The sequence below is a fragment of the Rattus norvegicus genome, chromosome 2, assembly GCF_021556685.1.
Source record: "Rattus norvegicus strain SHRSP/BbbUtx chromosome 2, alternate assembly SHRSP_T2T, whole genome shotgun sequence".
NCBI classification, from domain to species: domain Eukaryota; kingdom Metazoa; phylum Chordata; class Mammalia; order Rodentia; family Muridae; genus Rattus; species Rattus norvegicus.
In genome coordinates this window covers 192,216,602-192,360,780 of record NC_141535.1, presented here as the reverse complement: position 1 = coordinate 192,360,780, position 144,179 = coordinate 192,216,602, and the positions used below count along the sequence as shown (strand labels likewise).

The following is a 144,179-nucleotide window of genomic DNA, read 5'->3' as shown; positions in this document are numbered from 1 at the left end:
AGACCCCAAAAGTACAACAATGTCAAGCAACCAGAGCTTCCAGGGACTAAGCCACTACCTAAAGACTATACATGGACTGACCCTGGACTCTGTCCCCATAGGTAGCAATGAATATCCTAGTAAGAGCACCAGTGGAAGGGGAAGCCCTGGGTCCTGCTAAGACTGAACCCCCAGTGAACTAGACTATGCGGGGAGGGTGGCAATGGGGGGAGGTTTGGGAGGGGAACACCCATAAGGAAGGGGAAGGGGGAGGGTGATGTTTGTCTGGAAACCGGGAAAGGGAATAACACTTGAAATGTATATAAGAAATACTCAAGTTAATAAAAAAAAAAAACTGAAAAAAAAAAACTCAGGGGACAACAAATGTTGGCGAGGATGTGGAGAAAGAGGAACACTCCTCCATTGTTGGTGGAATTGCAGACTGATAAAACCATTCTGGAAATCAGTCTGGAGGTTCCTCAGAAAATTGGACATTGAACTACCTGAGGATCCAGCTATACCTCTCTTGGGCATATACCCACAAGGTGCCCCAACATTTAAAAAAGACAGGTGCTCCACTATGTTCATAGCAGCCTTATTTATAATAGCCAGAAACTGGAAAGAACCCAGATGCCCTTCAACAGAGGAATGGATACAGAAAATGTGGTACATCTACACAATGGAATATTACTCAGCTATCAAAAACAATGCCTTTATGAAATTCATAGGCAAATGGTTGGAACTGGAAAATATCATCCTGAGTGAGGTAACCCAATCACAGAAAAACACACATGGTATGCACTCATTGATAAGTGGCTATTAGCCCAAATGCTTGAATTACCCTAGATGCATAGAACACATGAAACTCAAGACGGATGATCAAAATGTGAATGCTTCACTCCTTCTTTAAAAGGGGGAACAAGAATATCCTTGGCAGGGAATAGAGAAGCAAAGATTAAAACAGAGACAGAAGGAACACCCATTCAGAGCCTGTCCCATATGTGGCCCATACATATACAGCCACCCAATTAGACAAGATGGATGAAGCAAAGAAGTGCAGGCAGACAGGAGCCGGATGTAGATCTCTCCTGAGAGACACAGCCAGAATACAGCAAATACAGAGGCGAATGCCAGCAGCAAACCACTGAATTGAGAATAGCACCCCCCTTGAAGGAATCAGAGAAAGAACTGGAAGAGCTTGAAGGGGCTCGTGACCCCTTATGAACAACAATGCCAAGCAACTAGAGCTCCCAGGGACTAAGCCACTACCTAAAGAGTATACATGGACTGACCCTGGACTCTAACCTCATAGGTAGCAATGAATATCCTAGTAAGATCACCAGTGGAAGGGGAAGCCCTTGGTCCTGCTAAGACTGAACCCCCAGTGAACGTGATTGTTGGGGGGAGGGCGGCAATGGGGGGAGGGTGGGGAGGGGAACATCCATAAAGAAGGGGAGGGGGAGGGATTAGGGGGATGTTTGCCCAGAAACCGGGAAAGGGAAAAATATTCGAAATGTAAATAAGAAATACTCAATTTAATTAAAAAAAAATAAAAAAGAGTCTTCTGTTGAGAAGTCTCTGTTTAGTTCTGGACTCCATTTTTAATTGGGTCATTGGGTTGTTGGTGTCTAACTTCTTGAGTTCTTTGTAGTCTGTCAGATGTAGGGTTGGTGAAGAGTTACAATCTGTGGGATGCTGATTTGTTCTATTGACAGTGTTCTTTGCCTTACAAAAGCTTTACAGTTTTATGAGGTCCCATTTATCAATTGTTGATCTTAGAGCCTGATCCGTTGTTGTTCTGTTCAGGAACTTGTCTCCTGTACCAATGCCTTCAAGGGTATTTCTCATGAATACTCTTTCTATAAGATTTAGTGTATCTGGTTTTATGTTGAGGTCCTTGATACACTTGGACTTTAGTTTTGTCCAGGGTGATAAGTGTGGATCTGTTTTACCTCTTCTACATATAGACATCCAGTTAGTTCTTCACCATTTGTTGAAGATGGTTTAATTTTTCCATGGTTTGGTTTTGGCTTCTTTAGAAAAAAAAATCAAGTGTCCATGGGTGTTTGGGTTTATTTCTGGGTCTTTGATTTGATTCCATTGATTATTTTCTGTTTCTTTTAAAACTATATTTATTTATTTTATTTATATGAGTACACTGTTGCTCTCTTCAGACACACCAGAAGAGGGCATCAGATCCCATTACAGATGGTTGTAAGCTACCATGTGGTTGCTGGGAATTGAACTCAGGGCCTCTGGAAGAGCAGTTAGTGCCCTTAACTGCTGAGCCATTTCTCCCAGCCCCAATGTTATGTTTCTGTACAAATACGATGCAGTTTTTTTTATTGGATATTTATTTATTTATTTACATTTCAAATGTTATTCCCTTTCCCGGTTTCCTGTCCATAAGCCCTCTATCCTTTCCCCCTCCCCTTCTTCTATAAGGATGCTCTCCTCCCCATTCATCCCTCTTCCCACCTCCTGACATTCCCTTACACTGGGGGGGGGGCCTCCAACCTTGGCAGGACCAAGGGCTTCTCCTTCCTTTGGTGCCCAACAAGGCCATCCTCTGCTACATATGCAGCTAGACCCATACCATGCAATTTTTATCACTATTGCTCTGTAGAACAGCTTGAGGTCGGGGGTGTTGATTCCTCTAGGAATTCTTTTATTCAGGATTGTTTTGGTTATCCTAGTTTTTTCTATATGAAATTGATAATTGTTCTTTCAAGGTCTATAAAAATTGTTTTGGAATTTTGATGAGGATTATATTGAATCTGTAGATTGCTTTTGGTAAGATGGCCATTTTCACAATGTTAATCCTATCCACGAGCATGGGAGATCTTTTCATCTTCTGATGCATTCTTCAATTTCTTTCTTCAGGGACTTGAAGTTCTTGTTACACCAAGATATTTTATATCATTTGTGGCTATTATAAAGGGTGTTATTTCCCTAATTTCTTTCTCTGCCCATTTATCATTTGTATAAAGGAGGGCTACTGATGTCTTTGAGATAGATTGTATGTAGTCTCTTTGATGAAGGTGTTTATCAGTGATAGGAGTTCTCTGGTAGATTTTTTTGGGGTTGCTTATGTATTCTATATCATCCACAAATAGTGATATCTTAACTTCTTCCTTTCCAATTTGAATCCCCTTGATATTTTTTAGTTTTCTTATTGCTCTGACTAGAATTTCAACTATATTGATTAGATAGGGAGAGAGTGGGCAGCCTTGTCTTGTCACTGATTTTAGTGAGATTGGTTCAAGTTTCTCTCTATTTAGTTTGATGTTGGCTATGGCTTGCTGTATATTGGTTTATGTTTATGTATGTACCCTATATTCCTGATTTCTCTAATACCTTTAACATGACTTGTTCAACACTTATTTAAATAATCTCGATTTTTTCAGTTTGTTTATATGGTGGATTATGTTGATGGATTTTCATATATTGAACCATCCCTACATCCCTGGGATGAATATTTGATCTTGATGGATTATGTCTTTGATGTGTTTCTGGATTCAGTTTGTGGGTATTTTATTGAGTATTTTTGCATCAATGTTTGTAAGATAAATCCATCTGAGCTTCTCTTTCTTTGTTGAGTATTTGTATGGCTTAACTATCAAGGTGACTGTGGTCTCATAGAATGTGTTGGCACTGTCCTTCTGTTTCTATTTTGTGGAATAGTTTGAGGAGTATTGGAATTAGCTCTTTGAGAGTCTGGTAGAATTTTGCAATAAAACCATATGGCCCTGAGCTTTTTCTACTTTGGCTACTTTTATTACTGCTTGTATTTCTTTAGGGGTTATGGGCCTATATCAATAGTTTACCTGATTTTGATTTAACTTTGGTAAGTGGTATCTGTCTAGAAAATCACCCATTTCATTAAGATTTTTCAACTTTGTTGAGTACAAGTTTTTGAAGTAATACCTAGTGATTCTTTGAATTTCCTCAGTGTCATTTGTTAGGTCTCCCATTTCATTATTGATTTTGTTTATTTGGATACTGTCTCTCTGTCTATTGGTTAGTTTGGCTAAGGGTTTGTCTTTCTTGTTGATTTTCTCCAAGAATCAGCTCTTGGTTTCATTGATTCTTTGCATTATTTTCTATGTTTCTAACTGATTGATTACAACCCTGATTTGGATTATTTTCTGCCTTCTACTCCTCTTTGGTGTGCTTTCATCATTTTCCCCCTAGGGTATACTTTTAAATGGTTATATGAGAATTTTCTAATTTCTTTATGGAGGCACTTAGTGCTATGAGCTTTCCTCTTAGCACCTCTTTCATTGTGTCCCATAAGTAAGTTGTGCCTTTCATTTTCATTGAATTCTAGAAAGTTTTTAATTTCTTTATTTGTTCCCTGACCCAGAGATCATTTAGAAGAGTTGTTAAATTTCCATGAGTATGCATGTTTTCATGTTTCTGTTGTTGTTGAAGTCCAGCTTTAATCCATGGTGGTCTAATAAGATACAAGGCATTATTTCAATTTTCTATTATCTGTTGATAATACTATATGGTGAATTTTGGAGAAGGATCCATGAGATGCTGAGAAAAAGGTATATTCCTTTGTGTTTGGGTGAAACATTCTGTAGATGTTTGTTAGGTACATTTGTTTCTTTCCTTTTTTTAAATTAAGTATATTTCTTTATTTACATTTCAAATGTTATTCCCTTTCCCAGTTTACTGTCCCTCTCCCTCCCCCATACGGATGTTACCCCCATCCACCCACTTACCGCCCCTCCTCCGATATTCCCCCCCACTGGGACTCCAACCTTGGCTGGACCAAGGACTTCCCCTTCTACTGGTGCCCAAACAAGGCTATTCTCTGCTACATACACAGTTGGAGCCCTGGGCCAGTCCATATATAATCTTTGGGTAGTGGTTTAGTCCCTGGAAGCTCTGGTTGGTTGGCATTGTTGCTCTTATGGGGTTGCAAGCTCCTTTAACTCTTTCAATCCCTCCTCTAATTCCCCCAAAGGGGGTCTGTTCTCAGCTCAGGGGTTTGCTGCTAACATTGACCTCTGTATTTGACATGCTCTGGATGTGTCTCTCAAGAGAGCTCTATATCCGGTCCCTTTCAGTATGCACTTTTTAGCTTCATCAATCTTATCTAGTTGTGGTGGCTGTATATATATTGGGCCACATGTGGGGCAGGTTCTGAATGTCTGCTCCTTCAGTCTCCACTCTAAACTGTGCCTCCATATCACCTCCTATGGACATTTTTGTTCCCCCTTTTAAGAAGGGGTGGGAGCATCTGCATTTTGGTTTTCATTCTTGTTGAGCTTCATGTGGTCTGTGGATTGCATCTTGGGTAATTCGAACTTTTTGGCTAATATCCACTTATCAGTGAATTCATACTAAGTGTATTTTTCTGTGATTGGGTTACCTCACTCAGGATGATATTTTCCAGTTCATTCTATTTGCCTGTGAATTCCATGAAGTCATTGTTTTTGATAGGTGAGTAGTACTCCATTGTATAGATGTACCACATTTTTTAAAAATCCATTCCTCTGTTGAAGGGCATCTGGGTTCTTTCCAGCTTCTGGCTATTATAAATAAGGCTACTATGAACATAGTGGAGCATGTGTCCCTGTTATATGTTGGGGCATCTTTTGGTTATATGCCCAGGAGAGATATAACTAGGTCCTCAGGTAGTGGAATGTCCAATTTTCTGAGGAACCTCCAGACTGATTTCCAGAATGGTTGTACCAGTCTGCAATCCCACCAACAATGGAGGAGTGTTCCTCTTTCTCCACATCCTCGCCAGCATCTGCTGTCACCTGAGTTTTTCATCTTAGCCATCCTGACTGGTGAGAGGTGAAATCTCAGGGTTGTTTTGATTTGCATTTCCCTGATGACTAAGGATGTTGAACATTTCTTTAGATGTTTCTTAGCCATTCATTATTCCTCAGCTGAAAATGTTTTGTTTAGCTCTGTACCCCATATTTTATTAGGGTTATTTGGCTCTATGGAGTCTAACTTCTTGAGTTCTTTGTATATTTTAGATATTAGTCTTCTATCAGATGTAGGACTGGTAAAGATCTTTTCTCAATCCGTTGGTTTCCTTTTTGTCCTAATGACAGTGTCCTTTGCCTTACAGAAGCTTTGTAGTTTTATGAGGTCCCATTTGTTGATTCTTGATCTTAGAGCATAAGCCATTGGTGTTTTGTTCAGGAAATTTTTTCCAGTGCCCATGTGTTCCAGATGCTTCTCTAGTTCTTCTTCTATTAGTTTGAGTGTATCTGGTTTGATGTGGAGGTCCTTGATCCACTTGGACTTAAGCTTTGTACATGGTGATAAGAATGGATCAATTTGCATTCTTCTACATGCTGACCTCCAGTTGAACCAGCACCATTTGTTGAAAATGCTATCTTTCTTCCATTGGATGGTTTTGACTCTTTTGTCACAAAGATCAAGTGACCATAGGTGTATGGGTTCATTTCTGAGTCTTCAATTCTGTTCCACTGATTTATCTGTCTGTCTCTGTACCAATACCATACAGTTTTTATCACTATTGCTCGGCAATACTGCTCGAGGTCAGGGATGGTGATTCCCTCAGAAATTCTTTTATTGTTGAGTATACTTTTTGCTATTCTGGGATTTTTGTTATTCCAAGTGAATTTGCAAATTGCTCTTTCTATCTCTGTAAAGAATTGAGTAGGAATTTTGATGGGGATTGCATTGAATCTGTATATTGGTTTTGGCAAAATGACCATTATTACTATATTAATCCTGCCAATTCATGAGCATGGGAGATCTTTCCATCTTCTGAGATCTTCTTTAATTTCTTTCTCCAGAGACTTGAAGTTCTTGTCATACAGATTTTCCACTTGCTTAGTGAAACTCACACCAATATATTTTATATTGTTTGGGACTATTGTGTAGGATGTCATTTCACTAATTTCTTTCTCAATCTGTTTATCCTTTGAGTAGAGAAAAGCTACTGATTTGTTTGAGTTAATTTTATACCCTGACACTTTCCTGAAGTTGTTTATCAGGTTAAGTAGTTCTCTGGTGGAACTTTTGGGGTCACTTATGTATACTATCATATCACCTGCAAATAGTGATATTTTGACTTCTTACTTTCCAATCTGTGTCCCTTTGACCTCCTTTTGTTCTCTGATTTCTCTGTCTAGGACTTCGAGTACTATATTGAATAAGTAGGGAGGAGTGGGCAGCCTTGTCTAGTCTCTGATTTTAGTGGGATTGCTTCAAGTTTCGCTGTATATTGCTTTTACTATGTTTAGATATGGGTCTTGAATTCCTGCTCTTTCCAGGATTTTTATCATGAAGAGGTGTTGAATTTTGTCAAATGCTTTTTCAACATCTAATGAAATGATCATGTGGTTCTTATCTTTGAGTTTGTTTATATAGTGGTTTACATTGATGGATTTCCATATATTAAACCATCCCTGCATCCCTGGGATGAAGCCTTACTTGGTCATGATGGATGATCACTTTGATGTGCTCTTGGATTCGGTTTGCAAGAATTTTATTGAGTATTTTTGTGTCAATATTCATAAGGGAAATTGGTCTGAAGTTCTCTTTCTTTGTTGGGTCTTGGTGTGGTTTAGGTATAAGAGTGGCTTCATAGAAGGAATTAGGTAGCATTCCATCTGTTTCTATTTTGTGGAATAGTTTGGACAGTATTGGTATGAGGTCTTCTATGAAGGCTATGAAGGTCTGACAGAATTCTGCACTAAACCCATCTGGTCCTGGGCTCTTTTTGGTTGGGAGACTTTTAACAACTGCTTCTATTTCTTTAGGAGTTATGGGGTTGTTTAGATGGCTTATTTGTTTCTGATTTAACTTTGGTACCTGATCTCTGTCTTGAAAATGGTCCATTTCCTCCAGATTTTCCAGTTTTGTTGACTATAGGATTTTGTAGTAGGATCTGATGATTTTTTAAATTTCTTCAAATTCTGCTGTTATGTTTCCCTTTTCATTTCTGATTTTGTTAATTAGAATGTACTCTTTGTGACCTCTGTTTAACCTGGCTAAGGTTTTATCTATCTTATTGATTTTTTCAAAGAACTAGCTCCTGATTTTGTTGATTCTTTGTATAGTCCTTTTTGTTTCTACTTGGTTGATTTCAGCCCTGAGTTTGATTATTTCCTGCCTTCTACCCCTCTTGAGTGTATTTGCTTCTTTTTGTTCTAGAGGTTTTAGGTGTGCTGTCAAGCTCTGATATATGCTCTCTCCTGTTTCTTTTTGCAGGCACTCAGAGCTATGAGTTTTCCTCTTAGTACCACTTTCATTGTTTCTCATATGTTTGGGTATGTTCTATCTTCATTTTCATTAATTTCTAAGAAGTCTTTAATTTCTTTTTTATTTCTTCCTTGACCAAGTTATCCTTGAGTAGTGTTGTTCAACTTCCATGTATATGTGGGCTTTCTGTTGTTATTATTGTTATTGAAGACTTAGTACATGATGATCTGATAGAATGCATGGGATTATTTCTATCTTCCTGTGTCTGTTGAGGCCTGTTTTGTGACCAATTATAGGGTCAATTTTGGAGAAGGTACCATGAGCTGTTGAGAAGAAGGTATATCCTTTTGTTTTAGGATGGAATGAATGTTCTATAAATATCTGTTAAATCCATTTGGTTCATAACTTCTGTTAGTTTCTTTCTTTCTTTTTTTTATTAACTTGAGTATTTCTTATATACATTTCAAGTGTTATTCCCTTTCCCGGTATCCGGGCAAACATCCCCCTCCCCCCTCCCCTTCCTTATGGGTGTTCCCCTCCCAACCCTCCCCCCATTGCCGCCCTCCCCCCACCAGTCTAGTTCACTGGGGGTTCAGTCTTAGCAGGACCCAGGGCTTCCCCTTCCACTGGTGCTCTTACTAGGATATGCATTGCTACCTATGAGGTCAGAGTCCAGGGTCAGTCCATGTATAGTCTTTGGGTAGGGGCTTAGTCCCTGGAAGCTCTGGTTGCTTGGCATTGTTGTACATATGGAGTCTCGAGCACCTTCAAGCTCTTCCAGTTCTTTCTCTGATTCCTTCAACGGGGGTCCTATTCTCAGTTCAGTGGTTTGCTGCTGGCATTCGCCTCTGTATTTGCTGTATTCTGGCTGTGTCTCTCAGGAGCGATCTACATCCGGCTCCTGTCGGTCTGCACTTCTTTGCTTCATCCATCTTGTCTAATTGGATGGCTGTATATGCATGGGCCACATGTGGGGCAGACTCTGAATGGGTGTTCCTTCAGTCTCTGTTTTAATCCTTGCCTCTCTCTTCCCTGCCAAGGGTATTCTTGTTCCCCTTTTAAAGAAGGAGTGAACCATTCACATTTTGATCATCTGTCTTGAGTTTCATTTGTTCTAGGCATTTAGGGTAATTCAAGCATTTGGGCTAATAGCCACTTATCAGTGAGTGCATACCATGTATGTCTTTCTGTGTTTGGGTTAGCTCACTCAGGATGATATTTTCCAGTTCCAGCCATTTGCCTACGAATTTCATAAAGTCGTTGTTTTTGATAGCTGAGTAATATTCCATTGTGTAGATGTACCACATTTTCTGTATCCATTCCTCTGTTGAAGGGCATCTGGGTTCTTTCCAGCTTCTGGCTATTATAAATAAGGCTGCAATGAACATAGTGGAGCACGTGTCTTTTTTATATGTTGGGGCGTCTTTTGGGTATATGCCCAAGAGAGGTAGAGCTGGATCCTCAGGCAGTTCAATGTCCAATTTTCTGAGGATCCTCCAGACAGATTTCCAGAATGGTTGTACCAGTTTGCAATCCCACCAACAATGGAGGAGTGTTCCTCTTTCTCCACATCCTCGCCAGCATCTGTTGTCCCCTGAGTTTTTGATCTTAGCCATTCTCACTGGTGTGAGGTGAAATCTCAGGGTTGTTTTGATTTGCATTTCCCTTATGACTAAAGATGTTGAACATTTCTTTAGGTGTTTCTCCGCCATTCGGCATTGCTCAGCTGTGAATTCTTTGTTTAGCTCTGAGCCCCATTTTTTAATAGGGTTATTTGTTTCCCTGTGGTCTAACTTCTTGAGTTCTTTGTATATTTTGGATATAAGGCCTCTATCTGTTGTAGGATTGGTAAAGATCTTTCCCCAATCTGTTGGTTGCCGTTTTGTCCTAACCACAGTGTCCTTTGCCTTACAGAAGCTTTGCAGTTTTATGAGATCCCATTTGTCAATTCTTGATCTTAGAGTGTAAGCCATTGGTGTTTTGTTCAGGAAATTTTTTCCAGTGCCCATGTGTTCCAGATGCTTCCCTAGTTTTTCTTCTATTAGTTTGAGTGTGTCTGGTTTGATGTGGAGGTCCTTGATCCACTTGGACTTAAGCTTTGTACAGGGCGATAAGCATGGATCGATCTGCATTCTTCTACATGTTGCCCTCCAGTTGAACCAGCACCATTTGCTGAAAATGCTATCTTTTTTCCATTGGATGGTTTTGGCTCCTTTGTCAAAAATCAAGTGACCATAGGTGTGTGGGTTCATTTCTGGGTCTTCAATTCTATTCCATTGGTCTATCTGTCTGTCTCTGTACCAATACCATGCAGTTTTTATCACTATTGCTCTGTAATACTGCTTGAGTTCAGGGATAGTGATTCCCCCTGAAGTCCTTTTATTGTTGAGGATAGTTTTAGCTATCCTGGGTTTTTTGTTATTCCAGATGAATTTGCAAATTGTTCTGTCTAACTCTTTGAAGAATTGGATTGGTATTTTGATGGGGATTGCATTGAATCTGTAGATTGCTTTTGGTAAAATGGCCATTTTTACTATATTAATCCTGCCAATCCATGAGCATGGGAGATCTTTCCATCTTCTGAGGTCTTCTTCAATTTCCTTCTTCAGTGTCTTGAAGTTCTTATTGTACAGATCTTTTACTTGCTTTGTTAAAGTCACTCCGAGGTACTTTATATTATTTGGGTCTATTATGAAGGGTGTCGTTTCCCTAATTTCTTTCTCGGCTTGTTTCTCTTTTGTATAGAGGAAGGCAACTGATTTATTTGAGTTAATTTTATACCCAGCCACTTTGCTGAAGTTGTTTATCAGCTTTAGTAGTTCTCTGGTGGAACTTTTGGGATCACTTAAATATACTATCATATCATCTGCAAATAGTGATATTTTGACTTCTTCTTTTCCGATCTGTATCCCCTTGACATCCTTTTGTTGTCTGATTGCTCTGGCTAGAACTTCAAGAACTATATTGAATAAGTAGGGAGAGAGTGGGCAGCCTTGTCTAGTCCCTGATTTTATTGGGATTGCTTCAAGTTTCTCTCCATTTAGTTTAATGTTAGCAACTGGTTTGCTGTATATGGCTTTTACCATGTTCAGGTATGGGCCTTGAATTCCTATTCTTTCCAGGACTTTTATCATGAAGGGGTGTTGAATTTTGTCAAATGCTTTCTCAGCATCTAATGAAATGATCATGTGGTTCTGTTCTTTCAGTTTGTTTATATAATGGATCACGTTGATGGTTTTCCGTATATTAAACCATCCCTGCATGCCTGGGATGAAGCCTACTTGATCATGGTGGATGATTGTTTTGATGTGCTCTTGGATTCGGTTTGCCAGAATTTTGTTGAGTATTTTTGCGTCGATATTCATAAGGGAAATTGGTCTGAAGTTCTCTTTCTTTGTTGTGTCTTTGTGTGGTTTAGGTATAAGAGTAATTGTGGCTTTGTAGAAGGTATTCGGTAGTGATCCATCTGTTTCAATTTTGTGGAATAGTTTGGATAATATTGGTATGAGGTCTTCTATGAAGGTTTGATAGAATTCTGCACTAAACCCGTCTGGACCTGGGCTCTTTTTGGTTGGGAGACCTTTAATGACTGCTTCTATTTCCTTAGGAGTTATGGGGTTGTTTAACTGGTTTATCTGTTCCTGATTTAACTTCGGTACCTGGTATCTGTCTAGGAAATTGTCCATTTCCTGAAGATTTTCAAGTTTTGTTGAATATAGGTTTTTGTAGTAAGATCTGATGATTTTTTGAATTTCCTCTGAATCTGTTGTTATGTCTCCCTTTTCATTTCTGATTTTGTTAATTTGGACGCACTCTCTGTGTCCTCTCGTTAGTCTGGCTAAGGGTTTATCTATCTTGTTGATTTTCTCAAAGAACCAACTTTTGGTTCTGTTGCTTCTTTCTATGGTCCTTTTTGTTTCTACTTGGTTGATTCAGCTCTGAGTTTGATTATTTCCTGCCTTCTACTCCTCCTGGGTGTATTTGCTTCTTTTTGTTCTAGATCTTTTAGGTGTGCTGTCAAGCTGCTGACATATGCTCTTTCCTGTTTCTTTCTGCAGGCACTCAGCGCTATGAGTTTTCCTCTTAGCACAGCTTTCATTGTGTCCCATAAGTTTGGGTATGTTGTACCTTCATTTTCATTAAATTCTAAAAAGTTTTTAATTTCTTTCTTTATTTCTTCCTTGACCAGGTTATCATTGAGTAGAGCATTGTTCAATTTCCAAGTATATGTGGACATTCTTCCTTGATTGTTATTGAAGACCAGTTTTAGGCCGTGGTGGTCCGATAGCACCCATGGGATTATTTCTATCTTTCTGTACCTGTTGAGGCCCGTTTTTTGACCAATTATATGGTCAATTTTGGAGAAAGTACCATGAGGAGCTGAGAAGAAGGTATATCCTTTTGCTTTAGGATAGAATGTTCTATAAATATCCGTTAGGTCCATTTGGCTCATGACTTCTCTTAGTCTGTCTACATCTCTGTTTAATTTCTGTTTCCATGATCTGTCCATTGATGAGAGTGGGGTGTTGAAATCTCCCAGTATTATTGTGTGAGGTGCAATGTGTGTTTTGAGCTTTTGTAAGGTTTCTTTTACGTACGTAGGTGCCCTTGTATTTGGGGCATAGATATTTAGGATTGAGAGTTCATCTTGGTGGATTTTTCCTTTGATGAATATGTAGTGTCCTTCCTTATCTTTTTTGATGACTTTTAGTTGAAAATTGATTTTATTTGATATTAGAATGGCTACTCCAGCTTGCTTCTTCAGACCATTTGCTTGGAAAATTGTTTTCCAGCCTTTCACTCTGAGGTAGTGTCTGTCTTTTGTCTCTGAGGTGTGTTTCCTGTAGGCAGCAGAATGCAGGGTCCTCGTTGCGTATCCAGTTTGTTAATCTATTTCTTTTTATTGGGGAGTTGAGGCCATTGATGTTGAGAGATATTAAGGAATAGTGGTTATTGCTTCCCGTTATATTCATATTTGGATGTGAGGTTATGTTTGTGTGCTTTCATTCTCTTTGTTTTGTTGCCAAGACGATTAGTTTCTTGCTTCTTCTAGGGTATAGCTTGCCTCCTTATGTTGGGCTTTACCCTTTATTATCCTTTGTAGTGCTGGATTTGTAGAAAGATATTGTGTAAATTTGGTTTTGTCATGGAATATCTTGGTTTCTCCATCTATGTTAATTGAGAGTTTTGCAGGATACAGTAACCTGGGCTGGCATTTGTGTTCTCTTAGGGTCTGTATGACATCAGTCCAGGATCTTCTGGCCTTCATAGTTTCTGGCGAGAAGTCTGGTGTGATTCTGATAGGTCTGCCTTTATATGTTACTTGACCTTTTCCCTTACTGCTTTTAATATTCTTTCTTTATTTTGTGCATTTGGTGTTTTGACTATTATGTGACGGGAGGTGTTTCTTTTCTGGTCCAATCTATTTGGAGTTCTGTAGGCATCTTGTATGCCTATGGGTATCTCTTTTTTTAGGTTAGGGAAGTTTTCTTCTATGATTTTGTTGAAGATATTTACTGGTCCTTTGAGGTGGGAGTCTTCACTCTCTTCTATACCTATTATCCTTAGGTTTGATCTTCTCATTGAGTCCTGGATTTCCTGTATGTTTTGGACCAGTAGCTTTTTCCGCTTTCCATTATCTTTGACAGTTGAGTCAATGATTTCTATGGAATCTTCTGCTCCTGAAATTCTCTCTTCCATCTCTTGAATTCTGGCGTCACAAATGTGGGCAGAGTGTGGTCTCTTCTGGCTTCCCAGGTGTGTCTGCCCCTCTGAAGGTTTAGCTCTCCCTCCCACGGGATTTGGGTGCAGAGAACTGTTGACCGTTTCCCTTCAAGTCCAGGCAGTGAATGGACTGCGGCTGAACATTTCTTTAAGTGCGTCTCAGCCATTTGAGATTCTTCAGTTGAGAATTCTTTACCTCTATAGCTGTACTGGCTGATTTTTTTGTCAACTTGACATAAGCTAAAGTTATTACAGAGAAAGGTGCCTCAGTTGAGGAAATGCCTCCATGAGACCAAACTTCTGTTCTTGGTGATCATCCTATGATTCTGGCATCTCAAATATACTGGAGTCTTTTGCTGCAATGAGGCTTCTCCAATAGCCTCTCATAGGCTCTCTTCATTGTGCTAAGCCTCAAATCCTTTATATGACCCCTTCAGTCCTTGGCTGTCAACTACAACTGAGGCTGCACCTTCACTAATGGCCTTCCATGGCCTCTCACAGTGCCCAGCCCCAGCTATTCTTCATGACCCCTCCATACCTTCAAAACCAGCACCACCTAGATGACTCTTACACATTACCAAGTACAGCTACAGCATGGGGTACAACTTGGCTATCTCTGGAACATAACTTCTTTGTGCTCTCAGAAAACACTTCCCAGAAGATATCACCTCATTGATGATATATCTTCTTAATCACCACTAATTTCTTAGCTCCAGCTAGTCAGCATCAGTTGTCCCAGTAGTCCCTTCTATTTTTCACTCTCAAGTCAGAGTCACATGGCCAAAGGTGCCATGTTCTGCTGCTTTCTGGGACTGGAATATGGTCCCCTTATTCTATTACCAGCTTTGTGTTTTCTGACTCCCGCTCTGCCTAAGCTTGGCTTTCCTGGAACTTGCTCTGTAGATTGACCTGGAACTCAGAGAGCTGAATGCCTGTCTTCTAAACAATGGGATTAAAAGTGTGGTCCACCAAACCTGGATTTAAGTTCCCCTTCACTTAGAGAATGCTCTGTCTCAGGCTGGCCTTGAACTCAGAAATCCACTTGGCTTTATCTCTTTGGATTAAAGGTAAGTACCACCTTGCATGGATCTAAATTTAGCTGGGTATGATCTTGCCCCAAGTCCCACTCCCTTAATCTGCTATCTCCTAGAACTCAGGATTCAGCTCCATTTCACTTCTTGGTGTCCCTTTAATACTTGAACTATATATTTTGTATTTTTCCTTTCTCAACTCGCTCCTTTTAATTAAAATGCTCTTCATAAGAGTGAACTTTAGTAACCACAAATAGAATTAAACCAGGCTGTTTTGAGAATTCCTTAGTCAATGCAATTTATCTGACTCTCTTCACCTTATCCTCAGGCAGACTCTTCAGACAAGGGCAAAAAGCAGCCATGTTCTTCACGAAAATACTACAAGAACAGTCGCTAGGCCACATACTGAAGATCTTCTTCACTGAAATCTCTTGGGCCAGGTCTGGACAATTCAAATCACTCTCAGTAACAAAGTCTTCCCTATCCCTACTAGGGTAGCCCATTAAGCCCCAATTAAAGCATTCCACTGCTTTCCAAATCCAAAGTCCCAAAATCCACATTCTTCCAAACAAAAGCATGGGCAGGCCTATCACAGCCGTACCCCAATCCTTGGTACTAATTTCTGTCATAGGGTTTAACTGCTGTGAACAGACACCATGACCAAGGACAACATTTAATTGAGGCTGGCTTACAGGTTCAGAGGTTCAGTCCATCATCATCAAGGTGAGAGCAGGGCAACATCCAGGTAGGCATGGTGCAGGCAGAGCTGAGAAGAGAACTCCACAGCTTCATCTGACGTCCAGGCAGCTGGTGTGAGGGTCTTAAGCCCACACCCACAGTAACATACCCACTCCAACAAAGCCACACCTACTCCAACAGGGCTATACCTTCTAATAGTGCCATTCCCTGAGCTGAGCATATACAAACATCACAGATGGTTAACTGAGATGCCTATTTAGCATATCAAATATCCCACCAGCTGCTGCCAGGTTCTCCCTGAGACCCTACTCCCTACCCTAAATTCTAGCCCAGGAGCTGGGCTTCCCTTCCCTATATAATCCAGGCATTTTGTCTACTTGGACCTTTCCCCTTCTTGTCTCCCTTTTTACTCTCCTGGCTCTCCTCTACCTTACCACCTTTCCTCGTATGGCTGGGATCAGGGTCATGTTCATGGATCTCTGGCTTTGCTCTCCTTTTTTTTTTTTTTTTTCCTACAGAATAACTCATCTGGAGATTTCATCATACCTAGAAGCAGCCATGTCCTTTTTTATTCATTTTTCTCACTTCATTCAGATGTGACACAGAGGAGAGGGACATACATAAGTGCAGGAATAATTCAGGCAAAAAAAAGTGAGATGGATATGTGGGAATTTTGGTTAATGGTATACTAAAAAAGGGAGGCAAAAAATATACCAAGAGATCATAAACCAGGTCTTCTTCTGGGTTTCTGGACACTGTAAAAGTAGTGGGGTGGGTATCATAAAAGAGAATGGAAGAAAAAAGACAAAAATGGGGGGGGGGGCAGAGAGAAACAGAGACAGAGACAGAAACAGCAAACAGTAAAAGGTGTGGACAGTAGGGGGCAGTGTTGGCCTGCTACAGAGTCCTTCTGAATGAACTAGTAGACATGAAATAGCTGTGGGGAGGGAAGAGTTGGCTGGACATACAAGATAATAAAAGATAGCTGCAACAGAAAAGAAGGGCTAAGTGGAAATGTAAGAAAATGAAATAATTTAAATTTGGTTATTTAGCTTTGAAATTTTTATAAGAACTATAATATTAATGACTTTTAGAAGTTAAGAGCATATTAAAGATTATTTTAGGAAAGAGCTTCTATTTTTGGCTTGTTGGAAACTCCTTTTGTCTTGAGCTACTATTAAAGGATTGATTTCATTTCATTAGAGTTTAGGATGAATAGGCTTAGTGAATACCTGTTCTACGTCTCTCTTGGGCACCGAGATTCTTGCGTGACTTCATACTCTGATCTATGCTCTGCTTTTACAAGGCAGGTAGAAAAGTGATTCTGTTATGAAGGGATACATTTAATTTAGGAGACCACTAGAAAATCCAAGTACTTTGTAAAGGAAATATATTAGCCTTTAATGGAACTAAATAGGATACTAATATTGAATCCTGATAGGATTTTGGTGGCAGTATCTGAGTTTTCCCTTGTTGAATTATTGAATCCCATAGTAGCCTTATATTTACAAGAGCCTCTGGTTTTGTCATAAAATTATACTATATTTATTGTGGGTGTGGTGTGGTGTGTGTGTGTGTGTGTGTGTGTGTGTGTGTGTGTGTGTGCCACTGCACATGCATGAAAGCTGATTTTCCTTCCATTTGGGACAAAATAGTTTGTCAGGTTTGATGGTGTCTTAGGGTTTCTATTCCTACACAAACATCATGACCAAGAAGCAAGTTAGGGAGGAAAGGGTTTATTCAGCTTACACTTCCACATTGCTGTTCATTGGAGGTCAGGACGGGAACTCAAGCAGGTCAGGAAGCAGGAGGTGATGCAGAGGCCATGGAGGGATGTTACTTACTGGCTTGCTTCCCCTGGCTTGCTCAGCTGCTCTCTTATAGACCCCAAGACTACCAGCCCAGGGATGGTACCACCCACAATGGGCTGGATCCTCCCCACCTCACTTGATCACTAATTGAGAAAATGCTTTACAGCTGAGTCTCATGAAGGCATTTCCACAATTGAGGCTTCTTTTTCTGTGATAACTCCAGCTTGTGACAATTTGACACACAAAACTAGCCAATACATAGGGCAAATGCCTTTCCTTGCTGAGCCGTCTTGCTGGCCTAGAATTTATTGAGTTTTAGATTATTGATTTTAGTGATTTTTATATTAGCTTTGAAACAAAAATGGGTATCTTTTTTTCCTCACAGACTAACTTTTTTTTTTAGCAACTCACCTCATTTGAACATTTATTTGTAAACAACAACAGCAAAAAAAAAATCACAGGACGAATTATTTAAAGTAAAACAGCAGTAGTCGCACATAAACACATAAACATGAAATTTCAGACGTTAGGAATTTGTTAACCGAGAGCAAACTTCTACAGCAGGCAGTATTCTACAACAATTCTTCATACAGAACTCTGATACAGATGCATGGTCACAGGGGAAAGTTATGAAATGGCAGACTAACTTTTATTTATTTATTTTTTCCATCTTTATTAACTTGAGTATTTCTTATTTACATTTCGATTGTAATTTCCTTTCCCAGTTTCCTGGCCAACATCCTCCTAACCCCCCCCTCCCCTTCTTTATGGGTGTTCCCCTCCCCATCCTCCCCCCATTACCGCCCTATCCCCAACAACCTTGTTCACTGGGGGTTCAGTCTTAGCAGGACCAAAGGCTTCCCCTTCCACTGGTGCTCTTACTAGGCTATTCATTGCTACCTATGAGGTTAGAGTCCAGGGTCAGTCCATGTATAGTCTTTAGGTAGTGGCTTAGTCCCTGGAAGCTCTGGTTGGTTGGCATTGTTGTTCATATGGGGTCTCGAGCCCCTTCAAGCTCTTCCAGTCCTTTCTCTGATTGCTTCAACGGGGGTCCTATTCTCAGTTCAGTGGTTTGCTGCTGGCATTCGCCTCTGTATTTGCTGTATTCTGGCTATGTCTCTCAGGAGAGATCTACATCCAGTTCCTGTCGGCCTGCACTTCTTTGTTTCATCTATCTTATCTAGTTTGGTGGCTGTATATGTATGGGCCACATGTGGGGCAGGCTCTGAATGGGTGTTCCTTCAGTTTCTGCTCTGAACTTTGCCTCCCTATTCCCTCCCAAGAGTATTCTTGTTCCCCTTTTAAAGAAGGAGTGAAGCATTCGCACGCAAATGGGTATCTTAATATTGCCTGTATGTCACAAACTTCAGGAGAGTAACAGACTCAAAAAAAAAAAAAAAAAAGGACTTCCTGGGGGTAAGAATATGAGGAGAATGCAAGGTTTGATTTTTTTTCCCCCTTATACTGGGGATTATGGTGGTTTGAATGAGAAATATCTCCTATGTAGGTTACCTTGGGTTTGATATATTATCACATTAATAGAAAAGTAACTAATACAGGAACAGAACTTCAAACTTGCTAATCAGACAGGCTACCACTGAGTTACATCTCCAGCCTGAAAAAAACAAACAAATTGGATTTGATGTACTTCTGGCCATGCATGATGTTAGAAGCCTCATAGCTATCCAGGTGGCAATGTTAGACAAATACAGCTTGAATACTCCAAAAGGGTCAGTATTTAGTAATTACTGGCATAAAAGTGCCATTTAAAGTCTTGGACTAGGGCTTGCAAGATGGCTCAGAGGTTAGCAGTGTCTGATGTTCTTCCAGAAGACCCCAGTATTGTTCCTGACATCAACACCAGGAGGCTTACAACTACCTGTAACTCTAGTTTGAAGGGCTTTGCTATCTTTTTTTTTTCTTTATTAACTTGAGTATTTCTTATTTACATTTCGATTTTAATTCCCTTTCCCGGTTTCCAGGCCAACATCCCCCTAACCCCTCCTTCCCTTCTTTATGGGTGTTCCCCTCCCCATCCTCCCCCCATTACCGCCCTCCCCCCAACAACCTCGTTCACTGGGGGTTCAGTCTTAGCAGGACCAAAGGCTTCCCCTTCCACTGGTGCTCTTACTAGGATATTCATTGCTACCTATGAGGTTAGAGTCCAGGGTCAGTCCATGTATAGTCTTTGGGTAGTGGCTTAGTCCCTGGAAGCTCTGGTTGTTGGCATTGTTGTTCATATGGGGTCTCGAGCCCCTTCAAGCTCTTCCAGTTCTTTCTCTGATTCCTTCAACGGGGGTCCTATTCTCAGTTCAGTGGTTTGCTGCTGGCATTCACCTATGTATTTGCTGTATTCTGACTATATCTCTCAGGAGAGATCTACATCCGGTTCCTGTTGGCCTGCACTTCTTTGCTTCATCCATCTTGTCTAATTGGATGGCTGTATATGTATGGGCCACATGTGGGGCAGGCTCCGAAAGGGTGTTCCTTCTGCCTCTGTTTTAATCTTTGCCTCCCTATTCCCTGCCAAGGGTATTCTTGTTCCCCTTTTAAAGAAGGAGTGAAGCATTCATATTTTGATCATCCTTCTTGAGTTTCATGTGTTCTGTGCATCTAGGACAATTCAAGCATTTGGGCTAATATCCACTTATCAATGAGTGCATACCATGTGTGTTTTTCTGTGATTGGGTTACCTCACTCAGGATGATATTTTTCCAGTTCCATCCATTTGCCTATGAATTTCATAAAGTCATTGTTTTTGATAGCTGAGTAATATTCCATTGTGTAGATGTACCACATTTTCTGTATCCATTCCTCTGTTGAAGGGCGTCTGGGGGGTTGGGGATTTAGCTCAGTGGTAGAGCGCTTGCCTAGGAAGTGCAAGGCCCTGGGTTCGGTCCCCAGCTCCGATAAAAAGAACCAAGAAAAAAAAAAAAAAAGAAGGGCGTCTGGGTTCTTTCCAGCTTCTGGCTATTATAAATAAGGCTGCTATGAACATAGTGGAGCATGTGTCTTTGTTATATGTTGGGGCATCTTTTGGGTATATGCCCAAGAGAGGTATAGCTGGATCCTCAGGTAGTTCAATGTCCAATTTTCTGAGGAACCTCCAGACTGACTTCCAGAATGGTTGTACCAGTCTGCAATCCCACCAACAATGGAGGAGTGTTCCTCTTTCTCCACATCCTCGCCAGCATTTGCTGTCACCTGAGTTTTTGATCTTAGCCATTCTCACTGGTGTGAGGTGAAATCTCAGGGTTGTTTTGATTTGCATTTCCCTTATGACTAAAGGTGTTGAACATTTCTTTAGGTGTTTCTCAGCCATTCGGCATTCCTCAGGTGTGAATTCTTTGTTTAGCTCTGAACCCCATTTTTTAATAGGGTTATTTGCCTCCCTGCAGTCTAACTTCTTGAGTTCTTTGTATATTTTGGATATAAACCCTCTATCAGTTATAGGATTTGTAAGATCTTTATCCCTGAACTCAAGCAGTATTACAGAGCAATAGTGATAAAAACTGCATGGTATCAGTACAGAGACAGACAGATAGACCAATGGAATAGAATTGAAGACCCAGAAATGAACCCACACACCTATGGTCACTTGATTTTTGACAAAGGAGCCAAAACCATCCAATGGAAAAAAGATAGCATTTTCAGCAAATGGTGCTGGTTCAACTGGAGGTCAACATGTAGAAGAATGCAGATCGATCCATGCTTATCACCCTGTACAAAGCTTAAGTCCAAGTGGATCAAGGACCTCCACATCAAACCAGACACACTCAAACTAATAGAAGAAAAAGTGGGGAAGCATCCCAAACACATGGGCACTGGAGAAAATTTCCTGAACAAAATACCAATGGCTTATGCTCTAAGATCAAGAATTGACAAATGGATCTCATAAAACTGCAAAGCTTCTGTAAGGCAAAGGACACTGTGGTTATTACAAAACGGCAACCAACAGATTGGGAAAAGATCTTTACCAATCCTCCAACAAATAGAGGGCTTTGCTATCTTTTCAGGTTCGTGAAAGCTCTTGTATCTATGACAAACGACACATTTGTGTGCTCGTGTTAACACATGGCCGTGTGTGCACGCGTGCGCGCGTGCACGCACACACACACACACACACACACACACACACACACACACACGAAGGGGGGCGCAGACACAGAGACACAGAGACAGAGAAAAAAATAGAGAATAAAGCAAAAATCCTAAAAATCAAGTCTTGGACTGGAAGTACACTTTTTAGATAATATGTAATTATAGAATAGAAAGGATTTAATGCAGGAGCTTGAAGCAAGAATATATGAAAAAGGGGTTGGGGATTTAGCTCAGTGGTAGAGTGCTTGCCTAGCAAGAGCAAGGCCCTGGGTTCGGTCCCCAGCTCCGAAAAAAAGAAAAAAGAAGAAAAAAAAAGAATATATGAAAAAAGGGGGGGTTGCCTAAGAAAGAGAGGCTAGTAGAGAAGGGGAAGCCTAAGGAGAATAAGACATTTTGCAGACCTAGGAACAAAGTGATTTAAGAAGGGAGTATTCATGCTTATCAAACCCTACTGAGAGGCCATACCTAAAGGCAGAAAGAAGTCATTGGATTGGGAATTGTTGGAAATAATATAGTCTCTAATCTCAAGGACATAGTCAAGTAGAAATATTTTATGTAAAAATAAACAGATCTCTTATAATTAGGTAATTTGACAGTAGCCATGTCTACAGGCTACAGAAGGGTAGATGATAATTTTACATAATTTATTCAGGTCATTTAGGACATTGACTTTTGGGCATAAATAGGAAGACTAGAGTTGAACAAGACCAAGAAAGCAAATATATAAGAAATAGCAATATAAAAAAATAGAATGAGATGAAGAATAAATAATTAGGAAAACAATCTACATTTATTTATGTAGGACCATATCAACTGTTGTACTGCAGTTTGGGTTCAAAAAATAGAATAGTGTTTAAGCAAGTAAAACAGACCTTATTGTTTAAGATACCATCTTTTGAAATTTTTGAAGATTATGAAGTATATGGACTTTTAATCCTGACCCATCTTTGCAGCTGAGTACAAAACTTGTTTTAGGAAGATCACTAAGAATAGTAGGCAGGAAAAGGCTATTGTAGTCATTAAAATGGTTCAATAAAAGTTGACAACATTTTAGATTGTTTTGGATTAGGCCTAATACCTGTCCTGTGACAAATACCCACAGCTTCATCACTCTGGCTGGTGATAAGTGTCCTCTACTGCATATAAATGGAATTCAATGGTGCTGAAAGGCAAATTGTGTTGGTTGGTACAAAGGTTAGAGATATATTATTCATAATTCGGGCAACCTGAATTCAAACTATAGTACTACATTAAGAACATCAGTGACAGATTAACTGTGGATTACAAACAGAAAATGACAAAAAAGAAAGGTAGGCTTAATAGCACTTCAGTTATGAAATCAGAGGCCTTGGAGCCTCCCCTTGAGATGAATCCCAAGTTGGGCTGGTCATTGGACTCTTTCCTTCAGTTTCTTCACTATTTTTGGCCCTGCAGTTCTTTTAGACAGTAACAATTCTGGGTCAGAATTTTTTCTGTGGGATGGCAACCCCATCCTTCCCCTTGATGCCTGTCTTTCTATTGGAGGTGAACTCTCTAAGTTCTCTCTCTCTCTACTGTAGGGCATTTCATCTAAGGACCCTTTGAGTCCTGAGACTCTCTCACCTCCCTGGTCTCTGGTACTTTCTAGAGGCTCCACGCCACCTCCCATACCCGAGGTTGCACATTTCCATTCATTCTGCTGTCCCTCAGGACTTCCCTCCTGTATCCTCCTGCCCCCAATACCTGATCATCTTCCCCTCTTCCTTTCCCTCTCCCACCAAGGACCCTCCCTCCCTCCCCCTCCTCTGATTGCTTTTTTTCTCCCTCTCAAGTGGAATTGAAGTATCCTCACTTGGGCTCTTAGGCTTGTTAACCTTGAGTTCTGTAGATTGTATCCTAGATACTCTATATTTTTTTTGGCTAATATCCACTTATTAATAAGTACATACCATGCATACCCTTTTGGGTTGAGTTACGTCACTCAGGATGATATTTTCTAGTTCCATTCATTTTCCTGCAAAACTCATGATGTCCTCGTTCTTTTTTTTTTAAGATTTATTCATTTATTATATATAAGTACACTGTAGCTGTCTTCAGATACACCAGAAGAGGGCATCGGATCTCATTACAAATGGTTGTGCCACCATGTGGTTGCGGGGAATTGAACTCAGGACCTCTGGAAGAGCAGTCGGGTGCTCTTAACCACTGAGCCATCTCTCCAGCCCAATGTCCTCATTCTTAATAGCTGAATAGTATTCCATAGTGTAAATAAATCACATTTTCTGTATCCATTCTTCTTTGGGGGACATCTGGATTCTTTCCAGCTTCTGGCTATTACAGATAAGGCCAATATGAACACAGTGGAGCACGTGTCCTTGTTACATGTTGGAGCATCTTTTGGGTATATAACCAGGAGTAAATGATATAGCTGGGTTCTCAGATAGAACCATTTTCAATTTTCTGAGGAAATGTTAGATTGATTTCTAGAGTGGTTGTACCAGCTTGCAATCCCACTAGAAATGGAGGAGTATTCCTCTTCCTCCACATCCTTGCCAGCATCTGGTATCACCTGAGTTTTTGATCTTAGCCATTCTGGTGTGATGGAATCTCAGGGTCATTTTGATTTGCATTTCCCTGATGATTAAGGACTTTGAACATTTCTTTAAGTGCTTCTTGGCCATTCAAGTTTCCTCTGTTGTGAATTCTCTGTTAAGCTCTATAGCCCCATCCCCCCCCCTTTTTTTGGTGGTTAGCTTCTTGAGTTCTTTATGTAATTTTTTGATATTAGCCCTTTATCAGATGTGGTGTTAGTGAAGAATTTTTTCCCAATCTGTAGGTTGCTGGTTTGTCCTATTGACTGTCCTTTGCCTTACAGAAGCTTTACAGTTTCATGAAGTCTCATTTATCAATTCTTGATCTTAGAGCCTGAGCCACTGGAGTTCTGTTTAGGAAATCCCCTCCCTCTGTCCTGTACCAATGAGTTCGAGACTCTCTTCTATTAGATTCAGTGTATCTGGCTCTATGTTGAGGTTCTTGATCCACTTGGACTTCAGTTTTGTGCAAGGTGACAAATATGGATCTATTTTTATTTTTCTATATACAGACTGACAGTTAGACCAGAACTATTTATTGAAGATGCTGTCTTTTTTTCCCATTGTATAGTTTTGGCTTCTTGGTCAAAGATCAAGTGTCCATAAGTGTGTGAGTTTATTTCTGGGTCAGTTCTATTTCCTTGATCGCGCTGTTTGTCTCTGTACCAATATCATACAGTTTTTATCACTATTGCTCTGTAGTACAGCTTGAGATCAGGGATAGTGATTCACCTAGACGTTCTTTTTATTGTTGAGAATGGTTTTTGCTATCCTGGGTTTTTTGTTTTTCCATATGAAATTGAGAATTGTTCTTTCCAAGTCTTTGAAGAATTGTGTCAGGATTTTGGTGGGGATTGCATTGAATCTGTAAGTTGCCTTTGGTAGGATGGCCATTCTTACTATGCTAATCCTACCGATCATGAGCATGGGAGGTCTCTCCATCTGAGGTCTTCTTTCACTTCTTTCTTGAAGTTTCTGTCACACAGATCTTTCACTTGCTTGGTCAGAGTCACACCGAGGTATTTTATATTATTTGTGAATATCGTGAAAGGAGTTGTTTCCCTAATTTCTTTCTCAGCCCATTTATCATTTTTATAAAGGAAGGCTACTGATTTGTTTGAGTTTATTTTCTATCCAGCCACTTTGCTGAAGTTGTTTATCAGCTTTAGTAGTTCTCTGGTAGAATGTTTGGGGTCACTTATGTATACTGTCATATCATCTGCAGACAGTGATGCCTTTACTTCTTCTTTACTACTTGGTATCCCCTTGATTTTCTTTGTTGTCTTATTGTTCGATAAAGGGAGAATAGACAGCCTTTTCTTGTCTCTGATTTTAGTGGGATTGTTTCAAGTATCTCTCCATTTAATTTGATGTTGGCTGTTGGTTTGCTGTATGTTGCTTTTATTATGTTTTGGTATGTGCCTTGAATTCCTGATCTCTCAAATATTTTTTAACATGAATGGGTATTGTATTTTGTCAAAGGCCTTTTCAGCATCTACTGAGATGATCATGTGATTTTTTCCTTTGAGTTTGTTTATATAGTGGATTAAATCGATGCATTTCCATATTTTGAACCATCCCTGCATCCTGACTTTCTCTCTCCCTCCAACTTTTCCTGGATTTCCTCTGTGGTGATTTGAATGAGAAGTGTCCTCACAGGCTTGTGTATTTGAACACTTGATCTCTAGTTAGTGGCCTTGTTTGGGAAGGTTATGGAACCTTTAGGAGGTGAAGCCTTACTAGAAGTATGTCACTGGGGGAGTGCTTTCAGGTTAGATGGTCTGGGCTTCCTGTTTTCAGTCTTTGCTTCCTGTGTGTGGATCCCATCTGCCCAGCCAGCTTGTGCTCCTCCCACCATTCCTCTGCTTAGCCAGATTCTGCTCCTCCCACCTTTCCTTCCTTGTCTGTTACCATGCTTTTCTTCCATGACAGACTTCATCCCTTAGGAACCAGAAGGCAAAACATATCCTTTTTCCTCAAAGTTGATTTTTGTCAGGTTATTCTGCTATAGCAGCAGAAAAGTAACAACTATTCTCCCTCTGTCTTCCAACTTCATGACTTCTTTTTCTTTTTAAATAATACACTAAGTTCAATTAATGCTGCCCATATATGAAGAGGTGTGGGACTATCCTCTGATAGCATGGCTCAGAGATCACATCTCTAAAGAAAACCAGTCTTCCCTTTATTGGCAGCTATCAGATATCAAAAACTACTCAACTAGGGTAGGCTTTCATATGCCTGTCCCCTCCATGAATGTTGACTGACTTGATCTTGTACAGGTCTTGTGCAGACAATCACAGGTGCTGTGATTTCATGCTTGGTGGTCCTGTCATGTCCTGAAGACAGTTTTCTTCAGTCTTCCCTGACAGTCTAACTCCCCCTCCCATAATCCATAATGTTACCTGAGCCCTGGGGGTGTAATACAGGTATACCAGAGCTCTGTAGACAATTTTTCTTTACACTTTGACCACTTGTGAGTGGTTCTCTGTATTAGCCATTGTCCATTGGACCAAGAACCAATAACCATAATTAATACCCATGTGCATCACCCAGGTTCTTGAAAGCAAAGTAACTTGGAGAATGAAATTCCTATAGATGAACACATGAAGGGTAAAATCAAGCGACTCTGACCATAGTAGATCTTCACAATGTAATTCATCATAATAAGCAAATATGCAGAAAAAACAAGGTCAAACTAATCTTAAGAATTTAGAAGCATTCCTTAGCTCAAAATTTAGTGTTTTAGTCATGACAGGACCATTACACTCATTCACATATAATTAGAAGGTCTTGGAGCACTGCCTACTAATATTAACTCCAGTGATGGAATCCACTCTTTATATATATAATTTTACATGTAAACTGTGTTACTTTTGGATAGTACTTTATTTTTCTTACTAATATTTTTTAATTTTGTGTGCATAAATGTGTATATGTTTGGACACATGTGTAATGGCACATATGTGATGTCATAGAACAACTTGCAGGAATTCTATTGTTCACCATGTAGAATTGTTAAGCTTGGTGGCAGGCATTTTTATAGGCTAAGCCATATCACTGGCTCCTATAAAAGATAATTTAAAGTTTTTGTCTGTCACTTCTTGCCACCAAGTGAAACCTTTAGTGTCAGGAATAGGTTATATATAGTTCAGTCACTGGCCAAGGGGGACTATAGAAAACCCCAATATCACAGGCTATTGTCAAGGCTTATTGGCTGCTCTCCACACACTGACAGTAATAAGGCCCTATTGCTGAAGGCAACAAGTACATATCTTATTGAACATGAAGAAATTGAGATGTGTCTAATGAGAGCCTGCACCTAATGTTCATCATACTAGAAAGCATTCTGCATGTTACCAGAGGAGAAAAGTAACCACTAACCCAGCTACAAACCCTGTGATCTACAATGGTGACTTACATACATGATGTGCTGGTGCAACTGAGGCACAAATGTTGTGGAAGAAACCAAGCACTCTGATTTCAGGCTCACTCCACAAGATGGAACTCATGCCTGACTTGGATGGCCATGAACCTGAGGCTACATAGGTCATGGGCCTAGGGGAAAAACAAAAACTATTGGTCTGCTGAAGAAGCATAGCAACAAAATGACCCCTAATGACATTCTGCTATACCCATAGACTGGCACCTCACTCTGCCACCAGAGCAGCCTCCTCTCTCAGTACATGGGAAGACACACATAACTGGACAATGTGCAGAGGCAGAGATTTCCGGGCACTCGGTCCAGTGGTTGTCTTCATCATACGTCTCCCTGACCATCTCAGGCAGCTATGTGGAAGAGGAGGCAGAAAGAGTGCAAGGGCCAGAGGGGATGGATGACAATGAGGAAACTGTCTTCCAGACACAAGAGTCCTGATGCACACATGAACTCACAGAATGTGGCAGCATGCACAGGGTCTGCTCAGGATTAAGTCAGACACGGTTCTTGTGCTGAGAGTGGGAACTGGACACAAGCTCCTATCCCTAATCAAGAAGCCATCTGCAAGTGACACTCTCTAACAAGGAAAAAACCCTTAGCACCATGCCCAGTCATAGACGCCAACACAAACGAACTCAGTGATATTCTCATAGACCTTCTGTCTTATACTGCCTTGTCTAGGCGTTTTTGTCTTTTACATGTATATCATAATGATGTATGTGTATAATATGGTTTCTGAGTTTGTGTTTTATGTTTTTGTATGAGAGGGAGTATATTGTATAAGTGTGTTTATGGTTTTCTTTTTTCTTTTTTGCCTGTTTTCTAGAGAAAAAAAGGATGTGGAGTTGGGTAGGTGGGAAGGGAGTGGGGAGGATCTGGGAGGAGTTGGGGGAAAGGAAAAAACCAAAAAAAGAAAACATTTTTGTCTCTGTACTGTACTATTTCTGTGTCTGTTTCTAAATATTGATTTTATATGTCATATATTTCTATTGTTTGCATGTGTAGTAATTTTTGTTTGTGGCAGATACTTTAGATTTTACATTTTAATGTATTCAAATTTGCACATTAGATTTGTTGCTTTTCTTGCAGGATGCAGGAGTTGGTTCTTGCACATGTTTATATCACTCCTGGGTAACTTAATTTTTGGAAAGTTGCTTAATTTTTTTTTGTCCAGAGCAGTCTAAACTATGGCTGTTATTACTCTGTCGTGAAAATTCTAGTTACTTAACTTCTTTTCTTCTCACCTCAACAAGGCCGTCCATCTTTGTTTAGTTTCTACTCTCTGTGCTGTGGCCTAGAAACTGCCTTTAGGCAGCAAAGGAGGGAAAACACCACGCCTAAGTTATGTTTCATTTTCTTTTTATCAGCCTTGTGTCTGTTGTCCAGTGTCTGTGAGCTGTTGGTTCAAATACTTTCTTTTCTAATTCTATGAAGTAGGAAGGCAATTCTGGATTTTAATATGTTATGGATGGAAAGAAAAAGATATGTGGGGCTTTGGGGAAAGTTGAACAGTGCAGGTAGTAAACAATAAGAAAAATTGTTAATGGGCTAGGCTCTGAGATGCCTCTTGGGCAAAGCAGGGGAAGTCTTTTGTGATTTTGGTTTCATCAAGGAATAGTTTCCACTGAATATGTTTGGGCCTTCTTTTACTTTACATGTTGGGAAGCTCACTAAACCTAATTGATTTGAGGCAAGAACAGCTGGCTTTGTTTTGTTCTGCCTTTTTCTAGAAGCAAGTCCAGAAGGTAATATACTGACCCAAGAACGAGAGGCATACAACTCAGCTGAGGGATTTGGTAAGCACAATATATTTGAGGTTTCTGTTCAATATCTAGTTAGCGATGTCTTGATATAGGCAGTTTTATATATGGGTTTGGAGCTCAAACATGTAGAGAGGATATCTATATTATCTATGTGAGGATAGTGGGTATTAGTCAGGGTTCTCTAAGTAACAGAATTTATGGAATATCTCTCTATATTAAGGGAAATCATTGGAATGATTTATAGCCTGAAATCCAACTCATCCAATAATAGGCAGCTGTAAATGAGAAGTCTAAGACTCCAGTAGTTGCTAATACAATGAGACTAGGTGTTTCAGCTGGTCTTCTGTATAAGATGGGATCATGAAGAAGTGGCTCCAACAGATGTGCTGGCAAGCAAGTGCAAGCAGGTGGAGAAGGAAGCCTTCCTTTTTCCATTGTCCTTATGTAGGCCTCCAGCAGAAGGTGTAGTCCAGGTTAAAGGTGTGTACTACCACTCCTGGATCTAAGCTGTTCGTTACTTAGAGCTTGCTCTGTCCCAGGCTGGCCTTGAACTCAGAGAATTGCTTATGTCTGACTCGGTCTAAACTTTTCATAGCCACTATACCTCAAGATCCAGATCAAAAGCATATGTCTTCCAGCCTCAAGATCTGGATCACAGGTGTGGCCACCATTTCTGGCCTATAGGTCATTCCAGATATAGTCAAGTTACTTTTCTAATCATTGTAACAAAAGCAACTTGAGGAAGGAAATGTTTATTTTGGCCCACAATTTGAGGTAATATCCACCATGGTGGAGAAGGCATGATGGAGGACATGAGACAGCATGAAGCAAGAGAGAAATGAATGCTGGTGCTCAGCTCACTTTCTCTTTTTATTCAGTTTGGAACCCCAGCCAATGAGTTGGTGCCACCCAAATTTAAAATAAGTCTTCACACCTCAGTGAACTCAACCCAGAAATTTCCTCACAGGTGTGCTCCGAGTTTGTTTTTCCCCTAGGAAAGTTTAGATCCCACCAGGCTGACCATCAACATGAACCAGCACAGTGCGTCTGGTGGATGGCTACTAAGAATGAACTGTTTGAGGGCAGCTTCTGCCATGATGTGGGACTTACTAAACAAATGAGTAAATGGATTCCTGAACATCGACCATCCTCACTTAAAGATAATTTTAAACACGTGGACAAATTCACACATATATAGTGAGGAAAGTTGATTGTATTATGAGTTGATTATTACTTGATAACACTGATTACAAAATATCCTAGCTGAATCTTTTAGTGATTTTTGAAAAATAACAGTACTGTTAATGTCTTTTAAAAGTAAAGGTTTGCTAAGGGGTTGGGGATTTAGCTCAGCGGTAGAGCACTTGCCTAGCAAGCGCAAGGCCCTAGGTTCAATCCCCAGCTCCGGAAAAAAAAGAAAAGAAAAAAAAAAACAAAAAAAAAGTAAAGGTTTGCAGAACCAAGATAAGAAAAAGTTAATTCTTTTAATAAGATCAGTAGCATATTGCTGGTTTGCTGCTGAGAAGTTACACCTGTTATTATGAGTACAATTAATTCTACTCATATTATTCATCCAGAGAACTATCTAATTACGAAGAGGTTACATAAAGTAATATAAGTAGCAATGCAAAATGTTATACTGAGGAACAGAGGAACTGGTGTGATACACAGGAAATACTGATGCTGATCTGACTTTATAACACTATGAATTGTATTACAGGAGATGCTAGCAATTCTTATTAACATTTATATATGACCTTAATTTTTTTAAAAATGTTTTTTAATAGACTTTAGAGAGCTTGTATAAATTCATATAAATTTGGAGTATTAGGGGCTTTCATCTGTTACCAAAAGAGAGAAGCAAATTGACTTGTTCCATATTTAAATCAAATTTGTCATACACTTAGGAGCTTTAGAGGATAAAACGATCAATCACATTAGAGCCAGCTCTACCTGAGTTGTATGCATTGGTTGTGGAGCAAACATCACAAGAAGTTAGGTAAACAAACGGCTTTGTTTTAAATGGCAGGTCATTTTAATGTGGCTCTCACAGGTAACTACTGATTTGAAAGAAAATCTGCTGCCCCCAAATTAGAATCTTATGGAAAGAGAGAATATTAGAAACTAGAAAAGCACCTGCCCTCCAAGGAGGGGAGGATGTTAACAAATCTGTTTCATAGTATAATGAGACTCCCTTTTTGAGCTTCTTAGGATGGGTGAATAGGTTTTGGTTTTTTTTTTTTTTCTTTTCCTTGAAAATGAAAATGAATTAAACTTTTAATGTAATATAGCAGATGTCGAAAGCTTGTTTTTAAGCTTGGCTTTGCCTTCAGCTTCACTGGAACATCCGAGTGTTTAGTAGTTTTGGAATGCCTTTAAGTATGTTCTTTAGTGTTTCCATTTGCTTATACAACCAACAAGTACCTATTTTGAATACATTTGAACTTTTACTGGTTTGAATTCTGAGAATACAATGGTGGGTGAATGAGACAGAGCCCTTTGCCTTAAAGGCGCTTACAACCAATTTTGCAGGTGAAGAAAAAAGAATACACATTAGTAACTAGTAACCAAATTACTATCAGGAATGACATATGCGATGAAGTGAGGGGATAAAAATGACAGAAAATGTGCCTGGTTAGATGTGATGGCTAGGGAAAACTTTTATCAGGCTGAGATGACAAAGAGGAAGCCATTTTAAAATCTGATGAAAGGGTTCTTTGTAAGAAACAGGCAGGAGGCTGAAAGCCCTGATGCAAGAAGAAGTTTGGAATGCTCAGTGGAATATGGTGTCAACCAGGGTGTTCAGGTGAATGCTGGGGGAACAGAGGAGTAAGTAGGTCATGTGCACTACTGGACTTTAGGGCAGCTTTGTTGGGTATTATTGAACAGTAAACTTCCTGTATTGGTTTCCTCTCTCCTGCTTCTGGCTGTCTTTAAGAGTAGAAAGTCTACTTTGATTTTCATGGTATTCTCCCATTCATGTTGGTGTGTAACTTTCTCCCAAGCATATCAATAGGGGCCTGTTCTATTCCAATATGACTGAAATCAGATATACTAGAATTTAGAATTTCATAGAAGAACTGTGGAGTTATGCAATACAAAACTGCATATATTTAAAGCGCACAGCTCAATGAGATGAATATATGCTGTGAGTCATCTTAAATCAAGAACATGTTTATCTTTCCAATGGCCCTCTTTCCCTTAGCCACCTTTCTCCAACCTTAGGCAATCATTAATTTTCTTCCTGCTTTATTTATTATTATTAGAATCAGATTGCATGTACTTGTCTTTTGGATCTGGTTTTTCTTACATATAAAAACTATTTTAAAAATGCATTGTTGTGCCAATGGTTTATTCCCATTTATTGTTGACAGCCATTCTGTTATATTTGCTATGACTTGTCACTGTGGACCACTATTGGGTTGTTTCTAATTTTAGTTCATTACAAACAAAGGCTCTGTGAATGTTGGCATACAAGTCTATGTGTGCAAACACATGGTTATGTTTCCTTTGAATAAATGCTTAGTAGTGGAATGGTTGAGGTATTTTGTATGTGTATATGTGCTATCATGTTAAATATGATGCAAGAATAACAAAGGAAGAAGCCTGGGAAATGAGAAGATACAAAAGAATCAACTACTGTTCAGTGTAAATGAAAAGAAGAAAGAAATTTGAGAAGATTTTTATAGAAATAAAATAACAAGAGATTAGAAAAAGTGGGAAAAAACAAGAAGTGAATCCTGATTGTGAGAAAGTTCAAATGAAAATTAGATGAACTTAGAAATGGGAATAAAATAACATTTCTTTAAACAGCAACAACAATAACAAATGCTACTAATAATATAGTAGTGGGGAGAAAGGGGTTGTGAGGTTCAAATTGAACCTCTATTGGGACCTCCTGAAATGAAACTCACAGAGGCGGTGATCGATACAAAAGCAAGAGGAGTTTAATCATTCGTACATGTTGAGGTCATCTCACTTCAAGGGAGAGACAACCCAAGCAGATTTTAACAGAGGATTATATTCCTTGCAAACAATTGGGGCAGAATTCAAACAATTGGGGTAGAGTTTGCACAGTGTTTAACCAGGCAGGGTACTATGTGCATTTGGTGGAGCAAAACAACTTTCAAATCGACTCAGTGTACCATTCAGGACTTTTCCAAGGGGGGTGGGTTGGGAGTCAGGTAGCTCTGTGTGACAGTTTGGCTTGCAGCTGTTCCAGGAACTAAACTGGCTTTTTTTTCTTCCTGGAAGGGAGGGGCCCTTGTGCTCAGAGGTTTGTGGTGGGAATCTTCCCACTGGGCCCAAGTTGGACCCAACTCTGGCTCTTTCAGAGTCAAACACAGAAGGCTCCTATGAAAGAGAGAAATAAAAGGAAAAGAATGAAGATTATCTGATAATAATAATAAATAAATAAAATTAGACAAATGTAAGAGAAATAAAATGTAATAATGTATAGTTGGAAGGAAGCACAGTGTATGTGTGTGTGTGTGTGTGTGTGTGTGTGTGTGTGTGTGTGTGTGTGTGTATGGGAGGTGAGAAACCTAAAAAATAAAGGGCTGAGGCAGCTTCTTTCTGGATTTTCACAAATTGTAGACTGCTGGTTATGTGCATGGAAACAGGGAGGGTGAGCAGACTGTAGATGGTTGTCTTTGCTGTTGCTTATCCTGATATTGAGCCTGTTAGACAAGTGTCCATATCTACCGGAGCTGTCTCATTTTAGTAGCTGCTCTTTTTTGCCTACAAGGGGCCTCTGCTGGTCATACTTAGTTTTGCAGTCTGAGGGTTAGGCAGGTTCCCTCCCACTCCCTGAAACTCCACAGATATACCCCCTGACTGGTTACTGTCCTTGAGGAAGAGGAGTTAGCTTCCAATTGTGAGAAAGTGAGGAACAGTCAGAGCACTGAGATCCATACAAGGGGAGGACTTGCCTTTACATTTTCAAACTCTTTAGGTATCAGTCACTCTGCTAGAGAGATGTTATAGAGGATATGAACCAAAGCACTGGAGCTTCAGCTCTGGAACTCCATAGTAGTGGGTAATGGGTAGATGAGATGAGGTATGAGAGCCGTGGCCTTGTCCTAGAGGCAGTACTAGGACCACCTGGCCCTTTGGAGGAGTCTTTTGCTTTCCTGAATAGTCAAATTGTCTTTCAAAGGTGTTTGAATAATAGTGCAAATATCTTACTTATACTTACAAGCCCTTCCCAGAGCTTTTCAGTCCTCAGTGTGGATCTTGATTTACAATCTGGTATAATTCCCTTCTGTACAGGTCCACTATGATAAATTCTTTCAGATTTTGCATAACTGTATCCCTTACATGTCATCCTTTCTCTTCAACTTTGAAGGATGATTTTCAATGACTGAAGAATTTTTGAGGACTTTAATTTCTTATAGAATTTAATTTAATTTCTTAGAATCATGACATTTTTTCTGAATTCATCAAATCTTAGTTATCTTTTCAAATTGTTTTCATTTAGTCTCATTCAGCATTGCTTATATTAAATATCTTCAGCTTTATTAATCTTTTCCTTTATAGTATCTAATTGTTACATATAATTGTCTGTTACAGCATATTTTTATGAGAAAATTGTTGCCTTCATATTTAAAAGTTAAGTTTTGTCTTTTATGCCTCTACTTAATCTTTCCTCTAATTTCTTGAGTTTATGGAAATTGGTTATAAAGTAATGCCTAGCTCATTATTGTTATATTAATTCTTTTCTGTATGCTAGTTCTAGCTCTAGCTCAGTTCCAATTAGTCATTTCCTCTTTGTCATGAACTGTACTTTTTTGCTTCTTTGCATTCCTAGAGTTTATCTTTTTAAATTGATGCCACATGTTATGGCTTACTCCTTGTTGGGCACATTCTCCATGAAATATGAGATTGAATTGTGGCAGGCAGTTGAGGATGCCGTGCCTCACCCTGGGTGTGCTGGACGGTTCTCTTTTGTCCTCTCAGGATCTGCCATACCAAATTTCAGCTAGTTTTCATCTGAGCACAAAACGATCCTCTGCACTCTGCAGAGGATCGCTTTGTGGATCTCTGTTCTTCCCAGAGTCTTCTGTGTGAGCACATGGTGCACTGGGTCCCATGGACTCCCAAGCTTCCCATGTCAATTAGAAGTACTTTACTCTTGCCTTTACTGTCTTTCCCTCTACCATGATCAAGACACCATCTTCACGGAGTAAAATTTACATCTTTTGTTTCCCTTCTCTTTGGCATCAGTCTGTAATTTTTTCCCCTAATGCCCAGTGTGTGTGGAATGGTGATTTCACATATTTTGTCCTACTTTGCAGTTATTTTAGGTGGGAAAACAAATGTGTCAGAACTGCAAGTTCAATACATATGGGTTCACTCATGCATTCACTGTGTGTATGCCCATGTGTGTTCCTCTCTCTCTCTCTCTCTCTCTCTCTCTCTCTCTCGCTACTTATTTACCTACTATGGGTAGCTGTGCATATAAATATACTGGAAACTAAGTTTCTGAATTAATGTTTTATGTAACAGAGGTACAAGTCCCATAAGAAACGCCTAATACTTCTTTTGTTAACATACTTTTGTATTAGTAAATTGCCTGGAATCATTCAAGCAAGATTTTTGACACCTGACTTCTACTTTTCCTACTTTCATAGTTATATTCCTCCATAGTAATTTGTATTTCTTCTTTTTTTAATTTTTGAGATTATAATTATAACATTTCTCCTGTCCGTTTCCTCCCTCCAAACATTCCCATGTCCCTCTCCCTGTTCTTCAAATTTATGGCCTCTCTCTCTCTCTCTCTCTCTCTCTCTCTCTCTCTCACTCTCTCTCTCATTGTTACTACATGCATATATGTATATACATATATATTCCTAAATATAACCTGTTCAGTCTGTATAATGTTCCTTATATGTTTAGGGCTGACTGGTTGACACTGAACAACTAATTGGTGTGCTTTCCTCTGGGGAGGAATGCCTCATGTGCCTACAGTTCTCTGTGTGGGGTTGAGGTGTTGTACACTCTCCCTCATCCACCTCATCATCCTCATCCTTGTGTCCTTGCTTAGCTCACCTTTGAGCAGTTGTGTGGCTGAGACTATGGCTATAGCTTCTGATGTTACCCAGAAACAGGGTCTCGAGGCCAACGGGCCTATCTTCTGGTTCCTACCATCTTTCTGCCCTCTTTTCCTCAATGCTGTCTGAGCCTTAGGTTAAGAGAGTGTTTTGTAGATGTGTTTATTTGGACTGGGCTCCACAATTCTGCCTTTTGGTTGCTTGTGGTTTTCTGTTGTGGCTCCCATCTGTGGCAAAGAGAAGTCTCCTTGTTGAGGGTCAGAGACTGCTTATCTTTGCGTATTTGTATAAGGACAGATGCTTACACTGTTGTTAGGGCGTATGCTGCTTTAGTAACTTAACGGTTATAGATTCTTCTCCAGTAACAATGAATTTACTAGCATTGAGTAGTTAGATTTCTAGTACAAAGCAAGCCATAGAGTTTAATATGAAGTAGCTTGTATTTTTAAGACATACAGTCCCTGGACTAGATATTCTTGTTTTATAGCTGTTAAACTATATATTATTTGTGAATACCTCCAGAGGGAGTCCCTACTTAATGGACTGCAACCAAGTTTAGTATGCACACTAGCTGAAAACCCATCTTAGTACACTTGTGGCAAATAGATGTCTTAGTCACCATAGCAGTTCGACCTCATCAATCACGAGCAGCCAACTGATCAGAACATATTCATGTAAGCCATACTCTGGACAGCACCCAGTCAGACTGTCTGTGCCTCACTCTGCTCTCTGTCCACAGATGCTCTGGCCTGTGGTGCTGCGGAGCTCTCCGTAGCTTTATTTTCACAGGGCCATCTGATTTGTGGATCTTTCTTTGTTCAGTTGAACTTCATTAAATGTTTTTATGCCAGAAATCATATTTTGTCTCTAATTTACATTAATAATAAAGGTTAAAGGAAGTGAAGACAAATGAGATTTTCAATAACCCCTAAGAATAGCTAGGATTTTACTCAACATCTACCATATGCGAGGGGTTCTATGAATCTAATTCTCTTAAAACTCCTAATCATTGGAAAAGCCTTGACTAATCAGAGAAGGCTTTGCATAGGTGGTGTTTTCTAAGATAAGCCATGGAAGATGGCAGGGCTGGGGCATAGGATGAAGCCCTGGGCAGGTGTTCCAATAGAGGGAGCAGAATATTCCCAAACGGAAAAGAAACAAATGTGACTAACTAGAATCTCAGCGCAGCTTGTCTAAAACCACAGGGAACACAGAAAATGTGTGACTTGGAGATCTAGGGAGGAGTGGGGGGTTAAGTAGGATAAGACCAGAGGGCCAGAATGCACCATGAGGACTTTAAAAGTGATACCAACTCTGACGGTGTTTTTCTGAGGGCAATTTAGAAGTGCAAGTTTTGGGCATGTTATAGTGTGGTAAACATGGGTTAAATGAGTAAAACTAAGACGTAGGTATAAAGATTAGGAAAAAGTGTAGATTAGTTCCAAATATTGAGGAATTGTCTTCCCCAGTCATTTACACATTTAATGAATATATTGGCTGAATATTTATCAAATGTTTTTGCGTTATCATCAATTAACATTTCTTATGGAGTGCTTGCTGCACACCAGGTACCTTAGATAAACAGTGATCTTAGTTTTTCATTGAGACAGGACCATACTATGTAGCCCATTCTGGCCTCGAACTCTCCATTCCTCTGCTTCCTGAGTTCTAGGAACAGGAACGCACACCAGCATGCCTTTTGATAGGCGAGGGAACTAAAATAAGCAGAACTCATGAGTGCTGGCGACATTACTAGTGAAGGGCCAAGACAGAATTTGATCTCAGGTCAGTTTGGCATCCTGCCAGATTTAGCCACGCTACTCAGAGAAACATTTCACACTAAGTTACGTTAACACTAAAATTCAAGGAAGAAAAACAATAACAATATAACAATTTTGAACTAAAATGTTTTTATTATCGTACATGGTTCAGTTGGCCTAGATTTCCAGATAAGTTTCCTTCGCTTTATAGATGAATAATTATGTGTATGTATCTCTATATGAACAGGCAGAGTCTGAAACCCTCAAGCCCCATATAAATTTGCCTTCTAAGGACTTTTCCCACTGCTTCTGTGGTCTATCCTTCGTAAATATGAGAAGATATTAATGCCTGTTATTAACATTAACATTTAAAGGATATATTTCAAATAGGAGAGAGGAAGATGCATGCTATAATAATGTCAGGGTTTCCAGGGAGAGGATCTAGTGAACCTGTTTGTCTAAACACGTTTTATTTGGGGTTCAGTATGAATTTTCAATAGATGCTTTTCAGATAAGAAAGCAGCAATTCGAATGCAATTATATAAACAAGAAGATCAGAGGGGAATTATCCCGAAGGGTATAAAATGAACAGAGTCTGGGTCATCACAGCATTAACTCGCCAGTGCAAAGTAAGGTAGGTCTCTACCCGGAGCAGGACCTGTAAAATGAAGTGCCTTTGCGATCATTTCATTGTATTTTAACAGCTGTAGCATTAAGATTGCAAATGCTGAGACAGTGTTTTCTTTGATGAGTTCTAAAGTTTGTAATTATTGCTCCAAATCCTGCAGTAGTGGGCAGAGAAGAGTGAGCCGGGAATGGGTGGCTGAGGCGAGAGTCCATTGACTTAAAGAATGGAAGCAGCCTTTCCATCTCCTGATGAAGGGTGAACAGCTGCATGACTCTCCTACCTACATTCCAACTTCAATGTTTTATCACCTGAATACCCTGTGTACTTAATCCTTGCGATTACTAATGGCCATCTTTGAGGAAAGTACATTTTAGGGGAGTTTTAGAGTAAATTAAGTTTTGAGTATGTATAGGGTATAGCATTTTAAGTACCTTCACGGACAGTCCATGTTGCAAGATATTAGTTATTTAATAGTGAAACTCTCAATACATATAACTCAGTAATATAATACACTTTTTCTTTTTAGAAAATATTCTGCTTTAGTGAAGTGCTGGGGTTGTTTAGAGGTGGAGAAAATGATTCTTTTCGTTGTTCAGTAAATAATTATGGTAGAAAAAAGAGGTAATAAACATTAGCAGAGCAGAGAGAAATGTGTTTAATAATGAAAATAGTAAGAACTGAAAGAAAATATGGAGAAAGGGTCAAAGGAAAGAACACAGGAAAAATGTGGAATAAAAGGATCATATTAACACTGGTTTATGTATTACTATAGAGCTAAGGAAATCTTATGGAGGATTCACAGGAATTATTTTATTTTATTTTAGAATTTTAGGAAACAGTATACATAAATTGAAGACCCAAAGATACTGAACTGCTCAACGGGATAAATCAGAGTGAAATCTGAGAGCAGAGTCGTGTTCTTAGGCCGGGGTCTGATGGTAATTGAGCACAGCTTATTCGCTCTGTGAAGACTTTCTTGATGATCTTTTGATGTTACACTTTCCTTTTATAGATAAGGAAATTGAGGGGTAGGAAGGTTATGTGGGCAAAGTCCTATTATTTATAATGAAGTAAAAGAGAAGGGAGCATTCATACTCTGCATCATCACAGTGTCCTAATACTGTGACCAGTGATCCAGTCGGTTTTCATTGCTTTGCTTTTGTTAGCTTAAGCTTCTATAATTATAAAAGGGACTCTTTAAACAGTGTCACTCTTGTTTAGGGTATCAATGGGGGGAAACCATAAAATAATTTTTATCTTAAAAATTTTAAAGGAGATTTTTATTATTTTAAAAATAGATGTGTGCACGTGTGCTGTGTCTGCGGGTGCCTGTGTAGACCAGAGGCATCTACCCCCAGGAGCTGGAGACAGGGATGGGGAGCTGTCTGATGTGGGTGTCTGTAAGAGCAGCTTTTGCTCTTAGCCCCTGAGGCACTCTTGCAGCCCAGCCATAGGAGGTTTCAGAGAGTCAGTGCGTCCATCTGTTTTATCCTGCAAGTGGGTAAATAAGATTACATGCTTTTACCTGGTTTCTACAGCCCGTGGGAAAATTCTGTTCCTTACATTCTGGTCCAATATTCTGATTATAGGCTACAACGTGTGCTCTTCCACATAGAATTGTGAATCTAGAAGTTGTTTTCTGTGGTAAAACCCACTGGAGAACTGTGAACTGTGAAGACGATAGGGGAGTATGAACAGCAAGGGCTGGCGTTCTCTTGCATTTACCTGGTTGCTATTTTTAAGATTCTTTGGAGAATCCTCTGGATTTGCATCACTGAAATAACAACCAACTGAATGCTATAGAGGGAGCTTGTATTTTATGAAACACTTGGCAAAAATCAGATTCCCTGACAAAGGAATTCCTGTGATTTCAGCAGGGAAAGTGTGTCCTAATTGTTGAGCTGAATATGGGGCATGGTATGTGTGAGTCTCGGCTCCAGCCCACCGGAGTGCATAAACCAACATAACCAGGAATTCGTGGTTTTCCTTCTTAATGCAAATATTTAAAAAATACTGAAAGGGATGCCTAGGTATATAATGTTTACAGAGTTTACAACCAAATACGTTTTCCTAAACGGTTACTTCACTTCTTTGTCTACAATGTAGCAAATGCAAGGAAATCTTTTTAACTGGGGGGATGTTAGAGTCCTAACTTGGACTTTCACAGAACTTAGAACAACCTGCATTTTTACATTTGTGCTCATACTTGGTTCCTCCTGAATTGTAAGGACTACATTAATACAACTCTCAGTGCTTACTCCAGAGGCTCAGTACATATGTGTTCATCCAATTTCAGAAATTCTGTGCTAGGAATAGGAGATTGGTTGAAATGGCTATAGAAGTAGACATTTAGAATTCATCCCTAGTAACTTATATAAATAATTTTTGTTTAATATATTTATTGGAAACAAAGTTCTAGTTACCTGAGACTAACTTACTTACAAGGCTTCAGTAAGTAGAAATTTTAAAGCACACAGCTTAAAAGTGCTGACGACATAACCCACAGGTTTGAGAGAACCTTGATACTTCTTTGATAATTGAATAAAATGTTTAGTGAATTTTTTTCCATTTATTTTGGGATGTGCTGGGGGAGCACTGCGGAGTGCATAGAGAGGTCAGAGGACAACTTCCAGGAAGGAGTATGTTCTCCCCATCCATCACGTGTGTTCCGGGAATTGAACTCATGTTATCAGATTAGAGATGCAAGTGCTTTTACTTCCGAGCCTTCTTGCCGGCCAGTGAATAGTGATAATTTAATAGAATAAACAAACAACCATGTGCTTATAGATAACAATATTGCCTCAGTGTTGGCACTACATATATATTTATATAAGTTTATATATTTACTGGCAATGATAGTTGAGAAGAAAAAAAGATCCAAACATAACTAGCTAGTGGTACAAATATTAGTAAAGGGGAATCAAAAGTCTTTAATCTTAGAGGTGATCAACTTACATCTAAAAGTCTGAAATTTGATTACCCCCTATCAGTAGCAGAACCAAAATAAGTACAAGTCACAACATTCTCCAGATTGTTACAATTGCTCAACTGCTACCAAGTAGCTTCTGCATCAGCCAGGCTCTCCACACCGCCCAGCTGCATGTTCTGCTCGGTGGCCCCTCTGCTGCATCCCATCCAGCCACTGCTAACGAATCTGGACAACCCAGGATGGCCGCTTTCTTGGCTGAATTACTCTGAAGGTGCCACACTAATTTTTTCCAGCTCTCCATATGTTTTAAAATAATGAATGCCATACAACTTCTGTATAAAATGATCTTTTATTTCAACTTGAAAATTTTCAACTCTATTAGAATACCCTAACGATTCAGAAGAGACTGTCTAACTGGTGTTAACACCAGTCATGATTTCAGCTTAATATTCAGGGCCTTCTTCAGTTTCCTTGACTAGCAACAGGTAGAATTATAGGGAAGATTACATACACTGGGTGGTACTAAAGTTTGCTTGTGATTTTTCTTGGCTTCTTTCCATCTTTAATTATATGAACCTAAGCTACTGAACCAAAATTTTTAGGAACTTTTATTTCTGGGAAAGTCCTTTCTAAAGAATATTTATTAATTTACTTCTTACAAAGACAGGAATTTTATTACAGCTTCGTTGAATGAATTATTTTACACCTAGTTAACAGAAAGCTGTCAATTTTCTTAGTGATGTTGCAGACTCACATGTTGCTTTCCAGGGGAGCCCAATGGCACGTGTAGGCAGCAGACTTCTAAAATGTGAGCTTCTGTACTATGGATATACATGGTCATAGCTGCATCTGACTGTGTGTGAGAAGGTTTGAGAGGACTGAATATGCAGGGCCCAGGATAGGTAACCATTCAGTATATCTTATCTGTTCTGGGGTTTATATACCCATAAGCTTTCCACAGGCACGCCTCTGAATGTGGAAAGGACACTTATGAGCTCTGTGGTCTTTCCCTCTGATTTAGCATGAATGCTGTCGTTCTCTTTTCCGTGCTTTTCGCTCTTGCTTGTGGGCAAGTGTCATCGTTTTGTATTCCCACTGAGTATATGATGTACGTGGACAGGAGAGAGTGTGCCTACTGCCTGACCATCAACACCACCATCTGCGCTGGGTATTGTATGACACGGGTATGTTGGTCACTGCGTTTCTTTTAGCTGTAAATTGTACAGGTCTAAAGTTGTCTGTTAATATTTTAGAAAGGAAGTGGGATAAATCATAGTCTCCTCTTTGGGAAGCCAAGCACACTGCTTTCAGAATTATAATTATGTGATTCTACACAGAAAAAGTACAGATACATTGTAACAGTTTACCCTAAAGTGTTTGTTCTGCTCAATGGTAGATGAGAAGAAAGTGTCCTTTTTTGTCTCTGAGGGGTTAAGTGTAGATGTGTGGGTAACAGAGCTCAGGAGTCCTTTAAGATCATCAGGAAACAAAGGGATATTAGTCATTCTATTACACTAAGTTGCATGCAGTTTATCATGTTAAGATCTCTTTTCTTCCACAGGATATCAATGGCAAACTGTTTCTTCCCAAGTACGCACTCTCTCAGGATGTCTGTACATACAGAGACTTCACCTACAGAACGGTGGAAATACCGGGATGCCCACACCATGTTGCTCCTTATTTCTCCTACCCCGTTGCCCTGAGCTGCAAGTGTGGAAAGTGTAACACTGACTACAGCGACTGTACACACGAGGCTGTCAAAACCAACTACTGCACCAAGCCACAGACATTCTATCTGGGGGGATTTTCTGGTTAACTGTAATGGCAATGCAATCTGGTTAAATGTGTTTACCTGGAATAGAACTAATAAAATATCATTGATATGTCTTGCCTGCCATTTGATCCATAGGCACATCCACAAGGCATTAGAGAGCTTACACAACTTTAGAAGCAGAGGCGTTATGGAAGCTGTGTTGGTTTCCATGCAGAGTAGAGCAGAGCAGAGGTGAAAAGGAAAGCAGAAATGTGAGCTGCTTCAAGCGGGCCCCAGGAGATTTCCTTACTGACAACAGGGGGTCTATCTTGACCTAGAAAGCAAATGTGAGAATCCTGCAGAGTTCCAGGGAGAAAGAGACTGCCATCAGAAGGTGGAGGAACACACAGCACCAGGGGCCTGGAAACATTGTCCCTTTAAAGGCATCAGCACTGGAGACAGGGACATATGAAATCTGGCACAGAAAGCATTATCCTCATCACTCAAGCGCTCTGCATAAAATGCCACCAAAACTCAGACAAGAGCCTGGGCACCATTCTCTTTAATTTAATTACTGTGGTGGGCCAACTGACTGGTGAAAGGTATACCCCAGAAGGTCAGCGTATAAAGCCTACAAAAGAGGCCACGATCATCTTACATGTGGAAGCCTAAATCCTTCATAGTCCCTCAAGTAATAAGAGATACTTTCCAGCATTTAGGCTGAAAGCAACTTGTGCTTTTGGGCTTTGGGTATCATGAAACACTAGTACAATCACCACAGGTCTAGGGGCAGGAGAGAGGGCTAAGAGATTCAATGGAGTGGATTGCGGTGTTTTAACCTTTGCCCCAATGCAGAGTGAGACATTGCTTTAGGCGAATAGGCTTAGTTGAGGGTTATTTTCTTTCCCATCCTTACATGCTCCTTCTCAAGAGTTGAACTTTAAGTGGTGTTCTGAGGACTCAACCTTTAGAAGACCATCTTTTATTTGGCCATTAATTGTCACCCTGAAGTTGACAACTACTTGTAGGGCTTAGAGTGGCTGTGCTGCCCAGACATTGGTTAAGCTTAGCTAGACATCTTGCGAGTACCTGCATGCTGACAGAGCCACAGGGGAGGTGGTGTGGTGCAGGTAGAGTAGTACCAAACCCACCAAGCTGTGCATTTCCACGCAAGAGTCAGGAATCTACCTACTCTTACCTTACTACCTAAAGTTGACCCTTGCATGACCAATCACTAAACCTTAAAACAAGACTCAGGGTTCTCATGCCAGCCAATAGTAAGCACACAATTATTTAAGATTGTTTATCAAATATAGGTCTTTGACAGATGTGTAAAATTTGTAAAGTTCAAACCTAGCTGGCATTACCCTCAGATGATTCTCAAGCATGCTGAAAGTGATTTTCGTCAAAAGATGTGGACTCTAGAGTGATGAAACTCACGGACATCCCGGCTTTGGCAGATTTTATTCTATTCTTTTAAATTACTTTAATAAATTTCCTGAATCTTCAGGGATGGGGCCAGCTCAGAACATGGTATAGCCAGCCTGCACTGTCAGCAGCACAAGAGCCGAGAGTGGCTGCATGAGAGAACTCACTGAAGGAAGTCTGTCTGGGAGACGCACATGTGAAAGTGGGATGGTCCCAAACACAAACAGGCTGGAGCTCGGAGGCTGAGGTGCTCAACGACTCACCTTAACTGGGTCCATGGGCTTGGTGATACGGGAGCTCTGTTTTGAGGGACATTGGTGTCCTTTTGGTTTAACACGAGGAGGATGGATAGGCAGGCTCCAAAGTACGAGGATGAAGACTCATTGCTTGCCATGTGGGAGAGCGGTAAGCACTGGACATCATCAGGTGTCATCATTAAATCCCCTGTAAAGTTTAAAGGAATCAGATCTCACCAGAGGAAGTTTGAAACTCAGTACTCCAAGAGAAAAAACCTTCCTCACTTGCCTGACATATAAAGAGCCCTTCATAACTCAAGGATTTAGGTCACAGCTGCCCCAGTCTTTAACGGTCAAGTTCCTTGAGAATAAGTGAACGTACCAGATGTATCACAGGTTAACAGCATAGCATGGTACTTCCTGGTAATAATAGGAAATTCTAATAATAGAAAGTCTTTTTTATATAATAAAAGTGTCTTTAAAATGTAAGGGTAGTGTGTCTGAGCCAAACACAAAAATTGAGGTAACTTCCTCTCTAGCCTATTTTCTCAATGCTGTTTCTTTCTTGTCTGTAGTAGTTAATTTCTCCTTTTCTGTCTTTTAAGACAATCTGGTGTCAGTTTCCTTGGCTCTCCTTTATTCACTGTCATGACTACTTACTAAACATGTCTTTCCTTCTGTAGCTGTACGCCGATTCTCTCCTGGTCTCAGTGCTCACTGCAAGTGGTCTGAGTGGGGCTGATGGAGATGGGTGTGGTATTCAGGTCATGAGCTGGCCATACAGTGGACTACATTCCCTCCCAGTAGGAGTCATTCCCAGACCTTGGTTTCACCTATAGAAAAAGGATTGCTTGGCTTTGAGGTTAATAGAATGGGAGCCTGAAGCTGCTGGTGGCCATCTTTGGCATCTCTTAGAAGCAGTGTGAGACAAAAAAGCCAGGCCAGAGGGGACTGAGAAGCCCACGGCAGAGAAACAGGCCTCCTGATTACACTTGAGTTTAATCTGGAGCCAATAGCACCCTTAAAGAAGCCATATTGTCCTCTTTAGACACTTGGAAAGCTTTGGCTGGCACAGTGGCTTTAGTTGGTCCCAATACTGTCCCTCAGGTGGGCATCTTTTCTTGCTGTTTCTCATGGCTTTTTTTTTTCCTCCTCTTCTTTGATCTTTCTTGGTGGGAAGCATCCGTGATCTCCCTCACACATCTCGAGTTTCTGTTTTAAAGTCCACCATAGTAGCCGCAAACCTTTTTACTTCCCACTCTCCTCTTAGTCAACTACAACTTGGGGTAACAGTGCCTAGCTAGTGATCCAATACTCAGGCAACTCTTGTCTTGACCTCTGTGCTTCCAAAGGGTTATATAGAGCCACACCATTTATAATTAGCCATGATGAGGATGAGACCGACTTTTTCTCATTTTTCTTTGAGACGAAGTTTCAGTCTAGGCTGGCCTTGACCTTATTGTGTTGCCCAGCTGGCTTCAAGCTTGTGGTCCTCTTGTCTTGGTCTCCCAAGTGCTGAGATCACAGGTATGCACCATGATGCCTAACCCATATCCTAAAAAATGAATTTTCTTTTGAATCTTCTTTCTCAAAGATGACTTAAAATCTATGACATAGTCATTAATTAGTAATAGTAATGTGGGTTTGGACTGGTTTTGGGGGTAAATTAAAGCTGCTATAGGTATAAAGATTCTAAACTTTGAAGAAAAGACTCAATCTCTAGAAACTTTATGTGTCTGTCCTGTTGGTCCTTTGGACACTGCTAAGTAAAAAACTTGAGTATGTATTAATTGGTCCTTGGATGTCCAAAGGATGTATCCATTTCAGTTATCTGAAGCTGGCTTCCCCCTTAAGGAAACTGTAGCTTCCCCTTTCTGTCTAATTAGAGGTGAGATACCAGTTGTCAGCTACTGAAAGAACACAGGCATCTCAGAGAGAGTTTGCAAGTGTGAGGTTAAGAAATATGTGGGCAATTAAATAACTCTTATGGGATTCTAACTTACAAGCATAGAGATCTCTAAGTTTTAAAAAGTTTAGATTTGTTTATTTTATGTGAATAACTGTTTTGCCTTTGTAGATGTATGTGTATATGCCTGGTATCCACAGGTCAGGCATGGGATCCCCTGGTTGTGAGGGTTGCGATCTACTACGTAGGTACTGGAGATCAAACCTGGGACCTCTATAGGAGCAACGAGTGCGCTAATTTCTTAAACTTAATGTTCTCATGAAGACTTTAAAAAAAATAAAGATTTATCCTCACCCCCACCGTGTGTGTGTGTGTGTGTGTGTGTGTGTGTGTGTGTGTGTGTGCCCCATGCTGTATTTGTGGAGGTCAGAGGACAACGTGTGGAGTCTATTCTCTCTTTCTACTGCATGGGATCTAGGGTTGAACTCGGGTCATTAGGCTTGCTAACAAGTGCCTTTATCTATGGAGTCACCAGCCCCGTATTTTCTCTTGAATGACCTGCTGGCAGCTCCACTCACACTGTTACCATCTGCTTCTCCTCCTGTGCATCTCTCTTCTGGCCACCAAGTCAGAAGCCTGTGTGTTAGCCCAGGTTCCCCTCTCATGCCTCATTTCCCATCTCTGTGATCACATTGTGTTAGGATGTGTGTCTATGGAATCCGTTGATTGATCTTTGCCATCTAATCTCATTCTTTATCATAGTTATCTTTAAAAGTCGTAATACTTGAACGTCTAGTTTGTTAAAAGCTTTATTTAATAACTCACTGCTTAAATTTTTTTTATTTCTTTAGGACAAAAATAAGATTTGTTTAAAAGAAGATTCCTGATTACCAGGGCTCTTCTTAATTTTGTTTGGGACAGCCCCTCCTAAAATGTTTTCATGCACTATTTCAGAAACTTCTTGTGTTTTCCTTAGGAAACAAAACCACACTTTTTCTTTTTTCTACCTTGGCCAGCATGTAAGAATTTTCCAGGATTCAGGTCAAAATAGCTAACATCAAGGAAGTCTCTCTCCTGACCACTCTTTCCAAGTTTGAGTGGGCCCACTCTTGGTTAATGATTATCATAGTGCTCACAGAAAGACAGGCCTGCTTTTCCAAACTCTGCTTGTTGGGTCAATATTATCCTAAGGGATCAAGTCAGTAAGACAGTAGCCTCAAACAGTCACAAAACAAAACAAACAAAAAGCCCATCTCTTGTGTAGGATGCATATTATGAAGAGCAGGCACAGAGAAAATATACTGATGCCATTTGTAAGAACTATATAGCTTTTGAATAAAACAGAATTGGGGAATGTAGTGAAGGTTATTAATGAGCTCAACAAATGTTTCTATAACTAACATAGTTCTTGTGGAACTATGTTCATTTTTGCATGATTTTTAGAAAATTATTTACCACAGAGACCTCTTTTTCAGGGTATCAACATAATTGTACCAGCTAAATTCAGTAGTTCTTGTAAGTCTTTGTAAATTAGTTATTGACTTATTTAATAATTAACATGCAATTTAAATTTTTTTAATTTTTTTTTTGCTGTTTAATAGAAGTAAAAGAAATCATAAAATAGACAGGAAACACACCACAAACACAAAGAATGTTTCTGTTAACAACACTTTGGGAACCACAGGATGTATTACTTGTATTCGCCATGTTTCTCTGTTTCCCCAGGGGCAGCATCTGGACTGTGAATCCCTTAGTTGTTATAAGAACACCAAACAATAATGTTTTGTATTGTTGTAGTATTTTCACTTTTAAAAGACATCTATATACAAAATACCTTTTATAGTAAAAAAAATGGAGGATGTTTAAAAAAAATAGAAAATCTCAAGTCTTAAAATACACACAAAAACCAAATTGACTCACGTGAGCTTAAGCTGGCTCTACCTTCGAGAGACATAAATTGCTCTTTCCTGGGTATGGGAAACAGGCTTGGTGTTCAAGAGCATGTCAATGGGGCCTTGAAAGCTGGGCTGTGGCTGGCCTCTGGGCCATAGAAACCACCTTTACCAATGACAAGAGAGCAAATATTTGGTAAACTTATTTCAGAAGGGAGAACACGCTATCCTCTTTGCTGATTACGAGATTATTATCATCTCTCTGGGCCTCATCCTCACCCAGCTACATCGATTAGATTCCTCAGAGGGAAAGGAGGGCTGTCTGTACAGGAGGGCCACATTGGACCCAGGATCACCTCCACAGGCCAAGCCACAGATAACCAAGTTTTCTTGGAGGAAGGAGGAACAACTTGGGTGAACTAGTGTGAGCTGAAGTACAACTATATGTAATTAGAACCCTAGGGGTGTTGCTTTTGAACCCGCTGTAAGTAACAGCATGGAAGGGTTACCAGTCTGCTTTTTCTATATTGTTTGGGTGAACTGGTAGGTAACACATTGAATAAGTCACATGAATGTGTTAAGAAGATACAGTAAGATTTTAAGATAACTCAAACAGTGTAAGTACATAGAAAATTTAATTTAAAATAACTTAAAATGTTTGGGTCTGATCTCAAATTAGTTCAGGTAAACAGAAATAACTGTAAATTTACATACATGTACATGTGTATGTATACAAACATTTATCTCCATAGTTTCCACCAGGCACACATGTATTAAGTTACATATGTATATATCCTTAAGAGATACGTATTTAAGGTATGTATAGGTTCAGGACAGAGGGGTTATATATCTCTACAGATATAGCTTTATCCATTCACATAAAGATATATATCCATCTTCACTCAGAGATGGAATTCTCTATTTTTACCCAGTACATTCTTTGGAAAGCTTAACCCTCAGAGAGGTACACTAATCACACAGGATACGGATTTCTAGACTTATTCCTCTGCATTAAAAAATTATTCTTCTGTCTATAGTTACTGTGGTTTTCTTTAAACTCACTCACTCACTGAGGAACGAAACTTACTTCTGAGGAACGGGAAATAACTCTGAGCTGGAGAACCTGAGTACACTCTGGAGCCTGTCCTCTGTCTTCAGGAAGACAGATAGACTAAAGCTAAAAGAAGGACTGATCGCTCTTTGTCTGCCTGAAAAGCTGGCCTTTGTCAGCCACTGGGGTACAAACATCAAGAAGTGATGTTTTTTAAATACTCTTTTGCATCTGTAGGTAAAGTAGTCATACAGTTACACTTTTAACTCCCTCAGTTTTTCTCCAAAGCTAGGAGCAGTAGCAAGCATATCTGAAAAGAGAGAGGTGGCACTCTGTGGGCAAGACATCCCAGCAGTTGTGTGTCCTCAGCAAAACACTTGTAAAAGTTTCCTGAAACATGGTACTTTGTTCTAGCACACATCAAAGTCTTATGTTCTTAGCGGGCACAGAAGCTTCCCTGATGGTTTCCAGAATCCCTCACACCTTCATTTTTTTGTGTGGTCAAATACAATCTTAAGAATTCACAATTTATATCCTTTAACAAGTTGTTCTGTTCTAAAAAATGTGCCAATTTAGACCCCGCTGTGGGTTTCCCCACTTAAAATCAATCACTCAGGTATCCACAGAGCCTGAGCATTTATTCCCACAGGGATTTGCTAAGAAAGAATATATTTGTGCTGCAGCTGTATGCATGAAACATTTTGGATTCATTAACTTGCCTTTGCTGCGTGTATATATATTGAAGAAGGTGTTTATCTTGGTTTAGTCAGGGTACTCATAACATACATCTGAGTTACAGGGGGTCTACTTATTTTAAAGAATAAAACTGTATTCTTAATCTATGAAGAATTCTCTGCACTGATAAATAAGAAAAATGGAAAACAATGAGGAAAGTATGTAAACTCAAGCTACGAGGTATTCCAGAGGCACAGTGCCAGCGAGGTCCCCCACTGTCACACTGCACAGTTCTTGCTTTCCTCTGTCACCACATCTGGAGAAGCACTGAGTATGAGGGAAAGCCCTTGTGGAAAGGTGAGGCTTCCAGCAGTTCAAAGCAGAGTCAGGAGAGAAGAGGGCTAAAGCAACATTTACATGCCACTGGATAACAGCATTTCCCCCTTAAAAGTTGTTATTTTTAGTCCTAAAAGCACTCGCTTTTATGGGGCACATGCTTGTCTATGTGACTTCTCTTTCCAGAGAGAGGTTTTCTGTTTTTAAATGCTAAGAAAGCATGACTTTTTCAAATTATATTTTTCCATGCTATATTTACTTTTACAGATGTGTTTAGTTCTAAAACTGTGGTTTACTGTATTCTGGGGAGAATTTTTTTTTTAAAGAAACCTTTACATTCAACTCAGACACAGTCAATCTATGGCCCTTCAATTCTTATATCTTATTGCTTCCATTAACTAGAAATCCTGCATTCTCTTTATGTATCTCATTTTCATGGCTAAAATCTGAGAAATGGACCCATTATTACATTTCCTGAATAGCCAAGTTTTAAATATCTCTCATTGCTTTTTTCTGGCAATTAAATAGGTTATTCTTGCATACAAGAACTAGGGTTTCCCAGGAAACAGCTATCAGTATGTGCAATGCATATCCAGAAACACAGAGACATTCACTCCAGGAGCAAATCAGTAATGAATCAAACATACATACATGTGCAAATATACAGTTGACAGAAAATTATTTTAGCTTCTAATATCCTGAATATTAAAAATGAGCCACGAGCTCTTGTGATAATTAGCACGAACACTCTAGATTGCAATTTTCATGAAGTATCTTCAAATCACATCGCGTGAGTTCCGTATTGCACAGCAGAGCACCATGCTGAATATCATGCCAAAGATCTGCAACAGAAAGAACCTCATTAGCAGCTTTCACATGTGGATCTGATCAAAGGTCAGCAAACGGTGGCACTGAAGCTCAAGTTACTGACCAACAACACTGGCTGTAAATGACATTTTCATATGTTTCTCAAGAAGGACAATTAAGCAAGAGGTCTGTGTCCGCCCTGCCGAGTTCTACGTTATCCGTCTTTTTTTTTTTAAATTTAGAGAATACTTTATTAGTTTTTGTAATCAAACCCACGTAGATAAGACCTTACATATTTAATACAGTGTGTTACCCCTGTACAAATGGAAAACACTTAAGTTCAACGTTTCTAGACCAATATGGCTGTTAATTTCTGTACAGTGCCAACTCAACACAGTAAACGGGGATACTTTTTTCCAAAGTTGACAGCACAGCTAAAGTTTCAAAAAATTCAAATTATATATCTGATATATATATTTATATTTATATAAAAAGACCAATAATAGCAGTGTGTTATGCATCAACAGCAGCAACAGCTTTTCCAGGTTCTGCAGTCATCTGAACAAAACTGTAGAGACATCCAGCACACTCCATTAAAAAAAAAAAAAGTAAAAAAACAAAACCCGAGAAAACAGCACAGTTCTGTTACTCTTGTGGTACCTGGCACCATTTTTTTTTAAATTAGCTTCTCAATCATCATCTGGAAAGAAAACATTCTGAGCAACATCATTAAAAACAGCTCTGATAAAGCACGGTCACTACTACGTATCATAAAGCAGGTACAAGCTATTTTACATCCACAGAGGTATGATACAGTACTGTCCTACATCTATAATACTAGAGGATACAATTTAAAAGGCATTATTTGAGACTTGATTCTACTTTTCCAGCAGAGGGCCCAAAGGATGGTGTGACACAGCTTTGTTTTTTTGTTTTTTTGTTTTTTTGTTTTTTTTTTTTTTGTTTTTGTTTTTTGTTTTTTTTTGCTTCATCCATCTTGTCTAATTGGGTGGCTGTATATGTATGGGCCACATGTGGGGCAGGCTCTGAATGGGTGTTCCTTCAGTCTCTGTTTTAATCTTTGCCTCTCCCTTCCCTGCCAAGGGTATTCTTTTTCCTCATTTAAAGAAGGAGTGAAGCATTCATATTTTGATCATCCGTCTTGAGTTTCGTTTGTTCTAGGGATCTAGGGTAATTCAAGCATTTGGGCTAATAGCCACTTATCAATGAGTGCATACCATGTATGTCTTTCTGTGATTGGGTTAGCTCACTCAGGATGATATTTTCCAGTTCCAACCATTTGCCTACGAATTTCATAAACTCGTTGTTTTTGATAGCTGAGTAATATTCCATTGTGTAGATGTACCACATTTTCTGTATCCATTCCTCTGTTGAAGGGCATCTGGGTTCTTTCCATTTTCTGGCTATTATAAATAAGGCTGCGATGAACATAGTGGAGCACGTGTCTCTTTTATATGTTGAGGCATCTTTTGGGTATATGCCCAAGAGAGGTATAGCTGGATCCTCAGGCAGTTCAATGTCCAATTTTCTGAGGAACCTCCAGACTGATTTCCAGAATGGTTTTACCAGTCTGCAATCCCACCAACAATGGAGGAGTGTTCCTCTTTCTCCACATCCTCGCCAGCATCTGCTGTGACACAGCTTTGTAAAGAAACATACTCTAGACAGGATTTCCTTTCACTAATGGCACAGTTCTAAGGATTCATTCTCTCCATGAATGTCAGCTAAAACCGTTATTAAAAAAATGAAATATCCCTAGAACAAAACTGTATAACCACCGGATTCACATGAAGATGACCTAGTGGAGACAAGCTGGACCTCACCTTACCAACAAGCTATCAAATCTGTTATGTTTAAACAGTGAGACCTCCAAGGAAGGAGATGCCAAGTAGTGCTTCAAAGCTTCGGACCACAATCAAACACAGCATCCTTTTCAACAGAAGCAGAAGCTCATCTGAATATGCTCAAGGATGCTGACATCAACATTTAATCATCTCCTCACTCATCCAGGAAGAAGGGGAGATCAGTTACTACTGTACTTTATTGTGTTCAACCAAATCACCATGTTACAAAAATAGCAAGCTGCCATAATAAAAAATAAGGCTCCTCTATCCAGCACCAGATAGCATCATTTTACTTTCAAGCCTAGAAATTGCACACTTGTATATAAACCAACCGAAGATGAGGATTGAGAGTTCATCTTGGTGGATTTTTCCTTTGATGAATATGAAGTGTCCTTCCTTATCTTTTTTGATGACTTTTAATTGAAAATTGATTTTATTTGATATTAGAATGGCTACTCCAGCTTGCTTCTTCTGACCATTTGCTTGGAAAGTTGTTTTCCAGCCTTTCACTCTGAGGTAGTGTCTGTCTTTGTCTCTGAGGTGTGTTTCCTGTAGGCAGCAGAATGCAGGGTCCTCATTGCGTATCCAGTTTGTTAATCTATGTCTTTTTATTGGGGAGTTGAGGCCATTGATGTTGAGAGATATTAAGGAATAGTGATTATTGCTTCCTGTTATATTCATATTTGGATGTGAGGTTATGTTTGTGTGCTTTTCTTCTCTTTGTTTTGTTGCCAAGATGATTAGTTTCTTGCTTCTTCTAGGGTATAGCTTGCCTCCTTATGTTGGGCTTTACCCTTTATTATCCTTTGTAGGGCTGGATTTGTAGAAAGATATTGTGTAAATTTGGTTTTGTCATGGAATATCTTGGTTTCTCCATCTATGATAATTGAGAGTTTTGCAGGATACAGTAACCTGGGCTGGCATTTGTGTTCTCTTAGGGTCTGTATGACATCTGTCCAGGATCTTTTGGCCTTCATAGTTTCTGGCGAAAAGTCTGGTGTGATTCTGATAGGTCTGCCTTTATATGTTACTTGACCTTTTTCCCTTACTGCTTTTAATATTCTTTCTTTATTTTGTGTGTTTGGTGTTTTGACAATTATGTGACGGGAGGTGTTTCTTTTCTGGTCCAATCTATTTGGAGTTCTGTAGGCTTCTTGTATGCCTATGGGTATCTCTTTTTTTAGGTTAGGGAAGTTTTCTTCTATGATTTTGTTGAAGATATTTACTGGTCCTTTGAGCTGGGAGTCTTCACTCTCTTCTATACCTATTATCCTTAGGTTTGATCTTCTCATTGAGTCCTGGATTTCCTGTATGTTTTGGACCAGTAGCTTTTTCTGCCTTACATTATCTTTGACAGTTGAGTCAATGATTTCTATGGAATCTTCTGCTCCCGAGATCCTCTCTTCCATCTCTTGTATTCTGTTGGTGAAGCTTGTATCTACAGCTCCTTGTCTTTTCTTCTGATTTTCTATGTCCAGGGTTGTTTCCATGTGTTCTTTCTTGATTGCTTCTATTTCCATTTTTAATTCCTTCAACTGTTTGATTGTGTTTTCCTGGAATTCTTTCAGGGATTTTTGCGATTCCTCTCTGTAGGCTTCTACTTGTTCTCTAAGGGAGTTCTTTATGTCTTTCTTGAAGTCCTCCAGCATCATGATCAAATATGATTTTGAAACTAGATCTTGCTTTTCTGGTGTGTTTGGATATTCCGTGTTTGTTTTGGTGGGAGAATTGGGCTCCGATGATGCCATGTAGTCTTGGTTTCTGTTGCTTGGGTTCCTGCGCTTGCCTCTCGCCATCAGATTATCTCTAGTGTTACTTTGTTCTGCTATTTCTGACCGTGGCTAGACTGTCCTATAAGCCTGTGTGTCAGGAGTGCTGTAGACCTGTTTTCCTGTTTTCTTTCAGCCAGTTATGGGGACAGAGTGTTCTGCTTTCCGGCGTGTAGTTTTTCCTCTCTACAGGTCTTCAGCTGTTCCTGTGGGCCTGTGTCTTGAGTTCACCAGGCAAGTTTCCTGCAGGGGAAAAGTTGGTCCCACCTGTGGTTCCAAGGCTCAAGTTTGCTCGTGGGGTACTGCCTAAGTCCTCTCCGCTGTGGCAGCAACCGGGAAGATCTGCGCTGCTCTTTCCGGGAGCCTCCGTGCACCAGGGTTCCAGATGGCGTTTGGTGTTTTCCTCTGGCGTCTGGACGTGCACAGAGTGCAGCCTCCTCTGGTCTCCCAGGCGTGTCTGCCTCTCTGAAGGTTCAGCTCTCCCTCCCACGGGATTTGGGTGCAGAGAACTGTTTATCCGGTCTGTTTCCTTCAGGTTCCGGCGGTGTCTCAGGCGCAGGGGTCCTGCCGCTCCTGGGCCCTCCCCTACGGGAACCCAGAGGCCTTACACAGCTGCCTCTTGGGCCAGGGACGTGGGCAGGGGTGGGCAGTGTTGGTGGTCTCCTCCGCTCTGCAGCCTCAGGAGTGCCCACCTGATCAGGTGGTGAGGTCTCTCTCCCACGGGGTTTGGGAGCAGAGAGCTGCTGCGGGCCGGGATCCGCGGGTGTACGTTATCCGTCTTAACAGACACATCTGTTGTAAGACAGGGCTCGTTTCTGGCTTATGGTTCTTACAGTTATGAAAGACTGATGCATTTCTGGTTTTTGAATTTTATATTTAAGATGAATCTCAGATCTATTTTACTCATTCAGGAAATACGTTCTTAATCTCTTAGGTAAAAGTGCTTATGGTCTAAGTGTCAGAAAAGCACTACAGTGGTGGAACCCTGTCAAACAGCTTCTCGTCACTCCTGGTCCATTTCTACACAAATGATACGTGGCTGCTTAACTCAATAGATCCACCAAAATATAAACGGAAGCAACTGAGCTATAATATTGCTGACTTCTTCTGTCTCTCAGACAGTTCTCTGAGATGCTGGATACTTGGATGGAACCACTGTGCCGGTGGTTTGAAGAGAATACCAAAAGGCCCTTTAGGTATTCCCAGTTACCTCCACACGTCCACAGTCAGAGTAATCCTGTCTGTGAGGACCTCAATAATGAATGGTAATGTTCGCTTTGAGAATTTGGCGCCATGCCTCTGGATCTCTCCTCAATCCCATCCTAAGACAGACCAGGAGCTGAGGATGTTTAATGCATCAAGGCAGGAGGGCAGAGGCAGACGGAGGATGGAGGACGGAAGTAAGGACTCAGCCAGCAAGGATTTCAGGTCTGCAGTCACTGAACCCAGTAGCAGTGTATGGCAGGGAGACACCTAATGAGCTACAAGCTTAAATTTCCCCCTACTCATACTGGGTATAGTTTGAGGGGTTCATTCTGAGAGACTCCTTCCCACTCAGCTTGCTGTGGTCACAAGTCAGGGCTGACTGCTTCTATGCTATGCAATTGTTAGTACAGTCTACTTGATGCGTCCATTTTGTGTAATGTTTTCAAATTGCCTATGCTCACTAGTTTTATGTTAACTTGATACAAGCTAGAGTTATCAATCGGGGAAGGAACCTCAATTGAGAAAATGGCCCTGTAAGATATGGTTGTAGGTCATTTTCTTAATGAGTAGTTGATAGAAGATGGCCCAGACTATGGGGGTATTGCTATCCCTGAGGTCTATAAGAAAGCAGGCTGAGCAAGCCACAATAAACCAGCCAGTAAGCAGCACCCCTCCATGGCCTCTACATCAGCTCCAGGCTCCAGGTTCCTACCCTGTTTGAGTTCTTATCCTGACTTCCTTCAGTGATGAACTGGAAGTGTAAGACAAATAAACCCTCTCCTTTCCAAGTAGCTTTGGCCCTGTCGCTTTGTCACAGCAATAGTAACTCTAAGATGCTGCTTCAGGACCATCACTGGGGAGCCCCGAGAATGTGGGGAGGGTCTGTGAGATATCTCTGGATTTGGAGGGCCACCAAATAGTATTTCTAGCTACTGCCATACCCAGTGTTCTGGATACAGAGAATGGGAAAATGCTTGGGTATTCCCTAAGAACTACCAATTCATGGATTTCTTCAACATCCTTGTAGGCCTGCCTTTGGGTAGACCAGGAGATAATCTACACATAGACTAGTAAGTAAATTCTATCTTACCATGAGCTACCACCCTTCCTCATCCATTCTGCACCACAGGTCCTCCAGAAACACAGATCCACAGGTGCCTGTGGTACCTGAATAGGTTTGGCCCTCGTAGACTCGTGTGTTGGAATGCTTGGCCCACAGGGAGTGGTACTATTAGGAGATGTGGCCTTGTTGGAGGACATGCATCACTATGTAGGCCGGTTTTGAGGTCTCAAATATGCTCAAGCTACACCACACATGGTACCCAGTCTCCTGCTGTCTGCAGATCAAGATGTAGACTCCTCGTCTCCAGCGCCATGTCGGCCTGCTTACTGCTGTGCTTCCCACAATGATGACAATGGACTAAGCCTCTGAACTGCAAGCCACCCCAATTAATTGTTGTCCTTTATAAGAATTACTATGGTCATGGTGCCTCTTCACAGCAACAGAACCCTAAGGAACCCAGTGCCTGATGTGCAGCCTCTCAGAAGAGCACACAAAACCTTCAGTTGTGAGGATGACCCTCCTTGCCACTCTCATCCAACCTGTCTAGGGCTACTAATTCTTATATACAGTTTTTTTTCCAAAAATAAAAACAAAACAAGGTGTTATGCAGCTAGCCCAGGCATGTCTCAAACTCACTATGTGCGGAGAAGACCACACACTTGTGATCCTTTTCCCACTGCCTCCTAAGTGGCTGGACCACAAGTGTGTGCAGCACTGGGGATCGAACCAAGGGCTTCGTAAGTCCCAGGGAAGCACTCTGACAACAGAGCTTCATCCCCGACCTCTCTTCCACACTCATTTTGGTAACAATAGGTTATCGGCAGTATTCCATTTGACCTTCATAATAATCTTTTAAGGCTGGTCTGTTTAAAATTTATATTCTACGAAGCTTAGAGAAATTAAGAAACCCTCCTTCAATCCCAGGGCTTAAGAGAAAGTAAAGAAAGCAGGAGGTGAATCCAGTTTGTGATGCTTGCCTTACGCTTCCTGTCAGCGCCTAGACGAAGAGACCTGCTCGCATGTTACTGCGACCTGAGATCACTTACCAAGGTTAGGGCGGCAGGCTTAAATGGGAGGTTATTGCAATGACAAAGTCAAGGTCATGACTGAGTGGATGCTGGAATCTGTGAATATTTTACACAGTTACTACCGATGTATATAATTAACTTTGCTCTTTGGAGATGTACTGCGGACAAAAGTCTTTACCCATTATGAGAACTGCCATTTAAGATACTGTCATCTCCAATTTGAAGAGAAATACTATGTAAGGGTTTAATGCTTCTTAGAAGGTAAAAAAGATTACATTCTAGAACTTTCTTACCGTGAGACCCGCAATCCCAATACCAACAATTCCAATGAGCTGGAGCTTAACACTGATTATGGTTTCAATTTTGTCGATGCAATTCTGTTTTGAAAAAAAAAAGTCATCAGTGAAAACTGATTGTGCGACTCATCCTGTGGCCCAGTGGATCCCTTGGCTATCTGGGTCTGTACATTAATCCCTGTGGGCTTCTGCTCATATGCAAACCATCCCTCGAGGGTGACATCAACCTGACAACTGTAGAGCAGAAACATAGTGTTGGGCAAATGTAATTCTCTCCTTTTGGGTAAGCTTTTCTATTCAGGCCAAAGGTCTGCTTCAGAGCTCTGAAATATGGTGCTGCAAAGCTGCCTCTCCACCCACCCCCTTGCATTCCAAAACTTAAGCCTCTCCTTACTTTCAGCAAAGAAAGATACGATATTCTCTAAATTATAACCTCCTCTTTGTCATTTACAATTTAAAAGAAAGTTTATACACTTGATGTATTTGACTATGCAAGGTATGTGTAACTTATTAAGAGACTAAAAAAATCTGCATGGAGACAAATTAAGTTATGGAAAGCCAATCCTTAGGAAAGCCAGATCTTGGGAGTCAGAAGTGCATTCTCTCCAGTGTCAGCTGGGCTATGGGTTCCAACCTTTGACCCCTAGGAGATCTGTAAAGCACGGGTTGGAAGAACATTTATGGATGGGGGTGGGGGTAAACTGGGCAGGGGGCAGAGGGGACCATCTGTAACCATTACTAGTTTCTCAGTGCCAAACACTTCTGCTTGGTGACTTCCGACACAGAGGTCTACTCTCAGCCCAGGTACATCCTCAGGGCACATAGATCTTTAGCATCCTCTGATATCCACACATGTTAGGAAATGGTAACCACTCATGTCTCCTCTTTATTTAGTGATTCTGCAGACCTCGTTTCAGCCTCTGGAGCACATTGGTGGGTGTGGAGCAGTAAGATTGCTTCCTCTGCTCTGGGGAAGCCTGGTGGTGAGGACGCAGACCCCCAGTGCATTCTGGTGAATGCCTGGAGCACGCTGGAGACAGCAGCTTCTGGCCAAAGAAAGCCACCGTCCATCTGCAGCCTTCCAGCCTGTCTCTCCTCACTGGACTGGGACTCTATGCCAGGCTCCGCCTAAGGCAGTGAGTGTGAAAAGGTGCAAGGATCCCTTTCCAGCTTCTCTTCCTTTCCTCAGAGCCAAAGCAGCAAGCGTCCTTCTCTGTGTTAGCTCCTTCTCTGGCTCTGGGTCTCACTCTCTCAGGAAGTCTGCCAGCCACACTCTTCCCTTCCTGCACTCAGGCTCTTTATCTCCATTGACGTTTCCAAGTGACACCAGGCTCAGTGTTTCCAACCTAAAGCAGGCACAGCAGCCTGTCTCCATTGCTGCCCTGCCCCCAGTTCTGCCAACAGCCTCTTTCCACTCACAGAGCGCTTCTTTTGTGAAAAACAAATTACAAAACATGTCCTGGCTTTCCTTATTCACAAGGGAGTACAGAGTCACTGAGATTTGGAAAATAGACATTAATAACATGAAAATAAGGAACATCTGTCCTCTGCTAAGATCATAACGAATACTGTTGATGGGTCTTGTGCATACAGAGACCCACACACTCACATTTATATTGATCTATGTGCTCTTATGCGTAACAGAAGGCACTAAAATGTCTTCTTACATTAAATATTTTTGAAAATGTGATTTCCTAGTAGCCAGAAGACGTATCCTATGAAAGGATCATAATTTAAATGACATCCTACTATTGTATGTTAAGAAATCAGTATTTGGTTATTAATGCATATATCTTGTAATAAATACCACTGCATAAACATTTCTATCTGCATTTCCCCCCATATTTTTCGTGTGTGTGTGTGTGTGTGTGTGTGTGTGTGTGTGTGTGTGTGTGCCACAGGAGCTGTCAATCTTATCTTTTGACACTGCTTCTCTCATGGAACTTGGGGTTCACCAATTAGGATAGGTTGACCAGCGAGCCCCAGTGGTCATTTGCCTCTGCCTTCCCAGCACTGGAGTTACAGGCAGTTTCCATCACACCCAGATTTCTATGTGGTACCAAGGATTAAACCCAGCTCCTCATGCTTGTGTGGTAAACAGTTTACCACCAGCTCCTGCACGTGTTAAAAAATCCCTTTCTTTAGAATAAATCCTGAGAAATGGAGTTTCTAATGAAAGAGCCTGAGCTCATTTTAGACACTGTACTAATAATCTCTAGGACCATTGTACCAATTTTAATAAAATATCCATTTCACATCATTCTCACCCATATTGTGTTATTAGTAAGAGGCCAATCTCACATGTTAAACAATGGGGTCTTGTCATTTAAAGCTGCTATTAATTTAAGATTGCTTCTGATGGCCCATGCTTTTTTGTGTTTAATAGTCATCTGCATATCATCTTTTGTGAACTCATTTCTCTTGTACTTGGCTGACACTCCATAATTACAGCTCAGGGTGGAAGATGCAGTCGGGTTGTCATCTGCACCACACTCAGTCTTTACCCGGTCCCCCTTTGGCTGGTGTCCCCTCCATGCCTTCCCTGGGCTCTCGGAGCCCCACAAAACTGTGTCCATCCCCCACTGCGCACTGCGTCAAAGCCAGTGTTTCTATCTCCTACTAGACAGTAGGTTCCTTGTTGGGAGGGACCTTGTTGCATTCGTTTTTTGTATCCACAGTGCCTGACAGGCAGAGTCAGTAAACACTGAGCCAGTCTCCTGCAGCACCACCCTCCTGTCTGACTCCTCCTCCTAGTGTCCCTATTTGGCCGCTCCCTCTTTTGCCCAGTCTTAGATGGTGTTGTTTCTTAGAATTTTATTCACATTTCCCTTTTCTTCATGAGTCAAATCCAAATCTACAACTCTACGATTTCGTAAGTCATCGATACTCTTAACGTCTCTCTTAAGCCGCACACCAGTTTTCCAAACCACAATGTTAAAAACACTGAATTAGGAGCTAGAGAAAGGCCCACGGTTAAGAGTAGGAGACCCGAGTCTGGTTCTCAGTACCCTTGTCAGGTGGAGCACAGAGCACAGCTGCCTGTGGTTCCAGTTCCAGGGGAACGTGATTTCTCTGGCTTCCTTGGGTAACTACATCCATATCTACATCTTCCTTCCCCATATATGCATAATTAAAATAGATTTTTTAAAACACTTTAAAAGCCCATGCATAGTTCTTTTCTCTATAATTGGTCATCTCTCCTCCAGTCACTAATTCAGTGAACGACAGTGTCTTCTGTACAGGTGGATAAGCCAGAACCCAGTGGTGGCTTCTCATTGCCTCTGATATCCATGTGGTCATCATGTGAGCACGCTGCCTTCTCCTCTCTGTTCTGTCCAGCTTTCTCAGCTAACCTCACTTGGGTGGCAAGGAGCAGCGAAGTCTTTTCAAAGGGGTCACCTCAACCTCAGGGTATTCAGCGTCTGTCAACCTTCTCATCACCACCACAGCAAACTCGATGAGACAGAAATCCAATCCCTTCCATGGTGCCCTAAGCTAACAGCACAAAAGGCCAGACTTTGGTTTCACGGAAGTATCTAAGGCCCTTAGCTATACCTCAGCATGGAAGAGGACTTTTTCAAGGCAAACGCCATTCTGCTTCTCAGTCTGCAGAGAGTGATGGCTTCCTCAAACTTTCAGGTGAAAGTCCAGCCTGCCTCTCCCAGAAATGTTAGTTGTCAATGGCCCCTGTTCTCCTGCAGCATGACCCTCTCCCAGCTGCCCTCTTGGCTTCCCCTTGCCAAGACTCATGTCCTTCCACACAAAGCTTTCCTAATTCTGCTGTGTCTCTGTGTTTCCCTGGACAGACTTTTGCATATCGCTACAGCCTTGGGCTAACCTATGAAGTCCCTGAGGGAAGGGCGTCTTGTCTCTTTCACTGATAGAACACCTGACAGAGTTAAATTTATCAGCGCTGTGACTGTCCCAGAAAGATGGGGGCATCACAGAACTGTTGTCCTGATGAACCAGGTGAATATACCTTAAGCACATGGCATAGTCACTGATGAGCAAGCCTCCCACCATTGCCAGAGCATGAGGAACCTGACTCAGAGTTGTCTATGTCATAGGGCATGAGTCAGGCTCAGGTCTGCTGGGAGGCAGTGTCCTAGAATCCTGGGAAAGAAGGCCCAAGTCTCCCTGCCTCTGACACCAAAACCTCCTTATAGTAGGGGGCTGCTGAAGAGACCCTGGAACACCCAGCTTACCTTGTGGCCTGGAAGCTCCTTTGGACACGTGGGCTGGACTTGTTCAGAGCTTTCTTTTCCACAGCACTGAAACTAGAGAGCAAGAAGAGGCTTTAGGACACAGGAGGCAGGAGTGCTGGCCCCAGGGCTCTGTGTCATTGCCAGCTGGCAGTGCCAAGGCCACAAAGCACCTCTGAGGCCCAAATTGCTATTTCTGGAGACCGAAGGAAGAACTGGAAGATTGTGCTAGCAACCCAGAAACACGATTTCTCCAAAGCTGCAAACGTTTTATCATATGAAGTGACTTGAGGCAGGGTAGGGCAAAGAGCTAACTGATGGTGTCCTCCATAAAGAGCTGGGAGGCAGAGGCAGAAGCAGGACCTTAGATGCTAGCTCCATTAGACCTCAAGTCCCAAAACCTGCTGAGGAGCAAAAGCTTTATGAGTTTGGAATGGGCTCATTAGTCAGGGACTATCTGAGGAGAGGAGAGGGAGCCATTGGGAAGCCCAAGGCCTGAAGAACAGGCATGACTGCTGGCTGGCAAATAGGCACCCTGCCTCAGGGCTGGCTGCTGAAGACAAAGGGACTGTACTGTTGGACATCTCTGGGGAACCTTCTAAGGCACTCTTGTCATATAGAGCCAGGTACCTGGGAACACGTGGCCCAGAAGTCCATAGTTACTTCTCCAAAATGCAGTGCTTAAGGAAACAGAATAACCTTGGTGTGGCTCATTTCCTCTACAAGCCTCTCTTGACTCTATGTAGCTCTAAGCACAACACTCTAGCACATTCCCATGGAATATTCTAAAAGAGAATATAGTTGTTTCCAAATGATACTCACTTTATAGATGAGGAGTGAGCTGAAAGATATCAGAGACGTCTGACTCACTCACCACCATCACAAAGCTGCTAAGAGACATGCTGGACTGAGGGTTCCTGGCTTCAAGATCACTGTGGTGGTTTGAATATGCTTAGCCCAGTGAGTGACACTATTATGAGGTATGGCCTTGTTGGAGGAAATGTGTCACTGTGGGGGTGGGCTTTGAGACCCTGCTCCTGTCTGCCTGGAAGTCAGTCTTCTGTTTGCCTTCGGAACAAGAGGTAGAACTCACAGCTCCTTCAGCACCATGCCTGCCTGGATGCTGCATGCCTCCTGCCATGATGATAATGGACTGAACCTCAGAATCTGTAAGCCAGCCCCAATTAAATGTTGTTCCTTATAAGAGTTGACTTGGTCATGGTGTCTGTTCACAGCAATGGAACCCTAACTGAGACAGTCCCCATGCTTTGCTTCCGTCACACCACAATGTCACACATTTGGGTGGCTTTCTCAGTGTCTTGCTCATACTTGTTGGTCTCTTTTGGGCACATGCCCCGATTTCTTGTGAATCTGTGGTAGGTCTCTTTCTGGTCAAAGTTCTACACAAAGCACAAACTATGGCTCTTATCAGAGTTAAGATAAAAGGCAGCTGCTCCCATTTATTTTATTCATGTTTATTTTTAATTTAGGTGACTAGAGAGCCTGGCTCGTGCATGGCTAGTAGGAGATGTGATGTGAAAGAAGAAGTTACTCACTGCTGAGTGGAAGGTAATGAGAGTTCCATTTCCCCTTCCCCTGTCCCTAACGTAATCGCTGTAGGCCTCCTCATACATGCTCTGTACGTGTCGTATAGCCTGAAAACATACAAGGTCATCGTGAATGGGGAGTTGCAGACATTTTTGTTTTACCAAGAAAACCCCCTCTTCTGTGTCCTTTGGCGACACTGATTTGCTGCACACTCCTCTGTGTTTTAAGAGACTTCTGAACATACAGAGCAAAGCAGATTCTAGAGGTCCTGAGATGCTTTTGAAAAAGGAAGGATAAACTGACCAAGAATGTTTTATTACATTAGAGCCACCTCTTGGTGTGGGGATTTGTAAACCTGACAGGCTTCACTGTCAACTAGGCCCATGTAGGAGATCCTGGTAAGCCACTTGAGGTGGACTCTATGACCGCAGGGTTTCCTGCCAACCCACAGGCAGGTGTCCACTGTCAAGATGTTCTGCGTTCAGATATCACACAGCTTAGTGGGCGCTTTCTCTAGTGCCAAGACATATGACCCCTAAATCCATGGGCTTGAGCTCTATGTGGAGCTAGTCTGAGTCTTGTAACCTCTGGTACAGGGGCTGTGTAAAGAATGTTCCACAGGGTGCAGTCACTCATCTTTCATGTTTATCAGTTTTACACCTCAGCTCGTACACCCAGTATGGACAGCACACAAGTTCACTGGAAATACAGCACTCTTAAGACTGCCCTCCCAGGTCTTCTTATCCTTCTAAAAGCCCACGTGCCCTGTGAGCTCTCCTCATGACCTCTTCTGGGCACTGAGTATTGCGACTTGCATGCAGCAGGCCAGGATTTGGCTTTTCATAACAGGGCAGGCCCTGTTTAGGCCAAGGATGAGAAGGTGTGTTCTTTCTTCCTCTTCCTTGCCCCACTCTTTTGTCTGTAACCTAATGTCTGCCTCATTTTTAATTAGGAGCACTCTTAAACCAGAAATCATAAACAAGCAAACAAGCAAACAAAGACCAGTTTATGTGTGAACTAGAAACCATATATTACTACTCATACACACGATGAGCTCTGGACACTGCTAGCTTCAAGGTTCTACTTACACAATTTGGGGAACTATTTTGTTTCTTAATAACAACTGCCTTAACAGCCGCAAAACTTCCAGGTTTTACTTACTACATCCTTGCCTATAAATGCAAACACTCCAGTGGTTACTTCAGCAGCGAATATCACCAGCAGACAGGTAAAAAACTGTAGAGAGAAAATACTAACATCATTAACTTAATACCTTTTCAATTTATTTAGCCTGGTTGCATTCTCAGTTCTGTGATAAAACAAACTCAGCTCTGGGATACACAAAACAGCCTTTCAGTGTTATTTAGAGAAAGTGAGAATGTCTGGGAGAAGAGACACACATTTCACACAGCCATAGATGAGAAGCATCAGGTAGGCACACAAAACCCAAAGACTGATGGGGATGGGAAATGAGGGGTGTTAGAACACCCTGCTTCAGTCTCCCCATGAGAACTGCTACTGGTAAGGCCTTGGATAAGGCTATGCATTTGCTAACAGTCAAGCCTTTTTCCTCTTTGTCTCCTTGATGCAACTGCCCAGCACTTTGGTGGGGTTTGTCTGCTCCTTCACTGAACAATTGTTTATTGAGCATGTGTCCTGTGCCAGGCTCTGTCCTTTGTGCTACTTACACAGTGGTAGACAAGGTCCTGACCTCTGCAAAACCATAAAGCTTATATTGGGCAAAGGGGATTCAAATAAAGGAATATTAGATAGTCACATAGAGACCCTATCATAGCACAGTTCTGGCAGCAGCATACTCAGTCAATACTTGACCACATAAGTTCTACAGAGAGGAAATATGGTTGCCAACGAGGTTTGGGCATGGGGAAGAGTGAGATGTGAGTATTGTGATCTGGAAGGTTTCTCTGAAGAGAGGTAGAGAAGAGTAGAAGTGTGTGTGTGTGTGTGTGTGTGTGTACATGTGTATGAGTGTGTGTTTGTGTGTGTGCAAGTGTGTGTTTATGAGTGTGTGTTTGTGTGTGTATGAGTGTGTATATGAGTGTGTGTTTGCATGTGTGTGTATGAGTGTATGAGAGTGTGTATGAATTTATGTTTGTGTGTGTGTATGAGTATGTGAGTGTGTATGAGTGTGTGTTTGTGTATGTGCAAGTGTGTGTTTATGAGTGTGTGTTTGTGTGTGAGTATGTATGAGTGTGTATATGAGTGTGTGAGTGTGTATGAGTGTGTATATGAGTGTGTGAGTGTGTATGAGTGTGTATTTGTGTGTGTAAGTGTGTGTAAGTGTGTGTATGAGTGTGTGTGAGTGTGTATATGAATGTGTGTTTGTATGTGTATGAGTGCATGTGAGTGTGTGTGTCCTTATGGATACATGTTCTGCCAGGTCTTAGGTTTGCTAACCAAACTCACCTCTGTGATAAACAAAACAGCTTTTCAGCTTTATTTATAGAAAGAAAGCCTGGGAGAGGAAACACATCAGGTAGGCACACAAAACCCAAAGACTAATGGGGATGGGAATGAGGGGCGTCAGAACACCCTGCTCCAGGCTCTCTGTGAGATGTCCAAAGCTATCTCTCTGATGCTCCTCATCCCCTTGAGGGTTTGGTTCAGAACATCGGCTGGGTAGCAGGTAACAGAGGATGCTTTTGTTGTGTTTTCAAACAGAAACTGGGGATTAAAGTAAGACACCAGAGGGATGTTTGCTAAGTTATTGATCTTAACCAGAAATGCTTTCCTTGCAGATAACAATTCTTTCCTGGCTGTGAGGATCTTCAAGATGCCTCATCCACAGTGAAGTATCATTTCTTAAGAAACAATCAATTCTGATGCCCTCTTCCCCACACGCCTTTCCTCTGATGACCTCATTGTTTTCACATTTTCCATATGAGGCAGGAACAGTATTATTCCCATGCAGGAGATGGAGGAAACAGACATCAGAGAGGATCCAGTGCCAAGACTTTATGTCCTAGAGAAGCTAGCATTTCAAACCAGGTTTCCTGACTCCTCCCAGAGAAGTCTGCCAATCCACCCCATGCCCACCCCATAAACCCCACTTACAGATCCGAGCACACACTGTGACTCACGCATGGCTCCACAGCACCCAAAGAAACCCACAGCCATCATTAGGGCTCCAGCTCCAACCAGCACATACAGCCCTGTGGATCAAAAGCCGGGGAGGCCATTTAGAATCTGACCAAAGACAGGCCAACCAAGCCCAGTGCAGGAGACAAGAGCCCTGTCCCACACCAGCAGTACTCTGGCTTTCGTCTCTGTAGAACATTCTGCTGCCCCTGTACTGGTGGTGCTTATTGTCTATACTCCATACATACTGGCTCACTCAGCAAAGTAATCCTATCTACTACCATAACAGGCGACATACCTGGAGACTGAACCTGAAGGAAGCCAGGCAACCTGTCTGAGAACACCCAGTCAGCAAGGGGAAGAGGCTGCCTCTACTGCTGCTCAGAGCTGTTGCAGTGAATAGCCACCACATGCCTCCTGAGGTCCAAACGCTTCACCCTGGACTGCGTACCTTTGTGGAGAGGAAGCACTACAACCCCCATAAGGCCAATGATACTGTGTCCGGGGTAGTCAGAAGCTGGCCTCACAGTTGGGATGTAACTCCAAGCCTTTCCTTGAGCCCCAGAATCCCTTGTCCTCTGAACTTAGTGGCTGTCTCCACCACTGAAGGACTTGAAGCCAAGGGTGTGGGAAGCAAGAGTAGCTGCTGGGTAATGGGAGGGGAGGGGACAGAGCTGGGATGTGGCTAAGGACAGAGCTTAGGACCTGCTATCATCAGTTTTGTGTGAATTTTTTTTCTTTCCAGGACAGTGCCACAGATATTGAACACACAGGAGGGCGTGTTACAAAACAAAAACCAAAATAAACCACTCATGAGGGTAAACAGTAAGGTAATAGACACTCACAACATTATTAGCAGCACCATGTTTGAAAGAAGAGTTAATGATCCTTCTGAGAATGTTACTACAATTGTTGTGTGTGACGGGCTGTTCTTGGCAGGCCCCGTTGCAGTCCCCTAGTGCAGGTTTACTGGAGCAGCTCTCATGATGGTTGTGAAGTACTGAGCTGCACCATTACCTTTTTTCTTAGACAGAGGAACAAAACCACCCCAAGGTCACAAGTTGCCACTCCCCAAGAGGCCATCTGGCCTCCCAAGCAACAGCAAAAGTCTTACTTCAGTTGGTTGGAGATTTCCACCTCATAGAAAACAAGGACTGCAATGTGCTGGTTCTGGGAGACTTGGGCCTGGCCCTCCTGATTTCCTTCTCCTATCCTGAGGTAAGGAATAGCACAATGCTAGGGCCGGGCCTCGTGCTTGACTCATGGAGTAAAGTCTCTGTCTTTTCCTTTTGCATTTTAGTCAGATGAGTCACTTAGAAACCATTTTTATTCGCCCGGAAGTGGTGGTGGGGAGCTTGGGCCCCACCCCTGTGGGGAACCCCTGACTCTGGCATTCAGGCACTTCCTGGGGGTTCCTCTGGGTTGCTCACAACTGGTTTGTGGGCAGGCCTATCTGTTAACAGACCTAGATGGGGCTGCAAGCTAGTGACACTGCTTCCTGTACCATCCAGCCCAGCCCAGATCAAAAGGTCCTCAGGGTACCTGTTGGTTCCTAAGTGGGGAACGGTTGGCTGTGCAGTCTGGAGGGAGCTCACGCTCCCTCTGCTTTAGCTCTATCAATCCCTCTGGATCCCCTTTCACTAAGAGGATCATTCCATGGGGAATGGATGTGGCTACAAGAGAACTGGTATCATTTAAAAACAACAGTATTGGCTCCATCGCCTGAACACTTTTCAAAGCTCTTTCCTTTCTATCGTCTCTTTGTTCCTCAAAGCAGCTTGGTTGGGTAGAGAGGACATCCCTATGATTTCCCAAGAGGTCAGAGGCAAGAGTCCTGATTCTCATCCTGCACTCCTTACTGAGATAGTTGACTAAGGGGCAGTGGTGGTGATGGCAGCAGCCAGCAGCAACAACATCCTATCAGCACTTTTCCATAATGCCTCAAGGGAGAGCCATCTTAATGTACTGACTTCTTGCTTACAATGTCATTGCTTCCTGTCCCTACTACTACAACTGCTGTTTGATCCAGTGTGAAGATAGAGTTGGGGTCACAGTCTATGGTCCAGCTCCCTAAATCCTCCTCTATTGTACACTACAGTCCAGGCAGCTGGGGACCGTGCTCTGTTCTAGTGTGAATTGGACCTCTGTAGTTCCCACAGTTTTCTGAAGATTTCAGGTCTACAAATCTTGTCTTAGCCCTCCTTACAAGTGCACAAGTGAGAACCTTCAGTCAGTATATATTTCTCCAGTGCTCAGTGAAATAAGTTCAAAGTCCTGGACTGACTGCCTCATCCCTCCAAGCGTCTGTGCTTAGACACATATTCTGAGATCCCAATGCAATGAAGAACATGTATCAGGCTGTGCTCTCAATGTCAGCCAGGTGGGATGTGCCCTCATATCTGGAGGATGTCTGAGATAGGAAAGCGATGTCATGAAAAGGCAGCTTGCCAGTGTACAGGGGCTGGAGAACTTAGATGAGAGGTCCTCCGCAGTGGGTACAGTTCACTAGGTCTCTCTGGCAATAACCAGGACATGTACTCACTCGAACAGCATGCAGCACCCCAGTATGGACAAAAATGCCTAAGCGTCTCAGCAGCTTCTGCTCCATAGCAAGCCTCTGTGTGAAAGGAGGCAACTGCCCTCCTGGTTGGAAATGAGACTCTCTTTGGGGCTGGAGAGAAACACAGGAGTTTCCTGCAACTCGTTCCTTGGGCCTGCCAAACCTGGCTGTAAGAGTCTACGTGATGTAAGCCCTAAGGCTTCCTAGGATACCTTCTTTAAAGTTTGGTTTTAAAAAGAGCTGCTGGTGGATCAGTTAGCTTATAACTACATTTTAATTCCAAAATGGCTTCCATAGAGTCCTCTCTTCCTAAGAGCACACAAGACAAACATGTGACCTACTTAATAAATCTCTTGTGTTTTCTAAGCCCCTATTTTTCTTGATTTGATAAAGGAAAGCCCTTTGAAATTGCATTTTATCATTAATGGCTGGGCTTTGTGATGCCAGCGAGATACCAGCAGCAGCTTTCCCAGGGACGCCGACTTCCCTGTCGACTCCATTTTTCCTCCTCAGAGTTCAGACCATTCTAGAGGCATTGTTTCAGTTAACAAAGGACCAAGAGGGCCTGGCCTGTTTAAGGCCCATCGGCACAAACACATCTAGAAATCCTCGCTGGGAGTAGGTACATTGGCAAGCTCACCACCATCAATGATCTTGGCAGCAGATGGTCTTATGCAACCTGCTAATGATTGGTTTTTCATCTAATTTTGTTTTGTGTGTGTCTCTGCAGAAGTTTTCCTTCCAGTTTCCCTTAAAAGCATATAATTGCAGCTATCACTCACTCAGTAGCCATGGGGTTTAGTCCCAGGAGTCCACACACCAACCAGTGGATGCATGAGCCACTCACGAAATGACATCATATTTACACATAATTCACTCGCATGTCTCTGCATCCTCTAAATCACCTCCAGGTCACTTATCATATCTGGCACAACACATGTTCTAGAGGTTTATTATTTAGGGACTAATGGCACGTAAAGGTCTGTACATGTTCAGAAGAGATGCATTTAATAAAAAGATCTTTGATCTGCGGTTGCTTGAACCAATTTTACGTTTTGGCTGTATCTATGTATGTAGAGGCATATACATGCATTTGAGCTCATGGGATAGGGTTAGACGCTTTCTAAATAACAGCTGCAGCAGCTACCAGATAGTGGTTGGCATTCTAGGTGCTCCATGTGCCTCACTCTACATCATTGGTGCCACTTCCTGGGGCCTCAGCCCTCTCCAGGGATACCTGTATCCTGCACTTGACACATGTCAAGAACCACTGCTGAGAAGGCCCATGTGATGCTGGTCTAAGCCCACCCCAACTGTTCCTCTGTCGTGCTGTCTTCCCTCATCAGATGGCTTTTCCTCAGCATCCCCTCAGTCCACCAGTAGTGAGAGTTAGTTATTTGTTTGTAACTCACCAGTAGCTGAGCTGGCCCTGCACTGACACAAATTCCCAGTCCACAGCTAAAGAATCAGAGATGTGGTAAACAAAAGCTGCAAAGCTATAACAGGTAAACTGGAACCTAGCCAAATTGTGAACCCCAAATTCCCATGCTACATTCTCAGTAGAGACTCAGAACCATGAATTTCTTAGCTAGAAATCTGCCTATATAAATAGTTCCTGAGAGTTCTAAAATTACTGCTTCCTGGGTGTTTCCTCCAAAAGAACAGGCTAGGCCCCAGAACTCTGGACTGCTGAGACTGGATATGGGTAAGCTCTCTCCTTCAGAGTTGTGATCTGCAATTCCGGCATAATTATCTATTCTGATTCTTGTAGAACGGCTTTGGAGAAACTGTCCAGACATAGTTGTCTCTGTTATCCATGGTGTCAGGTATGAAGTTAAAAAAAATATTACCAGAGTGAGTCAGAATGTTTATAAAGGCAAGCCAGCCTCTGAATGTTTAGCAACGGAACACTTTCCTTCCACACAACCTCCAGCCACAATCAAAGTCAGGCTCCAGGGCTCTGAATTCAACAGGGAAAAACAGATGTAGCCAGGCTGTGACTCTGAGGAGCCAAGTGGCTCCTGTTTGTGTGGGCACCCCCAGTGGAGAAACCTGCTCACATCCTCAACTCACAGACATGAGCTCATGTGCTCCAGCTTACTGAGGCAGAGAAGACCACTCCCCACTCTATGATCCTGGAAGACCCCGAGGCAGCCACCCTTCCAAAACACAGGGAGGGGCCAGTACAGGAAATCGGATTGGCAGGTTGTTGGAATTAGGAAGAAGCAGGGGCTTTTTCCAAGAGTTCCCTAAAAGAAACTGGAACGGAGAAGGTGTAGGAAACCCCAAGTAACCCAAGTCCTCTCGCTGCCAGCTCCACTCTTGCCAGCCTCTTCCTTCCTCACCTAGGCAACCAAGGACACAGAGACCCTGGGTCAGCCACTAGGCCTTGGCCTTGGCCCAGAGGGACACCAAGTGGAGGCAGCAGGCAGCAGCCTGTCTGGCTACCTCCCTCCATGTCCTCATTTCCCCCTGCAATTGTGTCTCCCTGCTTTGGCTAATGCCTACCACTCTGTCTGCCTTGGACATTGGGCACAGAGCATTAAAACAAAGAGAAACTCTATTATTAATGGAGGGAAAACCAGGATCCTAGAAGAGAGAGCTAGAAGGGAGAGCATCCTTACAAACATGGGGCAGTCCCACAAAGCCTGCCTGCTACCTACCCAGAGCTATGCAATGTGTCTTTCAGGAGGTTTCCTCACTCTAAGCTGAGCAGCTCCCCTTCTCTTCTTCCCTTCCCTGTGATCTTCCTCAATTCCCAAGAAGCTGGGGATACAGGAAGGCACCATTGCGCCTGGCTGTAGCTTTGTGTTCAAGAATCACTTGAACATGCTAAGCCTGTTTAGGACAGTCTTGAACAATAGGGCAATGGGTACGGGCCGATGACTCTGAAACATATTCTAGAGAAAAATACACAGAACATTTAGGCTTGGTGTCCCTCACCTGAGATCTTAATACTTTAGAAGTGGAGGCAGGAGGACCGGGGGTTCAATGATGTCTTCAGTTATTAAGTTCCACTCCAGCCTGGTCTGCACGGGACTCTGCCTCCAAAAGCCCCAAAGCAAAATCAACAAGCATCATCTCCCTCTCCAGGTCAGATCAGTGAGCAAAGGTGCCTCCCACCCAGCAGGAGGAGGGTGGTCCTATGGGGGAGAGAGACAAGGGATCCAGGCTCCCTCTGGGTTGCCTCCAGTTTGAGGTGTAAGTTTCACAGGTACACTTTTGGATTCAACCTAAAAATATCTTGTGATCTCGTAACTCAAAAATGTTGAACCAACGTAGGCAGGCAAAAGTGTTCTGTTGGCATTTAACTACTGCGACAAAAATCAGGGCCGAGTGTTTACCAATCCCAGAGTTTCCTGTGGAGAGCAGGGTGAGCTGCTCTGCTCAAACATTCTTGATTTGCTCTCTAAGCTAAGCCAAGTTGGGTAGACATGATCTGAGACACAGGTTCCTTTTCATGTCATGCTTATGTGACATGAATGTCAGGAATCTTTCTACGGTGACAAACCATAGAAACCCACTCCAGTGGATTTAAATATAATGGAAATTTAGTGAGCCACATAACTGAAAGTCTAGGCTAGCACTCATTGCAGGGACTCCAATGACGCCATCAGAATCGAGCCCACGGCCATCTTGACTTATCTTTCTGTCTCCTCTCTGCTACAATTAAATGACAGCCAGAGGCTGTAGGCTTCTTTTTTTTTCTCTTTTTTTAAAAGATTTATTTATTTATTATATATGTATACACTGTAGCTGTCTTCAGACACACCAGAAGAGGACATTAGATCCCATTACAGATTGGTGTGAGCCACCATGTGGTTGCTGGGATTTGAACTCAGGACCTCTGGAAGAGCAGTCAGTGCTCTTAACCGCTGGGACATCTCTCCAGCCCGGCTGTAGGCTTCTAACTCCAGTAAAACATGCTTCTTTCGTTTCTACAGACCTCCTACTGCTTCCAGCCTAACGCTAGTGCCAGGCACCAAACTGCTTGTGTAGCCAGCTGCTTGTGGGCCTAAACCCTTAAGCTGAGCAGACTGAGAACGGACGAGTTACCTAGCAGAGCAAAAGCAGTAAAACAGTTCACAAGCAGAGCCTGAATCCTTCTCAGTGCTGTGGGCATGAGGGTGGGTGTTCCCATCTTGTTTCCTCAGCCATATCTCCCCTTGCTGTTAGTGATTCTGGTCAACAGGCAAGAGGAGACTTCTGGAAGAGGACGGGTAAAGTGGAACTTCCTTTTTCTCCTTTGGATTATACCGATGACACAGAGCTAGAAGCACCATAGGAGGGCAGAGCAGGACTAAAATTCTGGGGGACCACAGCCCCCGAGGAGAACCCCAGCTTTATCTGTGTGTCACCCCAGTTCTTGGCAGACGATGTGGCTGCTTACCCTCTGCCTGCTCCCCTTCTCCAGGGACAGGTCTCTCCTGTCCCCACAATGGGATCCTTCCTTCTTTCAGCAGTCTCTACTAACCGAAGTTTTGAGAGTAACACCCCAAAACTTTGAAGTATCTTTTCATTCTGAGTTGTTTCCACATTAAAACACCAGATCACAAAGTAAAATACTGACTCACTGGGGCCCCCTGAATGCACTGGTAAACCACTCTAGAGAGGAGGGTGTTTCCTACCTCTTTAAGCTGAATTTAGTTACATTTCCATGACACTTCTGTAAGTAAACAGATCAGTTTTCCTGGGGCCTTCTATCCTGGAGAGAGGAGGAAGGGGCCACAGAGGTACATCCCCCAGAAGCTGAAGTGCATAGGTCCAGAGACTCCAACAATGGCTCTTGCCTCTCCCCTCAGACCCAACCTTTAGGGAAACTGAAGTCACTCACCCACATAGAAATACTCTGGGGACTTCTCCTCTGATGATAAATCCTTTATGGTACCTCCAAATCGAAACCATAGTCCAAATGCAATAACGGCCGATCCGGCTAGCTGGAAGAGAAACAGCAGAGTTGACTGTGGAGGGGAGTGTGTACACAGGCTGGATAGCAGGCCACAGGCACGGGACGCCCAGGCTTGGGGGGGTCGTCCCCTATAGAGACTATATTGCCTACTTCATATCTTGCCAGGAAAGAAACCAGGCTTAGAGGTAAAAGCATGGGCTTGGTGCCCCTCAGGGGCCCTAATGTGACTGATCAGCTCTGAGCTGTCCTGAGTCCAGTCACAGGGTTTGCTGTGCATTGGGCCTTCCTGTGGTTATTTGGTGCCCATGGAATGAAACTCTCTCGTTCCCTCTCCCTCTTCTTCCTCCCCCACCCCTGTGTGTGTGTGTGTGTGTATGTCTATGTATGTCTCTGTGTGTGTCTGTGTGTGTATGTCTATGTGTCTGTGTGTGTGTATGTGTGTATGTCTGTGTGTATGTATGTGTGTATATGTGTGTGCCTGTGTGTGTATGTGTGTCTGTGTGTGTATGTCTGTGTGTGTGTGTGTATGTCTGTGTATGTATGTGTGTGTGTCTGTATGTGTCTGTGTGTGTGTATGTCTCTGTGTGTGTATGTGTGTATATGTATATGTGTGTGTGTATGTGTGTGTGTGTGTGTGTGTGTGAAACCACTGTTCTAACCTTCTCCCTGTCAGGCATCTGCCCCTTTCATTATTGTGTCTTGCTGGGTGTACTTGGGTATACTGGACTTCCTCACCAACATCTGGGTGAGTGGCCACTGTCTCAGGGGGGAAGTCACCAAGAGCAAGATGAACTCTAAGACCTGGGGGAAGCCATCTTCTAAATTAGAAAAACAAACAAACCCACACCAGCCTTGGGCCCACCTACACTTGCTGATGCAATTTCCAATTATGCATTTATCTGCATGCAAATGTCTATGATGCAATCCCAAGTCTGTTCACTGACCCCATGACCCCCTCTTGATTCCTATGTAGTGACCGATACCCTGCCCCTGCCTAGGGTTTTTTTTTTTTTTTCTATTTTGAGTTTCCATGGAAAATCTGAAAACTGTATGCTATGTGGCTCGTGGAGAGGCTGAGTAGCTGGCGCAGGCAGTGGCTGGGCAGGCTGGCTGCTGGAAGAGTCATCACTGGGCTTCCTGAGGCTGAAGGCTGTTACAGGCTCTATGTCTTAGCTGACAACTCTATATGTCAGTCCCAGGGCTGTCCCAACCACAGGCCCTCAGGCTCCAGCTAAGGTGCTCTCCCTACAAACACCACTTGGATATTGCTGTATCAATCAATTAACACTTATTTACAGGGTACCTTGTGAGTGCAAAGCACTATGGGAAAATCAGCAGAGATGTACAAATCATATCCTGCCTTTGCCAGCTCTTCTGGTTACTGTTGGGCAGCCTTTCACCGGACAGTGAGGATCGACTGCCATCTGTAAAGGGGAGAGCACCCACAGATGCTGGCAGCAGACCAGAGGTGTAAGAAGGGAAAACCCAGTCAGGTTAGGCTAGAGGCCTTTCAGGCAGGCTCCTTCTCTCTGATGGGGCAGCCTGCAAGAGACTGGAGCTGCCCTTGGGAGGTTACCTGGCTGTATATATGAGAGAGGACTTTCCGCCTCTTCATTCTGTTTCCCAGGGCCAATTCCCTGCGTGGCTGGTTTCTTCAGAACTATGCAGGCCTGCCTTTGGTGAGGGGGAGTAGGTGGCTGAGTTCTACCAGCTGGCTACTCCCAAGGAGAGTAACTAAGGGTTTCCAGCCCTCAGAGAGGACACTAATTGGATAATTCATGGGGCAGCTGAAAAAAACCAGCTCAGCTGTCTTTTGAAAGACTTTTTACATTTTTTAAAAGTGCAGGCTGGCATGGAAACATGAGATGAAATCATGCTATGGCCTAATAGTGTTTATCTTTGAAGGGTGGAATTACAGGTGACGTTTTCCTTCCATCTTCTAAGGTCTCTACATTAATTATGCATTAGCTTTGGAGAAAGCATTGCATACCGGTCTTTATGTCCAATATGGGAAAATGGAGGGTCTTCCTGTTCTGTGCTTAAGTCAGGAAGGAGCCAGCTTTGGGGCTCTGGCTGCTATGCACAGAGAGGAGTACTGTCTTTGGTCAAACCTGTCCCTAGAAATGCCTGGGGCTGCCTGGGTGGAGTCTGCCCAGTGAACCTCACAGGCTTTCCTACTTTGCCGTCTCTCTGGTGCCTTAATGGAAAGGCAGTTTCCAAACACAGAGCAAAATCTATTGACAGAGGCCCTGGGCCTAAACCAGCAGCCACCACACAGAGTATGGAGAGGCTGACTGGTCTCAGGGACAACCCTACCACGAGATCACATTTTTGGAATCTCTGAACACAAACTCTAATTTATTGCTGTCTGGATCATCCTCCCAGACAGAATCCATCCGTCCAATTCTGGCACAGATGTGTTTGAGGCATAATGGAAAATGAAAAGAGAGGTTGCAATTTAGAGCCACTGGGCAATGGGGAAAAAATCCACCCTTGCTCATCCAATCCCCCAACCCCAAACCACATAGACACGGCTTTCCTCTCTCGGTCAAGGAAACTATGGCTTAGTGGAGTGTCATCATGGAGTGGCAGGGAATCCTCCCAGAATGCTGTGGGCTGTTAGGGATGTGTGGGTGAGGAGTGTTCCAGGGCCAGAACAGTCTCTGCTTTGGAAGGAGGCGCAGCAGCCACTGTGTAGCTCTTCGGTCCTTCTGCATGCTCTAGACCTGTCAGGTCAGGAGATGCTACTTTTGCTGCACTTGGGTCGGTGAACCATACACTGGAAACTTTTTCACGGGGGGGCAAGAGAAATCACGCTATCCCCTAGTCACACTAGCCAAGGAAGCAAGTCTACTTGTTACTGTGGGCATTCCCTACAGCAGAGGATGCTCTGACCCAGCACTCAAGGCAAACTTTCAGGCCTCCTTAGTCAAAAGCTTTAACGTCCCCTGCAATGCTTTTAATTTTGGCCCATTCTGCTTTTAATATCGACATTCTGTACTGATACTCAGGGAAAGCTGAAGCAAGCAAGAAATGGGCAAGTGCTCCTTCTCCATTCTCTTCTTGCCCCCAGTTTTACCTCCCTTCACTTCTTTTCTTCTTCCATGCATATTTGGTAATAGTCAACCATGGTCCAACCCAGGCCAGGCCCTGTGCTCCACGTTGGAGACGTGTAGGACATCCACATAAAGCGAGCCGTGCAATAAGATGTAGGCTGTGTGCGGAGGGGGAGGAGTGCACATTATCAAGGGAGGGCACAGGGCACCGGCAGGTGGCAGTCATCCTCGTTCTGATAAACGCCTTGAAGAACGAGTCATATTTCACAGAGCAGCAAAGAATTAGTGGGATGAGGAAACCTGAGGCAGAAGGAACTGCACAGGGGAAAGAGCCATTTCTACCCTCCATCCACGCTATGCTGACAAAGAGGCCAGCACTGGGGAATACATTGTGTCATCATCACAGGAGTGTGGGGGCAGCCATGGCTCATGGTTTCTGCTTAGCCTACATCGTCCTGGGAGGAGAGATAGGAACTCAGCTCTCCTGACTGAGTGAGCAGGAGCCTGAATGTGCTTGGCTGCCAAACACAGTGAGCAGCCCCAGAGAAATGCTCAGGAGAGCCACAGAGAGGACGCCAAGGGACGGCAAAGACTCGAGGGCCAGTGAGAATCGCTATAGTCAGAGAACACTGCTGAGGGCTGCTCTGCTTCTAGGGTAGACATTACTTCCAGCATCCCTAGGAGAATTGGAGAAAAAACACCACTGCTCTTGCAGAAATGGACTTTTCTTCTTATATTCATTCGTCCATTTTGTATGGAAGGGGGACCATGCATGTGCCACAGCACGTATGTAGACGTCAAAGGACGATGTGTGGGAGTCCGTAGTCTCCTGCCACCATGTGGGTCCTGGGGATTGAACTCAGATCATGAGACTTGGTTGCAAACACCCTCACCTGCTGCAGCACCTCACTGGCCCTGGAACGGACTTCTCATACAATGGGGTGAGCTCCATGGTAACGACTAAGAGCAAGTTAATTAAAAATACTAAAAACAACCAGGGCAGTGGTGGTGTACACCTTCAATGTCAGCACACGTGAGACAGAGGCAGGGGGACCTTTGTGAGGCAGAGGCCAGCCTGGTCTATAGAATGAGTCCTGGACCAGCCAGAGCTGCATAGCAAGACTCTGTCTTAAATAGGAACAAGAAAATCAAAAGGAAGGAAGGAAATGCTATAAAATAGGGTAGGTTTGGGGAACACAGGTGAACCAACAGCATAAAATAAAAGGGGGAAGGTGACTAGAACACCTCAAGGACCAGATGGGGCCCCAGAAGCCATCACCGAACAGGACAATCACAGACATTCTCTGTGGGCAAGTTATTCCAACAGCTACCAATGAGCTAGAGAGTTTGCCGGACACAGAACACTGTCCCGGTGTCTTTAGAGAAGAAGTTTATGGTCTCAATCCCAGGGGCAAAAAGGATGGAAGACAGATTCAAAGTCTTTTGAAGCAAAAAAGATGGACAGAAAGTTCCTATCAGTAGCATCTCTCTGTAGAACACAAGCCCTTCAAAACAGCTCATGCAGGTCAATTGTATTTTACAGGTTCAATTGTTCTCTCTCTCTCTCTCTCTCTCTCTCTCTCTCTCTCTCTCTCTCTCTTGTTCTGAATTGCAAACAAGGAAGGTTCATCCAGCTGCCACAGTATTGAGATCAGAATACAAATACTACTCCCTATGTGGGTTTCCCAGCATGCACAGCCTTCCCCTCCTGACACAGCCACCTGCATGACAAGGAGCATATGCATGCTGCTACTCAGCTCTCTGCTGAAGAGACCCAGTAGAGAGGATCCTTTCAGGCCCCAAAGCATCCCCAGCAGGAGTTATAGCCAAGCATGAGTGTTTACACCCAGGTGGGAGACAACGGAAGGGGCCTCAATGCCTGAGTCAGGCTCCCTGTCTTCTCTCATGTGGTGACATCTGTTTTTGCTGTTTCGTGAGCCAGAATGTTCTTCTGCACTGCCCACAGAAGGCTGACTCCCCCTTCCTCTCAGGTCACTTCCTTGGGGAAGCCTGTCCTGGCCTAGATATGCGTGTTGTGTCGTTTCATAGCTCACATAACTATTGCTATTTAAATGTTTCTGGGATTGAAAGGCCCGAGATCTGTGAGAGCTCTCAGTTGTTGGCTGCTAAGTGTTTCCTCTCTGCCTTGTAGGACCGGCTGAGGTGGGGCAGGGGAGCAGAGGCGCCAGTCATTCAGTTGTGAAATGAACTGTTTTCTCCTTAAACCCACATTCAGAAAGCTCCCCTCAGCATGATGGTTCTTGAAGCTAGGACCTTGCTAGGTATGTGTGTGCTGGTAATCAGTGCTAGAAAACTATGCTGGAGGTGCTCGGCTTCCCCACAGGAAAAGAAGACACACATCTGCACTGGCTGCCAGGTTCCCTTAGCTTCAGGGCTGTGTGCTGGAACCACTCACGCTCACAAAAAGTAAAGCTGCATGCACGGCCTCCTAGGCAAGGCTTGCACACTCCATATGGCTACCACAACACACAGACATGCTGCCCCTCAAGGAAAGACGAACAAAACCAGCCCTATGTTCTTGCTTCACCATAGCAAAAGCTGTGCACACAAACCCGGCTCATCGCTCTTCTCCATTTTGGGATGAAGCCACATAAAGTTGAAAATGAGGCTTCTATTCTAGAGTCTCCATTAACTGCTTTCAAGCTAATACTTGCTCATGGTGGCAACGCATGCCCCGGATGGAGTCATAATGAGCACTCGTGATTCCTGATCCGATTGAAGCCCCATTATGCCTCAGCTTTGCGGCAGGCAGATGTCACAAGCTCATTTGCTTTGGAAGATGACACTAATTTGTTCAAAGTGGAAAACCGGCTCCCAAGACTTTCATCGAGTTATACAGCGAAAGCAAGGCCAGGATTCAGACAGTACTTTATCAAGAGCAAGGATTATTATTCTTTAACCAGAAAAAACCTACAAGGGCTGAATAGCATCTGACATTCACATCAAATGGCCTCACAGGAACCTGGTTGCTCTGTCCTTGACATCGGGACCAGGTATAGACTAGGAAGAAGAACTGCTGTGACAACAGATGCTGACCAGGTTGTTTGGAAGTGGCTGATAGCTTCTGTGTCTCCAGTGTGATTTGCCCTCTATTCCTTCATAAAGGCAAGCTTGTGCTTCCTTCAGGTAAGAGCATGTTTTCTATCTATCTATCTATCTATCTATCTATCTATCTATCTATCTATCTATCTATCAATCATCCATCTGTCTGTCCATCTGCCCATCTATTCATCCATTCATCCATCTATTCATTCAATTATTTGGTGTGCTTGAGTGTATGTATGGGCGCATATGTGGACTGCATATGTAGGGGAGAATTGGCCCTCATCTCCCCCATGTGGATGGAGCTCAGGGTATTAGGCTTAGTAGCAAGCCTCTTTACCCACTAAGCCATCCTGTGAGCATGCTTCATGGTGACTCAGTGTTTATTCTCTGTGTTGCAATTCAAACTTTGATAGGATCAAAAGTGGTTTGTTCTCTAGAAAGAACACTTGACTGCGTTTGTGATAAACACGCCCTTTTCTGTTTGTTGAAATTGTTATGACGTGAACTTGAGTGGGCCAGCTGACTTTGTTGAGAAGTGGATCACAAGTGGTGTGGGGAACCTGGGGAAAGAAGCTGGGTGGGAGCGAGGGCACTGAGGACCTATTACTATCTGTGGACACTGCAGGGGTGTGTGTTTATCCAGTGCATGGACACAATGCCTTCTGGTTGACAGTTGGGGAAAGAGGAGATTAGGGAGGAGCAAAAATTTGGAGGAAGAAGATGGTCTCCTACATTTCCCTATCCAGCAAAACAAAGACCCAGGCCACTGACACTGATCTTAGCAACCATGGTGACTGATGTCAGATCTTGACTATACTGAGCTTTACAGAAGCTGAGGGTAGACACTAAATGATATTAACTGATACTTGTGTGTTCGTATAGCATTCAAAGAGGCTGAGAGGATGACTTTGGAAAAAAATAAGTAGGATTCCTTTTTTTTAAAGATCTATGTTCCTATTTTTTCTGTTACTATCTTTAGCTGTGTGTTTGTTTGTCTATGTGTACACTTGAGCACAGGCTAAAGTATGCATATGGGCTCTTGTCCACTTGAGTGCAGATGCCCGCAGAGGCCAGAAGAGAGTGTCAGACTGGAGTTCCAAGCAGTAGAACCTTTACCAATGTGAACACTGGGAACCAGGGGCCGTCTGCAAGAGCAGCACTAACTGCTGAGCCATCCCTCCAGTTCCAATGACCAGGACTCTTAAATAGCGACTGGTATTAGTGCGCTTTAGCCAGGTTCCCATGGTTATGGTGAGAAACGGTAGCAGAAAGTAAATGCTGTGAGTAGAATTTGTACTGGGACAAGCAGAAACACATTGTTGCGAGAAAGTTCCCTTGGATGAACTACAGTAGACACCACAAGACCTAGGTTGTCATTCTCTAGACATTTTCTTACACCTGCTTTGAGGTCACCAAGGCGCTGTGCCAGTCCCTGCCAGGATGAAGGATACATCATGCAGTTTTCTACACAACCTTCCCCAACTCTTGCCCCACAACTTAGGGCTATAACCTCCTGTTCAATACCAGGTACACTTGCTTGAGTGTGAAATACATGTGCGTGTGTACACACACACACACACACACACACACACACACACATGCTGTCTTTCCATTCACTTTTCCTATAAAGAGCAGACCTCGGTACACTTTAGGAACACTTGCTTTTCTAGAAATGTTCTCTTTTGAGTGTTCAGTCCAAATAATGAAGCCAATAGACAGGATGGCGGACACGCCCACCTACACACATACAGAAGAGATGGAGACAGGGCGTCTAGGTAGGTGGGTGTAGTCAGACTCTGTCCAGAACCTGGACAAGACACTAAATTTCTCTACCCCTCGGCTTACCTGTCTACAGGGGTAGGGAAGGAAAGTGCCTTCTGAGAGAGCAAGCTGGCTCGGCTATGTGCTTAGAGCTGGGAGTGCTTGCCCACTGGCCTTTCTATGTTGGTGGATGCACTGTTCCACTCGAACTGAAAGCATGATCTTCAGGAAACCTCCCCCTCCAGGCCGATGCATTAGCTGTCTGCCTCTGCCTTCTATACTTTTCATATCCTGCTTTTTCTGACAGTTGGACCTCCCCTCAGCTTTTAAAATAATACCAGAAAACTGGTGCCCTTTACAGAGGCAACGACTCCATTTCTTTAATTTAGTTTATTTAAGACCTAGTAAGAGAAAAGATGAAAATGTAGTTTTGAGACAAAGAATAATTAGACTGGAGTTGTCTAATAGAATTTTCTTCAATACATAGATACAACTAAACATACACACATATGCACACAGACACAGACACACACAAACACACACAAACACACACACAGAGAGAGGGGGGGGAGAGAGAGAGAGAGAGAGAGAGAGAGAGAGAGAGAGAGAGAGAGAGAGAGAGAGATTTCTCAGCGTTATAAACATTTGCCGTCTGTGCTGTCCTGTATTGTAGACACTTGGTACCAGTAGTTACTGAGTCCTTGGAATGCGGTAGATGGCACTGAGGGCAAGAATGTTACATTTCATTTTAAGACTAAACAGCCCCATGTGTTCAGTAGCATGGCCACCATATTGGATGAGCAGGTGCAGAAGTCACTTCCAGGCTCATCCTAGCTCCCTGTCAGTCTGGGGACTCAGAAAGGCTGAGGACAAAGATGTGGGAGCCCTAGCTGGAGACCCAGCTCCGCTGCCTGGAGCGGAGGCCTGGGCAAGTCTCTGTGTCTCTCTTCCCTCTGGTGCTTCACAGGGCGTGACGAGGACTGAAGGGGCTAACACAAGGCTGTGTTCACAAGAGCAGTACCTCTGGGCTTACACTTAGGCAGGGCTATTATCCTTTAAGCCCCTGATCCTGAAATTAATTTTTAAAATGGTTTCTTGAAAAAAAACCCCTCACCTCTCCATGTATCTTTTCTCAATTTCCTTCTTACTTTACCTGCCTTTAGGGGATCAGTCGGGATCCTTACCCTTCTCCTGTTTCAGCCACCGGTTGGGGTGTTTTAGGTACCTCTTTGTCCCAGCATTTCTAAAATGTTTCAAAACTGAACCCGACACTGGCTACAATCTAATCATAGACAATGCATTTTCCAAGCCAGCAGAAGTCTGGTTTGGTTTTGTTTAGATAGGGTCTTACTTACTTACTTACTTACTTACAAGAACTAGGTAATCCTTCTGCCTCAGCCTTCTGCACGCTAGGATATAGGTGGGAGCCACCATCCCTGACTCTAGTGGTTTTTCATTTCATTTTGTGTGTGCGTGAATGTGTGTGTGCCTGGTGCCTATACATGCACAGGCCAAAGGATTACAGAGGTGTGCTATTATTTCTTATTCCTCTGAGGCAAGGCCTCTCATTGGACAGCAGCTAGCAAGCCCCAGTGATCTTCCTGTCTTACCCCCACACAGTGATGGGTGACAGGAGCATGTTCAGCTTTTTACACTGGCTCTGGGGACTGGAGCTTGGGTCCTCCTGCAGCAACCACACTGACCCACTGAGCCATCTCCCAGTCCTCTGATATATTTCCGTATACATCGTATTCCACATCCCAATACATCGATAATGTGAAAAGGTGGGAAATGAGAAAACCTTGGGCATCCTAGCGACTGTGCCTTTCAAATTCCATGCTTGTAAAATTGGGGCTAATTAAAGTATCGTGACAATTAAAACTATAAAGACTGTGAAGAGAGGGGTCACTAATAATTCATTATCAGATGAGATCTTGCATGTGGAAGCATTTCGTAGCCCAAAACTTCATAAGCATGTTAATTTGCATTGTTGATTTTTCTTTTAATGAAAGCTGAGGATGGTGAGACAGGCAGACCAACGTCCTCCTGTTCATCTGTGAAGTATGCTCCGGCCTGCCGGACATTCACACTTTCCACCTTCCTCCATCTTTTAGACCCCTCACACAGTTTGCTTCAATCAGGGCAGGGCCATTTGCTTTAAGAAGGAGAACAAGCCTGTTGTGAAGGTCCTGTCAATGTTAGGACTGGAGGATAGAGGTTACCCAGAGATACTCCAGATGGGCGAGCTAGAGTAACACTGTGAGATGTACCTTGTGAGGGTGATTCTGGGACTACCAAGGATTAGTGTCGAAGAACCCTTAAGACAATAATGGTAATGTGGTATCTGGAAAAGCCTCCAGACAAGTCCTGAAGAAGAGCTACCCTGCCATCCAGAAACAAGGGCCCTTGAGCTCTTGAGACTGCATCTCAAACAAGCATCCTCAAAGTGTCTTTAGAGCACCAGTGCCAGTCTCTCCAGGGGGCTTGTTATAGGTGCAGACCTACTAAGTCTGACTATATAATGGAATAGGTTCTCATGTATTAACACTCATATCATACTAGGAGAGGCCTGGACCACCAAAGCCTGTACTAGCTCCTTCCCCTGGCCTCTATCTGGTAGCACAGAAGCACGGCAGGCACCTAGCAGTTCTCCACAGGAACTTTTAACTAGAATCCTGTTGAGTCTTTCACATGCCAGGGGATCAGAGAGAGGATGCTGGGTCATAACAGTCCTAGCGTTCAAGGGGCAAAGACCAGAGAAGGGATGAGCTATTAGCAAAGACAACATGGCGGCCAGGTAAAGGGTTTTAATCTTTCAATCACGGTTTAGGATGTCAGGCTATAGCAAGCATCTAGCACTTGTTTGCTGAGTGAATGGATCATAGAGGGAAGACTCCATGCCTTTCAGAAGCCGTAAAACTCCAGTAAAGTAGACTGGTTGGATGTAGGGCACGTGTGTGCTCCCTCTTACCTTAAGGAACTTCCTGAGTTATCGGTCCTGTCTTCCCACCTGCGCCTCTATTGTTTGAATCCCACCATCACTAACTGAACTTAGGTTACTAAGCATGTGTCTCATGCATGCTGGATTCTTACTGCACATGCATTAACATTTTTATCTACATAAAGATCACAAAAGTGACTTGCATACAACTTTACTATGCTCCTTTTACAAACAAGAAAATGGAGGCTCAAAGAGATCAAACAGCTGAACCCAGTTCCCAGGGCAGCGAGACCTAGAGAGCTAGGAATAAACTCCAGCAGGCTGGTACCACACTCCACCGTTCATGCTTTAGTTCTCTGGGTTTGAATGGCCGTAGCGCATACACGTGCCTAAGGTCTACCGTGGCACTAGGACCACAGCTCTGGCCATGCTGTGCCCTCTGCTCCCCCATCATCTCTAGGTCCCTCTGGTGCATGCTAGGAGAGGCTGGCCAATGTGTCCGTCTTCTCACTTTAGTAGAAATCAGCAGTGCAGGCTATGAATGGACAGCAGGCTGTCCTAGAGACTCCAGAGGCTCTTTCTCCACCTCCTGCACCATCCTTTCTAACACGTGGCTGCTCTCTAGTTGCTGTCTGAGATGTGTGGGACAGAGCAGGAACCGTAAGCTTTGAGTCAAACAGCATTCATGCCTAAGCCAAAGAGACAAGGCTTTTCCGAAGCACCTCGGAGGCATCACCAAGTGAGAATCTGAAGTTACATCACTCATGGTGAGCAGAAAGGACAGCACCTTCCCACATGCCATATATGGCATGTAACTTTCAACCAGGAACAGCCTTGCTTCCTGTTGGAGGCAACCCTGAGCAGCCCAGAGCAGCACAATGATAGGAAAAAGCTGAGCAGACAACAATAAACCAAGGAATAAACAGTGCCTGGGCTTTTCTTCCAACCAACATATGTGGCCGGGTGGGTTGTAGTGTTTTGTTTGTATTGCTATGCAACAGAGGGGAAGGAAAAACAGGTGATTTCAACACAGTCAGGACTATACTGAGGAGTGTTGTGATCGTAGATCCTAAAGTCAGACCTGGCAGACGCAGGGCAGACACCCCCATGAATACAGTAAGGTTGAAGACTGGGCTTTACTTTGGTTTTAAAGCACTCATAACTCAATGTGAGTCCAGCTGGGCTTCTGTGCCAGTTCTGAGAGATCTGATTGAAGGTTCAGAAAACCAGAGGCACAGCGGAGGGGACTGGCAAGCAGCTGCCAGGAGAAGGTTCCAAATCTCCCTCGCAGACCACAAAACACACTCTACAGCCTCCGTGACTGTCTTCTGGCCAACTTCTGGCAGGACAGGAAGGACTGTCATGGGTGTAGGGGGGTGGGGATCCTGGACCTCAAAAGGGAAGACATCTATAGGTGCTCAAGGATAGTTGCACAGCTGAAGGTCACCTTCCAAGGAACACTCCCCAGTCAGAAACAAAACAAAACAAAACCCATTAGAAGCCAAGGCAGAACTTCTGTGGAACTGGATTCTATATGAATAACTATCTCATGCAATTCCCCAAGCTGCTGGCTCTCTGTTTCAGTTCGTCCCTTCACTTTATCAGGAAAGCTGAGTGTACCTGCTGCTCACCCATGGCCTACCTTCTCTCAGGGAGCCACTGGGTCCTCTTAGCTCTCTCCTGGACTCAGTCTATGAGAGTAAAGTTCAACATCTCAACAATGAACAGGTTCAGCTATGCCAGCTCTCCTGATAAAGTTGACAGTTGACGTCTTAAAGTCAGGACAGCTGTTCACATCCAGGTGTCTAACCTGAGAATTCATTAATTCACATAATAAAGAGTTACTCAGCACCTCCTGTGCTGGATACCATTCTAGGTGCTAGGGAAATGGCTGTGAAAACAACAGAAAAAAATTCCTGCTCTCAGGGAGTAGGCAATTTTAGTGTGTGGGGGGAAACAGCCAAGTATGAGTTAAGAGGCTAATGGACAGCTGTCCACCAAAGAAGTCACATGCAAACCCACTTAGATACACAGATACTGTTTGCCAACAGTAAGGATACCAGGAGAAAGACAGTTATTAGTTAGTGAATGCTTCCTGTGCGCTAGGCAGTTAATAACAAAAATAACAAGTAACTTCGAGCCCCTACTATGTAGGACTGGCTTGGGTTACTCCACACATTTCTTTCAAATCCTCAGCACAACTCTGACCCTCCAATTGTACAGATAGGAAGCTAATCCCAGGGTATAACTAGCTGGCAATGGCACACCTCCTCGTCCAAGCACAATGCTTTAGATCTCTGCACTGAGGCCTCAAGGTTTTGCCACTCAGACGGCTCACAATCCTTTGCTCTGCTCCTTATCTGGTGGCTTCCCTTTGCCCATCCTCCCAGGTTGTTTAGGCTCCTTACTGGTACTGGGATTGCTTCTCTGAACTCTATATTTAGGTCTCATATAGAAAAAGCCATTTCCAATCTCAGTGACAGGCACTCAGACGTCACTGGAGTGCTACTTCCTCCCTGTGCTTAGGACCCGGGTGTGAAACTTATCACTTGGTCACCCTGCCTCACTTTGTTCTTGTTGTTTAGTATGGGCTGTTCTCTTAGACGCAGGAGCAGCTTTGGGAACATCTATCTAGTAGTTGTTTAATAGTAGTTCTGAAACATGCCTGTGGATGTTAAGTTACCTGGATGCTGTTGACCCAGAAGCCACATTCTAGGGACAGCTGGGTAACTGAACCTCCCACAGGATGAAGATGGATGAGGTAGCATTTGAGTTCTGTCTCTGCCACTCAGAGCTGTGGGACCCACTGCAAGGGTCTGATGAGTCTGTGGAAGCTGGCACAAAATGTGCGCTAAACCCAGCCCGAGAGACCTCCCTCTGTGACTCACACAAAAGTTTGATGTTGTAAGCAGTGAGAGTGATGGGTGCTACTGCAGCATCACACCCATCACTAACAGCCTTTGAAACTAAGCCAGACTTCTAAAAACAATACAGCACAAGGGCACTCAGAAAGACGGTCTTCTTGGACTGCCATGGATACAAATGCCAAGTTGTACAGAGCCTGTGTGTATTTTTAAAATACAGGGATGTCCCCAGGTACCTCCTCCAAACTGTCCACTGCCGACCATTGCTGGTCATGGCCACGTGGTCTCTGAATTGCTTAGAGTTGCTGGAGTTACGAAGGCTTCAGAGTTGGTAGTCACAAGTGGAACCCATCGTTCAATAATTTATTACTTATTGTCCATACAACCTCCTCAGAGCAGATGGGACAACATCTCTGCCAGCCCAGTAGTTTCAAAGCATCCCAAAGCATCTCTGCTCCCGCTCTCACCCACTTCCCCTGAAGCAAGATTCGTGTCTTCCCTCAGGGTCTGAGCAGCTACACTGGTTGGCATTCTCTTACTGGAAGGCCAATAGGGACTGTGCAGAATGAACCTCTGACAGTTCCCAGGGCTTGGGAGAGAGTATTCCAGAGATGTTCCACCCCTAACTATGCCCTACTAACACAGGAGACGGGCTTGTCTCTATGCATCTCTACCCGGGGAATGCTGCCAGGTCTACGCCACCCTGCAAAGTTGAATGAGATCATTTCAGGAGTACTGATTGTCCGCAGGGACCCTGGGGGATGTTGCTGCCATTCCAAACCCTCTCCATTTTTCAACCCATCATAAAATAGCACCCACCACTGCCCACACAGCAGTACCCTCCCCTAATGACCAAGAAAAGGACGATCCTCCCCCACTCCTTCAATTTTCTCTACTGTCCATTATTTTCGCAACAAATCACTAGAGCCAGGCGGCGTGTCCGCACACTCTTGGGATGAGGCGCCACCCCAGGCAGCCCCACGATAGGGATTTCCCTCCTAGCACCTTGGCTCGGCCGCCTCCGGGCTCCCCAGAGAAAGCAGTGGGAGAAGTGGGTGTGTGTGTACAGCAGGATGCAGGGAGCACGGGCCGCCAGGCCCCCAGCCCTCAGGATGTGGGAGCCGGCTAGGTTCCTGCACCTGGCGCCACCCGCCAGGCGATGCCGCCGAAGATGATGGCTCCTTTCAGGAGGAGCATCGCACCGTATCTCCTCACCACCTCTGGTAGCTCAAGCTTCTCTGTGTCCTCTCCACCTCCATCTGTCCCCTCCCTCTTTGTCTCCTTAGCGCCTCTGAACATCCAGCCCTCTTCCACGGCCCAACTCTATTGCGGTCACCTCCCCGGGGACCCTGGCCCCCTAACCAGCCCGCCGGTTCGGGTCTCACCCAGAACAGCAGGTTGAAGCCGAGCAGCAAATACTTGATGCACCGCAGGCCCCCGCGAAAACGCCCCATGCTGCGACCCCGGCGGCGGGCTCCGGATTCCCCAGGCCCGCGCCGAGCCCGGGAAGCGGCGGGCGCCGGCGGGAGGGGCGGGGCGGGTTGAGAGGGGCGTGACCTGTAGGCGTGGTCTGCGGGCGGGATCTGGACGCGAGCAGCCAGCTAGCTGTGGCTGGGGCTCCCTGGGGTGGAAATCCCGGTCCCACGCACCCGCTCCGACCCTTGGAGGTAGCACCGCCTTCGTCCACGCCGGTGGGCTTGGGCTCCTGTAGCTATCCAAGCATTTGTGCTCCCACCCGAGACGCGGGGTCCATTTAATCAGTGTTGGGTGCCCACACTCCCTTGAGGCCCTCGATGATGGTTGAAGTTATCCTGGGTGTCTATGGAAACCTAGGAAGGTGACTTCAGATAGTAGAGATAAGTAGGACCGGTGAAGCCGGTAGAGACTCGGTGGTGAGGCGCCAGGCAGAGGGTCCAGGGCTGCAGTTAAGCAGAGTCCTGCAAGCGCCCAGGCCGCTGGCGGGCGGAGGCCGCTGCTGGGGACCCTCCCTCCTGCCGTTGCGTTCCTAGAGGATTGTTACCTTAATAGGCAAGAACTGGGAGTAGGCGCGCCAGGCGGTGGCCCTGAGCCCTGACACCGCTTCCCATCCTGCCCAGTCCAGCCCACCAGGTCAGGGAAAGGGAGTCAAATCTCTCACTCATATCCTGCTAGATTTGACAAACTGGGGGCCTTGAAAGAAGTCCAAATTCTCAGGAACTAGACTATGTAGATCGGGGAAAGGGGGCAAGTTCTGTTTTGTTTTGTTTTTATTAAGCTAGGCGATTGGTGAAGAGTCGGGCACCCACTTCAGTTGACTAAGTGTCTACAATATGTAGTGTCAGACGGCACGGGGGAGAAAGGAAAGTGTAAAATCAGGGAGCTTGTGCATTAATTTAGCAACACTCTAAGTGCCAATTATAGGCCAGGCATAGTAGCAAGCCCTAGGCACAGCGAGAACGAGGCTAGCTATCACATTTTTACTGGAGGGCACAGATCCCTAAGGAAATATTGGGTTGAGGTGAGCTGGGTGTTCTAGGTGCTGGGCAGGAGCCTGGCCTCTGCCTTGACTAAGGAAGGCTTTTCAAGAAGAGTGGACCTCATCCTGGTTTGTACCATAGGTGCCAGTAGAGAGAGCAGGGGGTTGGTGAGGGGGTCAGGGGAGGAAGGTGAAGGGAGAGGAGAGGAGGTGCAGCATAGCCTGGGAGTAGGAGTCAGGGAGATGGCCAAGGCAAGGGGAGTCAGGGGCATCAGAACAAATCTCAGAGGGCAGGTACCTGACTAATGTGCCACACTACCCCACTATCCTGGGGCCTCTTTTTCCCATCTCAGTATGGCGATTGTAGTACCTGCTTCAAAATAGTCATGGAGATTAAGGAGTTAATATATGTAAAGCGACCAGGTCAGTGAGGGACATGAAGCATGATATAAAAGGTGGCATTATCAACCACCATTCATTCAATATTTACCATGTTACCATCAGGCATCTCTCTGTCTTTGAAAAGCTAGTGAATTTTACTTATGAAAATGAGAAGGAAAATGAAAGTGCTGCTTCTGGTAGTAGCAGTGAGGTGAGACAAAGAGGGAAGTCATTAGGTATGCAGAGGCGAAGCCCTGGTTTCAGTTACACTTGCTGCTCTCCATCACCTCTGTTTTGCTTTGAAAGAGGAACTAAATGAGTGGTCTCTACTATCCAGCAGGCTTTAGTAAATCAACTGAGGGAACAGTGATATTATACTGTTGTGTTATATTGTTGAATTTTATGTCTGTAATATTTACAGATTATATATTCCGTAGTCTCTGGGAACAGAACTTCTATTATGATATATCATAAATCCATTGTTCTTCCACCCTGTAAACCTTATGCATTTACTAGAAATGTTTCATTGCATGCCTAATGTGACACTTTTAGATCTGCAGTACATACTCAACCCATATCTTAGTAACTTTTTCTGTTTCTGTGATAAATTAGCAGAGGAGGAACCAGCTTACGGTACAAGTATACAGCCCATCACCTCAGCAGGAACTTGAGGCAAGCTGGCCACACTGTATTCACTGCCAAGAACCAGAGAGCTATGAATGCTTGGGTTCAGAGCAGGATCTCACCCTAGGGAATGTGCCACCCACAGTGGGCAGGTCTCACCCCAATTAACCTAACCAAGTTACTCCCTCACTTGCATGACTAGAGCCTTGTCTCCCAGTTGATTCTAGATCTCATCAAAGTTTTGATTGAAATTAATCATAAAAGCTCCTCTTCACAAAGTTAGATCTTAGGCTGCTTAGTGGGACTAGCTTAAGATAAGGGTGAGTCACTACTTCCCACCTTAAGGCAATCCTTTCCTGACAGCATTTTCAACATATGGTGCTGGTTCAACTGGAGGTCAGCATGTAGAAGAATGCAGATCGATCCATGCTTATCACCCTGTTCAAAGCTTAAGTCCAAGTGGATCAAGGACCTCCACATCAAACCAGATACACTCAAACTAATAGAAGAAAAAGTGGGCAAGAGTCTTGAACACATGGGCTCTCGGGAAAATTTCCTGAACAAAACACCAATGGCTTATGCTCTAAGATCAAGAATCAACAAATGGGACCTCATAAAACTACAAAGCTTCTGTAAGGCAAAGGACACTGTCATTAGGACAAAAAGGCAACCAACAGATTGGGAAAAGATCTTTCCAATCCTGCATCTGATATAGGGCTAATATCCAATATATACAAAGAACTCAAGAAGTTAGACTCCAGAGAGCCAAATAACCCTATTAAATATGGGGTACAGAGCTAAATAAAACATTCTCAGCTGAGGAATATCAAATGGCTGAGAAGCACCTAAAGAAATGTTCAACATCCTTAGTCATCAGGGAAATGCAAATCAAAACAACCCTGAGATTCCACTTCATACCAGTCAGAAAAGATAAGATAAAAAAAAATCAGGCAACAGCAGATGCTGGCGAGGATGTGGAGAAAGAGGAACACTCCTCCATTGTTGGTGGGATTGCAAACTGGTACAACCATTCTGGAAATCAGTCTGGAGGTTCCTCAGAAAATTGGACATTGAACTATCTGACAACCCAGCTATACCACTCCTGGGCATATACCCAAAAGATGTTCCAACATATAAAAAAGACACGTGCTCCACTATGTTCATAGCAGCCTTATTTATAATAGCCAGAGCTGGAAAGAACCCAGATGCCCTTCAACAGAGGAATGGATTCAGAAAATGCGGTACATCTACACAATGGAATACTACTCAGCTATCAAAAACAATGACTTTATGAAATTCATAGGCAAATGGATTGAATTAGAAAATATCATCCTGAATGAGGTGAATCACAGAAAAACACACATGAGTATGCACTCACTGATAAGTGAATATTAGCCCAAAAGCTTGAATTACCCAAGATGCAATCCACAGACCACATGAAGCTCAAGAAGAAGGATGACCAAAAATGCAGATGCTTCCACTCCTTCTTAAAGGGGGAACAAAAATATTCACAGGAGGGGATATGAAGGGAAAGTTTAGAGCAGAGACTGAAGGAATGGCCATTCATAGCCTGCCCCACATGTGGCCTATATATAAACAGCCACCAAAACTAGATAAGATGGATGAAACTAAGCAGTGCATGCTGACAGGAACTGGATATAGATCTCCCCTGAGAGACACCACCAGAGCGTTTCAAATACAGAGGCAAACCACTGAACTGAGAACAGGACCCCCATTGGAGGAATTAGAGAAAGGACTGAAAGAGCTGAAGGGGCTTGCAGCCCCATATGAACAACAATGCCAACCAACCAGAGCTTCCAGGGACTAAACCACTACCACAGACTATACATGGAATGACCCATGGCTCCAAATGCATATGTAGCAGAGGATGGCCTTGTTGGGCACCAGTGGAAGGGGAAGCCCTTGGTCCTGCCAAGGTTGGACCCCTAGTGCAGGGGAATGTCGGGAGGGAAGTGATAAAGGGGGTGGAATGGGAGGCACCCTTATGGGGGAGAGGGAGTGTATGGGGGCCTATGACAGAAAACTGGGAAAGGGCATAACATTTGATGTGTAAATAAAGAAATATATGCAATAAAAAAGAACCTATAAAAAGGAAGAAAGAAAGAAAGCTTTAGAAAGAGAGAAAGAAAGGAAGAAAGAAAGAAAAGGCAATCCTTTCCCCCTTGTAGTTCAGAAAACAAAAGACAGGTGTTGAAGCTAGTGGGAGGGAGTGGTAGCTCCTGGAAATCCTGGTCTCTCGTCTCACTGTTGTTGGATCTTTTACTTGAGTTGTATCCTTGTTGACACCAGCCTGGGGACAGACCCAACACTGGGGACAACAAGCAGAATGTTGAAAAGCTCTATAGACTATAGATGGCATTACTACAATTCCAAAACCACGTTTGACTAGTTTTTAGACAACTCCTTCTCTGTCCCTCTGTCCATCTGTCTGTCTGTGTGTGTGTGCGTGCATGTGTGCATGTGTGTGTGTGTGTGTGTTTGTGCACGCGTGCGCATGCACAGGTTGCCTCAGAGGCTGGAGAGACTGTCAGATCCCTGAAAGCTGGAGTTATAGATGGTTGGAAGTCATCTGACATGACAGTAGGAACAGAGTCCACGTCCAGTGGAAGTGCAGGAAGCACTCTAAACCACTAGCCACTTCTCCAGTTATACTTTAGCTTTTAATATATGTGTGTATCATGTGTCATTGTAGCCTAGAGCATCCTAGCTAATGACACATTTTAAGATCTATTATTATATTCAAGTGAAGGATACATTAAATGTCACAACCAAGACATTAGCCTTTAAACTAATTGCCAGTGCTATTATGCTATAATGCTATGTGTGCAAAAATGATTATGGAAAATATTTCCTCTAGCCAATCCCCTGCAACATTTTATTATGAGTATTTTCAGACATACAACAAAGTCGAAATATCAGGCAGCAAATGCCATATTATCATCACGTAGATTCCCCAGTAAACATCCCGTTTTCCATACTTATCCGTACTTCTTACTTAGCTGTCTGATTGCTTTTCTTGTTGTTGTTTTTTCAAGACAGGGTTTCTCCGTGTAGCCCTGGCTGCCTAGTAACTCACTCTGTAGACCAGGCTGGCCTTGAACTCACAGAGATCTGCCTGCCTTTGCCTCCTGAGTGCTGGGGTTGAAGGTGTGTGCTGCTACTATGTGGTTAGCTGTCCTGCTTGTAAACCCCTTATTCATTTTGCATTACAAGTGCTTCACTCTCATCTCTGTAGCATAGGAGACATTAAAGTTCAAATGTTTGCTTATGGTTTTTTTTATTCCCTGTTAAAATAAATCCCCCAAAATGTGTAAATTTTAGGTCTGCCATTTGATAGCGTTTGGGAAATAGCCAACCCTGTTGAGGTAAGAAGTGTCATCACAGGCACAGAAGGGAGTTCCTGTACTTGGTTGTAGGTAGTGTGGCGCCACACCAGAAGGCAGTCTTGCTCTCACATAATTGCTACTGTACGCCATTTATTGATATTGATAATTGATATTGCACAGCATAATTGCTATTGTATGGCATTTATCCTCACACATTCAAATGGATATGTAAAGTTATTTCTTGTAAGTTTGGGTATTTTTTTTAACAGATGTCATTTTTGGTGTGTCTCAAATATTAAATGTCTTAAAGAGAATTGTTACAATGCTCACTTTAATACCTGCAGTAGAAACGGCTTGCCAGTGTGACCCGCCACCCACTGTCGTCTTTTTGAAAGCACATGACAAAGCTCTTCTCGAACAGGTGGGATTGTATAGCTTTCCTTTCCTTCTTAAACACATATTTTCAGGTAAATCTAAAAGAAAGCGTTTTTATGCTTCAAAGATTTTTTTCTCTCGACTTTCTTTTTACACTTGTCTGGACAAAAATGACAACATAGTGGTCAGAATGAATTACTTCTTCCTCTTGAGATCTGTAAGACTCAGAGTGTTAATTAGCTTCTTAGGGACTGAGATATCCTCAAAATTATTTTTAGAGCACCATTGACTAAAATAGCAAATAGTTTTAAATGAAAGATCACTAAACATCAAGATAAGATGCTACTGACAGTTTCTTTTGACACAAGTTTATTTTTGTTGATTTAATAGCAGGGTTCAACATGGCGTCTTCACACATTTTGTGTTGATATAATTTGTTCTTACTCTTTCCCTCCTCCGTTGTCCTATCTCTGCCCCTCCCCCTTCCAAATGGCTTCCTTTCTTTTTCCTTTAAGTCTTACTCTCTGCTTTCTTATTAATATATTGCATCACCTACTTCTCATGTCCCCTACATTCTTTGTTCTCCTCTTATGAGCCCTTTGCTAGTTTGATGACTTACATTCACATATGAATACACACACACACACACACACACACACACACACACACGTATGCACTTATATATGCGTACATTTACTCTTAAATCTAGGCTCTACATATGAGGGAAAACATGGCATTTATCTTTTTGAATCTGGCTTATTTCGTTTAGCACAATGTTTTCCAGATACATCTACTTTTCTGCAAATGTCATGATTTCATCTTTTTCCTATGGCTGCAAAATTTCATATGATTTATGTGCACATGAAGCCAATTTTTTTATACATTCATATGTTGGTAGACATCTGGGCTGCTCCCATTTCTTGGCTGTTGGAAATAGTGCAGCATTAAACATGAACATGCGAGTATCTCTGTAGTAGGTTGATCTAACTGATTCATAAGAGCGGTGCAAAAACGCTCCCTTCCCCCACATCCTCACCAGCATTTGTTGTCATGTGTTTCCTTGGTGATAGCCACTCTGATTAGGGTTGAGATGGAATCTTAAAGACGCTTTAATTTCTATTTCCCTGTTGGCTAAGGATGTTAAACACTTTTTCCATTATTTATTGTAGTATTCTAAGTGTTTATCAGCCATTTCTAGTTCTTGCTTTTTAAACAGTCTAATCAGTTCATTGGCTCACTCACTAATGAAATCATTTAGGGTTTCTTTTGTTTAATTTTTTGAGTTCTTTTGAGTATTCTAGCTATAAGCCTTCTGGTGTACAGAGATAAATATTTTTCCTACTCTAAAGGCTCCTTGTTCATTCTGGTGACCACTTTCTTTGCCGTGCAGAATCTTTTTAGTTGTGTTTAATCCCATTTGTCAAATAGAATTATGAAAATTCTTCCTTTGATGGGAATGGTAGGGTTAGTGTTTCTTTTATTAGTTTATGCATTTGTGAATATAAGCTATATATTGCTAGTCACACAACACGGAGTTTAGCATAAATCCTCTTAATATTTTGGTAATGTTTTTGTTTGTTTGTTTGTTTGTTTGCTGGACAAGGTCTTATTACATGACCCAGGTTGGTCATGAACTTGTGATCTTCTGCATCACTCTGGGCTTCTTTAAACTCCTGAATTAAATGCCTCACTTACAGATTTATCTATTTTTTAAAAACATTTATTCTTATATTGTTTATATATTATTATATTTTGTTCCTCCTCCTCCTCCTCCTCCTCCTCCTCCTCCTCCTCCTCCTCCTCCTCCTCCTCCTCCTCCTCCTCCTCCTCCTCTTCTTCTTCTTCTTCTTCTTCTTCTTCTTCTTCTTCTTCTTCTTCTTCTTCTTCTTCTTCTTCTTCTTCTTCTTCTTCTTCTAACAAAGTCTCCCTCTGTGGCCCTGACTGACAAGGTGGAACTTGCTCTGTAGGTCAAGCTGGTCTTAAACTCACAGGTGCCTGCTTCTCTCTCCTAAGTGTTAGGATAAAAGGTGTATGCCACCTTGATCAACAGAAGGTATTTTTAATGATTAATCCATTTGGCCGTCTTTCTTCAATCTCATTGAAAGCATCGGGTTATCACCCTTTTAAATGTACAGGAATGTTTATTATTAACATTGCAGTTATTTTTCTCTCAACATCTACAGTGCTTTGCAAGTTGGTGGTCTAGAGACTTTTACTTCCATGGGAAACATACCACAATCAGGTTCAGGAGGGGCAAGTGATAAATCCTTGAAGCAGACAGGTCTTCAGAGGCACGGTGTCAATTGTGTAGGAAGAAATACAGCTGGAAATGGAGTTTAGAACAGTATCCTGAGTGGGTGGAAGAGACACTTCTAGTAAGATTTACCACTATACCAGGTGCCTGAGGTAAGCTACTAGTAGAATGGTCTGTTTTGTCTAACAGTGTTGATGCTTTCTTGACCAATGGGTCCCATTGCTTTGGACCAGTGGTAAAGCACATCTTAGTGAAAGCCTGTGATGGAGCAAGATTATCCACTTCACTCAAGGAGAAAATGGGAAGGGAAGAGGTAAGGGTCTCATTATCCCTTTCCAGGAAGATCTGAAGACCCCTCAGTAAGTTCCACCTCCCAGTAGGACTGAGCATGAGAAAAAGTTTTTCCGAGTGAATCTTGAGGGAGGGGATGAGGTGGTCACTGTTACTTGTCAACTTGATAGGACCTGGATTCACCTAAGAGGCAACTGCTGCGAGGGCTTATCTAGGCTCTGCACATGTCTTTGTGGGATTGTCTTGACTAGGTAATTGATGGAGGAAGACCCATCTTAACCTTGGCCAGGAACATTCCCTGTGCAGGGAGGGTCCTGGAATGTACACGTTGAAGACAGTGAACTGCGGAGTGACAGTCATCACTCTTGGCTTTCTGATTGTGGATGTGACCTGAGCTACCTCAGGCTCATTCGTTCGGAGTCATGCTGAACTGCACTCCTGAATTGTGAGTCAAAACCAACCCCTTCTCCTTTCAGCCGTGTTCCTCATGTGTTGTAGTTGGATGAAGGAAAAGAAACCAAGACAGGAAGCATCCATACAAGCCACAGCAAACACTTAAAGAAGCATGGGGAGAGATGACAAAAGGTCAGAGGAGACTCAGAAGAAAGCTGGAGGAATAATGATTTTGTCCACTGTGTAAATTTTACCCTTGTTATTCGATGCTGATTTCTCCACCCTCAGATTTTATTTCAATTCAGACTTGGCTTTGTAATCCTTATACCGAGAATCTCCTGTCTCAAGTTCGTGTGAACAGTTCTTACTATTTATTCTCTACCTTGTCAATAAATGCTGACCACCCAATGGCTGGGAAGAATAGAGACTAGGGTGGGATGTCCACCAACCAGAAGAAGGAGAGAGGAAGAGAGGGAGATTCAAATCACCAAGGAAGATGGAGGATTTGGAGCCATAAGGAAGGAGTCTGATGAGAGATCATGGAAACACACCCGAAGCCCAAAGAGCCAGATCAATAATAATAATATGCAAGTGTCATGGGATGGGGCTGAGAGGTAGCCAGATTAGCATAGGAGGCTGAGGTCGATCATTTAACTGCTCAGCTATTGAGGTACAGTTTTTAAATAAAGATTGATTTATCTGTATAATTATTGGGGACTAACACAAGGTAAAGATATACAGCTATCGATTAATTTAATGTTACATATATATTAAGGATAATTTATTTACAGAAAGCCATGCCCCAGAGGCAGAGGCAGGAGAATTTCTGGAAGGAGGGAGCTTACAGTGCATAATGGCTCAGCAACAGCCAGTAAGTAGCAGTTCAAGTGACCTGGTTCCTCAGGCACTACTGCCTGGCTTAGGGCCTTTTTAGAAGGGTTGGTGAAGGCCCAGCAGATGGCAGGAAGTCACAGTGATTACACGGTCAAGAAGGTTAGCTGGGAGAGTGGTGGGGGGAGAGAGAGAGCCTACTTAGCTCCTTCTTCATGAGTAAGGTAAAGATGTACCTCCAGTCCCCGGGAAAAAGAAGAAAATGTCTTGGAGTACAAGACAGGAGTTGAGACAAGACTCTGCTAGCTCATCAGAAGCTGAAGGAAACAGGCACAAGTGGACGGTGGGGTTTCCTATCTGTAACCCCTGAACCCTGGTCATCTGCTTTTGTCACTTGTCGAGTTTTCTGTCTGTAGTTTTGGTGCCTTGTGCCCTGTGTATTGTGTGATTTATTATTTATTTTAAATTTCTGTTACATTCGTCTGTCTGTTTAGTGTGAGTTTGTATCTGTGTGGGCACGTCACCATACACATGTGGTGGCCAGAGGACAGCTTGTGAGAGTAGCTTCTCTTCTCCACCACATGGGTCCTTGGGATTAGAACTCAGATTGTCAAGCTTGGCACCATCTGTACTGGCCCCACTGTGTGCTTTAAAACACTAACTAAAAAGCAAGGTAGTATTGCTCATTTTCCTTGTAAGTTGTGAGACAGTTCTAGTTCTCAGCTGGAGTTTTGTTCCCCCAAGGGGATGTCCTTGGCCTTCTGCAGATCGTCTCAAGGCGGTGGCCCTTTGCTAATTCGGACAGCAGAGTCACTAGCCTGTGGTTGTATTCTCTGGGAAGATTCCTTCACACCCACACCAAATCAAAACACAGGTGTTTCCTTGCCCTTTTTTGCACAGTGAGTTTATTTCAAATCCTGAGAGCGTAGCTCCGGGGATGGGGCAGGTTTGGGTGGGGCATCCTAACAGAATATTTTAGTCTAGGGTTTCAGGCTTAACGTCACAAACCCCAAGCCATGGAAACTGTTAACAGAAACTCTGGGCAGAGAGGTGGCTTTGCCACCTGCTGACTTCCCAAGGTTCTTGTTTTCACTTTGTTTTGACCTTCTCTACTTTTTATGATAGCTCAGCAGTGTGTGTGTGTGAGTGTGTGTCTGTGTGTGTGTGTGTGAGTATGTATGTGTGTGTCTGTGTGTCTGTGTGTTGTGTCTGTCTGTGTGCGTGTCTGTGTGTGTGTCTGTGTGTGTGTCTGTGTGTGTGTCTGTCTGTGTGTGTCTGTGTGTGTGAGTGTGTGAGTGTGAGTGTGTGTGTCTGTGTGTTGTGTCTGTCTGTGTGTGTCTGTGTGTGTGTCTGTGTGTGTGTCTGTCTGTGTGTCTGTGTGTTGTGTCTGTCTGTGTGTATGTCTGTGTGTGTGTCTGTGTGTGTGTCTGTGTGTGTGAGTGTGTGAGTGTGAGTGTGTGTGTCTGTGTGTGCGTGTCTGTGTATGTGTCTGTGTGTGTGTGTCTCTGTGTGTGTATGTGTGTGTGTATGTGTTTGTGTGTGTGTTTGTGTGTGTATGTGTGTGTGTGTGTGAAATGCTGATGTATTTCACACAGCATTTTGGATTTAATGGAGAAGGTAGCTCAGATGTGCCCTCCTGTTAGAAAGAGAGCCTGATGTGCCTGCTGTCATAACTCTGGTTTTGATAAATACAGCATGAGTGATTTTTGACTGTTGGTTTTGCTGTGTATGGATCTGGTTGCTATGTAGCTGCTGGAAAACAGTCTGTGGGCTCAGGGTTTCTAAACCAACCATTTTATGGATGCCCAGAGAAGGAAGGAAAGCAAGGCTTGGGTTTGCTGATTACACACTGTCACCATGGTCACCAGTTGCAGGGCTCTCCTCTTGCAATCTTTTTCCAGTGGCACTCGGGCAGCAATAGCTTCCTTTGGGTTTTATTTTAGCTTCTGGTATTTGCTGCTGAGAGAAAGGCTTGTTTGTATGCTTGGGGGGACAGGTAGCTCAAAAGACAGGGCAAAGACTCTGGAGAAGAGAGTATTCTGGGAAACAGACTGATTCTGTGTCTTAGACAGAGGGTTTTTGAAACAATTGGTCTGTTTTAGTTTCACTTTTGCAGGGGTCAGATCACAAGAGAAACAGAACTGGCTCAGGTCTGAGTACTAAATCTAAATGTTTATTCTGCCTCATAGGTGACTCCCACAGGAATCATGTGAATTAGAAAGGGCTTCTTTAGCAATTACAGAATATGAGGCAGCAAGGTGACTCTGTGAATATAGGCACTTGCTGCCAAAAGTGACTTTAGTCCCTTAGGGCCCACATGGTGGGAAGAGAGAAATGACTCCCTCGAGGTGTCCTCTGACCTCCACACATTCTTTCTCAAATTGAATAAATCTAAAAACAACATGGACTAAAAATATAGCATAATTTTAGCATGATTCCCTTCTCATCTATATGTTTCAATGAGCTCCCAAGACCAAGACAGAAATGATCAGTATCTAAGTCTTTCTACATCCTAGAGAAAACCTGTGTGTTAGCCACTGTGTATTTGTGCAGGAGATCTACTCCAGAGAATTGGCTCACAAGGCTATGAAAGACTGAAGTCCCAGTTGACTTGTTGAGCCAGGAGAGCTCAAGATGGAGACCTACTTCTAATCCAGTGCCAGAGAAGCAGGAGACCCAATTACAGAAGCTCTGGCCTGAAAGCTGGGAGGCCTGCAGCCCATAGGAGCACAGCTCCCTGGTGATCCTCCCCTAACCAAACACAGCCCTCCCCAGGCCAGGCATAGGAGAGCTAAATCTGCAAACATTGAGCTCATGAGCGAGAAGAACTTCTGTTTTCAGAACTGACTGGGTGGAGCTTTGGGTGACAATAACCAACCTGAGTGCCATCCAGGAAAATGTCTCTATAACTCCCTAGTTTATCTTGGCCAAAAGTCTGAGAAGTGATTCTAAATTCCTATTAGGAAAATAGGTTACATAAGCGTGTCACAAATTGTCCACATGCTTTAAAGAGCTATGCAAAGATGCTGAGCTGTTTACGCACGCACATAAGAGCCTAACCGACTAAATCAGATAATTACAGAAGGGAAGGGGGTGTTTATAATTACTCAACTATAGAAAATGAGATCCCTGCCCAGTCCCCACACAGCCAAAAAACAACCCAGGAAGTTGACCCTCTGTGTGCATGTCTGTACCTGTGGAGATAATATAACTATTGTACATCAAATGCACTTTTAAAAAAGCTGTGTCTGTACTGGACAGATCCAGATGTTTTGTGGAGGGGTGATGGCCGCTGCATAGCATCTACTGATGTTTTCGAGTGCATGGGAGGACGTGTGTACATTATGGACAAATGTGCTATTTCCCACAGGGACTTGGGCATGTGTACGTGTGGATATTTGCAGGAGGTCGAGAGATCTTGATACACTGAATACTGAGTGAAAATGATCTCCAGCATATTTTAAAGAGTCCTACACAGAAATTAAAGGCAAGTAACTCTGTGGGACAGTGAAAGGCAGCCTAGTTCCTGGCTAAGATTAGAGACCCCAGGGACCCTGAAGAGACCGTAGGAGTTTTTCCAGTTTCTGGGACACCAGGCCTCTGTCCCCAGGCACTAGGCTCCTGTCCCTAGCTGCAGCCCTCCATAGATTTGTGGTCATCAGGCATGTAAGGGCGACACCCCAAGCCCCTCCACATGTAGAGAGCCTGTGGCTATGTAGGCTCAAGACAGACCTCCATTGTAATGAGGTACTGAGAGGCCTGGAGGTTTAGCCAATGAACTTTCCTTCCCAGACACTCCTCCCTGCAAAAGGCATTTAATCTCAGGCCCACCCTGAGAAATGGGGTACGGTTTTACTCATCCACTTTTCGCCATGACAATAAATGTCTTATAACCATGGACGTCCTCTTTTAACTGGGATCTGCTGCAGGGAGCCATGGAGAAGGCCTTCACCTATAGAGCTGCCTTCTAATCTCCCATAGAAGATCTCTCTGCGCTCTCAGCCATGATCACCACAAAGCTCAAGCCTGCCACTGCTGTCAAGCCAAGGACTCTCCCACAGGACCAGCCTGAGCGCCCCCTCCCACCCCAACCCCCACCCCGCCCTGGGCTAGATCTAATCCAAAGGCCCCCATTCCATTCTCAGCTCTTCTGTGGCATCCAGAGACCCTTGGATGCCCAAGAGCCTGAGAACCAGACAGCTCTGGCCTCCTCCCAGGCCCGGGGACCTCCAAGTCAGCTCTTGCTGTTCTGCACTTGAGACTTCCCCACCCCTGGAGCCCTGCATGGGACTGCCTAGGCCCAGGCCCAACACCCACCTTGAGACAGCATGGGGGTAAGCAAGGTCAAAACTCCTGTGTTTCGTGTCCCCAGCAGCCGTGCTCTGTGGCCTAGCAGACGCGGGACCCCACAACCCTACATAACTCCATATTAAAGAGAGTGAAAAGACTTAAGAAGCACTTAGTAAAAGGGAAATTTAAACAGATAACAATTGCATGTTTTCTCAGTCTCAGAAAACAGAGAGGCTGACATCAAAATCCTAGTTGCAAGGTGGCAAACTAAGGCTCAAAAATAAAATGTTGCTTGTAAGAAAATTCCAGTCTCAAGGTTAGCCCAGAAACTTAAGGAAAAGGATGCACAAGACTGGCATAGAAACGGATGCCTGACACAAAATGAACTGAAGTGTGCGGTGTCACAGCCGTCCCCCGGTTACAGGGTGGTCCCCATACCCTGGGCCAGTAGTGTTTTCTCCAAGGATGAAGAGGGGAGGCCTTATGGAAGGGCTAGTGTAAGGCACAGAGGATACTGTAAGAGGTAACAGGCTGAAAAGGACGTGGGAACTCAACTGCAGTATGAAAGCACCGGCTACTTCTACATGGGTTTTCTTCCTTGTTTTGTTTCTGCCTTGTGTGGCAGCCATGGGTTCAAGGGGAAGGCTGCCTCCACCCACCTTCAGGGATAGAATGTGGTAGGCCTGAGGGGACCATAGTCCTACTTCACTGGCCACAGATGGGAATATTCAGACTTCTGATCTGTAAACCAACTGGGGATATAAAATGTTGGGGAGAAAAGTTCATCTGCATTTAATAAGTAAAGATGTTTTCTTGTCATTCTCTAAACAGTGATACAACTAGTTACATAGCATTGACACGCGTCATGCTATGTATTAGGTATCATACGTAATCTGAGAATGATTATATGGTTATATGCAAATATATGCTATTTTATTAAACACCTGCAGATTTATTTCTTTTTAAGATTTTTTATTTTATGTTAGTGAGTGTTTTGCCTACATGTATGAAATGTACCATGTGCATGTCTGGTGCTCTCAGACACTAGGAGAGGGTGCTGGATCCCCTAGACCTAGAGTTTCAGGGGATTTTGAGCTGCCATGGTGGTGCTGGGAATCGAACCCTGGTCCTCTTAGCCACTGAATCATCCTCTCAGACCCACACCTGCAGATTTCTATACTTAGGGTCCTGGAACCTCACCCTGCAGACATGAATGCAGACAACAAGATTCGTACATGGAGATCAAGTTATAGTTTATTAGTTAGCTGCTTATGGTAACGTATGTGGGAAATATTTGAACAGTAATGATAATATTGCTTTTGATGAAGCAAATTAAGAAAAGAAGATAATTGAGTTGATCGATATTCAGGAGACAATCACAGAGATGGCACCCAGATATGACAGAAGTGTCATATCTATGTCAGCAGGGAGGGAGTTACTGTCCCACGGTGAGAGGGTTCACTTTAAGAGGGTCTGGGCAGCCTTCATGTTCTTAACACACACTCAGTTCTTCATTTAAACATGTGTGGGGCAGGTCTATGCAAACACACATACATGTACAGGTCCATGCCCTCACATGCCTGTACACATATGGAGACAAATGGAGGATGACAGGTTCCCTGCTCGATCACATCCCACTTTGTTCACTTGAGGCAGGGTCCCTACACTGCCAGCCAGCAAACCTGAGTGGCCTTTCTGTCCCTCTCATCCTAACCAATGGCTCTGGAATTACAGACTTGTTTGAGGATGCCTGGATTTTTATGTGGGTTCTGGAGACTTGAACTTGAGTTCGCAGTGTGTTCTTACCCATGGAGCCATCTCCCAGCCCACATTTTCTTGGTGGGACGTGTTTGTAAATGGTAGGCGTCTTGAAAAACAGACAGCTCCTGATTCTGGCACCAATGCTTTGAATATTTGACACATTACACGTCACAGTCTCATCTATCTTTAGAGTTCGACACTCTTACTGCACCAAAACGTTTTCATTTAAATTCAGCAAAGGCAGTCTCCATGAAAATGAAAAGGGCATTTCCCCCTAGGAACTGTTAAGCTGGAGTCTTAGACCTGCACTAAGACACCCGAGCTGTGCTTTGGGGAATGGACGCACCAGCCTGGAGGTCTGGGCCTGGCGATGCCCTGTCTCACCCTGACGCCCAGCTCCTCTGAGGCCCGGCTCCTCTGAGGCCCGGCTCCTCTGAGGCCCGGCTCCTCTGACGCCCGGCTCCTCTGACGCCCGGCTCCTCTGAGGCCCGGCTCCTCTGTGTTTTTCCATCAGAGCTTGTCTACTTTCTTTGAAGCACTATGGGTTTCTTAAGATATTGCAACCCGCACTAAAATGTTCTTGGGAAAGTTATGTGTTGAATTAGCACATTTTGGGCAAAAATTGCCAATTCAGGAAGGAAATTGCTATTTCCTCTCAACGGACAGATCTGAGGAGGCACGGTTCTGGTGCATCGGGAGTACTTCCTTCCTCCGGGCTCTTTTGTAGACCTCACAATTGGGTTTTCCACAGCATGTCGTCCTGCACATGCAGAGTCCCATCTACAGCCAGAGGAGACACCTTCTTCCTACTCACTAAAAACACTCCTGGGCCAGCCTCCATCCTTGCATGAATAGGCCTACCTATAGTTTGAATGATATGGTGGGCTTTCTATTTAGTTTCTCCTGCTGTTTCTTACTATGTCTGGTGGCTTGTGTGTTTCATGGTGGTTTCCTTCTCTCTCTCTGAAAGCTACAGATAAGTCAGAGAAAAAAACCTGGGAAAAGCTTTTAGGGTGTATGACCTCATTTAAGGTGCCATCCGGAAGCTTCTTTGTCTCTCCCAAACTTCCAGATAGCTTGTCCTCTTGGCCATTTGCTTCAAGAAAGAGGTTGTTTCCTTGGTAAGACCTTTGGAACCTCTAGTTTGAGTCTGATGACCCTACAGCCTTTTCTTTAGAATCAGCAGTAGACAATGATGGCCATTTCTTCTTTTTTCACTGTGGTGCTGAGGGTGCAAGTCAAAGTGATAGGCATACTAGCTAGTAAGTGTTCTACCTCAGAGCCATGCCACAAACTCCTGATGGATTAGCTTTTGTCCAGAATTCCTCTAATGTCTTTGGGACTATCACCTCGCATCTTTGTGACTTTCCCCCCTGGAAGCTGCTTTATTGAGAACCAGTCAGGCTAAAGGTGTTGTCTGACCACAGTGAAGTGGGCTGGCAAGTTAAGCTCTGTGCCTTCAGGTCGGCCCTTGGAGAACTTGAATTTTGAAGGAGTGATTGAGGATTGGAGAGCAATGGAGCCATTGATTCTGTCGAGAGTGGATCATTCCTGCCCTTCTCAAGCCCTTCCCTTGGATGTGAGCTGTCGTCTTCCAATATGCTAGCTTTATATTGAGGACAGCGAGGCTCTGTTACTGTTACTTATACCCAAAGAGCCCCAAATAAGCTGCCTCCAATTCTCTTTTTCTCAGTCCTTCTCTAGGCTTCATCCCCATTAAGGCTCTTTAATGGCACGGAAGCCCAACAAATTTCACGATCCAGACAACTTGCAAACAACAACAATCATTTCATGTATTTTGGAGCAGCGGTTCTCAACCTGTGGAGCGGGACCCCCTTGAGGGGGTTGAATGACCTTTCACAGGGGTCACCTATCAGGTATCCTGCATATCAGCTGTTTTCATTACCATTCACATCAGTAGCAAAATTACACTTATAAAATAGCAAGGAAATAATTTTATGGTAATAAAATGTAAGGAACTGCATTAAAGGGTCACAGCATTAGGAAGGTTGAGAAGCACTGTTTTAGAGGCTTGCAGAGGAAGACCAAGATTAAGAACCAATAGATTAGTATCAGGTGAGGCTCTTGTTTCATAGTGGCACTTTCTAGCTGTGGCTTCACACAGTGGAAGGAATGATGACTCCTTTGAGGTCCTTTATGAAGGTATGGATGGCATTCATGAGGGAGCCTCATCTGTGAACCATTCACTTCCTAAGGACTCCTGTAGTAGAAACAATCTAAGCTTATCCCCAACTAGCTGACAAATAAATGAGATGCAGACCATGATCATTTTAATTGGCTTTGACAATTACTGGGGCTCACCCCTGATCTACTCTTCTAACTGATAGCCTGGCTATCTGCCCATCAGTGTACCCCAGATACTTGTTGATTCTCCTGGCCATGTGCTCACGGACCACCTCCCCTCATGGAAGCTTCCTCTCTCCCTCCATTTTCTTTTTCCTCCTCCTCCTGTTCTCTCCTCAACCCCACCCCTCCGCCCCTGCCCTCCCACCAGGTCACTCCAAACCCTCCTATCTCTAATCCCTGCAGTAACTGGCTGTAACCAGTTTTATTTAACCAATGGTTTTAAATCAAGGAACAAGGTTTATACAGCAAAAGCTTGTAAACAGGAGAAATCACTCATAGGCCTAGACCTTCAGGTGCAGAGTTTAGCAACAGGCCAAATCCCAACTGTCTCTCACAACCCACACACTGCTACTCAGCTTTCAGCATATGCATTTTGACTAAAACTCAGACCACAACCACAGCCTACAAGGCCCAAACTAGTCTGGTCACTAGTGGTCTCTCCACCCCATCTTCCCACCGCCCTCCTCCACATCTCCTGAGACTTTCTTGCCCATTTCCCCTTCCTCGGGCACTGCATGCTTTCTGCCGGGTTGTTGTGTTTGCTCCCTTGTGCCTGCAGTGCTCCTTGAGTGGGTCCCAGCATTCTTCCCAGCTATTGGCCAGGTTTCCTGAGTCTGAGGCTTTCCTGGAACACACCTGACACATCTCTATCATAACACATGCCAGTTTGTAATCATAGTCAGCCTCCTGCATGTGTTGATTTCATACTCATGTATTCCAGCCACAGTGGATCACAAACATTTGACCAACAGCTTGTGTCCTGAAAGAACATATCTTCTTTTTGTGTCATTATCCCCCCGAAAGAATAATAAATATAGATACAACATCCACAGTATACTGGATAATAAGATGTTTTGACGTGTCTGGGAGGATGTGTATGATTATGAAAACACCGTAACATTTACATGTGAGACTTACGTGCCTGTAGACTTGGCGGGATCCTGGACCTCATGGATGCTGGAGGACGATGTGCGTGTGCCTCTGGGTGACAGATGTGATCAATGCTCGTCTTCCTGGCTGACTGATAAGCTCCACAGAGATGTGATCTATGTGTTTTCTCTGTGACTGTATTCTCGTGTCAGACATAGCACTCAGCGTGCACAAAACATCTCAAATGTATTTAAAAGATTCATAGCTCACCTGAGGTATGAGCCTGTGTTGCCAGCCATCCTCTCTCACGAAGAGATCTCAGTGCCATCTGTTCTCTTTGGAGCTTTTGTCTATAGTGGACAGCGAAGGTCGCTGGCTTGATCAAACAAGTATTCATGGCTCTAGTGAACATGCTTTCCCCTTTCTGACCGTTGTGCCCTCCTATACGACTTGACTAGAGTCTCCTATTAAGTCTCATCTCATGATACTATTATTATATCCTTGAAGGTGGGAATTAGAGTTATGAAGAGTCATTTTTTTTTTCTGTTTCTTTTCCTGAGTAGCTGGGTGGCTGGACTCAGCTAATTTGTTTAATCTCCTTAATTCCTAGTTTCTTCATCTTTTAAATGGTAGTGAAGTGTCTCCTGCTGAATATTACCTGGTGCTGGTAAATGTGCAAAGAAATATGAAAGTAACCAGAAAATTGCTCAATGAGCATAAAATCCAAATTTATTATCATTTTATGACTTTTGAAATGCATTATAATGCCTGGCTTTTGCAGGCATCATCCAACTGGAGCGCCTCAATCTATTATTTAACGTGGTAAGGGGATATGCTATAGTACTGCCACCACTAGGGAGCCACTGAAAGCCACATCTAGGTATGATGTCATCTCATCCCACCCCCACCCCACCCCCCACTTCTCGTTTGACTAAGAGAAAACAGGCTAGGAGAGGTTAAGTAACATAGTCAAGGTCATGCAGCTTCTAAGTTAAGAGTTGAATTTAAAGCATGAACTTCAAAGTCAGTGCTCTCACCGGGTTTCCACGGCCTCCTTCCCTTGGTCCCAGAACAGGGGCAGCTTCTGGACATGCTAAGAGCTAAAGGATTCAGCCAGGTACATGAAGCTAATTAAGGGCAGAGCTGAGCCCACCGTGAGGCCTGTAGGCTGTCGGTCCAGTGCTCAGCTCCAGGATCCCTCTCTGCCAGAGGTGCACACCTGAGCTGGAAGGTGCCTCTCGCAGTACCCTCTGTTCTCTTCAGTTTCTTGGACGCATGCCTCTCCCATTCTAGCTTTCTCCTTTTCACTGAACTTATTTATATTTATATTTTTTTCACAAAAGAGAAAATGGGAGCACAGAGAGACTGCCTGAGCTTTTCACTTCCAGGTAGAACCCTTCGGCTTACTGCGGTAATGGGAGAAAGCTGGATGGTTGGAATTTGAATATGAGGAGATGCATTAGCAGCAAGCCTGAGCTGGAAGAAGCCAGCCAATCCCCTTCCACTTCCTTCCTGAGGGCTTTGACTCTTCTGAGTTTGGCTTGGTTCTAACCTGAGTAAGACCAGATACCCCTGAAAGAAAGAGGAACTAGATTGTGCTTGTCTATGGTGGTAGAGTAAGAAACAGAAATACAGTCACCCTAAAGACTAGCCTGGATTTCCTCAGGTGACATTTACTTTACTTGGGGGTTGATAATCTGGGCGCCAACATCCACAAAACCTGGGCCTGAGCTCTATCACCAGCCTGTTTGGATTTCAGTTCTTTCCAAGGGATCATTTCCTGGTTGCTTCTCTGGTAGTTTCACCGGCAAGGTTTAGTGTGCACGGGCGTTTACAGGTGTTGGCTCCCCCTGCTGTCAGAAAGAAGCATTGCAAGGACTTGGCAAGTTGCATGGATCTTAAGAGCCAAGGATCACAGTCTGAGAGTGCTTTTTTCCTCTCCTCAACAGAACATTGACTGTCCACGTGAGCGGGTCTCTGCAAGATCCAGTAGCCATCAGTGCTCAGTTCACACTGGTGTTTATGCATTAAGGGAGTCTGTTTAGCACACAATGCTTTCTGATTTCTGAGAACATAGGCGGTCATGGGTGCTGTTGCTAAGGCCGCCACCCAACCTTTCTGGTCTTGCATGAGCAGGCAGCATGGGTACTTCTGATAATGGTAGGAGCTGGATCCACCTTGGGTGCCTTGGCACTCTCAGGCTTCTTATAGCAGGGCACCAGAGACTGGAGTCCCATCAGAGCTGAGGAAGAGGAAGGGCTTTGTCAGCCTACCGGCCGCTACCAACTACATAAGGACCTCAGAGGTTGCAGAGGCTAAGTTTCCTTCTTATTTACATTAATGAACTATCCTAGAGCGGTGGTTCTGGGCCTCAGCTGCCCTGATTCACTGGGTTGCCTCAGCCCTTATGACAGTGGTTCTCAACCTGTGAATCCGGACTCAATCCCTTTCACAGGGTGTCTAAGACCATGGGAAAACATAGACATTTACACTACAATTCATAAAGGTAGCAAAGTTACAGTCAGAAAGTAGCAATAAAATAATGTTATGGCTTGGGGGGTCACTACAATGAAGAACTGTGTTAAAGGGTCGCAGTGTAGGGAAGTGGGAAGTCACTGCTTTAGGAGGAGTCTACATCTCCAGCTCAGGCTCCCTCTCTGGCCTGGGCTTCTTGTTCTCTGGCCTTTTAGGTTCCCATATTCTTAAAGCCCTAGCAGCCAAGGCTCCCCAAAGTTTCTTTCCAAAGAACAAAGATCACTGCCCACAACTCTATAGTGTAAGCATACACTGTCTCTTGGGCTCTCCCCATTTGTGTGAATTGTGCCATTCTTACCCCTCCATGGGTACTACTCAGGACTCTCTCTGAGGGTGCATTGCCTCTGCTCCAGCTGGAGTATAAACAGTTGGCTGCGAAGTCCCTGGGCCATTCCCTCAATATTCATGCCAGCCAGGGATTCAGCCGGGAGCACCCACAGAGCTGGGCAGAGTCTCCGACTTTCCAATGACCTGTGTCCCTTAGCAGGCCCTGAGCATCTGTAGATTCTAAGCAAACTTTTTATTTTGTCCCTATCTGCATTATGACATGGTGGTTTGAGATCCCACACACTTAACATGTCTGCAGTGGGCAGGGGATGGGCTGAGGCTGGCCCTGAACTCTGGACAATGTTTCCCATATGTGGTTTGTGCTTTATCCCAGAACAGGGGCAGCTTCTGGCTATGCTAAGAGCTAAAGGATTCAACAAGGTCCATGACATTAATTAAAGGCAGAGCTAGGCCCAAGGTGAGGCCTGTTGGCTGTCGGTCCAGTGCTCAGCTCCAGGCTCCCTCTCTGGCAGAGGTGGGCGCCTCAGCCGGAAGGAGGCTCGTGAAAGGCACCTCTCACTGAAGATGACAGAAAGTTTCAAAGGCAAATATTCACTGGAGGCGAGGTGTGAACACTTCAAATGAGAGTCACTGAAACATTCCCTTCAGGGGAAGGGAAGAAGGGAAGGGGGAGGGGGAGGATGACACTCAAGGCTCAGAAATTCCAGTAGGTTGTGTGCAGGGCCTGGCCAATCTCGGTAAGATGGACAGATATCTTCTGTTATTAATGTTCTAAAATCCCTCCTTTTTTCCCCACAAAGTGAAAAAAAATGTTATTCTCAAGTCATGAAGCTGATGTGGCGAGAGAGAGAGAGAGAGAGAGAGAGAGAGAGAGAGAGAGAGAGAGAGAGAGAGAGAGAGAACCTCTTCTTGACTTCACCTAGCTCCCACCCTTTTGTCCCTCTCAGCTATCCACACTCCTCTTCCCTCAGCCTTGGGAGCCCATGCAGAGGTGCAGATGGCAGCAAACATTCTTCCTCAGAGGTACAGTGTTGCCTTAGTCCCCTGCTCCCATGGGACCCTTCTGAGAGGGTGTCCCTTTTTTCAAAAGTGCCACCTTCTCTGTTTCAGTGTTGCCTCTCCCCTCCCCCATTATCTTCATCCTCTGTATTATGATTTCACCCCCCCCCCCCCCGCCCGCCAGTCCTCTGTTGGGACTTGCTCACACTGACTCTCAGGGGGTCTTCCTGCCTGTGGTATTTCTCAAGAGCAGCCCCTTCCTTTGGGCTTCCCCACCCCCTTGCCCACTTGACAGCTTTGGAGGGGATTAATGATAGAAACTCTCATCCAGGTGCTAGCGGGCAGGGGTGGGAAGGGGCTACATGAAAGTGAGGGGGTCCTGGCTCTGTGAGTGGGTGGGCCTGTCTCTCCAGAAGGGGCCCTCAAGTTCGTTTATAATGCCTTGAATTTAATATACTCATCCATTTGTGGTCAACAAAGTATGATTAAAATACTTTTGTTTAAAATAACTTACAGAAAGGACACCTCCCCCGATCCCCAACCCCTGTCCCCAGACACACAGCACTGATACCCTGGCAGGAGACTACTTTTAAGACACAGCAAGAATTTACAAAAATACTAATCATATTAAAGTAAAAGGATTCTGTTTATTAGACGTCTTAAAGATGAGTAGTGTGCTGAGAGAAGGTATTTTGGCTGTATATGACTTGCAAAAACCCAGGCCATGCTGTACATCTAGAGCCCCCGTAATTCCTGTACAAGAGCTGATCTGGGAAGGGCTTCAGAGAGAAGGAACATGAAAAAGTACAGAGAAGTATCGGCTGCATTATCAAATAGTTAAGCACAGCAGTCAGAGAGGGATGAATTGACGTTTGTGCACTAGGCAACCGTCACAGCCTGTTACAATAGGAACCGGGAAGATCTAGACAGCCACTTATTATTCGGTGAAAATGGATTAAGCCTGACTTTGCATTAGATAATCTTCCAGGTGCTCAGAACATAGCAGTAACCAAGAAAGCAAAAACACCAGTTCTTGTGCTGGCTTATGTTCTCTTGGGAGACGGAAGGGAGGCCCTCGGTGTGATTGAATAATGGTGAGGAAGGTTAGAGAGGGGGAAACGAGGACTTGGGAAGGCAATGGTAGCTTAGGCGGAACAGTCAGGCTTATCAAGGCCACACTGGAGAGAGCTGTGGAAGGATGAGGGACTCAGTTGTGCAGCATTCTCAGGAGAAGACACAGCTCTAGAACCTTCACCTCACAGGGCGTGCAGTAGCAGACCCTGAGTCACTGGGCCGTTGTTATGGACCCCCGAGAGTCACTGGGCCGTATTCTGAAATCTCTCCAGGGATTAGGTGCTGTAAGGATTGGGCTCAATTTTCTCAGGAAGGTGTTTTGTTCTCTGGATCCATTCCTTTCTTGGTTTTAGTCTTTTTACACAGGAAATAGCTCATATTTTCAGTTGAGCGGCCTACTGTCTGCATGGTAAAGTTTGGCTTCCAAACCTGCCTTATTTTGTGCTGTCTCTCATCTCTAACCTAAGATGGTGTGATTTTTTTAAAATTTGTGGACTTTTATTTATTAACTTATAATCTATTAATTAAGAACCATCTTGACAATGATCTTTGAAGTAAGGTTTTAATGACTTTAATGTTTTAAGGCTCTGTCCCCTCCCCCACCAAGTCTTACATGATGGGGGAGGTGATCTGGGACTCATGGAGATTTATCTGTCTCTTTCTCTCCCCAGAGCTGGGATAAAAAGTGTACACCCCAGAATAACCGAGAAGCTCTATTTTTAAATAGAACGGATCTGCATGTCACGGGGAGACACACGTTCACTCCCTTATGGGGAGACACACGTTCACTCCCTTATGGGGAGACACACGTTCACTCCCTTATGGGGAGACACACCTTCACTCCCTTATGGGGAGACACACCTTCACTCCCTTATGGGGAGACACACCTTCACACCCTTACAGGGCAGGATGCATTAGGAATGTCAGAGATACTCTCCATTCTTCTCTCAAAGAAACCAGAACTCTGGCAAAATGGGCATAATTTATGTTTTCAGAATTCTGTAAACATAATTATACAAAGGCTTGCAGAAGTCTGAGAAATGTTTGCTAAGGAAAAATGGGTGAAACTTGTCAAGAAAACAGGTTCTGTGCTATGTTCCTTTGTCCCATTCCCATGTCCCTTGTCTTAGCCCCATGGTAGCCTGGTGTTTCAATTTCATTTCTGTTGCTGTGATAAATTACTCTCCCCCCAAAACCCCAAAAATAGTGTGGAAAGGGCATCTTTCTGTTTATAATTCCATGTAATAATTCATAACAGTGTAGAAAAGTCAAGACACCAGGAACTTAAAGCAGCTAGTCACATGACGTCCAGGCAAGAGCAGTCAGACATGAATTTGTGAGCACTTACCTGCTTCTTGCTTACGTTCAGCACAATTTCTCCATGTTTACATAGTTCAGGACTTCTTGCCTAGGGGGTTGGCCTGGGTATTTCCACACTAACTGACTTAATTAAAGCAGTTCCCAGACAGGCCCACATGCCCTCCCAATGTAGACAATCCCTCCTTGACACACTCTTCCTGGGGAATCCTAGTTGGGTCAAGCTGATAATTAAAACTAATAGTCACACCTTGAAAGCAATATCCTGGGAAGCCTGGTGCTTGTGAAAAGCCAGCAAACATGGAGGGGCTTAAAGTCTCTCGCTCTATCTCCAGAGCACTGCTAGTGTTTCACTCCATGAGAAAGCTCTCCAGACCCTAGATTTATCCTGATTTCACTGTTAAGAAAGTCCCATTCCTAAGTCATTTTCCAAAAACACCTCACCGTATTTGTGTAACACCAAGCTGTCACCTCTTTTTGTGGATCCAGAAGGCCCAAAAGAACCATGGCCTCTCACCTCCATGAGGTGCTGAGATGGTAGCCCAGGGCAAAAAGGTGAAGACAGGGTTGAAAACTATTGGCATTCTGAAGACATGTTCTAGAGTTCACAGAGTGTGAGTGCATGCATGGCAAAGGATTAGAGTGGTCTATTACTCGAGGGCATTTATGGTTAAGTCTCTATCTGTTGATGGCTACTGCGGGGAGAGACAGTCTACTATTTTAAGGATGTGGTGCCCTGATGATCCATCCAGCACCAGGCATGGCCACACCTGTGAGAATATGAGCAGCACAAACAAGGTCATCTTCACCAAACCAAACCAAACCAGACCAGACCAGGCCAGGCCAGGCCAGGCCAGGCCAGACCAGACCAGACCAGACCAAACCAGACCAGACCAGACCAGACCAGACCAGACCAGACCAGACCAGACCAGACCAAACCAGACCAGACCAAACCAGACCAAACCAGACCAGACCAAACCAGACCAGACCAAACCAGACCAGACTAGACCAAACCAGACCAAACCAAACCAGACCAGACCAGACCAGACCAAACCAGACCAGACCAGACCAAACCAGACCAGACCAAACCAGACCAGACTAGACCAAACCAGACCAAGTCAGACCAGACCAGACCAAACCAAACCAGACCAGACCAGACCAGACCAGACCAAACCAGACCAGACTAGACCAAACCAGACCAAACCAAACCAGACCAGACCAGACCAGACCAGACCAGACCAGACCAGACCAAACCAAACCAAACTAAACCAAACCAAACCAAACCAAACCAGAAAAGAGGCTGGAGAATGACTTAGTGTTAAGAGCACTGACTACTTTCTCAGAGGACCCAGTTTAAGCCCCAGCATCCCTATGGCAGCTCACAACTGTGTAAATTCAGTACCAGGGAATCCAGTGATCTTTGTCCTCCATGGGTACCAGGCATACATGCAGGCAAACTGCCCCCCTCCCAAATGAATAAAAGAATGAATAAATAAATAAATAAATAATGAATAAATAAATAACCCAGGAAGATTTGAAGCTGAGTGGGGATGTAAAGTAAGGGTAGATCTGGGAGGAGTTAGGGGACAGAGGCCGGGATATGATCAAATACATTGTATGCATGTGTTAGATTCTCAAAATATTAATACAAATATATTTAAATAAAAATGAATTTCCATCTAATTAATGAATTTCTAATTATTAGCTAGCTTTTAAGATAGCTAAGTAGAAACAGTCAGGTCCAGATGTGCTGGCCTCCGGGATCCCTCAGTACCTGTCACACATTTCAAAGTCCACCTGGCTCTTTTCACTGAACCCCACCCTAAATCTCCTCGAGCTCCGGACTTCCCTCCCTCCACCCACTCCTTCTTACAACCGTGCTGCTTCCCTGTGCTCCCTCCTTCTTCTTTCAGCTCTTTGTCTTCCTCTCCCCTGCTCTGTTCTCTGGGGCTCTCCTCTCTGTGTCCCCCTCCCCCACTCTGTGCCTGCTTCTGTCACCACCAGGTCCAGCCTTCTGGTTTTGTTCAGTCGTCTACTTTGTCTCTTTGCTCTGGACTCTTCCAGATGCTGCTCTCTCTCTCTCTCTCTCTCTCTCTCTCTCTCTCTCTCTCTCTCTCTCTCTCTCCCATATCTACAATAAAAACCTCCCTTTAACCGTGGAGTGGTCATGTCATCAGCTTATACAAAAACTTGAGTGACTGCATGTGACAAAGATGACAGAGTGCATAGAATCATTGCAGGGCGCAAACAGGGCTACTTATTGTACTAAACAAACGTCCTTGGCAGTGATGGCAGCCATGGCAGGACAACATGGACAGCTGTGAGAAGGGCCACTTCAAAAAAGTACTGTTCTCTCTCAAGCAAAACCTGGAAGATGAACAACTATGTTATTTTGCTGTAGTCACGGGGCGGGGGGGGGGAATCAGATGAACTCTCCCAGGACAGAAAGCATGTATGTTGGATTTGTAAGACTTCAAATCAGCATTTGTAAATGTGTTCAAAGAAGAAAAGAAAACCCTGGCCCAAGATTAAGGGTAAATATGGCAAAGAGAGTATATAATGAAACACTGAAGCTATAAAGGGAGACACACAGAAAGTCTGGAATTGGCAAATTTAGTGACTGATGTGGATTAGTCACTGACTCAGATTAAATTTGATCAGACAGAAGAATCAGCAAACCCAAAGACAGAGGAACTGACCTAGGCTGCAGGGACTTCTTAAATCAAAGCATGCAGGAGGCAGAAGCAGGCAGACCAATCTGGTCTCCATAGTGAGCTCCAGGACAGCCAAGGCTACACAGTGAGATCTTGTGTCAAAGCAAACCAAGATAGTCAGCAGACAGAAAGGCATGTTAAAATCACCCAGTTCAAGAACACGAATAAATAAGAAGTAAATAAGCTTCCGAGATTCGTGCTTCCTTACTAAGCCTACAGACATGCAATGATGCTTACAGGAGAATTAAGAAAGAAGCAGAAAAAAAACTTAAGGAATGTTAAAAAAAAACAAAACCTTAGCAAACTCCAAGTAGAATCAATTCAAAGGGATTTAATCATAACCACAATGCTTAAAAGTCCAAGATAAAGAAAGACTACTGAAATTGGCAACAAAACCCAGTTCATCGTATGTGAGTTCTTCCCTAAGATTAATGACTAAAACGTCAGGAGTTGTTGACATCAGAAGACAGTGAGATATCAAACTGCTGAGTGAATTAGACTGTCAAGAAAGAGCTTTATATATTAAGTGCAATATTGTGTAAAAACTAACAAGAACTTAAAATGAATGCCAAGATAAAAAAAATTAATGAAAAATGGCTTGGTATAAGAAGATTTCTCCTATATGAAATAGTAACAAGAGTTCATTCCAGCTGAAAGGAAGGGCGGCTGTCAGTGGTTGTCGGTGGCTTGCCCTCACATGGAGAAGAAAGGCTTCATTGCGAAGGGAAAAGAACACACTTTTCTTTTTTTTTATCTTGTTTCTTTTTTAAAAGAAAGTTAACAAAACAATAGTAATTTTATTATTATTATTATTTTAGAAGATTTATTTATATCTTTCACGTATGTGGGTACATTGTTGTTGTCTTCGGACACACCAGAAGAGGGCATCAGACCCCATTACAGATGGTTGTGAGCCACCATGTGGTTGCTGGGATTTGAACTCAGGACCTCTGGAAGAGCAGTCAGTGCTGTTAACCTCTGAACTATCACTCAACACCCCCCCCCTTTTTTTTTGAGGCAGGGTCTCATGTAGCCCAACCTAGAAACCGAGTATGAACCTTTAATCCTCCTGCTTCAGCTCCCTCAGGATTGCAGGCCTGGCTTGAAACAATGGCTACCAATAGCTTTACAATGTGTGAAGATGCTTGGGAGAAGTTGTCTTTATGGAACACAAGATCAGGTACAGGGAACCCAGACTCACAATTAAAAGAGGAAATGTCTACTTAACCCTAAAGATGTCAGTGGTGGAGGAGCAAAGGAATGGCATAGCAAACAGAAGATGGGTAGTGACCGGTTAGGCGTTAGGTTTATACACCAGTAATTAAACAAGGTGGGAGGGAGGCATAAGGTTTACATCGTCAGTAATTGAATGAGGTCAGAATGGATTAAAACACTCAAGACAGACACCAGCAAATAGATACGAAGCACATCCAAATATTTACCACAAAATGTTAGATTTAATGACACACATAAGTTCTGAGAAAAAGGACAGTGAAGGATTTACTGGGTAGTAAACAAAAGAAAGCTGGAAATAGTATGTTAACATCAGGTGAAGCAGGCTTTAGGTCAGAAAGTATTACTAGAGAAAAAGACATTTTAGGGAAATATCAATACACGAGGAAGGAATAATTATAAGTATCTATGTGTCTATATGAAGAAAAGCTGACAAAATGAAATGAATTCAACAATAATTAGAATCATCAGTGTTACAGTGTCGTGTGTGTGTGTGTGTGTTGTTATGGTTGTATGTACGATGTGTGTAAGTGTGTGCCTGTGCATGCAGAGGTCAGAGGACAACGTTAAGTGTCCTGCTCTATCACTCTAGGCTTTACTTCTTTGAGACAGGGTCTCTCAGTGCATCTGGAGCTGGGCTGTCTTGGCTGGCAGCCAGCACGTCTCAGAGATCCCTCTGAGGTAGGGTTATATGCTTATGTGCAGCCAGCCCTGGCTTTTTACATGGCTTCTGGGATGAGAACTCAGGTTTTCATGCTTGAACATTTGCACGGCCCCCAGTACCACTCTTTCAGCAACAAGTAGAACTACTAGACACAAGAATAAGGGAAAGAAGGATCTGCAGATGATTATAAGCCAACCCTCCTGACAGGCACCCACAGGGCATGCCCTGCTACCACAGACTACAATCTTCTCAACTGTACACAGAGATGCTCCAGAATGAGTCCTTAGACCAGAAGTAAGCTTTAGTAGGCTTAAAGTGGTTAAAACTATACAAAATCTGTTTTCTGACCACAACAGAATTTTATTAGAAGTCAGTATTAGAAGCGAATATGGGAAACTAAGGAATAATGAGAAATTAAACAACTCATTCTTCAATGACTCTTGAGACAACAGAGGAATTAGAAACAGTATAAAATGAATAAAGACCAAAATCACAGCGTAGCCAACCTCATGGCAAAAGCAACAGCTCAGTGACATTTATGTAGAGTTTTAAGAGCCATAAAGATGGGGCTGGGGATTTAGCTCAGTGGTAGAGCGCTTACCTAGGAAGCGCAAGGCCCTGGGTTCGGTCCCCAGCTCCGAAAAAAAGAACCAAAAAAAAAAAAAAAAAAGAGCCATAAAGATCTCAAATCCATAACTTGACCTTCTGCTTAGGGAGATTAGAAAAAGGACAATCTAGCCAAAGGTAGCGGAAGTAAGGAAAGAATAGCAGCAGAAGCTCTGAGTGTGCATGTACCTCTCCCTTTCCCTCTCCCTTTCCCTCTCCCTCCCCCCTCCCCCTCTCTCTCTAACAGCAGATAGAGAAGAAATATGGAAAAACCCCATGAAAGTTTTAGAATGGAAGACTTATATTTCTGAAGCCTGCAGTGAAAGAAGAGACATCACTACAGACCTCAGAGCAATAAGGACTATAAGGAAATGCTTGTGTGCCAAGAGATTAACATAAAGGAAGAATCCCTGGAAAGACACAGCTACTTAAACTGACTCAAGACTAGAGCTTATGAGTCAGTCTATAATAAATACTCCAGCCTTAACATGTGTGTCTCTCACATTCACAGTCTAATGCCCTGGTTCCCAGTGTGATGGGATGGTACTTGGCCATGTGACCTTTGGGAAGTAACTAGCTTTAGATGAAGCCATGGTGTGGAGCCTCTTTTAGTGGAAGGAGGAGGAGGAGGAGGAAGTAAGGAAAGAATAGCAGCAGGTCTGAGTGTGCTTGTACCTCTCCCTCTCCCTCCCTCTCCCCTCCCCCTTCTCTCTAACAGCAGATAGAGAAGAAATATGGAAAAAAAACCCATGAAACTTTTAGAATGGAAGACTTATATTTCTGAAGCCTGCAGTGAAAGAAGAGACATCACTACAGCTGCCTTCAGCTGTGTGAGACATAGATTACTGTGGTCGAAGTCATTCCATCTGTAGTTTCTTCATGATAGCAGCCTGAACTGACTAAGCCGGCCAGAGACCGATATTAGCAGATACATCACTCTGCTTCAGCCTGCTGCTCCCAGGGACAGCACAAGAGACACTGAACTCCTAACAAGAACACATAGATGGCAGTGAACTTTTGTCCTGGTCTTGGAAGTCACACAACAGATACTCTTCTGAGTGGGGTAATCTTCAATGTCTGTGAGGGTTTCGGGAGAGGATTCAGGACCTTTCATACTCCTTAGAACTATCAAGGGGTTGATCATCAACCACAGCAACACGTTTATGTGAACTGTACTTCAGATGGCACAGCTCCTTTAGATGAAGGACTGAGTGGGAAGGGGCACAGGTGTTTCGATTTGGTAATCTGGTTCTAGGGTGGTGACAGACATGGTGACCTATGAGGGTGTGAGGGTAGATTTTCAACAACTCCAGAAGCATGGTGACTTCCAGAGACACTAGATTCTCCTGAGTGGCATGATGTGGCCACCTGGATGGGTTCACAGATGTCAATTGTATTAGAATATGAAACGTTTTCAAACAACTAGCCATAGAAAATAAAATGCAAGAGAGCAGATGGGGAGAGGAGGATAATGCAAGCTTTTGTTCATGAGATGGTGAGATGAGAACCATTTCCTAGCAACGGTTCTGAAATGGCAGGCTCTTTCTGGAGAGGCTAATGCTTCACATAGTAAATGGTGCCAGAGTACTGCTTACTTGTGATGGATCCATCTTCCTGTCCTGGGACTGGGAAGGGTGGGCCCTGGGGACTTCATTTGTGCTTCATGATTTGGGACTCTCAGCAGATACCCTCCTCCTACCTACAGGGAGAGTTCTCTGACTCACTCAGGCCTGTTGGCATGTTCTCAGACATTTTCAGGCTGGATTGGAGAAAGGGATGCTTCTTTGTGGCTGTGAGTGCCAGGAGATGAGAAGCTCAGAAGCCTTGGCCACTAGATAACGTCCAAGGAAGACAGCTGTCTGAGGGAGAGAGAGAAGCAGAAAGCAGCTCTCTGTTCCCTTCCATTGGCTACACGATCCTAGCATGCTTCTAGTGGCTATTTTTTCTTCTTTGGCCTACCCTGGTTGGGTTAATGCTGTGTATGCTGGCGCTCTCCAGACTCCAGCTCTGGAGAAGTGGAAACAGGAAGATCAAAAGTCAAGGACAACAACACATATCAAACAAAGAATGTGAGGTGAAGAAATCACATAGGGGACTGGAGGGATAGCTCAGTGGTATCCCTCAGCTAGCTCAGCAAGAACACTAGCTGCTTTTCCAGAGGACCAGGAGTTAATTCTGTGCAGCCACTTGGTAGCTCATGACTATCAAGTCCCCAGTTCTAGGGGACCAGATGCCCTCTTGTGGCCTCTGAGGGCACCAGGTACAAATGTGGTATACAGACACGCATTCAGGCAAAATACTGAGACACATAAGATAAAAATCAACAAATCTTAAAAACAGAAAAAAAGAGGGAAAGAAACAGCATAGAGAGACTAAGGACGGCTTTAGTGGCCGCGTTGTAAGGCAGCTTAATTAGTCAGTGCTTCAGTTCCTAAGCAGGGCTATAAGCAGCTGATGGTCACCTGGGAGGGCCCAGTGCACTTTGTTCTCTCAGGCAACATCTATTGAGCAGCACTAGGCTTCTCAAACTGAGCCCAGAGAATTTAGAGGTGGATAAACCAGCCAGGATACTGACCCCCATGGAGCATAGTCTGGGGGAAAGGCAGGCATGAAGCAAACCCAGCCCCCATGTCAGTGTGTGGTTAGACATTCTGATAAAGACGCCTGAGGAAAGGGAGAGGATGTTATGGGAGGTCACAGTCCCCAACACTTACAGCTGCGTGACCTTGGAGAGGGTTCTTAACGTCTCTGTGCCTAGGTTGCCAATGCCGAAAGAAAAAAAGACTTCATGACAGGCGTGAGCTGGGAGGAAAGAGCCTGGCACACTGTCCTGTGTTGCTCCCCATCTGTTTCTTCAAGGGAGCACAACCTCGCAGATTTGGTCCCCATCTGGGTTTCGGTTCAAGTGTTCTGTACCTCAGACGGGTCTTCCAGACTCCAACTCTGGACTCTGTCCATCCCACCTTCTCACTCTGAGGCTAGAGTTGCCTGGTGTAACCAGAAAGATGAAGGGAGGGTCTGGAACTTCTCTATGTCTCAGAAGGAGTTGCAATTTTATTCTATGTGTCTTGAGGGGCAATTGAAGATATGTGATCAGGAGAGGGTATGATCCAATATGTGTGCTATAAAGTCAGTGGCGAACTTAAAAACGATCAGACTTTATGACTATAAAACATATACCTGCTCACTTGGAAAATGCAGAAAAGTACCAAGTAGAATTTAATTTTTAAAATCTCAGGTCAAAAGCATCACTAATAACCTGGAGTATGGCCTTGCAGTCATTAACCCATATTTATACTTAATAGCATACTTGGAATGGCTACACAGCACACATTGTCCAACCAGCACTTAAGGAAACATTGCGCTGTGTGATGGTTTTATTCCAAGGTTTTGCAGGAAGAGGCAGGCCCTGGTGGGAAGGAGGGTGGAAAGTGGCAGCTGCCCCGGCCGATCAGCTCTACAGGAAGTTGGGTCCTGTCCAGGGCACAGGTCTAGATTGTTACTTGGAGACTGCTTCTGAGTCCTGAGTGGCTTCCCTAGAGCTTCCAGCTGAGTTCTCCGGGAGCAGACCTATGCTAGAACCTCTCCTCCCTCTGTACACCTGACCATCCGAGGATGGCTGTCCTGTGTGGCCCACAGGGTGGGGATTGGTCCTTTGCTGCTGCTCTGGGAACCTCCTGCACCTTCACAAGTCAGGAGGCCTGGTGACCCTGGCTGTTCACAATTATGATAAACTGCCAACTTTGCATCCACCTGCCTCATACAGATGAGTCCTACCCACCATCCTCTGGGGCAAGTAGAGTAGCTCACCGAGGCTCAGAAACTAGAAGGTGTAAGCGCCACCTAATGCAGAGCCAAATTCCACGAGTTTAGCTGCTTCTTCATACAGCCAATGCCGCCTCTATGCACCCTGTTCTGTTTGGGGTAGAAGTTTACTTTCTCAAGTTAGCTCTCTCTCTCTCTCTCTCTCTCTCTCTCTCTCTCTCTCTCTCTTTCTCTCTCTCTCTTTTTTTTTTTTTTGGTTCTTTTTTTCGGAGCTGGGGACCGAACCCAGGGCCTTGCGCTTCCTAGGTAAGCGCTCTACCACTGAGCTAAATCCCCAGCCCCCAAGTTAGCTCTCTTATTGGGGCTGCACCCAACCTCAAAGAATAACCATAGGCTAGGGAAGAGGCTGACTGAGCCCAGTGCCCAGGGTCTTTATGATCTGCAAATCATGGGCAGGTACTTGAGGTGGTGGCCAAAAGCTTGAGACAAGAATAAAGATCTACCGTGCAGGCTCCTCAAGGAGAGGAAGCAGGTCTTGGGAGTAGGACCCTCAGGAGATCGAGGTTGCCTGTACTTGCACACCTATCAGGGACCCTGGGCATAGCTCAGTCAGGTTCCAGTAACTTCCCCAGATCTGGCTGGAAAAATCCTCACAATGCCAGGCCACCAGGCAGCCTTCTTGGGATCTCGTGATGATGACCCCTCCCTCCTATTCATGGAAAAGTACAGGCAGATCGGGTGCCCTCCAAGCCTGCAGGCAGATGCCTGGCTGCCCTCTGGACTCTCCAACTGTGAATGCTGACTGGCTTGTCCTTGGGCCAGGGCTAGAGGAAAATAGTTTCCCCAAAAAAGCAGTTTTTAAAAAAGTATCTGGAAAATGTCCACCATCTAAGTAGGGTGGGATGTCTTCTAGACAGGCCTGCGTTGCAGCTGAGGACTCTGTGGTCCTCTAGCAAACAGGCAGGGAAGGAATGTGAAACCCTATCCCCCAAAGAGCAAAGTACCCCCCCATTTTGTTAGGGTCATGAATGTGGAGCCGGCTGGGAGTTTGGCTTCCTGGAGGCTGCTTCACAAGCCTGGGGGGCAGCAGTAGGCAAGTCAGGACACCTGGCTGAGTACACCAGGTTCTTAGCTAGGCCTTCCATTCTCCTCTCCTCTCCCTCTCCTCCGCTCCCTCCCTCCATCCCTCCCTCTTCCTTCCCCCTCTCCCTCCTTCTTTCTTCCCTTGGGTAGTGTGATACAGCTTTTATACAAACCTCATTTGATCCCCTGACCCACAAAGGTTTATTGGTACCGCAGAGAGAACAAGTGACCCCCAAGAGTCACTTCTCCTCTTCAAGTAGCAGTGTATGTGCCCTGACATCTCAGTGCTTTCTGCTTCGAAAGCTTTGGAGGGCTCTGCTTGTCCACCAAAGTCCTAATTTTCCAGCCTGTGCTGGTAAAACCGTTCCCTTCCACACAGTCTGTCCACCTCATTTCCCAGAGCAAGGTCTGCCAAGACCTTTCCAAATACTCAAGGCGAAGGCCTACTCTTCCCAGCGTCTGTACAGTCCAGGCTAAGGTGCTCACATTGGACACATTGCAAGCTCAGCCCTGGGGTGATAGTGTGTGTGTGTGTGTGTGTGTGTGTGTGTGTGTGTGTATGTGTGTGTGTGTGTGTGTGTGTGTGTGTGTGTGTGTGTGTGTAAAAATCAGGGTCTCAATGTTAGGGTCAAGGGTGAGGTGTTTGGAGTGTGGATCATGGTAAACAGTCCAGGAAGACCTAGTGAAGGGTTGACAGAGGGAACACGTAGTGATTCTCCCTTAGGCCAAACTTCTTGATTTGAGCTGAATGATTTGGGGGTGCATTTCTTTTTTCTTTGTTCTGTGAACTAACAGCATTGTAACATTGTAGCATAACTGTATCCCTGAGCACTGGTGGCCTGGAAGGATGCGAGGGCTCCCCTCCCCGCTTGCTGGCTGGCGATGGCAGAGTGTCAGTAGGACTGTCTATGTGCCTGGTTAGACCTGGTCTGGTGGTGCTGGTAGGGTGGGGAGAGTGGGTTGAGATGACTTGGGGAACAGAGAGGTCTTGGCAGTGGGAGAAGAGTGGGCCTGCCTTTTTGTCTTCTGTGTGTGACAAGAGAGGGGATGGTAGAGGTGGGGGTGTGGTTCCAGGCTCTCCCACCCCCACCATGTTCAAAGCCCAGTTTATTGAATTTACAGTAAAGGTTTTACAGGGCTTTCCTGGAAGCATCTCATTATGGAAACTCTTGTGTTGGCAGTTTGGTGGCTGGTGTCTGGTTTGCTTGGGAGAGGTTGAGTCAGGCCCTGTCTTGATGGAAACTTCCTTTGCCTGGGTCAACCAAGGGGAGGAACTCGGGGCTTCCCTGGAGGAGATGGGCCATCTTGCAGCTTGGTCTTCACTGGCGCTAAGCTGTTTCTTATCTGACCCTGTTCCCTGGGTTCTAGACAACTGCTCTTCAGTGGGAGGGTGTGGGAAAGGCCTCTCTGAGATTCGGGGCATCTTCATAATGTCTCACATTTCTGCAACATGTCAGGGGATGGTCTGCAGAGCAGAGCAACCCATATCTACAAGAAAGAACTTGCGGATAACCAGGGACATGGAAGCAAATAGGCCAAATCTAGATTAGAGTCCCTTAGTCCTAGCCTGGGGTGCCTCCAGGATTCTTTGGAAATTCATTTCTTGGTTCTCCCAGCATCCTCGAGGGCTCCTTCTCTGTGGTTTCCTCATCACTAGGGTGAATTCCAACTGTGGATGGCTGAATTCTTTAGGAATTGTCTCTAGGATCTTTGAAGGGGTCAGGAGCACAGATTAGGAATGCGGATGATTATGACACATGGAGACCTTGAACTGGGAGCTTGTTCCCAGCTCCCAGACTTCCTAGCTGTCGTTTCCTGTAGTAATGTCCCATGGGTCTGTCCCATGTACTTCTTGTCTTGGTATTTGCATGGAAGGTGTTGATATCCTTCAACTCAGGGACATTTGGGAGCCAGAATAGACTGGCAACTGTGACGTTGGGTCTCTCAAGTTCCTAGACACTCAAATGTGTGTCCCCTCTGTGAGGGTGTTGACTACAGTGTCAGAGTTCCACTTTCTTGGGGGTAAATCTGGGCCCTCTTAGAGCTAGGGAACCTTTCTACCAGTCCCTAGTGTTCAGGTACCACTCGCATTGACATTGGTGTTACTGGAGACACCCAGCTGGAATTTCTACTACTACCCTGAGAGCATTGGCTTGGCTAGTCTGAGATTGCTGGTCTGAGGAGACTTTGGGAATGTGAGCTGGTGCAGGCCTCAGTTCTCACACACCCGGTTTCCTTCTCTCCAGAAGGGAGGGTAATATTAGCGTGGCAGGCGGCTGAGCGACCCAAACTCACAAAGAACATCTGGATCTAGCATAGCCCTAGCTGGAATCCCCATCTCACTTCTCCCAGTGCGGGGACCCCACACTGGAAACAAGCCTGTCTGAGAGTAAACGACTGCTTGGTTTCACTGGAGACCCACTGCGTATACCTCAGCAGTCTGGTTAGTGTTCACTTCTCCCTTCTGTTCCCAACGCATAGGTCTGGGCCTGTCTGTCTGAGACAATGAACCCCTGGGGGTGGGGTGGGGTGCTCTAAGCTGCACTAGGCCCGACTGTCTGCCTACTGTTGATAACTGTGACAATGACAGCACCCATCTTACAGTTGCCATAGCTTGTGACTTGCACAGTACCCTGGGAGGTGGCAAGGACCGGAGAGGAATGGCTAGACAAGAGATGGCAGAAGGACATACAGGTGGCTGTGGCAACAGAACCAGACCTAGAACGTGGCCTGTGTATGCCAATGACTTAGGTGGAGTCATTGTAAACCCATGCATGTGCAAAGACTGGGAGTCCATGTCGGGTGTTTTCTTTTATTGCTTCTCACCTAATTTGTTTTGAGACAAGGTCCTGTCCCTCAGTCTGGAACTTTGTCCCTTCACTGCTGGCCAGCAGTGAGCTCTGGCAGATCTGATTGTCTCTGGCTCCCAGCACTGGGTTCTCTGGTATGTACCACCAGCTTTTTATGTGGGCTCTGGGAATCCATGCTCAGGTCCTTATGCTTGTGCAGCAAGCACTTTATTGGGTGGCTCTTTCCTCAGACCAGACATTTTAATCACAATATGCTCTTAGGCCCTGTGGTTCTACTGGGCATGGCTTGAGTGCAAGTAGCCAAATTAGATGGCTGAGTTTCACTTGGTATAACAGTGCTTTCTGTCTATATGAAAGGCTTTTGCCTAGGACTCTGCAGGTTTATTATCTAGGGAAGATGAGGGCTTAGCCATGATGTTCAGGGGAGGCAGAGCCATGAGCTATGGCTCTGACCCTGTTCTGCATCCCTGGAGGAAGGAGCAGGGCACAGAAGCATGGCTAATATGGCTGGTGGTGTTACCGGTGTGCCTGCAGGTCTGCCTTGTGTAGAATGGTGATGGGGAGGCAGTCGCTCTTCCTGAACTGGCTCCATGCTCCATGCTCCATGCTCCATGCTCTCACTCATGCTTCTGACCTTCCTGACAAGCAGCAGCCAGTAACTTATCATACACAGAGAAAATGTGTGAAGGTTTTATAATCTAGTTGATAAGTTAACAAGACAATGGAAGTAGGCAATTTAATGCTCCAGAGAGTAACAGACTCAGACACAGACAGACACAGCAGAGACACATAAACAAACACACACAGACTCTCTCTCTCTCTCTCTCTCTCTCTCTCTCTCTCTCTCTCTCTCTCTCTGACACACACACACACACACAGAGAGAGAGAGAGGGAGAGAGAGAAGGGGAGAGAGAGAGAGAGAGAGAGAGAGAGAGAGAGAGAGAGAGAGAGAGAGAGAGATCAAAGCCAGAATAAGGTCTAGATTTTGGCTGAATGTAGGAAGCAGGGGTTCATCTGTCAGGCTACCAGGAATCGCAGGTGTGAAGTAGGAAGAGCATGTCCCCAGGCCATCATGGAGGGACAGGAAAGACAAGCCTGAACACAGGGAGTGGGTGTCATTGTGGTTCCGCCCAGCTTCCCTCATAGCTCCAGGCTCTGGCAAACAGCCGTTTTATTTTCCTACAAGACCATTCCTTGATTGGGAGGGTAACTGACCCAGCTGTAATTAAACTATAGGCTTGCGTAGGTGTGGCTTGTGTGCAAAGATGAGCTATGCCAGCTTGGTTTCCCCTGGAATGGCTCTGAACTGGAAGGCACAGACAGGAGGGATCAGTGGTGGGTGGGTGTGTTAGCCAATTTTTCTCATGGCTATGAGAAAATGCCTGACAAAACAATCAAGGAAGGAAAGTTTATTTGACTCATGAACGTGCATTATGGGGGGAGGCCTGGGAGTGAAGCCTAGGCCAGCTGGTCAGGTCCTATCTGTAGCCAGAAGGAGAGGTGCTAAGCTTCCTTCCTTCTTTTAACAAATTATTACAGGGAGCTGGGGAGATGGCTAAACAGTTAATCTCCATAGGATAGGAGAGAACTGAGGCGCACAAGCTGTCCTCTGAGCCCCACATGAGTACTATGGTGCATGCACAGTCAATACATAAAGAAAGAAATATTAAAACTGTAAATACTTATTTATGTGTATGAATGTTTTGCCTGGATATCTGTACCATATGTGTGCCTGGTGCCCACAGAGGTTGGAAAAGGGTCTCAGATCCCCTGAAACTGGACTTAAGGGGGGTTGTGAGACACCTTGTAGGTACTGGGAACCAAACATGGGTATGAGAAGACTTCCTGTAGGGTCTACTTGGAAGAACTCTTAGTTGCAGCAGGAGAAATGTTAATTTCCCTTTCCTCCAGAATGGAGGTGCCATTTGAGAGCAGGTTGTCTCCTCACGGTTAGTCTGATTAACTGAAGAATGGTAATGTGGCTCTTAGGGTCTGAAGTGGGGTAACATGACAATGGGTAAGGGCAGAAGAGAGTGGTCCAGAGGGGACCAACTCTCCTGCTTCCCTGAAGCCCAACGCTGGGTGGCTGTCATCTGTTCTCTTCCCGACTCTCCATGGTGGCTGGCCCTTCTCCACCATGGTTCTTTAGATGTATTTAACATGTGGTCTTGGTCTGTTTCCCTGGCATCCACCGTCTAAGTTCTAGCCCATAGAGGTCTGTGTTTGTGTCCAAGGGTGCAGGTGGTAGTGCCTTCCATTCCTGGACCCTGGATCTGCAGTCAGGGTCTCATCACTGGGACTCTGCTGGACACCAGTCCTGGGCATCGCCAGGCATCTATTTCCCTCATGTGAATGTGGGAACCATGCCATGGGCTGGCCAGTAGCAATGTCAGTTTCTCTTCTAAAGGTAGAGATGGAATGGCCGTTATTGAAAGAGCTTTGTTAATGAACTGTGTGTAGTGCCAAGTGAGAAGGTGACATTGCTTTTTCCTTGTGAGGACGGTCTTCATAACACTCCCCTCTCTCATTGCTGGGCCAAAGCCACATTAGTACATTGCAGAGCAGATGAGGGGAGCTCAACAAATAGCTGTTGAATGTGATCATCTCCTGCTCTCGCAGACTTTGCTAACACTTGTCTGGAGGATTAGCCTTCTTGTGCTGCTGATGGAGCCACTCAGGGTGCACGTGACCATGGAAGGCTTCAGAGCCATGCCAGGAGAGAGTGATGACTCCCTCCTCTCCCCCCACCCCCAGCCATGCTCCAAAATTCAGTGTGTTTTGGAGGCATGGGAACACCAGGAGTGGAAGGTTGAGGTGAGGGACCCATCTCGCTGATTAGAGAGAGGTAGGGTGGGGCAAAGGAAACTTATTGAATTCTTCTAAGTAGCTTCCAGGAACAGGTGGGCTGAGGGTGGACTAGGCTTGCCGAGAAGGCAGGTCACAGGACATTCCAGAAACCTGAGGGTCAGTTGCTTCTGGAGCTGAGGTGGCCAAATGCCTTCAGGGTGGATCATTTCCCTTGCTGACAGATCAGTGTGAGGTGTTTATTTATGAACCACACATTTATGTACTACATATAAAAGGGAGACATTTCAGAGAAATCCTAAGTAGAGATTTCTGTATGCTGCATCTGATAAAGATGTCTCGGCCTTATGTTTTGGACCTGGAAATTCGAAATGGGGAAGGGCGTGGGCAGAAGAAAGAGAGCAGGCCCCGTGATCGGGCTAGCTTAGTTTAGGATTTCATTCAGCGGCAACTCATTGCCTTCCAGCTGATGGTCCACTGCCAGAGCCGAGCTTCCATTTGCTTGCTACTTATTGTGGGTAACTGTCAGTCTCCCAATATTCCCACTTGTCCTCAGCTTCAGGAGTGACTACAGCAAGGGTCAGGCACCCAAATGATGTTCCAACTTCTCAGTGTACCTATCTACTTAGAGTGAGGGGCAAGGGCTGCACCTTCCTGCCATTTAACTGAACAGTCCACGTAGGTCTTCACATCCTCCAGCTCCAGAAGCCTCAAATATGACCTTAGTAGGTTTACTTCTTAGGAGGAAGGGAGGGAGGTACTGAACCCTTTAGTCCCATTTCCCAATGGGAAACTGAGGCACTTAGTAGGGATGAGAGGAGGCAATGGCAGAGCCAAGAACTGAGATTTGGCAAAGAGTAGCTGCCACCTTCTGTGGGCGTGTGCATGCTTGTGTGTGTGTGTGTGTGTGTGTGTGTGTGTGTGTGTGTGTGTCACTAGTGCACGTATGTGTTTTCGTGTTCCTTTCTGATCCTCACTCCTCAAAAGGGATGCCCTGGAGATGACATGATTTAAAGAGGGCCCGACTTTTATGAGGATTACTAGGCACACTGCATAGTGTTTACTAATCTGAAGTGCTTATCAATAAATAGAAACACCAGTCGTCTCTGCCTTGCAGCACTGGGGGTTGAGGGGACATCATTAAGGTTACTCAGATCTAAATGTCAGAATCCATTTCTGAACTTCAGTCAACACACAAGACATCAGTCAACAGTGCCCACTTGCACATCCGCTAGCCTCCACACAAGCTAACACGGGTCTGGGTCCTGTTACATTTCCTTTCCTAGCCATGTTACTACAGTAGGGGCAGTAGCTAGCCCTGAGTGCCTACCTCACGCTGAGTTTGTTACATGATTCTTAATCTTCATGGTTCCACGAGGGGTGTTAAACGCTAAGGAGTTGCCTACCTGGCTCTTTCTTAGTCCTTCTCGGCTCTGGTGGCACCCATCCCCCTTAGCAGGGAGCTTTGCCTAGGAGCCTGCCCCCAGCTGTTCTCTCTCTATGGTGGCTGCTTCCTCAGAAGGCCATTCCCCTTCCAATGCCATAGACTACTGCCAACCCTAGATCAATTCCCCAGGCTTCAGACTAAACAGTCAATTACCAATTACCTCCCAGAATTCTCCTCTTAGCCACATCCAATTCCCCATGTTCAAAATAGAACTTACCATCTTCCGTATATAGGTTTTGTGATCCCTGGTCTAATGAGTAACACACCATCAAGTTAGCCCCCTGCCCCCCAAGCTGGAGCTCAGAATTGATTGAGAATTTCCCAATCCTGCCTCCCCTCCACACCCACTCTGTAAGCAAGTCCTGCAGACCTGCTTTGTGCCACATCTCTTCCTCCACCCGGCCTCATGTCCTGGTTCTAATTTAGACCCTCGTTTTCTGTTGGCCTTCAGTCTTGTTTCCCTGAGGATCAACTTCTGTTCCCTTCCCATCGGAGCAATGATTCTCGAATCTGTAAAATGGCTCTCGGCTTGTCTAGCTTCCTATCGTGTTTAAAGGGAAGGAGAAACCATCCATGGCTTATCCTCTCAGGCTTCTCTGGCTTTTTACCTTTTCTCTCCCCAGATGGGCCACAACATCTCTAGGCCCAGCTGTCTTGCCTGACATAGGTATATTCCACTTGCCTAACTGCTAAACATCTTCTCAGCTTGAGGGTCCCATCTGTTGGGCAGATCCTCCTGATTTACCACCTCTGCCTTAGCACAGCCCCACAATAGACACATATACAAGCATACATGCACACATATGCACACTTACACACATGCAAGCTTACATACACATGCATACACATATACATACACTCGCACACTTACATTCACACACACACTTATATTCACACACATGCACACACATATGCACACACTCGCACACTTACACACATATGTACACACATGCATGCTTACAGTCATTCATATACGTACATGCATGCACCCCTCCCAGGAGTTGTCCAATCTCCTCACCTGGTTGCAACTCTCTTGGGAGTGATGGTTAAGTCTTAGTGACATGTTTCCCTGGTGTTCATACTGGTGTTTAGCACATAAGGAGAATTCAACCCATGCCTACAGAATAAATGACTGAAGAAGTTACAGAAAATGTAAACCCAGGTTAAACACCAATCAGAGGAGGGCCAAGCCCTGGTTCCTTCCACTAGAGGGCACTCTCGCCGTGCTCTTCCCAGGCTGTCTCTCCTCAAGCAGCTGTGCGAGAAGCTGGCAGAGGTGCTGAGGGTCTGGCAGCGGCTTCTTGCTGGGCTCCTGTCAGTCTCTTCAGACGCATCCTTTATTTCTCTATTTACACTTCTCTCACTCCATGCTTGCTCTTGGCACACAATGCTTACCTACAGCAAATACAGACCCTTTCTCACTCCCTTAGTTCTAGCCCTAAACGGTTTAAACCATCAATGAACATTAATTATTGACAAGTTTTGAGGCACCTCCTGGTGCCTTAACGCTTTTGAGCAACAGGGGGTGTTACTTTGCTATGTAGGTGGACATATGCTTTTGGTAGAAGGGTTGGGGTTGCTGAGAGACCCTCAAATCATACACACTGCTTTAGTTGCCAGGCAATGTTTAGCCTTGACCGCCGTCCAGAGCACATCTCTGTCAGTACACCTGAGTGCCCAATTGTGAAATAAGCTTCACGATTCTCTTAAGGAATACGGTATACGTTTTGTACTCTTCAGCCTCATTCGTAATGGCGCCTCCTCACAGAGAACAATTACCAGAATGATCCAGGTGCTGGGAGCTGTGCCACTGGAGTGGCAGTGGCAGCAAAGGGGGCTGGAGAGGGAAGATGCTGCCTTCCTGTGTTGGGGACTTTGGTTCCCATCACCTCATGATGCAGGGTTAAAGTATGTGTTTTTTTCTTGTTTGTTTTGTTTTGTTTTGTTTTTTTCGGAGCTGGGGACCGAACCCAGGGCCTTGCGCTTGCTAGGCAAGCACTCTGAGCTAAATCCCCAACCCTTAAAGTATATGTTTTAATACCCAGGACATTCCTAGAACTTGTTTGTAGGGCAGAGATAGGGAAGTGGGAGAGTAAAGGGGAGGGAAGTTTAAAAGCTATGAATGAAGTAAGACTATTTTTTTCTATCAGGAGGCTGGTGGGGTGGGTATTTTGGAGAGGGGTTCAGCCTGCTTTGCTGGAAACAGTCAAGGAGAGAGTTTTAGGGGAGGCTTTGCCTTGATCAAAGACAAACATATGGGGAAAGGAGATTATAAAATGCCTATGGTTTATTATTTGACGGCTTTTGAGTAATCCAAACAGAACATTTTGAATGTATGTTCTCCTATTCTTTGTTGTTGGAATCCTGTTCAAGTGAGACTTTAGAGTCAGGAGCGCAGGGAACTGTGGGATTGTATGGGTTAAGTGAGGAGCATGGTATAATAACTGGATACCTGGTCACCCTTGAATAATCCCCACTGTCTCCAAAAAGAGATACCAGAGTGGGACATAAGAATTTAAGAGTAGTTTCACAGCACGAAGCCCCATGAAGTATAGCTGTTATGGACGAGGTTAAATACTCAGACGATATTCTTTAAAAATGACAGTGAAGCCTATTTCACAAGGGTAGGAGCCTCCTCCATGATGGAAAGCCACTGAGTTTGACTGAGCATCTGTGGAGGAGATCCTGTGGCTCCTAGAATCCCTTTCAACCCTGAAGTCTGTGGCTTCATTAAAATGGCAAGTCGCCAGGCCAGTGAGTGTTTTACCTGCTGCGTCCACAGATTGATGTTGGTATGTGAAAAGGAGGAGTGCGCAAGGAGATGGTGGGCTTCTGGCCTCTGGCGACGACTTCTTTCTAGTAGCTAAGTTAACTCCAGAATCCTAAGTCACCCTGTTGCCTGACCATTGAGGGGACATCCTGCATCACTGTGCATAGAGTGAACCATTTTAGCTTCGTAAACATCTGCTGAAAACGTCCTGTGTTTTGCCACAGAGTAGGTGCTGGAAGTGCAAAAATTTCCAAAGCACAGTGACCAAGTTCAACTCTGCGAGAGACTGTGGATTCCTGGCATCTTTAAATCTCAGTGCTGTTTGGTGGGATTGTGCCATTCCTGGGACTTAAAATGGTGTGTGATGTTCTTACTTTATGGGGCTGATGCTGGTGCTCTGAACAGAAATGCATTAGGTCTGTGTGTGCACATGTGAGTATGTGTGCACGTATTTGCATATGTATGTGCGTATGCATATGTGAGTGTGTGCATATGTATGTGTGTGTGCATATGAATGTGTGTGTGTGTGTGTGTGTGTGTGTGTGTGTGTGTGTGTTCGATAATGCAGTGAAAGTGGTGGCTATTGGGCTCACTGCTCCTCTATCTCTATATATGTTCACTCTGGGATGTTCGCTTCCTCTGGACACTTTCTGTTGGACACGTTCAATTTGGGATTTAAAAAGGTTACTAGGTTAAAGCTGTTCTTACGGTTTAGATTTGTTTCGGGTCTTTGGAAAGAAAAATTCCCTTGCTATTTGTTTTTCAAATTTCTTCCTTCTCCCTCTCAAATTCCATGCTTGTTTAATCTTGTTTAAACAATTAGAATCACTTTGAGGAAGCCATAGTTGGAGAACTTTGGGCAGGGGGCTGGGACTGACATCTAGCTGTTCTCTCTTCTTCTTTCCCACACTTGGCTCCTGTGCCAGCTGACTATCACGAGTGAGAAGGCCCCAGGTGACACTGCTCCTCTCGAAGGGCCAGCTCCTTCTGGATGCTGAATGGACTGGCTTGCCCTTCCCGTGTACGAGAAGGGGAGCGATTTTGTTTGGTGGTGTTGTTTTTTTCTTCACACATTTGATTAAAACTCTTGGGCCTGATCTGGGCAAACATGTGAGAGAGGCAACCTGAGGCCTGGGTGATGGCACTGGAGAGAGTCTATGTTTCATCCTGTTCCCTCCAGGTACAGCTGGGTCTAGCCTGGGCAGAGACCCTTTGGTTTAAGGTGTGCAAACACCTTCTTTTCCTGCTTCACTTCTGCTGGAGATCCAGCTTTTTGGAGTTTGTCTGAGACTCCTGATGGCTGGGTGCTGAGGGAAGGAGCTTCCACATACCAGAAACCAAGTGCTGGTAAGACAGTTTCCTAGAGCTTGGAGGAGCCCGAGGGCTGAAGTTTAGAATGCTCGCAGTAGGAGTGTGAATCCCAGTGATTCACTGGGAGGTGTGAGAAATTGGGCCAGGTGTGTCTAAAACATAGCTCACTTAGTCCTTGTGATAAGGAAGATGAGTGTTTGATGAGTATCTTCCTTTCGCTGGCTATATTACGTCCATCCTCAGGAGGTGGAAACTGAGGCTTGGAGCAGTTACCTTAGTTGAAGAAATGGCTTTATTTCTTGGAGTGATAATCAGCCAGGTTTAAAATCTTGTGCTATTCTAATACGTCTACATGGGCGGGGTGGAGGTGATGGCTTGACAGTCACAATGATTTTCCAGCCCACCATCAAATATGGTCTACTGAATTTCCTCAAACAAGCAAGGAACAACCCTCCCCCAGAAAACATACGATTGCAGTCTATTCATGCAACATGAAACCACAAACACAAGCATCCCGGGTCATGAAAAGCAGCTGCTGGAAGACACAGGCTCCTTCTGGGGCTTTCCCATTAATTGTTTCTACCCATTCATTTATTTTGGGTTAGGCTAGTTCTGGCTAACAGACAAGCACTAACAGGCACCAAGGTGGAGCAAAAATGTACAAGAGTCTCCAGCTGAGAAAAATCTGTATGTTCACATATTTTTAATTTACTCGGAAGGCTGGTGCTATTTGATTTAAACAGCCCCCACCCCCCAGGCATGCTTCCTCATCAACCGCCTCTGAGAATCTTGAGTTTGGAGCCACGCTGAGCATGAATGGGGGAAGCAGGTGTGCAAGAGGTGCTTGTCCCAAAGTGTGGGTCTTGCTTCTGAGCCCTGGGTGAAGTTGCATATCATCTCATAGCCAATCAATCTTCTATGTCCTTCTGCTTAGGATACCATCAAAGCGATCTGAAATGTTCAAGTGCACCGACTGGCGGAGAGTGCCAGGGGAGGGTACAGGTAGGAAGGCACTATCTTCCTAGAATTTTAGAAGTGGCTGGGAGGTAATGCCTCAAGCAGATTACGTAGTAGATTGTTCTTTTCCTGGAAAGTTCTAGAACAGTCACAGACTCACACGCTATCTTATTCCTGTCTTGGTTACGTTCTTGTTGCTGTGATAAAACACCACAACCAAAGCAACTTATAAAAAAAAAGCATTGAATTGGCTGAGAGCTTCAGAGAATTGAGTCCATCGTGGTGGGGCAGTAAAGCATCAAGTAGCAGGCATGTTGGCTGAAGTCTTACATCTTGGTCTACAAACAGGCAGAGGGCACACTGGGAGTGTTGGAAGTGTTGGAAACCCCAAAGCCTGCTCCCAGTGACGTTCTTCTTTCAACAAGGCCCAATCCTTCCCGATAGCTTCACCAACTGGAGACCAAGTACTTAAACATACCAGCCTGTGGGAAGCAGTGTCATTCAAACTACACACTCCACTCCCTCCCCACAGGCTTGCAGTCAGAGCACAGCGCAAAATGCATTCGGTCTGACTTCAAGAGTCTCCAGAGTCTCTCAGTCTCAACACTGTCTGAAAGTTCAAAGTTTAAAGTCTCTTCTGAGACTCAAGACTCATAGTCATTCCCTGTAAAATAAAAAAGCAAATTAAATACTTCCAATTTACAATGTCACAGAATATATATTACCATTCCAGAAGGGATGAACCAGAGAATAGCGAGGAAATACTTGGCCAAAGCAAGATGGAAACCCGGCAGAGCAAACTCCAAATCTTATAGTTCCCTGTCTGAAGTCGAAGGACTTACATTGCTCTTCCCGTCCAGCCTTGCTGCCTACGGCACACTTGTTCTCATTCCCTGTGTTCCCTGTGTGCAGCCTTTCTAGTCAGGGACCCCACAGATCTGGCACCTCCAGCATCCTGGACTCTCCACTGCAACCTAGGCTTCACTTTCACCATTCAGCCTCTCAGGGCCTCTGGGCAGCCAATGGTGTCTCAGGGCCTCTGGGCAGGCAATGGTGTCTCAGGGCCTCTGGGCAGCCAATGGTGTCTCAGGGCCTCTGAGTAGCCAATGGTGTCTCAGGGCCTCTGGGCAGCCAATGGTGTCTCAGGGCCTCCGTACAGCCAATGGTGTGTCAGGGCTTCCGGGCCCCGGAATTCCACTGTCATATCCCTGGCCTCAGAGTCTTACTTCCTATGTGTTCGTCATGATTCTAAAGCCAGAACCGAGTGAAAGAGTTCCACTGCTTGCTTGGTATGGAGCTTTGTCACGCATGAATCACGTTTCAGAAGCTTTTGCTTGTCGTTGTTTTTAGAAACAGAAAATTCCGTTTCAAAAACTTGGAGGCTATCTGGGTGGGTTCTTGCCTGGAGGTCATCTTCCCTTTATACCGGTTTGGATCAAGCCTCTCTTTATTCTCATCTCTGCCAGGACAAGCCTTGGCTCCAAGGTTAAATTTCTTGGTGCTCTTTTTCAAACTTTACTTTTTTTAAAAATTGCTTTCTGCCCCATTTTCTCTTTCTCATTGCAGATCTGAGTAAGAGTGATTACTAGGAAAAATAGGAGGAAGGATTGTGGGCTCCTAAGTGGATAAGAACTCCACAGGAAGACCAACGGAGACTATTAACCTGGACCCTTGGGGGCTCTCACAGACTGAACCACCAACCAAAGAACATACACAGGCTGGACCTAGGCCTCCCTGCACATATGTAGCAGATGTACAGTTTGTCTTTACGTGGGTCCGGAACAACTGGATCCAGGGCTATCTCAAAACCTCTGGCCTGCCCACGGGATATGTTCGTCTAGCTGAGCTGCCTTCTCTGGCCTCAGTGGGAGAGGTTGTACCTAGCCTCACAGAGACTTGATGTGCCAGGGTCGGGGGAATACACAGTAGGTCCCCACCTACTCAGAGGAGAAGGGAGGTGGGATGGGGTAACCAGGAGGGGGGCAGTAAGCAGAATATAAAGTAAGTAATTTTTTAAAAAGTGACTACTTACTAGCAAACATGGACAGAGTCAATATTAGGCTGCCTTGAAATCTCCTTGGCCAAAGAAATCAGTTCATTACTTTTTAATTTAGCCCCAAGCAAGTCCTTAGGACAAGGATAGAAAGTAGATACATTGTTTGCTAAAATATTGGGAGGAAGATCTCTAGCCCAATATCATTCCCCACTGAAACCTTTTGAGCTGGGCCTCAGTAGTCTGCATGGTTCTCAGCACTGTCTTCCACGGCCTTACCAGGATGACCTGTTAAATTATGTTTAAAGTGTTCAACCACTTTTCTAGTTCAAAGTCCCAAAATCTTCTACATTCCTCCAAAAACCACATGATCAAGCTTATAGCAATGTCCTACTCCTTGGTGACAACCTGTGTCTTAGCTACTTTTCTATTGCTATGAAGAAGCATCATGACCAACGAAAATTATAAAAGAAAGTATTTAATTTGGCTTAGAGTTTCTGAGGGGTTGAGAGTCTGACATGGTAGGGCAGCATGGTAACAAGCAGTAAGCAAGTTGTTTGGGACAGCTGAAAGTTCACATCTTTTTTTTTTTTTTTCCCGGAGTTGAGGACCAAACCTAGGGCCTTGCGCTTGCTAGGCAAGCACTCTACCACTGAGCTAAATCCCCAAACCCCCTTTTTTTCTTTTATTGGATAATTTTTATTTATATTTCAAATGTTATCCCCTTTCCCAGTTTCCCCTCCAGAAACCCACTATCCCATTCCCTCTCCCCTGCTTTTATAAGGGTGCTCCCCACCCACTCATCCACTCCCTCCTGCCTCCCTGCCATGGCATTCCCCTACACTGGGGTATCTAGCCTTCACAGGACCAAGGGCCTCTCCTACCACTGATGCCTACAAGGCCATCCTCTGCTACATATGTGGCTGGAGCCATGGGTCCCTCCATGTGTACTCTTTGGTTGGTGGTTTAGTCCCTGGGAACTCTGGGGTGTCTGATTTGTTGATATTATTGTTCTTCCTATGGGGTTTCAAGCCCCCTTAGTTACCTTAGTCCTTTAACTCCTCCATTGGAGACCCCATTCTCAGTCCAATGGTTGGCTGCGAACATCTGCCTCTGGAAAATACTTAATTCTTATGGCATATGATGACCAGAGCACAGAAAGTTCACATATTAATGTGCAGGCAGGAGGTAGAGAACACACTGGCAATGATGTAAGTCTTTTGAAACCACACCCCAAAACCCCGTCCCCCCCCTGACCCCTGCCAGCGATATAACCTTCTTCAACAAGACCACACCTCCTAATCCTTCCCAAACAGCTTTACCAACTGGAGACTAAGTATTTAAGCATATAAGTCTAAGGGGCCCATCCTCATTCTCTCTAACTTGCAAATGTTCCCTGAGAGTGCAGGAACATTCTGGAGGATCTTATATCTGTTTCTCCCCAGACTTAGAAGGTGTAGGCTCCCCCATGCTCACAGTGCTAAAAGGGAGCTGAAATTTCTCTGCTTTAGTTGCAATCACAGTTATGTGTTGTCATGCAAAACATCTGTTCTTTCAGAAAAATCCCACATGGGTCCCCTGCTACTCTCTTCTTCCTTTGGAAGATAAGGGTGGGTGCATAGCTTGGGTGGAGGAAGGGCACTGAAGTTCCAGCTACGTAATGCAGCTCTCTGAGTCATCTCTACTTTTTGGTATCTGAGCGTTCAGGGGTTGGGCTCCAGATGATAGATCATTAGTAAATGATTGTGGTGCTCTTTGCACTTGTAAAAATGAACAAATGTTAAACAACAACAACAATAATAGTAATGTGATTTGGTTTGGAGAGGAGGCGTCAGGATTTCTGAGGTGGAACACATATGGAATGCATTTGTGGCTCTGTATAATGCCCTATAAAATGATTGGGCTCAGATGAGAAACATTTGTCAGTGACGTTCCCATTACTGGGTGTGGTGGGGTCTGGTTTGGGCTCTTATTGGAGGGGCTGATTTAGAAGAGGAAATGCTATTGTTAGCTGTGGTGGTGGGGAAGGCTCTTCGGGGAATTCTTATCTTCAGGAACACAGTAACCCGAGATGCTTGAATGGTTGAAACTGTCAGTCTGCCGCACAGAAGGTACGATGGAACCAACAGGAAGTGTTAGGCATCCAGGAGGGGCTCTGCAAAAGCCATAGGTCGTGAGAATTTCATATTTCAAGTCCCCCCTGCACCTCCCAGTGGGGTATAGCGCTTTCTTGCCAGAAATGAGCTATGGAATTTATCAAAGTTGCTTCAGGTTTGGGTAATCTGGGCGGCAACCTATAGTGGGTTCCCTACTCTGGTGGTTGGTCGTGGTGAACTGTTGTTGTTGGGTCCAGTGTACGTATCAATGGAGCCCTGGCCAGGCACTTTTTTGATGATAAAAAAATGGCGGGTGGCATATGACTCCATAGAGTTTGCTCTGGAAAGGAGGGAGTGGAAGACTTCCCCAGAGGCCTCTGTCCCTGGAGTTTCCAGCTCCCCTGTGGTTTGGCTTCCCCACTTGGGTGGCCTTGGTGGGCTGCTGTTGTTATCCCATTTCCTTGCTTCTATTTTAATCACCATCGCCACCGGTCATTGTTGGATATTCTCGTGGAAATTCTACAAATATTTAAGAAACGAAATTGAGTTAGAGGTTTATGAAATAGAGAAGTCTGTACATTTAAGGGATTCCAACACACTCAGATGGTTTACAGAGGCCAAATCCTAAGCGCCTTTCTCTTCTGTGACATAGATTTCTTTTTAAGCTTTGTTTGATAAAACTCAGCTTTTGCAGAAGTTGTTAGGACTATGGGTAGATAGGAGAGCTTCCTCTGGGAGACTGGAGGGGAGGGCTACCAGGAGAGAATATCTGGGAAAAGGACAACTGCTGGAGGAAACTGTTCAATGAACTATGCAATGGCCACCCTTGCCCTCCAGGAGTTAGACTCATGTGCTCATAGGTGCTGCTGGTTGAGACACGGTAGTGGTGGATATGTCCATCTAAGGAATGAAGCTCCAAGACAGTGCTCTCATCTCAAAAGATGGAGGTTCAGGGTGCTTCTTGGAGAGGGCCCATTGGAATTCTGGGAAGGAAATGCTGGTGGTAAGGTTAACAAGGGCAAGGCCTCTCTATATTGGTTGATGGGTTTGCTCTTCTCTGATATTCCCCCTTTGTATTTCTGATATTCCACGGTCAAGCTCAGGTGTTCCAGAGCAGCAGGGAAGCCTTAGTAGAGGTTTGCTGATGGCTGGCTGCCCAAACTCTCCCTCCTCAGTTTAAGTCACTGTCTCTTCAGGCTGCCACCCTCTTCCTTCTTCCGGAGACAAACTAGTCCATTTCACCACCCCTGGGCATCTCCACGAGTTTGTCCAGCTGCTCAGAGTTGAAATAGGAAAAAAATTAATGTCCTCCTTTATTTCCCCTCCTGATGTCCAATTTTACCCTGAAACATATCTCACATTCTTCCTATAATGCTCACCGCCACCTCCACCACCTTCTTGGGGGACCAAATTACATCATAAGCAGCGTGTTCCCACATTCGAGATTCCCAGTGCCCTGCCCAAGTCTGGGTTTTCTTCCATGTCTGATGCTTGAAAGCCTCCCCTACATAGTCAAGTTCAATACGAGTTGACCGGATGCTCACTTTACATACAGATTTAGTGCTTGCAGGCCCCGTAAACGTAGCTTGGGTTACACACAGTAGAATAGCAATGGATCAGTAGAATTGCATTTCTGTTTTGATGACAAATAAAAAAGTAACTGAACCGAAGAAAGAAAAAATATTTGTATAAAAAAGAAGATAGAATATTTTAGGCTACAGAGGTAGACCATGTTCTGCTATGGGAGGACCAGGGTGTCACTGCTAGGCAGGATGGACTTGCAGTCAAACGCAGTCTCTCACACCTTCATTCCAGGAGCTTGGGTACCTCACTTGTCAGCTCTGAGCCTGAGTCTTCTCTTTTGTAGTTCTTAAGAACTAGATCACGCCAGGGCTCCTTCTGCGGGACAATTTGATTCGTCTGTGTGCTGGCCTTTGGTCACTGTCCAGCTCTGCCCAAAGGCTTGGGGTTGTGGTAATGATGGTTTCATTCTGAGAATTAGCAACTCAGCGAACCTCCATGGGTCCTGGAAACAGTATAGCATAGTAGACCTGAGCTGCCAGGTAGATGAGAGAGACACACTCTCCTGCAGGACCAGAATCTACCCTCCCTGGGGACAATGCTGTTGGCTGTGACTAGCTGTCAAGATGGGGATGTCTGCAAGACCCCGGACATGGAGGGAAGCACAGCCATATTCTCATGCTCCTGTAAGGGGTCACTTCCCCCTCTACTCCCTCAGTTCCAGAGTCTTACTGCAGTCCTCTTTAATACCGTCTTGAGCAGTTCTTCGGAAGGTTGAGAACAGCACCTCACTGGCCCATCAGATAGCACCTAGGGTCTGGATAGTTGAAATTACAAAAACTGAGGTATAGACAGGCTGAGCTCACCCTGAACATAGGCTTCTGGCAATCTGCTTCCACAGTGTGCTAAATTCATGTGTCATAGCAGAAATTACAAGATCAAAACAG

At 44.0% G+C, this 144,179-nt stretch overlaps 2 protein-coding genes and 2 long non-coding RNA genes across 6 annotated transcripts in view; 2 read left to right on the top strand and 2 right to left on the bottom strand.

The window, feature by feature from the left end:
* The window catches only part of LOC148006734 (uncharacterized), a 50,878-nt gene extending 44,205 nt beyond the window's left edge, over positions 1-6,673 (bottom strand). Inside the window, exon 1 of the long non-coding RNA XR_015676668.1 lies at positions 3,877-6,673. This is a non-coding gene — a long non-coding RNA (uncharacterized LOC148006734). The remainder of the gene's footprint in view (positions 1-3,876) is intronic.
* Positions 6,674-33,244: 26,571 nt separating this feature from the next.
* On the bottom strand, positions 33,245-90,529 carry Tspan2 (tetraspanin 2). Of its 3 annotated transcripts, XR_015668516.1 has the most exons (11): positions 90,391-90,529; positions 75,243-75,345; positions 67,825-67,922; positions 65,911-65,985; positions 64,758-64,856; positions 63,205-63,276; positions 58,997-59,080; positions 51,617-51,807; positions 45,766-46,660; positions 45,133-45,313; positions 33,245-33,672 (listed from the first exon to the last, which is right to left on the bottom strand). XR_015668516.1 is itself a non-coding variant. In NM_022589.2 (8 exon segments), coding segments are annotated over 8 exon segments (666 nt in total). In that variant the 5' UTR covers positions 90,460-90,483; the 3' UTR covers positions 48,599-51,741.
* Tshb (thyroid stimulating hormone subunit beta) lies at positions 38,695-43,575 on the top strand. The gene is given in 3 exon segments (NM_013116.2): positions 38,695-38,765; positions 42,710-42,872; positions 43,250-43,575. Coding segments are annotated over 2 exon segments (417 nt in total). The 5' UTR covers positions 38,695-38,765; position 42,710; the 3' UTR covers positions 43,505-43,575.
* On the top strand, positions 64,256-64,854 carry LOC147996463 (uncharacterized). Its single transcript, XR_015676667.1, has 2 exons — positions 64,256-64,370; positions 64,692-64,854. It is a non-coding gene; the product is annotated as an uncharacterized LOC147996463 (long non-coding RNA).
* Positions 90,530-144,179: the final 53,650 nt, after the last annotated feature.